This window comes from Ambystoma mexicanum, chromosome 6q (genome assembly GCF_040938575.1).
Source record: "Ambystoma mexicanum isolate Mex_15411 chromosome 6q, UKY_AmexF1_1, whole genome shotgun sequence".
In the NCBI taxonomy this organism is placed as follows: Eukaryota; Metazoa; Chordata; class Amphibia; order Caudata; family Ambystomatidae; genus Ambystoma; species Ambystoma mexicanum.
In genome coordinates this window covers 450,744,007-450,888,185 of record NC_090937.1, presented here as the reverse complement: position 1 = coordinate 450,888,185, position 144,179 = coordinate 450,744,007, and the positions used below count along the sequence as shown (strand labels likewise).

The following is a 144,179-nucleotide window of genomic DNA, read 5'->3' as shown; positions in this document are numbered from 1 at the left end:
AGGACACGTCGGAAGAACCACAGATACCTTATCCTTTATCAGAGATCCAAGAAACAATGAATTACTAAACCGAGTGTGGTACAAACTGAATTACGTGGTCGCAATCCATGCAGCAGGAAAGTGTAAAGACTGTTCACGTCACAAAAAAGGCCTATGATCTAGAGACAAGAAAATCAGAAAGAATGTCGTTGTCACCAGAAGACAGCAGATATGCATACCATGTCTTCTTTCACCTCATTGAGAACTTTCCAGAACTAGTTGATAGACCCAACAGTGTTGACGTACTGGCATTCCTCAGAGACCCAGTGAAGAACGCACAATTATACAAGCTCCTGAGAGCCATCATAGCGCAACTGAGAAGTAATTATGTTTATCAACTGCTGAGGAGAGCCTTGTGAAGAGGAGATCCCAATAAACTTTCCGTCAAAGACAGATCGACAAGAACCGAAACGAGGATTACGACACCTTGTTCTTATAGTTTATTTTTATTTTTTCTTCTATTTTCTTATTAACCTTTTCGTCATCCTTCCGCCGTGGAGCAGATCGAGGAGAGAGACACTGTTCTTCAACTTGTCGCCGAGAGACCAAGCGAAAGGAGCGGACACAAGAACTTTACCATTTTATTTTCCTTTTTCTTCATTTTTCTCATTTTTTCTTATTTTTCCATGTTCACGTTTATTTATTTATTTTTTTATTTTTACGTTTCATTTTTGTGTGATTTTTAGCAGTTCCATCTTTTCATTCTTTTGCATTGAGCAAGTTCCAGCATGTCTTCAGGACCAAGGCAAATTCGAGGCGTGCATTGGGACCTCACCTACTATCGATATGCATAATGAATGTGATGTACCAAAGTTGCTAGCCTAACCCTTTTCCATAGTCTAGCACAGGAACTGTACTGAGTACCCAGAGACTAGCGTCGTCACTCACATGAGGGGGGACATTTGGAGAAGCACTCATCACTTTAATAGTAATGAACTCTCGAACTACGAGACCAGAGCAAGAGAAGGAATAAATAACTGACCATGAACTCATTCGAAATGGGGGCCCAGAACAGTAACTTGGTTTTACCCCCAACAGACGGGTGCCCCCACTTCCCTGGAAGAAAATGCTGTAAATTGTCGTTCCGAACGATTATGTGTATATGTATAGTTATTATTATTGTTTTCCTGTCATTAACAATCAGAACTGCTTTCTTTATTGGTGCACAAAGTGTCCCAATCTCAGTGCACCCACCAGATAATGAACATCTGGGGCCTACAAAAGCACCCAGACCCTATATAGTCATTTCAGTCCCAGGAAAACCTGATGATAAAAGTAACAAACTAAATTTAAATGTAATGAGCAATGATTTAGACACATTTGAGGTAACAAATGAAGAGAAAAGCTGGAGACGGGGTCGGCACGGAATGAATGAAAACGCTGCACTGACCACTGCACGCACCAACACACAGAATGCACACAGACAAGGGCAAGTGTCAATGGCTACAGGGCCTCCAACGAAGGCAGCAGAGAAGGGGAGACTGCCTCCCAAACAATCAGTTCCAGAAAACAGTAGAAGTGGCCAATAGAAGCCAAGTGAAACACCAAAGATGGAGGGCATAGCAAAATCCCTCAAAAGAACAGAAGTAGCCACAAAGGAATTCACAGAGAAAACACAAATGCTGATAGACTATTTGTTCCCCTTCATAATCAGAGCAAAGAAACTGCACGAGGAGCTGAAAGGCAGGACTATAGAGACTATAACAGCAAGCACACCTGCTCCAACGCAAGGAACAAGCCTCAGGCCTACAACACAACCACGCGTTGGGAGGTTGGGGAGCCAATGGCAGTTAGAGGAAGTCTATGACAACATACAAAAGGGAAGGAAAGGAACCACAAACCCTTCTCCTACCACAGCGATGCAGTCGAGGCAGCCTGCTCCACTGAGACACCCAGAGAGGAAAAGCAGCACAGACGCATTTAGAGACATAATCACAGCAAACTACAGAAGAATGCTGAGAATCAAGAGACGCCCACACGAAGATAACAATGAACGTAATGATTACCTGGACAGCACGGCCCATCTCGGAAACAACATATGGTACCAGCACATGAAGGACGTAGGACGAAGAATGTCGGAAGGAGAATGCTTCGTCTGTGCTCTCCTACCATACAGCATGGGAACATCCAAGATCTTCGTGGCTGTTGAAATTGATGTCCCTATAGCACACTGTATGTCACATGTAGCAATGTGTAACACCAGAGGACAATTTATGGGAAAAGACGCTTCATTGATATGGGCCAACGAAAAGGATTACCCGGATGAAGATAGCTATGTCCAGGACATTAAAACAAGAAACCGAGCGCACACCAGAAATCATGTGATCAGGTAGGAGAACCCTGGCATCAAAGGATCAGGGATAAGATGGGAAGTTAACCCGAGACTGAATGTTCAAGGAAAGACTGCAGAAGAGGCTCAAATCTGGAAGAACAGAGGCCAAATGCAGATCTGGGGGTCAGTGGTCTCCCCAGATGGATGGGAGGACGGAGTAGTAATCTGCCGAGCGTGGATGGTCCTTGGAGCCTGCAAGGAAGCAATAGAGAATTTGCAGAGGTTATGCAAACCTCTGTGGCCAAAGCTAGTAAAGCTACTAACATGGGTCGAAGATAAAGGGGAGCCCCTGCAGATAGTGCCACTGGGGAGCCCGAAACTATGTTTCAGAAACAATGGCACAAGGAAGATGGGAGAGAATCAAATCTGCAAACAAATCTTTGAAGCTCCAGGAATGACACAAGGAACCGCAGATATTATGGACCATTACTGGGAATGTGGATCGAAGGCATACATAAGGATGCCGAAAAAAAACTGGGGAGGCATATGCACACTAGTGAACATCCACGTTTCCGCGCTAGTGATCACTAAGAATTACCTGAAGTTGGACAGTTTCCCGAAAGCAGATGCTCATCTAAGAAGAAGGAGATCTGTGGAACTGGTACCCAGGATGAAGAGGGAAAATTACTTTTCTCCCAAATCAGAAGAGGCATTCCATGCAATCCCGTACGAACATAGGCTGTTCAGCCTCACCTCAACAGTATTCACAACACTACTCCTGCCCCACATCCAAGTTGGAGTGAATGCTAAATGGTTGCAGATAACCAGATGGGAGTTATTGCAGACAATCAATACCACTATAAAAGGATTCAACATGATCAAATAAGAGCTGAGAGCAATCAGACTGATGAACCTCCAAAACAGATATGAGCTTGACATGATCACTACAATGGATGGAGGTGTTTGTGCAAAAATCGGAGAATCATGTTGCACATTTGTACCATCACACGATGAAGAAAACTGAACCCTAACAGAGGCCATAAGCATGTTGACAAGCCTGAAAAACCAGATGATCTATGAAAGTGATGAAGTGGACGATGACAGCTGGTTTGGAGACCTATTCTCGTGGGTCCCACAATGGATGGCAGATATATTCAAGTTTCTGGGAGCTCTACTAGCAATGGTATTGCTAGGATTCTGTGTTTTCAAGGTAACCATTACAAAGGGCCAGAAATCTGCAAAGAAAGCCATAGGGATGAAAATAATGGTTGATGTCGAGCCAGGGTGGAAGCCCAGAGACCTGACTGATGAAGAAATAAGAGACTTTGTGAAAGCCAACAAATTTGCGCCAGAGGGAACAAGGTTCACATACCCTAAGAAACGAAGAAGGTATAAAGGAAAATGGATCTACTGCAGCCCAAATGGACAATGTCAGCTAATGACATGGAACAAAGACGAACATGTGAAAACAGCAGGGAGTTTAAAGGGAGTGATAAAAATATGGACTCCAAAGGCTCACACATTCACACCATCATGTTCAAACGCTGAAGACGATGAGCATCACACCGAAGAAGCAAAAGAAATAAATGCAAAGGAGGTTGCAGGAGTGGTCGATGAACCGACCAGAGGGGGAGTGTAAAGGAGGTCCCAGACATGGCCTGCACCCCTTCCCCTCATTTCGAGGTATCAGGAGCATACTCGCCAAGGTATGTGACGTATGAAGAGCAAATGAACCTACAAAGAGCTGCACTGGGACTCTGCCAAGTATACATCAGAAGATCCATACCTGTTGAAGCACCCATAACCAGACAACCCTGGGCAGCACGGTACCCTATCAGACAGCCGTACCAGCCACTGATACGAAACAAAGAGTACCTACAGACGGTCCATGAAGAGACCCAAAGAGCCCTAATGGAAGGCCAGTTGGAAATGACTCAAGGGCCTGAACAGACTTGTGAATGAACAAAAGCGGCTATCGAAGACAAGCACGCCTGTGTGAGTAACTACGAAAATAAATGTAATGGACACAGAGAAGAGACAATGTTAAAACGTGAGGAAACGGCGCTACAAGACAACATGGAAGCAACCGACCTGTTAAACGTGTGTAAATAGGCTTGAAACACAAGATGCTAAGAAATCGATACTGCTTGCAATGCTTAGTAGAAGATAGAGCGGCAAGCGGCAACCATGTATCTACCTCAATAAGGCACATTATACAAGTGCGACTCCATTTTGTAAAAGCAGAAATGTACCCAGGCTGCCAGAGGCCTGACAGGCCAAGTTTCGTAAACCTAGCCAAAGGCAAGAGAAGAAGCGGAACAAAAGAGCGGCTCATTACTAGGAAATCGAGGTCAACCAGAGAAAGGGAGCAGAGCGTCAGCAAACAAGACTCAAACTTCAGAGCCTACCAGCCTACCTCATGAAGGTCAAGATAAAGGGGGCCCATGCAGGTGGCTAAGCTGAAACAGAATTAAATGCACTAAGAACTGGAAACTGAAGCAGATTCATGGTGAACTAACACGTGACCAGCCAGGCGCGAAGAAGTACCATCGCCTGATGTCATCCAGGACCTGAGGATGTCATAACTTTTCCCGATAAGAGATTACAGTTTCAAGGCCATCCTTAGCCAACTAATTGACACATCGCCCTAAAACACTGATTGACGGAAGGGAGGCAGGTTGAAACTTGGGACACCAGGCACAGGGGTGTCCATTCTGCATGCTGCTAATTAAAAGTGGACATTTATGTCTAGGGGCGTAACTTGCCCAATCACAATGGACCAAGTTATCTGGAGTCCTATAGATACTGTAACCAATAGGACGTTGTAGTTGTAGTGACGTCTATCACGCGTGATGTAGAGGGATGGGCGTAGACGCCCACCCGATGAGAGTTATCCAATCCGCATGCCCTATTATCATATACAGATATAACACCTTTACTTAAGTTACCTTTCCTAACCAATTATATTGCATGATGATTTTTTATAGAATTAGACGTCAGTGATGACGAGTTTTGCCTTTAACAATGACTGTTCGACTGAAGTTCGAGGAAGTCGGAGCGAGACAGGTGATCGCAATGCTGCTGATTTCTATTTGTTTCTCTGTTTGATGTACTTGCCATTAAACGAACTTCCCTTTGCCAACTTACTGAGTCCTCATTATTGAGTCTGTTGGAGTAAGTGAATCCTGCACCCCCTGTCCTCACATGGTGCAGCTATCTTGTCTTACAAGTTCTAGAGGGTGAGCACTGACCTATGGGCCCGTCAGTGAATTCTTCTCCTCTGGAACATGTGGTTCCAGTGTTATTGATTTCTTGAAATGAATTCTGAAGTCACTCATCATTATTTTTGTGTGTGGCTATGCGCTCTTCCTATTTCACATTATTTGGTACATGTTACATATTTGCATAGATTTTGACCTGTGCTAAGTGCTACTTTTACATTTGTCCCTATCGGATATGAAATACGAGTTTATAATAATAAAAGGTGTGCATTCTGCACTGCTGCTTGGTGTTATGCCCTTAGCTGTTAGGGGTGTAGACAGGGTAAGGCTTGAGCGGGCAAGGACCACCCAAAATGTGGAAATACCCACGCAGCACTGCTGAGTGGGTCTTTACAGATAAGTCATGAGCTGAGCATCTGCTGTGGCGGCGAGATGAAGGCACTCCGTCTCCACCACACATGTCAGGCATCAGGAATCTCTCTCCCTGCTTCCGGGTTTCTGTCTGAATGGAGCACGGAAGCCAGAAACCTGGAGAGCAGCTGAAGAGGTTGTGTCCCATCCAGTCTGGCGAGAAACAGGTAAGGCGAAAAAAGCATGTTTGTATGTCTGTATATGTGTGTGCGAGGGGTGTATGTATGTATGTATGAATGCATGCATTTGAGGGGGTGTCTGTATAAGTGCACACATAAGAATGTAGTGTGTATGGATGGCGTGCATGTGAAACACTAAGTGAGAAGCTGTATGGGTGCTTGACTGGTGGGCAAATGTGCATGAATGTGTGTGTGTGTATGAGGCTGGGCCCCAGGGGCATTGGAGAATTGACATTTTCTTACAGTGGCATGGCAGGTTTTACTGTCATTTTTGGGCAATACAAGGCCAACTTGATAGATGTGGAGGACGGTTGGGGTGGGTAGAGGGTACTACAATAGAACTGGCAGCATGCATTCTTTTTCCATAAAGTGACGTGGTCTTTGTTGCTCACATAAAGGACAACGCCAACTTGATGAGTGTTCTTACATGGGAGAGGGGGGGCATGTGCAACGCCAGAAAAAATGTGTTTTCTTACTGTGGAATGTCTCTTTTTTACCAACGTTAAGGTCAAAGCCAACATGATTATTGGTCTTACATGGGGAGGTGGGGTGGTATGCATTTGTGCAGCCAGCAGGGAAATGTTTTCTTACTTTGGAATGGCATTCTATATTGGGGGCAATGGCAACATAATTAGTGTTTTTACAGGGAGGAAGGAATTGTTCAGCCAGAAAGGAAATGTTTTCTCACTATGTTATGGTGTTTCATTATAGGTATTAAGGGCAAAATCAGTATGATGAGTGTTATTACATGGGGCAAAAGGCATCTGTGCAGACAGCAAGGATATGTTTTCTCATTGTGGCATGGACCATTTTACCAGTGTTATGGACAAAGCCAACCTAATAGCGATTTTATATGGGGGAAGTATTTGTGCTGTCGGCAAGTTCTTGTTTTGTTAGTTCAGCATGACTTATTTTACTGGCATTTAAGGCAAGCCAACATGATGAGTGTTCTGACATGGGGGAAGCGGTGTACATTTGTGCAGCGAGCGAGGATATTTTTTCTGACTGTCATTGTTACTGGCATAAATAGCAAAGTCGGGAGGAATAAGTGATTACACAGGAAAACAGGCAAATATTGGCCAGCATGGACATGTTTTCTTTTTGATCGTTACTCTCATTATGGGAAAAGTAAAAATGTGTATGTTCTTATGTGAAAATACTGGCATATATAGATACAGCCAGCTCGAACATTTATGGCCACATTCTGCATGGAAATGAATTTTTATACTGGCAGAATACTGGCAGATAGTGGGCAAAGGCATCATGAAAATGCTCCTATGCACTGTTGTTGACTTGCCATCTAATGGATTTTTTCATTTCTTACCCCATAAAACTGATTTTAAACTGTGTGTCTTTTTTTACCCAGAAAATGTGTTGTAAAATGCACTATTTTAACCAATTTTTTTAAAGAAAATCTTGGGTGTAGATCCCTCCCACCCCCGAACCCTAGCTGGTTGGTTTGGCCTCCCTCACTAAGCTCAGTCGGCTCATGCACATTTAGCAAGGGTGAGAACAAACCCCCATTGTCTGTGAGCTCTCCTTCGAGTGGGTCCAAATACATTAGCTTCCGGCTCCACTTGTTAAAGAATCCCAGATACGCCACGGCTTAGCTGTAGGCCTTAGCATGCCATGTGCATCTCCCCCCTCGCCTCCTCTCACAGCTCTTTAACCATTGAGCTCTTCACGTTCGTGCCAGCGGTGTCAGGCCTACAGTCAAATGCAGCATGGAAAACCTCAATCCCTCACACCCAAGCAACCATTTGATCTAACCCCCTTTCTCCTACTAATCCTATTGCATAGTTTCATCGGACCTACTAGAAAAGACAGTATGATTTCCTACCTTTCAATCTTTCTTTCAAAGGGTCGCTTGCAGCCTCTTCAAGGCGTCATCCTCTTTCTGGCCTCTATTAATGGTTTTCCAAGCCTGACAGCATTGAGCCCTTCTCCCGAGTCACTTGATTATTTATGAATCAAAGTTGACCAAAGACTACTAACCTGATTCCTTCAGGTCTCCCTACATCCTTCCTACAGTCTCTAGGCCTCATTGCTACCTTTCTCACTGTACTTGACCTCACAACCACATACGTCCTGACCTCTATCCATCTCCTACCCACCTCAACCTCCTGCTCCAATCGCCCAACCCCAGCGACCTATTTGCTGACCCATTTACTGCTCCTGTCCCATTCAACATCCATCCCATCACCCTCACTTATCTTCCCTCTTCTATTCCATCTACCTCTGCCATCACCACATCTCCTCACATCTACACCCCCACTCTCCACCTCAAGACTCCCCCTAGTGCTCCATCCATGACATATTCTACTTCAATCTGCCCCTACCTTGTAATATATAATGGCCCATCCTTCTAATCCCCACACTTCTAGCCTCACAACTTTGAACCCCACTGTGTCTCCACCTCTTCTTCCAATTCTCCCTCTTCTATGCCCCATCCACCTCTACCAACCAGTAGCACCCACTTTCACCTCACATCGCTCTATTCGAACTTCAACCTCTACACCTCTACACCTGTATAGTGAACTCTAGCTCCTCTTCATCCCATTTACCACTACTGCATCCTTATTCTACTCCACCAACTCTACCCTATAACTTTACCCCACCACCCATCTTCCCCTCCAATCCATCACTACCCACGTCAACCTCTACCTCTATATCTCTCCTCTTCTACTCTCTCTAATGCACCTTTAGCCCCACCTCTAACCACCACCACTAATGCCTAGCCCTCATCCGCTACCTCACTTCCCTCTCGATCTAACACACTGTCTCTCACCTACTTAACGTGAGTACTACTTATACTACTAACCGCTGCAACCCCCCTCCTCAAATGTCCACAATTCCATCTCCAACCTGTACCTCTTACATTAATCTCTAATCTGTAACCACTAACTACCCACCCACCACCTCTACACCCATATCGACGTCTACCTCTCTACCTCTCCTCCTCTATCGAACCTACCCACCTCTAGCTATTTTCCAACACTCCCCCACTTCTACAGAGTCCCTACCCTACCTCCAAACACTCTGCAAACATTCTCCTCGTCCACCTTTTCACCTCTCCTCTTCGACGTACCTATTTTTAGCCACACCTCTTCTCCCTCACCTTTACCTCTCCACTTATCCCTCTAGTCCATCACTCTTCTACCTTCAAAACTCTCTAAAACCATTCTCCTCTCTAAACCTCTCTACCACTCGATTGACTTTCTTCTCTTCTTCACACACTTCTACCTCTACAACCCTATCTACTCTTCAATTGTAATATCCTCCTTATGATTATCTACCTCTAGCTCTACCTCACCCTCTCCTTCCCCACCACATACCGCTTCCCTTCTCTTCTTGCCATATGGGAACCATCTACCTCCAAACCCGCCCTCTTCTGCGGTGCCACAACTATCCACTACTACCTGTCCATGTCCAACCCCAACCCACGTTACTTCTCTACCCCACACCTCTATCTGTCTAGTTCTTTCTTCTAGAGTCTTCCTGCTCTGCTGGTCTATATCCTGCATTAACTGTTAGACTGTGTGTCTTCTTCGCAACTCTTGGCTTCCCTCTATTTCTCACACTTCATACCCTTTAATCTTCTGCCTCTTTTTATTTCTGAACTCTCCACTCACACCACAGATTCAAATTCATAGACTTGGAGTTGATTTAGTTCAATAATTCATTATTTTCCATATGCCAGCATACATTTCATACTGGTAACACTTCCTCAAGGAGGTTAAGAAGATACCTAATCCCAAAAGGTGTTAGTGTGCGTTATATATAAAATATCTCAAATGTTTCTCATTCATCACCTGACAATAGTTAAACATTAATACCTAAATGAAAGAGGCATTGGCGGAAATGAACACATCTGTAAATGAATGAGGGAAAACCTAACAACTAAAATGTGTAATCTAATCTGTCTGTAGTGAGCTCCATGGGTGATTGTACAGTGTTCAGGCTCCCATCTCTTTTGTCTACATTACTGCTGCTATCGCACCAGTTTACTACAAGACATTCAGGAAATGTTTTTCCCCTTCTTTCACCCTCTTTTCCATTCCACTTTCATCTCTCTTTTGCCTTTTATCCTCCCTTTCCTTCTTACTGTGCCCCTTTTGTCTTAACTCTGTATTGATTTATCCTCTCACCCTACTTCTTTATTTCTTTCTCCTTATTTTAGTCCCTGTTCCTACTTCACCATACGTTCCGTCCCCCTGCTCGCCATCCCCCTCTCAGGTTCATTGTTCACTTTCTATACCCTTACATCTCACTTTTATCTAAGGCATCTCTTGTTCTCTATAATCCACCTCTACTCTATTCCACCTCTTCTCCATTCTCTCACTGTTCCTTTGCCCAGCACTTTCCACAGTCAGCCTCTGTCCACATCATTACGCACCTGCTCTCTCTCTTGCACTGCCTTTTTACTCTATTCCCTTCCCTCCACTTTTCTTTGCTTGTCACCCCTTCCCTGCCCATCACTTCTCTACTCTTCTCTCCAGTCTCCTACTCTCTCATCTCTCGTCTCCATTCCTCCACTATCATCTCTCTCCCTCACCTCTCTTTTCTGTCTTCCCTTCTCTATCTCCTCTCTTTCATCTCTACATTATTTTTCTTCACTGCCTTCTCTAATTACCCTGTCTCTTTTCTTCACTATTATCTTTGTTATTTCCCTCTCCTCTTTCTTCCCTGTATCCCCTTGATGTTCTCCCCCTCACACTGTTATGTCCATCTTTACTTCCACCTCCCTCTTCTCTATTCCATCTCTTGCCTCTCTTCTCTCTTTCTTCCCTCACTTTCCTTTATTCATTCTATTTCTTCTCTTCAAACCCTTTTCACCACTCCTATCTTTGTTCATCTCTCACTCACCCCCCTCTTATCTCTCTGCTCTCTTCTTTCTTCACTCCATCCAGTCCCTCTCTTCTTCTTCCACTCCTCTCTCGTATCTCCTACCTCTCATCCCTGTTCTTTTTTCTCCTCGTTTTGCTCATACCTTTTTCTCTCTCACCCCAACCTGTGCCAAAGCCAACTGTTCACAATTTCATCTCTACTGTCTTTCTATTCAACTATATTGCTTTCATGTGTATCTCTCTTCTCTGTTTTATGTGCACGCTTACTCTCTCGCCTCTCTTATTTCTCTTCTCTCCCTCCTAATTGACCTTCTCCCACTCTATCTTGTCTCTCTTCTCTCATTGTCCCTTCACTTCTTCCTCTTCTCCACTCACTCTCTCCTAACTTTACCCTCTGTCTTCTCTCACTGTTCTCTTCTATTTCCTCTCCTATCGTCACCTTTCCTCCTCCACTCTCATCTCTTCTGCCCTTCTTGTATTACATCTATTGTCCTCTTCTCCTTCTCCTCCCAATTGTTCATCACGCCTTTCCTCTAGTAATTATCTTTCTCTTCTAATAGTTGTCTCTCTGATTTCCACTCCCTCTTCCTTCTCTCTGCTATCTTCTCTCTTGACTATCCACTCTTAATCCTCTGTAATTTGATGTCCCTCTTCTCTCCTTCATTCCCTCCCTCTTCTTTACATCCTCATATCCACTTGTCAGTAGCCCTCTTATTTCTTCTCCATCTTCTTACCTTCATGACCACCTCTCGTCCCCCTTTTTCTCTTCTGTCTCTTCATGCCATCACAGTTTACTTACTCCTCTCTCTCTTTTTCTTTCTTTTCTCACTCCTCTCACCTGCTCTTCCATCTCTTCTTATTCATGTCTCACCCCAGCCCACTTCCCAACTTCTTTCTGCACTGTCATCGTATTCCCTCTATCTCACTCTCTCTTTGTTGATCCCCTCCTCATACTCGTTCAATGTCTTTAGTCTTTCCCCTTGACCATCTTTTCTTGCTATTCTCCATTGTATGTTGTATCTCTCTTCTTTCTTCCAATTTCTCTTTCTGTCCTCTCTCTACTCCCTTTCATTGCTTGCCTATCTTCTCTCCCTGCTTGCTCTTTCCCATCTCTCCTGCTGCTCACCCTCCTCTCTCTGCTCAACATCATTTTGTCTCTGAAACCCCCTCATCTGGGGGAAAGCCATCCCCTTAGACCTCCTCATGTGCCATGGCGGTGGGTACTGCTGCTGCCCTGTGTTGAAAAAGGCCTAGCAATAAGCATTCTGGTGATTGTTCCTGTGTTTCCATTTCAGAACTCCAACTCCCACAAAGCATCTGGGAGCAACTGAGAAAACCCAGACCAGAGCCAAGAGAATGGAATCAAGAACAGCCAGGAATTGGACTGGTAATTTCCCTGAAAAACAGAACTTAGCCAGCCAACACCCGACCTGACAAACCCAGATGGAACCCAGGTGATTAGGGCACTGTCAGAAAAAGAGCTGGCAGTTAGAAACTACAGGGGAGACATTAAAATCCTCCCCAAACTGAATCCATAGCAAACCTCACCAGCACATGAGGAAACCACAGGGAGAACAAGAAGCTTTAGTCCCAGGCTACTTCCACAACAGAGACTGTGGCTCATTATGAGTTTGCCGGTATGGCAAAAGTGGTGTTAATACCGTTTACTGCCCCTTTTACCAAATTGGCCAATCATGAGTAGCCGGTAACACCACTGCCGGTAACACCAACACTAGTAATACCTTTGCTGGGCACAACATCGTTGGTATTACCGGCGATGGAATACCAGACGCCGGTACCTTGATGACGGTGTTACCAGCTGATCCTGAGATGGGAAAACACCTTATAATGCTAGTAATATCGGCAAACACAAGGATAAACTCCACCTGCAAGCTGGTGGCAAATGCCCAAGGTGAGTGAAAACAGGCTACAGGTGCTCCCAATCAACCCAAATGCATCCAATGCACACATGAAGGGTACATGATGGCCAAACCCGCACCTCAGAAACACCAATCCAACAGCACCATGGTGTCACTGGTCTGTGCGAGGGTGAGCATGCAGCTGTTGCAGTTGTACATTGGCCTGCAGGAGAACTATCACAGGGAGCAAGTAGCAGAGAAGAGAAGGAGGAGGCCGATGCCGAAGAGGAGACGGCGGGCAGGAGGGCACCCATACCCTAGGTCAGGGCTTCATCCTGGAACCAAACAGATGGCCACATACTAACACTGTACCGCCTCAACAGGGAGACCATAGTGGAACTACTGACCCTAATCCAGGAGGCTATTGGAGGCAGGATCAACACCAGCACAGCCATTCCACCGCTAGTGTAGAGGAGCAGCTGCATGCCTCTGCAGGAAACCCTGGCCCCCTTCCTCCCATATGGTGGAGACCGGGGATTGTGCAGTGTTTGACAACAGCAGTTGTCCCAATACTGCAGCGTGTGTTCGAAAAAAAAGATATCATTGAGACAACCCTATAAAATGCATCTCCAAAGTGATGATAATCTAAGGGAGGAAATCCCTGAAGGAATATGAAAAAGAGCAAAGAAAGAAGCTAGTGACATCACAAATGATATAACACGATGTCTCGAGATACTGGCTGAGGCAGATGTATGGATCCTAGAGAAACTAATGATGAAGTAAAGAGTTACGTGAACTTTTTAATACGAAAAGAAAGATTACACATGCACTAAGTGCTGCAGAGAATCAACCGTTCAATAATTGTACAGATGCTGGAATGCAAGTAGACTAAGTCATCATAGAAGCTGGCTATACGCAGTGAATAAAATGCAGACAAAGCCGCCATTGTATAGAAGCTGGACGTCAGTATCATGAATTTCGTAAGCTGGGACCCATGAAGAGGGAAGAGAAAACTATGTTGCAGCAAGAATCAGCTGAATCGTGGAGCTGCATGACAAGACTGTCTGGCCTGGAGTCAAGACTGAACCAGCCAAAGTCAGCTATCTATTCTGGAAAGGGGTGAACGTGCAAAGGATGAATCATCCCTTGTTAAGGTGCAAAGAAGGACACCAAGAGTGCCAACTTTAATTCATTTAAAGCATTTAACGCCTGCACAATGGACCAAACCATGGTCACCTCTCATGAGAGCCAAGGATGAAAATAGAGTTCGAACTTGGAGTCCTAGAACACGATAGCGAATATTCTCAGAGACAAGGATACTTTGCAAGGGCAAGTTCAAAGACAATTTTCATGGCAGAAGGCATGGGCGATGAGAGATGTTGGGACTAATTGGGTGGGGAGGAAGCGTCATGCCCCAACTCCTTGCACCTGGGTCTGGGCTTACGTGCTGCTAAGTGAATCGAATGTTCCACACACGGCACAAGCGTGCCAACCAATTGAAGTCAACCACACAATGAAGGGGCTTATAGTTTGAAAACCTGTTAAGGATTTCAATCAGGCACACACCCGGGTCTCGCCTAGCATGTAGTGCGCAATGAAATACTTATTTATTATGTCTATAGGTTCAATATTCTGATTGATATACCACTCGTATCACACCGATCTCAACCCCCCCCCCCCTCCACCCGCCCCCCAGGTCACACTGGAGCAGGAATCAGGCTAGTTGGTAAAAGTAAATATGTATTTATTTATTTAATATTCAAATCCAACACAAATGTAATATAGATATATGGGGCATCAATCACCAAGTGGTGACAATACAATTCAGAAAATAAGAAAAGCAATTGAATTCACTTATAGTAATGCAGAATAAAAAACACGGGAAAAAGAACAGTTTTGGCTTGTGAAAAAAAGATAGCGTTTAGGTTAATATTTCACCCTGCAAAGTTCTTAAGGCACAAATGAGAAATCCTACACAGATGTAAGTAAGCAGCAGGTATTCAGGAATGAAAGACAAAGTCTAGAGTTGGAATGCAATCTTCCCTCCACAAATAAGAGAGAAAACCATTTTTGGAAATTGACACTTTTTAAAGTGACAGTTGAAAATAGCTTTGTGAAACAATGCAAAGTGGGCAAAAATGCGTAAATTGATAAAAAATTCTTATGGGGGCAATACTAAACAGGTCTTAACAAACATAAGCTACAAGATAAACAACAGTACACACTTTGGATCAAAATGGGAGTTAAGAAACACTTTGGATGGGAAAAGACAAGTGTGACACTTTTGCTAAAATATCAATTTGCAGCAAAATTTCACTATGCGATTTTTGATTAAAACGGGTCAAATACACTGTTCCGTGATGGACCCTCAGGGTTCTGGTTATCTGATCGGGTCTACCGGCAGCAGCCATTTCTGGAGGGATCGGTCAGCTGAGCAGTTCGGATCAATTTGGACTGCATCTCAGACTGGATTTGGATGGGCCCTTCTGGTCACTTGACATGGTAGATTAGCAGGATGGTGAGTTTTCAGTGGGCAAGCCTTAATTGTAGCAAGCCAGACTGGATCAGAATTAATTTCCCTTAAGTTTGGGATGGTTGGATTTGGACCTAGCTAAAAATAGTTCAGCAATTGCTGGGCCTTGGTTTTTGCAAAGAAGTCTGGAATCAGGACAAGATGAAGAATACAGGAACAAGATGAAGACGTCAGGAACAAAGCACTGCACAGAAATCAGGATGTGGTCAGGAATCAGTGTTTCTATGTGTGGTGAAGTTTCAATATTTATCCTACCAAGTGACATCACAAAGTTTATGGTATGGGCAGAATTTCAAACCACACCCCCCACGGCTGTGAGTGGCCAAAGGCACTTGCCTTGTTCTGGTTGGCAGTCAGAAAGATCTGTCATATTTTATGATGCAATTTAGGAACCCCCCCATTGATTTGAACCACAATTTAACTTTTGCTCAAATGCACATTTTTAAAATGATGTCCTCTAATAAAATCAGACACATACATTACATATTTGATGGGTTATCTTTACATTCAATTCGCACCTCAGTGAGAGCTGTCTTTGTCGTTCTGTGGAATGTTGTCCTTTTTAATCATAACGGTTCGGCCTAACAATTTCTAATTCAATACATATCTAGGCGATGACCCTTAGAACGTGGGTATACAATATCATATTTGCAGCATCAATAGTTTTGCCACAATCTGTGTTTTGGTGTATTTTTGGTTGCTTATGTACTAAGAACTCCTACCAAATCTTCAAATGTCTTGCATGAGTTTAGATTTATAAGTATGTATTTTTCAATCATCTACTTATTTTGGCTTCCATGTTAAATGTCATACCGTTCTGAGGCAAAATAAGTAATTTCCATTCAAAACCCATGGCAGTTTTTTTTCTTCTTACTTCCCAAGTGAGCAAATGTCCTTTTCAGTTCACTGAGAAACCTCCTCCACATCCTGCCCCTCCTTTGGGGGGATGGGTGTCCGAGCCTTCCTTTGTCCTTGCTTCAGCCAAAGACACATGGCGAATGAGATCTTTGTTCTAAATGCGGGAAACTCAAGCACCCATTAAGCCTTCCTGGGAGCAGCTTAGTATCAACATGAAATGTCATCTTTCCCAGGTTGGGCACTGTCCAATCAGAATTAACCAGTTAACTCCATCTGGGTTACTTTAAGATTTACCTACAATCTTTAATTTAAAAGATATAAAATGAACAGAGTTTATAGTTGATTTTGACAATTAAAAGAATTAAGCCCTTCATAAAACACATGCTTTAAAAAGGCGAATTGTGCACTTTTTCAGAGAAAAAGACACTTTAAACTGAGTTTTTTACATCTCATTTTCTTATGCAGCACACATCTATTCAGCACCATTTCTGTCCTTGAGTGCTGGAATTTGTTTGCAGCCTGGAAGTAAGTATTCAGCCTATGCTTGGAGTTTTCTCTGCACAGCTAAAAATTGTTGTATGTTGCCACTTTTATCCACATTTTTCCTGTGTAACTGAAAACAAACTGTTGCTGGACTTGTTTTTTATCAAACTAAATTTCTTATCTTCTGTCAGTCAGTGAGGCCCGGTTGCTCTGAGCCACCTGGAGGATCTGTGATTTCAGTGCACTTTTAATTTTAATGGTTCACTTGGAAAATGACTGAATTTAGTGCCAATACAGCACTTTGAAGGTTGCAATTGATTGGGGAAGCTGCATTTTAAAGGACATTTTCGGTTTTTAGCCCACTTCTGTGGCCTTGCTTCATGTTTAGCACCCACTGGCATTCTTCTGCAGTGAGTTCTGTTTTTACACCAACTTTGACTGTGCATGACAGGGTCTTGCAGAGTTTTGGGATTTATGAACCATGCACAGTTTTCCAGATTTTTGCGTGCACAGGGGTTAGCGCATCCATTTTTGGCTGTTTCTTTCCCCATTGGCAAAGGGGTGCAGTGGGGTGCATCGGCATGGGTAAAAATATCCCACAAAGCAGTGAGAAACTGTGTATCTAATGTTTTTGCAGATTACATGATTTAGAGGTAGGATATGTTGTCCGCTTGACATTGGGCAGCCAATGACAATCCTAGTTCCAATAGATAATATACTTAGATGTTCCCCTGAAGCCAATCCTGATCCGTAGTAAGTTTTTCATAATTTGCCACATAGTATGACGTCACCTCTGATGTTTTTTATAATATAAAAGATATGATTTGTGTAAAGATTGCTGAGAGAAATCGAGTGTAGATCTGTTGATGTTCGTTATAACTCCTTGTTTTAGATTGAAAGACCAAAGAAATATCGAGGCTTAGTACTATAAAATGAAATACGCCAATCACGGGTTGAAAGCTATAAGTATCTTTATTTCTGTACAGAATTCAAAGCAAAACAAATAGCTATCTGGCTACCAACACCCCGCAGTGTGTACCAGCAGACACAGTGAGGGGTGGGTGAGACTGCTGGATATCTTAATGCAAGCTGTTTTATACATTTTCCCAATCATTTTCCAGCCCCTCTCCAAACTAATAATTTACATGCTAGGGTTTGTGCCCAGTTCATATGATAAATATGCCAATATTATTTAACAGATTTAACAAGTTTGCTTGTCCATGAAGATATAATGGCAGTATTGGGTCTCCAGCTCATAGTATGCCTAGTTTCAAGAAAGAACTCAATATATTACAACCAAAGCACACGGTTTGAGTTTGCTCTACATTGTTCTGCTGTTTATATGAGGATGAGGCTTGTGAGCGCAGACAACACTTGGATTGCAGTTCATACGAGTCACAAGATTTCATTGCAAAGAACAAACTGTCTGCTCTCGGTCAGCCTAAATGTTGACACAACTCAAAGGTTGTTCGGCTCGGTTGTGGTTGGAAACACAGTCCACCATTTTAGGACACAAAGCAAGAGTAAAAATCAAAATGGTGGATAGTTCTTAAAATGGCAGCGAAGTTTGATCAGAAATTGGAGCATTTCAAACACGGTTTTCTGTGCAACGCGAATGGGCTTCGGCAATAATCATAACAAGGCAGTATTATACAAATACAGTTTAACAAACCCTGCTTTTGGCCTAAGCCAAGGGCATTACTCAAACATTCGCTTTATTCAAAACCCCACACTTCAAAGTCCGTACATCCCAAATCACATTCTTCAGAAATATCAATCGCCATAAGTTCCTTGATAGTAATATCCTTCATTGCTAAAACATTAGTAGTTTCCTTGGGCGTATGTACCTTTGGTCCTAGTGTACCTATTGTTGTGCACAACATACTCCCAACATCGAAAATATGTCAGGGAGACATTGTACACAACAACAACAAAACAGGTGAACACCAAGAACTATCATTAGTACTGCAAAGAGTTTCCAATCCCATGATCGTAGTAAGTCCCAGAACCAAGCACTAAGATTCCAGTTTCCCTCAGGACATGTACTTCTGTACTCACGCTATGTAGATTTTTTATTACCTTGAATATGATAGGGGAGGAGTCAGGTACAAAAACACAACATGCAGATCCCACCAATTTGCAGACCACACCCTGCTCAGCTAGGATGACGTCTAACACCATCCTATTTTGGAGGGCCACAAGTCTAATTGCCTTTTGCTCCAGCGTCATGTTGTATAGAATATCAGTGGTCCTATTGATGGTTTCTTCCAGTACCCTTGCTAGGCTTCTGATATCCTCAGAGTTCACTATCTGTCCCCTAAAATGGCACAAATAGGATTTTGCTACATCACCCATATACCCCTGGTAACAAGATACCCAAATAACAAGTGCCCAGCCAATAGGTAACCAAGGATAAGCTTCATTGCCACAGACATAGTAAACGGGACCTCCTACATACAGAGGTCTGTCCTCACTCGTTAGTTTTGCAATGTTAGTACAACCCTCGAATGTACCCATCGGCTGAGAACCTTCCCTTTGTACACAGAAAGAAACAGAGTTGGGGCTGTGAGTAATAGTATAGGAAGGAGGCATGGCATCACGGTTGCCTATGGGAGCCAGCTTGAAGGAAATCAGTGATTGAAAAGGGCTATAGAGTCTATCAGAAGGCCTAATAGAAGCAACATTGAGTTTGCTTCTAGTTGCAAAGAGAGAACATCCCAGAGGTGTTAGGACTCGTTTTTCAAATTCATTTAGATTAGTCCCATTGAGGTTCCCAGAAATACTATTGTTCCAACGACCAATGAATAGTGCCCTGAGCGAGGCATAGCATGCAGTAGTTATAGGAAGAGGATGAATATACCAGCCCAGTCCCTTTTCCCTGTGTTGTGGCAAGTGTGAACACACCCAGCAATTTGTTCTGTTCAGAATGGCATAGGTTGCATTCATGATTATTTGGAGAGTGTTATTATGATAACCCTGTGTATGTTGGGAGTCTCGAGAAGGAAGAGTATGCAGATGCACGAAAGGTGGAGACACAGTGGAGATTACTTCAGTGGGTAACAGTTTATCAAGTGGATGCACCCTTTCAATCTACTAGAACCCAAGCGTAAATACAACTATAAAACAGACTAGTATTATGATTACAAAACAGTGGGCCCTCAAGAACCATGATCTTCGATGAACAGATTCCTTATCAGCCACAAGACAAATAGCTCACTCCGCACAAGTGGATTTAGGAAGGGACATTGTTTCTCAGAGTCTGTTTAGAAGCCTCTCCATTAGGCTCTTTTAGTTCTTCCGTAGGTGGCTCCTGACCACGTGGCCTATCTTGCTTGAAGGTAACTTTGCCAGTCCCTGCCTCTTATTTATTTTTCAGCAATAGAGTGACAAGGGACTGGCTCAACGATGATTCCTTGTGGGCACAGTCGATGCTGTGCAGTATGTCCGGTGTCTCGGACGCAGATCATACCTCAAGACTCAAGGTACGGTATGATCTGCGAACAGAGTGTCGTCGCTTCCTGACGCAAGTGGTGAAGTGGAAGCAAGATTGCTCAACAGTGAAGAAAGAGACACAGAGGAACTTGAAGGCAAAGCAGCAGTCTCCCCAGGCCCTACAGGCTTAGGAAGGATTTCCGTAGACAAAACAGGCTCGTGATGAGCATCAAAGTGAACAATTTCCTTCTCTTCCACTTTGTCGTGGGGCAGATGAAAAGGTATCTTCTTGATGTGCATTGCGTGGATCCAGTGTCATTTCCCTTCCACTCGTACAGCGGTCTGCGTGGTCAAGAGGACTTGGTACAGTCCTCTCCAGCGAGGTGCGAGACAGGAGGCTCTTTCAAACGATTTTAGGAGCACCCAGTCCCCAGGTCAGAGTCAATGACCTGGACCCTCGTATTTTATTGGGAGGGCTTCTCACACCTGTTGAAAAATCAAATACAAGTTTTGAGTTAACTGGTCACAGTACTCAGAAAGGAGCAAATGTTCTACATATTTTAGTAGCTTGGGATTAGGTACATTCCAAATATTGGCTGGTCTCCGCATGATTATCTCATACGGAAGGAGCCCAGTCCTCCATTGTGGAGTCTAATGCATGGACAGTAGAGCTATTGGTAAGGCATCTGGCCACTTCAAATTGCTATTCACACAGATCTTCACCAACTTATTCTTTAATATACCATTATGGCATTCTACAAGTCCGGCACTCTGGGCGTGTCTGGCCGAATGGAACCGTTTATCGATCTGTAATCCCGCGCATACTTGCAGGTCAACAGCAGTGATAAAATTTGGACCATTGTCAGACCAAATGATTCTCAGCAAACCAAACCTAGGAAAATATTCCTTCAGCATGGTTTTCGCCGTCGTAATTGCTGTGGCATCTTTTTGAGGAAAAGCTTCGACCCATATACTGAAAGCGCAAATACTTACTAGAACATATTTATAATTCTAACAGCACTCCATTTCAATAAAATGAAAGTGTATAACCTCAAAAGGCATAGAGGGGGCCCAAAACTACCCCTCGGTGTCGATGTACCTTTCCCAACATTATGCTGTAAGTATACCATGCAACTTTGGACAAATCGCTCCGCAGTTTTTGAGATATTTACATTAACCCAGACAGGTTCTAACAGTTTACAAATCTATTTGGCACATATGTGAGTTGGACCGTGAGCCATCGTAACCATAGCGGTGACATAAGCATAGGGGAGCATCCATTTTTGTTTTCCATTATCTACCCAAAAACCTTCATCATCTAAACTTGCTGAACCCTCAGACCACTGTTCAAGTTCGTCTGGAGTGTACCCTTGTGGCACACAAGTAAATGTATACGAGCATCCCCCTAGGGTGAACACAAACAAATATCTACTGTCAACATGTACATGAATACTAAAGAAAGCATTCTTTAGATCCACAACACTGAAATGAGTAGGTGAAGCTGGAATCATTGTCAATATAGTAGTCACATCAGGGACAATCGGAAATTGTGGAGCAACAATCTTATTGATAGCATGCAAATCGATAATGAAATGCAAAGGAATTTCATTATCCCCTTTCTTATACACCGGTAGGATCTGACTATTACACAAACTACCTGCAATTTACTCAATCACTCCTCGATGTACAAAATCAGAAACTATACTTTTTAAAGCTTGTTCACTGTCAACTGAAATTTCATACTGTAGAAGACGTGGTAGTTTAACACCTGGTTTCAACACAATTTTAACAGGCTCAATGTGTAAAATACCAACGTCATTATCATCAACCGCCCATAAACATGCCGGAACCTTATCCAATTCAGTCGGTAAAGGCCTAGTCAAGAATTGTGAAACAGAAGTTCGTTGAGGTGGAATCGTTAAATGCACTCAATCCGGAGAACAGTAAATTACAGCATTCAATTCTTTCAACAGATTCAACACCAACACATTTCTGACACAATTCATCATCAAAAGAAATGGACATGAATTGATGAATGGGCCCAGTGAAATGTTGTTCTTGTCATGATCTCTGCTTCCAAAAGGTCAGGGTTTTCCCAACTCCCTTGGAAGCAGATCCATAACCCAGGTTCCGAGTGCCAACCAGTCCCAATTGGGACCTTTTGGACCCAGTCCTGGCGCCAGTGGCACCAGGCTCATAAATATGCCCAGTCCCAGCGCTGGAAGCGCCGGGCTCATAATGCTTGGGTGGACTTACCTTCAGCAGACCATGCTGCTTACTTGCCTGCCAGTTGAGCCTCTGATCCTCTTCTGTTTGGAACTACTTTTCCTGTTGTGTGGGGCTGGAGCCACTCCCTAGATTCAGAACACTGGAACTCTTCTGGAAGGCAGGAACTCTTTTCTTACCAGGAACTCTTTTCTTACTTAGGCGTGGCTGTGGAAGGAGACACCTAAGCACTACAGGAGGCTATTTAAACCACACCCGGTGGATGAATCTTGCTTTGCGTTATTCTGCAACCTCTGCAGCAGAACGCTCATCGTGTCTTCTGCATCCGGTCCTGGGCCTAAGGAAAAAGGCTTACCATCCTGAATCCAGTCTTCAGCAACACCTATAAAGACAAGAAAGAACAGGTTAGCATTCCGGCATCTGAAATGCAAAGGCTTACCATCCTGAATCCAGTCTTCAGCAACACCTATAAAGACAAGAAAGAACAGGTTAGCATTCCGGCATCTGAAAGACAAAACAAGGTGCGTTTAAAGACATTGGGGAACTTTAATACTCACGTGCCATTACTCCTTTCCACATCTAATCCAGTGGGTATTCCGGCACCCTGCAGCCGCTCCGAACTCGTACCTGCAAAATAAAAAGACAGTTAGAGCGCATAGTGAAGCAGGCAACAAGCGCTTACTTACGTGCTTCCAGGCGCTTCTATTCATCACACGGGCTCCATCTTCAACTCACTTCAGCCCGTCATCCGCCATCGCCGGAACCCTGCAAAACAAGAGACATCATTACTAAAGACTTTAAAGACATTTGAATGACTCGAAACTTACCGTTCGTGCAGTAAACGACGGACAGCAGTCCTCTGAAGTCAAGAGGCCTGCGCTACCTATCCAGTGAAGAAACTGGTTACAGCACCCTGCCCCGAGGCAGATGGAGAGCTCGGCATTCACTTACCTAAGGTGAGAGCGTTAACCTTTGGGGGTCTACAGGAGAGGAGAAGAGGAAAGAGATAGGGACACCCCAATAACCCCAGTTCATTAACCCCATATTTTCTATCTGCAGACATCTTACTCTACACGTCAGGCATACAGTGCACAGAGGTCCAGCCCAAAGAGCCAACCGGGTGCTACACATCACCTTTGAAGATACGGTAGTCGCCCAGTCAAGACCGGCGCCTCTGCGAGAATCAGGTGAGCGTTACAGAACGCAAAGCCTACCGCAAAACTCTCGCCCAGGCGCTATGGAAACCTCGGATACTGACCCCCTAGCCCGGTTACTTGGGGAACTAAGGGCAGAAGTGCATGCAGCTCGTCAGGAAACGAATGCTCTAAGAAGGGAACTAATTATTTCCACGAGAGAACAGACAATCTTGCTAGACAAGTGCTACAGTCACAAGCCGGACAGACCCCGTTACCCGCATCAGGGGCAAATCTTCCTTCAACATCCTCTATGAATCCAGTGCAGATCAACCTACCTGGGAATGTACCTCTGGCTCCGCCCGAACGATTTCCTGGTGACCCAAAGAGGTTTGCAGTATTTATCAATCAATCAGTGCCGGTTGCACTTCTTATGCCGGCCAGCAGCCTTTCCAACTGATCAAGCAAAAGTAGCTTTTGTACTTTCGTACCTTAGTGGCAATGCGGCAGACTGGTCGATCCCTCTAGTTAATCAAGATGATCCGGTTCTCCATGATTTTCAAGCCTTTCAGCTTAGTATGGAAAAACTGTTCGCAAGACATTCACAGGGGCAGGCCTTGGACAATGAGCTTCTTTCGTTGTGACAGGGTAATCAAGACCTTTTGGCTTATATTGCATCTTTCAATAGACTAATAGTGGAAACTCAATGGCCTGAGGACAAAAGGATTACGCTGTTTTATAGAGGTCTACGTGGAGAGCTCAAAGACGTTTTAGCCCAAGTAGTGAATCCCCCACAAGACTGTTCAGATTATATAGACTTGGTCGTTCAAATAGATCACAGGCTGCAGAACAGGAAGGCCGATCGTTCCAAGTTTGATGCTCGAGTATTTTCCAAACCGCCAACTCCTTCCAAAGGAGTAGACTCCGGGGAACCCATGCAAATAGGGGGTCTGAAAGGTCCTCTAACACAAAGGGAGCGGGAAAGGAGGAAACAGTTGCAATTATGCCTATATTGCGGAAACTCAGGGCACTTTTCTTCGAGACTGTCCGGTGAAACCTGCCAAGAAGGCAGTAGGAGCTGCAGTTACCAAAGTTACAAACTCTGAGCAGGGAAACGACCTCGCCCGACAAGAATAGAGGTCCTCTTGCCGAGCGTGAAAACCAGTTCCGTGACCTCGCATTTCGTGATACCTATGGTCCTCATTAGCCCTGATAATCCGGATCGATTACATGCAATTGAAGCTTACGTCGACAGCGGTGCCATCGGCAATTATGTGGATCATGAAATGGTTTTGAGGATGAATCTAACTCTTTGTCCCAAGGCTGTAAAGGACGTCATTACTACGGTGGATGGTACGGAGATAGCCTCCGGGCCAGTAACGCATACCACCCAAGAGGTGACGCTAGTAAGTCAAGATGGACACCATGAGAAGATCGTGTTCGATGTGATCAAGGCCCCTCAGTTTCAGATTATTCTAGGAATACCTTGGTTAGAGAAACACAATCCTCTGATCGATTGGCGAGCAAGAACGGTCCAGTTTCCAGAATGTGTCTCTACTTGTCACCCTCCACCTGGTGTTGCACTGGCCGCAGTTTCTTCAGAGACTCCCCAGTTACCTCCTGAATACCTAGAATACCAAGATGTTTTCCGGAAGGATCAGGCTAACTCTCTACCTCCTCATAGGTCTTATGACTGCCAGATAGACCTGATACCTGGATCTACTCCTCCTTGTAGTAGAATTTATGCCCTCTCCGAGCCTGAGAACCTTCACCTTCGACAATACCTGGATCAATACCTGGCAAATGGGTTTATTCGTCCTTCCAAGTCCCCTGCTTCTTCAGCTTTGTTCTTCGTTCCAAAAAAGGAAGGAGACCTTAGAACTTGTATCGATTATCGCTCCCTGAACCAGATCACCGTTAAGAATAGATATCCGTTACCTTTGATCCCTGAACTCCTGGACCAAGTCAGAAAAGCATGCATATATACAAAGCTGGATCTTAGAGGAGCTTACCACTTGGTACGAGTAAAAGAGGGTGATGAATGGAAGACGGCCTTCCGTACCAAGTATGGACTATTTGAATATCAGGTCATGCCCTTCGGACTTTGCAATGCCCCGGCCGCCTTTCAATATTTTATGAACGATGTCCTCAGAGAGCTCATAGATGTATGTGTTGTTGTTTACATTGACGACATCCTCGTTTATTCTTCATCGGAATCTGAACATCGGAAACACGTGAAAATGGTCCTCGAAAGATTGCGTCAACACAAACTTTTCGCTAAGTTGGAAAAATGTGTTTTCAACGTGACTGAAGTTGAATTCTTGGGATTCATATTATCACCTGGCGGAGTGCGTATGGATTCAAAGAAGGTCGATGCAGTTCTCAAATGGCCATCACCATCCTCCGTAAAAGGTGTGCAAAGCATGTTAGGCTTCGCTAACTTTTACCGCAGGTCTATCCCCGAATTCTCTCGAATAGTCCAGCCCATCACTGCCTTGTTAAAGAAAAACAAACGTTTTGAATGGTCTACCGAGGCGGAACAAGCTTTCCAGGATTTGAAGACTAAATTTATCTATGCACCAATCTTAAAACACCCTCGCCCCGAACTCCCCTACATCGTGGAAACTGATGCTTCAAGCCTTGCCATGGGGGCAGTTCTATCACAAAAGGACCCGGTAACCAATCAGTTGCATCCCGTGGCATTTTGGTCCCGCAAATTCTCGCCTCCTGAAATCAATTACACGATTACTGACAAGGAACTTCTGGCTATCAAGTCTGCCTTTAAGGCTTGGCGGCATTATCTGCTGGGGGCCCGACACACCGTTACTGTGATTACGGATCACCGAAACCTGCAATATTTGAAGACCGCAAAAGCCCAATCCTCTAGACAACTCCGTTGGGCATTATTCTTTGCCGAGTTTGACTTCATAATTACCTATCGACCTGGTACAAAGAACGGTAAAGCCGATGCCCTTTCTCGGATGGGAGTGGAAGAACACTTGGTCAACCCTAAACCTGTACCAATCATTCCCGAACAAAGAATTCTGGGTGTAATCGCCACAGAATCCATAGAGGAAGTTAAGGATAAAGCCAGGCAACTTGTAACTCCAGCAGACATACAGAATTGGCATCTGCAGGGAAAGAACTTTGCAGTAAAGGACAACTTATTGTATTTCCAAGAACGATTATACCTACCCAGCACAGATTTACAGAAAAAAGTAATCTCTTGTTATCACGACTCTTTAATGGAAGGTCATCCCGGTATAGCCAAGACCTCAGAAAAGATCAAGCGCTACTTCTGGTGGCCGTCTTGGAAAAAAGATATCAGAGACTTTATAATGTCCTGTGGAGTATGCGCCCAAAACAAGAGTCAAAAGGAAAGACCAGCAGGCCTCTTACGCCCTATTGACATCCCACCTCGCCCTTGGCATACGCTTTCTATGGACTTCATCACCGATCTACCTCCATGCTCCGGATACAATACGATTCTAGTAATCGTGGACTTATTCTCCAAGATGGCGCATTTCATTCCGCTCAAAGGCTTGCCAACAGCAGCAACTCTGGCCCGAGAATTTCTCGAAAACATCGTCCGACTGCACGGTTTTCCTTCGGTTCTAATTTCGGATCGAGGTAGTCAATTTATTTCTCATTTTTGGCGAAGTTGCTGTCGGTCGGCTCAAATTGATGTGAGACTATCGACCAGTCACCACCCTCAGACCGACGGACAAACCGAGAGGACCAATCAAACTCTGGAACAGTATTTACGCTGCATGCTGCAACAAACTGAAAAAACTTGGAAAGATATCCTTTGGATAGCCGAGTATGCCTACAATAACTCTGTCCATTCGGGAACTGGGAAAACCCCGTTTTTTCTTTTGTACGGCAGTCACCCTCGAACCTCGGAGTTGGATCCCCTCCAAGATCTTGAAACACCAGCAGTAGACTACCTGCATTCTACAATCACCCAAGCCTTTAAGGAAGCTGTTTCTCACCTTCAAAGGGCTAAAGAACAATACAAGAAAGGAGCAGATCAACATCGGAAGGAAGCCCCTCACTATCAAGTAGGGGATCAAGTCTGGTTATCCACCAAATATCTATCTCTAAAGGGGCCACGCACATTCAACCCAAGATACCTTGGTCCCTATTCCATCACTACCATAGTAAACCCAGTAGCGGTCAAGTTGGACTTGCCCCCGCACATGAAGATACATCCGGTCTTCCACGTCTCTCTATTAAAACCCGTGCAACCTCAAACCCGACTAACCAAATCTCCAAAACCTATCCTAGTGGATGGAGAACTCGAGTTTGAAGTCAAAAGCATTCTGGACTCCAAGATCTCCAAATCTAAACTATTCTACCTAATTGACTGGAAAGGCTACGGCCCCCAAGAGAGATCCTGGGAACCTGCTGAATATGTCCACGCTCCTCGCCTAATCAAAAGATTTCACCGAACATTTCCTGACAAGCCAAAACCCCCGGAGAAGCCCGGTTTGGGAGGGGCCTTGAGGGGGGGTACTGTCATGATCTCTGCTTCCAAAAGGTCAGGGTTTTCCCAACTCCCTTGGAAGCAGATCCATAACCCAGGTTCCGAGTGCCAACCAGTCCCAATTGGGACCTTTTGGACCCAGTCCTGGCGCCAGTGGCACCAGGCTCATAAATATGCCCAGTCCCAGCGCTGGAAGCGCCGGGCTCATAATGCTTGGGTGGACTTACCTTCAGCAGACCATGCTGCTTACTTGCCTGCCAGTTGAGCCTCTGATCCTCTTCTGTTTGGAACTACTTTTCCTGTTGGGTGGGGCTGGAGCCACTCCCTAGATTCAGAACACTGGAACTCTTCTGGAAGGCAGGAACTCTTTTCTTACCAGGAACTCTTTTCTTACTTAGGCGTGGCTGTGGAAGGAGACACCTAAGCACTACAGGAGGCTATTTAAACCACACCCGGTGGATGAATCTTGCTTTGCGTTATTCTGCAACCTCTGCAGCAGAACGCTCATCGTGTCTTCTGCATCCGGTCCTGGGCCTAAGGAAAAAGGCTTACCATCCTGAATCCAGTCTTCAGCAACACCTATAAAGACAAGAAAGAACAGGTTAGCATTCCGGCATCTGAAAGACAAAGGCTTACCATCCTGAATCCAGTCTTCAGCAACACCTATAAAGACAAGAAAGAACAGGTTAGCATTCCGGCATCTGAAAGACAAAACAAGGTGCGTTTAAAGACATTGGGGAACTTTAATACTCACGTGCCATTACTCCTTTCCACATCTAATCCAGTGGGTATTCCGGCACCCTGCAGCCGCTCCGAACTCGTACCTGCAAAATAAAAAGACAGTTAGAGCGCATAGTGAAGCAGGCAACAAGCGCTTACTTACGTGCTTCCAGGCGCTTCTATTCATCACACGGGCTCCATCTTCAACTCACTTCAGCCCGTCATCCGCCATCGCCGGAACCCTGCAAAACAAGAGACATCATTACTAAAGACTTTAAAGACATTTGAATGACTCGAAACTTACCGTTCGTGCAGTAAACGACGGACAGCAGTCCTCTGAAGTCAAGAGGCCTGCGCTACCTATCCAGTGAAGAAACTGGTTACAGCACCCTGCCCCGAGGCAGATGGAGAGCTCGGCATTCACTTACCTAAGGTGAGAGCATTAACCTTTGGGGGTCTACAGGAGAGGAGAAGAGGAAAGAGATAGGGACACCCCAATAACCCCAGTTCATTAACCCCATATTTTCTATCTGCAGACATCTTACTCTACACGTCAGGCATACAGTGCACAGAGGTCCAGCCCAAAGAGCCAACCGGGTGCTACACATCACCTTTGAAGATACGGTAGTCGCCCAGTCAAGACCGGCGCCTCTGCGAGAATCAGGTGAGCGTTACAGTTCTGCCCTGAGAGTGGAATATCTGGAACCCGCTAATGATCAACGGAACACAACAAGGATTTGGCCTTGGTAAATAGGGTGTATATCATCATCCAGGCATGGATGGCAACCCACGGGCTATGCCAGAATGGTGACAAAACAGAGCTCATCATCCTAGGAACTCATGCTAACCTCAAAAAACTGAGCCAAGACTACACCTCTTTCAAGATTGACGGCCATATCATCAGGGTTTCCAAGGAGGTGAAGACACTTGGCCTTTATGTGGATTCCACCCTTTTTCTCGACAAACAGGTGAAATCTATGGCATCTGCCACAGCTTACATCTGTAAGCTCATCAGAGCTGGCAAACACTTTCTCTCAGATAATAACTGCTTTATCCTAGCTAGAGCTTTGATTCTATCTAGGCTTGTTTACTGTAATGCCCTCTACATTGGTGCTAATAAATCCATCATCCAAAGAATTCAAATCTTACAAAATAACTCTTTTCGAGCAGCTCTTTGTGTGTACAAAAGATCACATATATCCAGGATCAGGCGCCATAACAACTGACTGTCCACCCAAAATAAAACCACCTAAAAGTGGCATTCCTTGTTCACAAAGCTTTGAACAATGCCGCACCAAGCTATCTCACAGACAAATTCCAAAAGAGAATTTCCACCTGACCTACAAGAACCTCCAATGGCAACAGCCTCATTATACCCAGATTCAGGCTAACTGAGGCTGGGGGAGCTTGCTTCCAGCTACGAGGAGCCCAACCATGGAACTCCTTGCCCAACCCTCTACGCGAGGTGCAGCCCTTTCTGAAATTCAGATCTAATTACATCAACCTGCTGAAATCCGCAAATGACTAGCCTACCAGCTCCTACTGAACCTATGAGACCTCCTAGTGTAGATATATGATAGACCCATTCTGCTACATATGTGTACATTATTATCTTTACCCGCTGATCAGCGATGCTTTGTCCTACCAGTGCCAGCACATGCTATCTTCCTTGTAATCTGTATATATTGTACCCACATGTAAAGTATATTTGACTGTGTATATCTCGATTTTATGTATTTTGCTATCCATGTATCCTGTAACTGTACTTAAGCCTTGCATATTCTGTACTGCTGCGCCCAGCTACCTTCGGGTTTGGTACGCATTATAAGTGAATAAAACAAACAAACAAACAAACAAACAAAAATAAATGCTTCCTATTCCCCACCTTCATCTCAACGTAGGGCCCTTTCTGATCAACGGGAATGGGTATTGGTTCCAGACTCTGCTTCGGGCTGTCCTAATGGAACAGTCATCATCAATTCAAGATCCTCACAAAAATAAACAGTCGAAGGATTATCAAAATTATTCCCATTATTAACATTATGCTGCTGACTATCCTGTGAAAATGACTGTTGATTCTGAGCAAACTGACTTCTACCAGGACCCCCTATCCCAGGACGGCCTCTGGATCATCTACTCATGGTACCAATGACCTGTTCTTGGGTGAATAACCCCTGGGAGAGACTCTACCAAGTCTTTAGCTCACTGTCCTTTTCACAGAGAAGAAATTTCCCCACATATCAGCCTTTGTCCTGCCCAGGGGCAGTCCAGCGCCGAAATGCTAGGCAATTCTCCTCTGAACAAGAGTACCATCAGTAACCCCATACACGTGTTTCGGCCTTGTTGGGCATCATCAGTGAGGTGAAACTGTTGCCTCTCTAGGAACAGTGAGCAAGGGGTCCACGTCTGGATTGCCCTGTTAACTTATGGTGAAACCCAAAGTTAATGTATGCAAACAAAGGGGGGTCTGGGAATCTCTCTACCAGCACGAACACAGCCCAATGACCTGTTCTTGGGTGAATAACCCCTGGGAGAGACTCTACCAAGTCTTTAGCTCACTGTCCTTTTCACAGAGAAGAAATTTCCCCACATATCAGCCTTTGTCCTGCCCAGGGGCATTGCCTAGCATTTCGGCGCTGGACTACCCCTGGGCAGGACAAAGGCTGATATGCTGGGAAATTTCTTCTCTGTGAAAGGGACAGTGAGCTAAAGACTTGGTAGAGTCTCTCTCAGGGGTTATTCACCCAAGAACAGGTCATTGGGCTGTGTTCGTGCTGGTAGAGAGATTCCCAGACCCCCCTTTGTTTTGCATGAATTAACTTTGGGTTTCACCCTAAGTTAACAGGGCGATCCAGACGTGGACCCCTTGCTCACTGTTCTTAGAGAGGCAACAGTTTCACCTCACTGATGATGCCCAACAAGGCTGAAACACGTGTATGGGGTTACTGATGGTACTCTTGTTCAGGGGAGAATTGCCTAGCATTTCGGCGCTGGACTACCCCTGGGCAGGACAAAGGCTGATATGCTGGGAAATTTCTTCTCTGTGAAAGGGACAGTGAGCTAAAGACTTGGTAGAGTCTCTCTCAGGGGTTATTCACCCAAGAACAGGTCATTGGGCTGTGTTCGTGCTGGTAGAGAGATTCCCAGACCCCCCTTTGTTTTACTCATGGTACCATATGTGTTATTCGATCGCTGCTGAAGGATCGGGCATTGTGCTCGCCAATTACCTTCTTGTCTGCAAAAGGCACATTGGTTCATGTGTACAGGACCCATTTGCGCATTACTCTGTGGTGCAAATTGTCCTCTAAACTGTGTATTCCCACCTCTGGTTCCTCTTACTATTTGCTGCAACAAAACCTTTGTTTTCAAGTCTCCCTTCTATTTTTCTATCTTCTCTTTTTCAGTAGTTACCCTATTCTCATAATATTCAGCCATATGCAATACTTCAGATTGCGATTTAGCTTGCCAGGCACTTTCAGAAGTCAGAATTTGTGATTGGAAATCAGGCAACAATCACGCACAAATTTGTCTACAAACAGCCTTTTTCCTGACTCGGTACTTAAGTCCTGACTGCTAAAATCAGAAAACACTTGTTCGAACTGATTAAAAAATTTGGTAGCGCCTTCAGGTTTCCTCTTAATGTGAGCTGTAAGCTTGTCCCAAACTATTCTTCTCTCTGGAACCAAAGTTTTAAATGTACTTACTATTCTGTCTGGCAGTGTCAACATCACCTGTGGCTGTTTCTCACCAGCATTCCTTTCTCCATCTATCTGTACCAAGTTAACCCATGTGTCACCCAGCCCTGCCTGATCATCTACAGTTCTAATCTGTTTCCATAAATCAGCAGGTAGGATCACAGGAAACAACAAGTCTATATCACCCACCGTGAAAACTGATGATTGCAAGACAGATTCAATTGCTTCATAAAATCCTGTTGGATTGTTCCTGATATCTGTAATCGTTTGTCTAATGGTATTCACTTCCTGTATAGAAAATGGGACATGAACAAACTGTGAGACATAAAGAGTTTCAATAGTAGCGGCTGTTGCGCCTGCTGCAGCATTAGCTGGAATTTCTACTTTAGGAACAAATGTCGGAGGAACCTCCCTCATTGGCAATTGACAAGTAGGCAATTCTGAACATTCATTAAGCAACAAGCTAAATCGAGTGACAAAGTAGTCAAAGCAGCATCGGGTGAAAATGCTCTCTTACAAATGACCATCAAATCTGAGGGACAACAAACCTTTTTCTTAATAAACTCATCCTGTACGTACTCTACCATTACCTGTAACACTTTACTTTGCATTGCCGGAGCATACTGACTAAACATGTCATATATTTCAATGGGAGAAATTGAAACATCCCAAATCCATCTAAGCGTGTCTCTTGTGCAAATACGCGTCTCTCACTCATTGGTTTACATGAAGTAAGAAATCATTCCTGCACATATGAGGCTTCCAATCTATTGTCATCTATTTAATCATTCTGTAACCGATCTAAGTCCCGCTTAAACTCAAAAACCCTCTCAACATGCTCATGTACTTTCTCCGCAGTGTCCCTTGACCAAGCTAGGACATTCAAATCCCTCAACCCCTGTGGGACATTCATGTCCATCACATCACTCCAAATATCAGCCAAATGCATTCCCATGTCCTCTATCAAAATATTATGTTCGGGAATACATTCTTGGTCAGAAACCGCAGTTAAGACAGCTGATTTTTCACCTTCTTCTATATATTTCTTAGCCCTTGCATAAAATTCTCCTTTTCTAGCTTTAGATTCTGTACTATGAGTCACTATTCTTGAATCAGCGCTCGCCCCTTCAATCGCTACAAGTGGAGCAGAACCACTTGGAAAAGAAAGTTCAGACAATCTTGTACAACAGACAGTGGAGACACTACCGCTGGCGGTAAAGAAGGAATTAAGGGACCGGCAACTGTCAGTAAAGGCGAGGATGCAGAAGGGGAAACAATAACAGGAAGAGGAGCAACAAGTGGAGGAGGAGCAACAATGGGAGGAAAAGGAACAACAACAGTACGAGGTGCAACAGCCGGAAGAGGTAAAATAACAGGGAGAGTCACATAAGGAGGTGATGCAGTGGCAACAGTCCTGCGCCCATTCAATAGTTAATCGATTAGCTCGTCTTTGGTATGAAAATCCTGAGACAGATATATTTTCTGTACTCAAGTTGAAAAGCCCTATCCATACTTCTAATAGATTATGACTGTTTCTGTTGATCATACAATAATGCTTTTTCAGTGTTAGACATATGTCGACGTGCTTGTTTCTCTTTACTCTTAAGTTGCTGCATAGCTTCCTTTCTCCAATCCTTAATAGTATCAAACGCTGCAGGCCTAGCCTTTTTCTTCAACAATATATACTCTAAATACTCTATACGCGCATTTTCAAAACTACCATGAACTGGCCACTGAAATTCAGAAGCATGTGTCATGATGCCTGCCCCCGGAAGACCAGACCAGGCCCAGCAGCCCCGGAAACAGGCATCATGCCACTTGGAGCATGCCCAAAAGCCACAGTTAGGGGCTGTTTGGGTGCAGTCCTGGCGCCTATGGCGCCAGGCTCATAAAGATAAAGTCAGTCCTGGCGCCATGGGCGCCAGGCTCATTATTGATAACTTACCTGAAGCAGACCATGCTGCATACTCACCTGAGACAGACCATGCTGCATGAAGACTCAAGCCAAATGAGGCTTAGGAGGGACTATTCTACTGAAGGGACTATTTTGTTACTTGTGTGGGGCTGTGGAAGAATACTTACCTGGAACTTCTTCCAAGGCTATTTAAACCACGCCCGGACAGCCACACGTGCTTCGCGTTATTCTGCTTGCTGCAGCGTAACGCACAACGTTTCAGCCACGCCCGCTTCAGTCCTGGGGCTCCTGAAACAAGAAGAAAAGAAGGATAAAGGTTAGAACAGGAGTTTTAACTTTAATCCTTACCTGAATCCTGATCCATCTCGCCATGGAGCTGAAAGACAGAAGTCTTTGAAGCATCGCTTCGCATTCCTACGGCGCCGCGCTGAACTCACCTGCTTGGCGGTACTTCAGCATTCCATCACGCTCTTTCCATCTCGCGGCCGCCCTCCGACACCTAAGGAGACAAAGACAGCAAGGTGAACAAGGGGACTCTCTAAGGCTATACAAGCTACCCCCAAGGACTTACCTGATTTACCACAGGGGTCTCACCTCATCTCGGGTCGGCGCAGTCAACTCTGCTTCATCGCCGTACCCCGGCCCCTAAGGGGAAAACCACAATAGACTTACCTGAATCTTACCAATTGCCATTTGGAAATCTTCGAGTGGATTAATCGGCAACCTGCAAGGAATCGGACAGAGTGAAGATCAGACATTTGAACTCTTATGACAATTGGACTTTAGAGTCAATACTGGAACTCACCAATTCCTCTACGCCAGTGAAGTAACTGGTCATCAACGCGCCCCTGCGGTCGACGCAGGATGGAGAGCTCATCCTTCCAAACCATCAGGTGAGACTAAGGAGGGGACATCAAGAGTGATCTGTGGGAAGACAACGGGAGTGGGGAAGGTGGGTTGACACTCAATTCCACAGGTGGTTAATTCCCCTTCTCCTTTGCAGAAGAATATTCCTGCGAGCCAGACGAACTAGGCTGAGCGGGCCAGTCCATTCAGTCATCTCGGCGCTACACGTCACGCTGGTGGAAACAACAGCGGCCCAGTTCCGGTCGACGCCCCCGTGGAACCAGGTGAGCGTAACAGCATGTCTAGTTTGTCTGTGCCAAATATCGTTAAATACAATACTATTGAGGCCGTACTTACAGTACATTAAACAAGCCGGTGAGCCAACAAGTTGCGCCGGTTGACCTTGTCCCAAAGATTGTCTGTCTCTGCGGAATAAACCCCTGAAACAGGTAGACAATTTCCTAGGCATGTCAGATTACTGGTGTTACCTGGTGTCGTTTGTACTTGCGAGTGCAAATATGCAACCAATATCAGGATTCTTAGGAATCGTGGCACAACTCACCTTATTTCAAAGACTAAGGAGGTCCGATTACAATTGATCCTCGTGGTTGGCGATTTCGGCAAAGAGCCCACCTCGATATGGGACCTTCGTCAAGATGCCCTCTTGAACCCCATGCTCACCGTTCAGGGATCAGATTGTGCAGTACTGTTGAGGTGTCGCATCTCATATAAAGTGGCCCCCTTTTTCTCACTCTCTGATCCCAGTCCAATAGCCGCGTCTTCTTTTCAGCGAGGAGACATCAATCTTGAGGGTCCCTATTCAGGCGCCTTCTGAAAGACCAATGAAATATCGAGGCTTAGTACTACAAAATGAAATACACCAATCACGGGCCGAAAGATACAGGTATCTTTATTTCTGTCCAGAATTCAAAGCAAAATAAATAGCTATCTGGCTCCCAACACCTCGCAGTGTGTACCAGCAGACCCAGTGAGGGGTGAGAGTGCTGGACATCTTAATGCGAGCTGTTTTATACATTTTCCAAATCATTGTCCAGCCTCTCTCCAAACTAATAATTTACATGCTGGGGTTTGTGCCCAGTTCATATGACAAATATGCCAATATTATTTAACAGATTTAACAAGTTTGCTTGTCCATGAAGATATAATGGCAGTATTGGGTCTCCGGCTCATAGTAAGCCTAGTTTCAAAAAAGAACACAATATATTGCAACCGAAGCACACAGTTTGAGTTTGCTCTACATTGTTCCGCTGTTTATATGAGGATGAGGCTTGTGAGCGCAGACAACACTTGGATTGCAGTTCATACGAGTCACAAGGTTTCATTGCATAGAACAAACAGTCTGCTGTCGGTCAGCCTAAATGTTGACTCAACTCAAAAGTTGTTTGGCTCGGCTGTAGTTGGAAACACAGTCCACCATTTTAGGACACAAAGCAAGAGTAAAAATCAAAATGGCGGATAGTTCTTAAAATGGCGGCGAAGTTTGATCAGAAATCGGGGCATTTCAAATGTGATTTTCTGTGAACCGAGAATGGGCTTAGGCCAATATTCATAACAAGGCAGTATTATACGAATACAGTTTAACAAGATAATTGTTAATAAAACAGTACATTGCCATCTTCCTGAGTTGGTTCAGTTATTTGGATTCACAGTTATTCTGTGTTATCCCATCCATTGCATGCACATTCCCAAAGGGACATAAGCTCACTGGTGAAGCAAGTGTCTGTCCTGCACTTCCTGGTAACCGACACATTTTAGCACACAGTGGCCATGCTGCATGGCATCACACAACCAGCCTTCTTCATTGTGCTTGGACAGGTGCTGACAGCACGCCTGCAGCATGTTGGACATTTCATCACACTTCCCACCACCCTGGCACAGGAAAACACCAAGAAGGCCAGATTCTATGCCATGGCACACATGTCCAATGTACTTGGTGCCCTGGATATCACCAATGTTGAGTTGGTGGTGCCCTAGCCATCCAAGGAGGCCTACCCCAACTGCAAGCAGTACCACTCCCTCCACATCCAGGTCACCTATGACCCCACCCTCACAATCACACACTGCTGTGCTTGATTTTCCAGGATCCACACACAACGCTATGGTCCTGTGAAACAGTATGCTGCCAGGGCACATGGAGAGGCACAGAGGCCGATGGACCTCGATGTTGGGTGAGTACATGTCCAAATACCCTGACCTTGCTGTACAAGTGGCGTGCGACTAAGTGGAGCGGGCGGTAGCACATGTTGTGAATACATGCCCTGACATGGCCCTGTATATACTGGACCCACCCGGGTACCCCACACATGACAGGCTGCACTCCACAAGAGTAGGACATGGACCATGATGCAGCAGGAAATGGCCAAGCTATGCAACCCCAACAGACCGGCCTCACACACTGAACTACAGGTACCGGAATGCAACAACACACACCTCAGTACATGCATGGGCTGAAAAGAGGGGTGGGGGACGGCCACCCAGTGGTGTCGAATGCATGTCTAGATGGCCCCTCAGGTGCATGGGAAAAAGGTCAAAGATGGCAGTTGGCAACATGTGCAAGGCTGATGTCGATTCCAAGTTGAACCACACTGTACAATAATGCACAAGGAGGCCATTAGCACCATAGACACGCAGTAATTCTCAAAAGCCTACCCAGCCCCAGATGCCCCTGTTGCATGATGAGGGGGTGGTGAATGACTAGGTGTAGGGCCTCTGGCACCAATGGGACTCCTGGATCATCAGGAATGTGTAGCAACAAAGAACATTGGCATGGATGTCTTAACATGATGCCAAAAAGCTACCAAGGTACAGGACATTTGCAGATGGCATGGCATGTATGGAGCCCACCGTAGCCATTGGCCCAAACATGGATGCCACACTGGGGAGCTGCACCCAACACCCTGTAACACTGCAGGCACCCATCAAGGCTGATGCATGGGTGCAGTGCACAGGCCTTAACCAGCCACCATGGGTTATCTTCCCCGTCAGGCACAGAGCCCGAAACACACAACTTTTGGCTGTGAACTGTGATCAAGATGTACCAAGTATAACAGTACACACCCCCTGAGCGATACACCAAACATGTAAGGTCTTCAATATGAGTTCATGTCATCTGAATCGAAGCATGAAATGCACGTTTAGACTATTCACTATCATGCTGTTGTTATGTGCAACACAGCAGCTGACCGCTGTGGTACACACCTATGTCATTTCCACTTGCACGTGACTCTGGATACCTCTATTTGCCCTGGTTGATGACACCACTCAGGAATCCCCAGATACCACAGGAAGTGGCATACAACCTAGCACATGTGCGCACCAGGCTGTGTGTGGAGTCCACTTTTGGTCTTCTGAAGACACAGTTCTGTTGCCGGCAACGCTCAGGAGGTGCGCTGATGTACAGGATGGAAAGGGTGGGACAGATAGTCCTCACATGTTGCACAATATATGTGTTCAGCACAGCATTCTCCTGCCCACAGATGAGGATATGGCACAGTGTCTGTGGTTGCTGTGGGGGAGTGCACTGAGTGGACCAAGTCCAGGGAGGGGCGCCTGGCCTGGCAGGAACTGATAGATAATATCTTCGGAACACCAACTCACAGGAGATCATTTGCACATCTGTATAGTCACTTGTCACATTAAACTCTTCGACAGAATAAGGAATGTCCAGGCATTGATTAAGTTTTTATGGAATTTATGTGTTAATGTGATTTGAACTTCCTCAAGACATCAACTCCCCTCCCCAACTCCCATCCCCACCTCCCTGCCCCACTCCACAAATCCTTTCCCCAACTCCCATGCATGCACTCCCGCACAGCCTGTATCTCGCTAAGCAGCTGGGTCGCATGTGCATGGCTTCCAGTCTGGCATGTACTTCTTCCATGTTGGTCGCATGCAGTGTTGGTGGGCCCAGTGGTGGCTCATGGCTGAAACATGGGAACAATTCAGCCATTTTGTGCACCTCCTCCTCCCCCTTTTCCTCATTGGTAGAGGGTACATGGGTGCTGCCATGATGTTCAGGTGGCTGTGAAGCATGTGTTGGGGATGAGGGTCTGCTCGTACTGATGGCTATGCACCATATGATCATTTCCATAATCATTTACATATGCATTATGAATGTTTATGTTCTCGAAATTGACATTGATCAATGCTATTCTGGACAGTTGTGAAATCACACAATTTGTGAAACTGGTGAAATTTGAAGGACTGTAAATTAATTTTGTGTGAATTTATGTTAAAAAGAAAAGAAAGAAAACACTAAATATAAAGATACCTTTGTTTCTTTTAGAAAAAAGATGAATACGGTTTGTTTCTTTTTTTTAACTAAACAGGAACAGAATGAGTTAAACATTGTTTGGTTTACGATACAAATAGCTATGTAGGGGACAGGAGTGTTTCACAAGAGTATGGACAGCTGCTGTATTTCTAGTTTATAACACAAGTTAGTGTCAGGGTTGTTTATCTCCCCTGCACCCTACTACATCACATTAAATTATAAAAATATTGAAAAAAACAATGGAAAACAAGGTGTGCCTCTAGACAAAAGGAACTCAGATATGGCCATGGTTTGTGCCATGACAGGTGGTGGCTGTGGCATGGGAGTGGTGACTGCCTTGAGAGCTGTGCCACCTGACTTGCTGCTGGTGGGGTCCGTCAGCAGCACTGTAGGATTTGGGTCGTCCACACTGGTCGATGGAGTCTACAATGTGGTCTTGGGTGGCGGGTGACAGTGTGTTGGTGGTGTCAGCCTTCTCGCCAAAGTTTGCTGACTGTTATCACTGGTGAGGGATTATTCCTGTGCAGCAGTGGTGCCAGCTGTGGTTTCTGCAGTGGAGGATCCTGCCTCATACAACATTAATGTGTGTTCCTGTGACACACTGTTGGCTTGATTGTCATGGGTGGTGTTGGTGCAATGGGTGCTAACACTCACACATGGTGGGAGTGCCTACTGGGGATGTACACAGTGCATGCATGTGCTCACTGACTGTTGGGCTGCCAGGGTGGGGTGTTTTTGTGTGTGGCCTGGGACATCACATGCTGACATGGGGGTACATGGCACACATTGGTGGTTCTCAAGTGTCCCTAGATTTGTATACACATGTCACCTACGGTACATGTACATGGCAATGATTCCCCACATTCCCTGGCCTTGTGTGTCCTCAATGTGCATTTGATGTGGTGGCCATGTGGTGTCACATTTGCCCATGGTGTGTGCCAGTGCAGGGGGACACTTCCTCATGGTCACTGTATCCACATGTACATGGGGTTGGTTGGACTCACCTGCATCGTCATGTGTGCCGGCTCCAGTCTCTGTGCTACCAATCCCCTCAATGCCCTCCATGTGGAGGATTAAGCCAGATGTCTCCTCCATTGGCATCATTATGAGGGGCTCCAACATTCCACCTCCAGTTGCTGCAGTGTCCCACCTGTGTCTGGAGATTAGACTCTGCACCCTCACCTTGAGGTCATCCCACCATGTGTGGCAGTCTCCGGCAGTGCGGGGTAAAATGCCCACTTCTGTCATTGCTGACATTATCTCCCCCCAGATGGCTGTCTACCTTGACAGCATCAGCAGTGCTGTCAGCTGAGCCTCTATGACTTTAGGCTTCCGCTGGCTTATATCGGGGAGGTGTGTCTTCTTTTGTTGTGTGTGCCATGGTGCTGCAACAGTTTTCAGGACTGAAAGGCAAGTGGCAGTGTTGATTCACAGTGGATTCTGTTTTTTCGAGGTGGCCACTATGGAGCTTGACGTTCTGCCAGTGCTGTTATTTCCAGCAACGGTATTACCAGCTGCGATGGTGCCGGTATCGGGGGTATTACCAGCATTCTCATTTTCTTTTTATGGAAATACCGGTTTACTGTTATTACCATTACTGGCGGGGTGGTATGAATGCAAGTTGGCAGAGACAAAGGATAGTAGAGAGGTGTCTAGAAGGGTCATGTGAGTAAAAATGTGCAAGGATAAAGTGAGGGGTGAGAATAGTAAAATAGAGTGAATGTTTTGGAAGGCTGAGTTTGGTACCACATCCCACAGTACGGGGTGAGGTAAGGTGCGTAAGAGAGTAGAAATAGTAAATAAGACGTAGTAGTAGTGCAGAGATAGTAGTAGTAGAACAGAGAGAGTAGTAGTAGGAGGCAGTAGTAATGCTGAGAAGTGAGTTGTTTTATATTGGAGGAAGTAATGACATCAAATGGTGTAGGCAAGTGATAGAAGGAGTGAGAGGCATTGAGGGGACAGAGTAGAGAGACGAAGGAGGAGCAGAAGAAGGGCAGAGTTGGACGGAGGGGAGTACTGAATGGAGAATAGTCATCAGCCATAAGGAGAGGAACATCTGAGCGGGAGAGAAAGAAAACCACTTAGGGCTTGAGTGTCTGTAAAGGAACACCCCTACAATCCCGTTAGAACTAACCTCATTGATAGTGCAGGGTCAGCCTACGGGGTCTCTGAGGGAGCTTAGACAGATAAGTCATATTTGACTTTAAGTCCTCAGCATAGAGAAGGTATATTTTAGAGTACTGAGGGAGAAGCAATTGGTTTCTACTAACTGGGGCGTTAAGGGCACCAGCGTTAGGGAGGAGGCGATTTCTGCATGTGAAGGAAAGGGATGGCATTTATCATGCCCTGCCAACCTCTCCTTGAAAAATACAGTGCATTCTATTGAACCATCTGCCCGTCATTATACCGAAAGATATCTTTTGATGAAGAGAGCAGTCGATACACCTTTTTATTTTTACAAAAGCATCGAATCTTCCTTGATACTCTGCATACTCTGCAATTTTTGCCACCTGTGACACATTCCATAAGGAAGCCTGGGCAACTGATGGTAAATAATCCTTTCACGTACGTTTGATTTCCAGACTCTCAAGGTAAGGATGGCTATTCACATACTCAGTTGATACATATTAGCACATTTTGGGCCTCATTACACGGATGGCAGTAAGGATTTACCGGTACCGGTAAAATACTGGTACTGGTAAATCCTTACCGCCTTACTATGAGGTCCCTTTGCGGGTTGGGGGATTTAACGCCTGCAAAAAGCAGGCGTTAAAAACCAACCCGCAAAGGGACCCAGGGAGCTAATTATGGTACCGCAATTTGCGGTACCGTAATTAGCGCCTTCCCCATTCCCATTATGCCCTATGGGACAAAAATGGGAATGGGGAAGGCCAATGGTGGAAGGGGGAATTACCGCCCCGCCAACCTTGGAATGGGGCGGTGATTCCCCTTTCCGCCAAGGCGGTGCCAGTATTTTACCGGCATGAACCATGGCACTAATAGCGCCATGGTTCTCTGCCATCCGTGTAATTAGGCCCTTAGTGTATGTGTATCATGTTTTTAATGCTGTACGTCCAGCTCAAGTCCTGTGCTTCAAATGCTTACGGTTACTAAAGAAAAACAATTTCACATGATATGTGATGCCATCAGTGATGTCATCGATGATGCCATTTGCGATGCCATCTTTGATGTCCTGGATGTTAGTCTGAGCAGTGCTCTGCGGGGGCACGAGTTATGGTTGCATAGCTTACCATAACTGGCAAATTTCTTCTTTTTCTTTTTGATTTTGCACTGCAACCAAGATTTTTTCCCTGAATTTGAAAGATTTTAATTATAGTAACTTCACCATAACATCTCTCTAACAAAGTTTTTTTTCTCTGAATATATATACATATATATGCACATACATTCTAAGAAAAATGTATATGGCCCAGATTTATTAAGTAAGATACCTGTCGTAAGTTCAATTTATGTCTAAAATGAGTTGGAACTTACATGGAGGTAAGATACTAATTTACTAAAAAGGCTAAAGATAAAAACACAGAAAGGCGGAAGTCAAGAAAATAGTGTGTGTAAAAGCGAAACTTCCATCAAAGGCGGAAGTTACACAAACATGAAAACACGCAAATTACATCAACAACACAGAAACATTAATATCTCTGACAACTAATAACTATTAATAACACAACAACTAGAATCACCACTAAGGCACCGAGAAGAGAATGGACACTCAATACCCAACGCGCGGCCCGGAACACAGCACAGGTGAACACAATCACTGAAACATTCATTCTATTACATTGAAAAACACAAATATCCCCATGAAGGACAAACACCACCATGCCAAACACACACAGCTGCAGATCATCCAACACACCCAAGGACAACTCAACATACAGACGCTGACGCACAACATTATGCCACACGTCACAATATAAAGTAGCACAGCGCCATTTGATGCCTCCCAGAACTGTAAATGTATCCCTGCAGGGATGGCATGATGCTTCTGCAGCTGCCGCAGCCCAGCCGGGGAGGAGAACACAGAGGGAGCGGGTCTTCCACACCGTTCGTCATGGATGACACAGAGGTTTACAGAAGGTTTTGTTTCCCTCTGCATGTCATCATGGACATATTGCAGAGGTGGGAGGCTGATTTACACCCCACCACCATGCGTTGACATACTATCTGGCCACATGTGAAGCTCCTGGCCACCCTGAATTTCCTCACCACTGTCTCTTTCAAGAAGACCAGTGGCATCAATGCTGGCAACTCCCAGGCCACAGATTCACGTGCCCTGCACCACATAGTGGCATGCACCATATCATGCTGCCGACGCCATGGCCGCATGTCCTCAACCCAGGAGGAACAAAGACAAGAGGCACGTGAAATTTATCTGGCACACCGATTCCCGAGGGTCATCAGTGTCATTGACTGCACCCATGTTGCACTATTCTCCCGTTCCTCCAGGCCAATGCGTACATATACTGGAAGCGACACAGCTGGCTCTCCATCAATGCACCACTGGTATGCAATGTTGGTGGCCTCTTCATGGCTGTGTATGCAAATTTCCCAGGCTCTGTCCATGACAGACACATCTTCGGGTGCTCCAGCATATGTGTGCAGTTAGAAGCCGGACACTACAGAGACATGTGGCTGATAGGGAAATGAAACAAACTCCGGCCGTGTTCCACCACACACTCACAGCCTCATGGGCACACAGAAACATGAGCATCACAACACGTGCACCTCATCACTCTGTCCATACAAAGGCAACAACCAGGCACCCGACACCACACAGGAAGGAACACCCAATGTATACTGACACCATTCCTGTCCTCCTCACACAGGTGATGCAGATTATCCATTGCGCCTCTACCGCATGACACCCTACAGCCAGCCCACCAGTACGCAACAGGAAAGGTACAACAATGTGTACAGGACCACCTGGCCATCATTGAGTGGCCCAAAGGCAACCCTTGGTGTGTGGGTTCCTATACAGGCCACACATCATGTGCAACATCATACATGCCTGTTTCATCCTGCATAATATCGCAGTGCATAAAGGTGTACATGCAGAACTAGTACCTGACTTCAGGCCAGAGATATGCACTATGCCACCGACCTAGGGGGTGGCAAGTGTGTTTGCTGCACGAGCGAAGGAGCGGCTAGTCAACAGCTTCTTTACATGAGTATGCATGCTGCCAGAAAGGAACATTCACTGCACACAAGACACTGTCAATGATGAAAGGATGACAAGTGCCAGGCACGGCCTGCAAACTCACTCGTTTCTGATACACTCATGTTAACAAATATGTGGCCAGGCCAAAACACAGGAAACATGCACGCCTCCACACACACAGCCTCACAGTGCATGAAATAAACTATGGGCACATACACTCAACCATTCCCCTACACCTGTGCTGTGCATGCACAAAATCCCATCAAGGATGTGTGTAATGCTTATTTGATGCCCTGCAGGATTGCCTTGCCTTCTGGTGTCGAGTGCACAGATTTGTGGTGCCGGGTGCGCAGTCCAGACCACTCCTTCATCACAGTATCACAGATGGCAAGAATAACCCTGTGAAAGGTGCAGTCGGGAGTGGTTTGGAAAGGTCCCCAATGACTGGATAGGCAGGGATGCAGTCAAAGTGAGGACCTATGGGCAAACAATAGGGGAAGATAGTAGCTGTCTCCCACAGCTCCCTACCTTTATACCTTAGGTCTGATGGCTGTCAAGGGGCCTGGCTCACCTTTCTGTTAAAGCTGTGCACCCAAGTGTGAAAGGGAAGCACCAGGTCTAGTTCCCTCACTGGCAGGATGTGGTCCAGTCCAGCTGCGACACACGTGATGCTTCTTGCGGTAATGGTCTGTGAATGTCTTTGGTTGTACTGTGCGGCACAAGGCAGCACATGATGTGTCTTTATGCGTGTGCTGAACGGAGCGCGGATTGCACAAGTTATGTTCTCTTGTTTTCTTGTGTTCTCTGCAGGTCCTGTGCCTAGACTGTTGGGGGCTGATGGATGGATACAGTGAAAGGTCCAGAGGAGTGTGGCTACTGCACTGGAGAGACTGCTGAGTCAGAGGGAAGCTGGGCTGCAATACCAGGTAAGCAGGATTCCACAGGGCTCAGAGTGAAGCTGAATCCGAAAAACGAACACACTCTCCTTACTTGTATGTTATTTTTTGCAAGCACCGGATAACGTGATGAGCGGAGCGAGTTTCTGTAATCAGATAAGTATAGAACTTAGTAAATACTTGCTGTGAGGAAGTCCTGTAAGTATTCTGCAGAGGAATCAGGCAGCGCGGTAAGCATTGCACTGCTGCTGAAGACAGCAGAAAGAAAGCTAAGCACAGGGTGTGGCCCAGGGCAAGGTTTTATAGGCCTGGGCTGCACCCTTTGAGACTAGACCAATGGACCACTAAAGAAATGGGCTGCCTGGTGGCCATCTTGAGTTCCAGGTTGAGTCCCGACCTGGCAGCCATCTTGATAGATGCTGCTTCCTTGATATGCTGCCATTGCCATACAGTGCCTGCGCCAGCCAGAAACCCTGACAGTCCATTCCTTGCCTGTGTCCCTACGCTTCCCCACTGCAATCTGGGTGTGTGTATGGTGCGTTCCTGGGGGTCATGATAGCACTCCCCTCCAAAGCCCCTCTCAAGGAAAGGTATACCTGGCCCTGTAATTCTGGGTAATTATGATTTTAACGGGCCACTAGACATGATGCTTGTACATTAGCTGCTGGTTCCCAGGTCCTGTATAACATGCGTTACCCCTTCCAATCAATAAGGTAGTAAAGTTTCTTTCTCACTATTTTAGAATCCAGGATGTCCCGAACCTTATACTCGGGCTCATCTCCTTGAGTCACCACCGGGGAAGGTTTAGTTGTAGAATTACGGGTACCAGGTTGGACAGGTTTTAGTAGTGATACATGAAAAGCCGGGTGCACCCGTGAAGTAGATGGCAATTGTAGTTTGACCGCTACTGGGTTGATTATGGAGACAATGGGATATGGACAAATGTATTTCGGATGAAACCTCTTTGGGCCTTTCAACTGGATATGTTTCGTAACCAACCACATCTTATCCCCTATGTGATATGTTGGGGCATCCGTTCTTCGTTTATCCACAAACCTCTTGTGTGCACCTTTTTGTGTTCTGAAGTGTTAATGTGGCTTGTTTTAAGGTCTCTTTGATGCTGGCATGCAGGGAAGTAATGGCAGGCCTTTCTAAGGTGTGGATGGGTCATAGAAAGAAATGCATGGGTGTCTCCCATGAAGGAACAAGAAGGCGAAAAACCAGTGGAACTGTGGATAGTGTTATTATATGCATATTCAGACACCCAGAGAAGGTCAACCCAACTTTTGTCTTTTTGCGGTAACATACAACGTAGATATTGCTCCAGAATTGTATTGGTTCTTTCGGTCTGGCCGTCTGTGGGTGGTGGGGGATTGACAAGCGTATTTCAATTTGGGCAGAGGTACAGCAGTTCTTCCAAAACCGGGAGATTAATTGGCTTCCTCGTTCAGATATAACCAAAACAATGTAACTTGATTATATTTGCTTGAAATACCTAAACCAGTGTCCCAGCATTGGGCAAACCCTTTAGAGCAATGAAATGTGCCATCTTGGTCATAAGGTCAACTACCACTAGAATAGTGTTGAAACCATTACATGGAGGAAAGTCCGTAGTAAGATCCAGAGATATAGCATGCCAGGGGGCAGGTGGTATAGGAAATGGACGGAGTAGACCTTGTGGTTTTATTCTAAGTTTCTTGTTCCATGCACAGATATCGCAGGTCTAGACATATTGTGCTACATCCTTCCGCCATGTAGGCCACCACTAGTACTGCCAGATCTCCACAAGAGATTTAGTAATAAGAGGATGGCCCACTGTTAAGGTATCGTGGTAAGCATGTAAGACTTTGGTCTGCATGGTAATGTCTGGTAAAAACAAGCATTTCTGGAAGTATGGAAGTCCATTATCCACTATTCATTGTGGGTCCTGAGAGACCCAGGTCTGTATTTGGTCGGGTTTCATTAACTGTCTGATCTCATCCTGCAGAGTATCCAAGGTAGAGGGAACTGTGGTCATGGTCCCTAATAGTTTGTCTTCAGGGATAATGGCAATTGGTATGGGAGCAGCGTAAACATCATCCCCATCTGTATCCCAGCCTATGCAAGAGAGGGCTTTGGCTTTCCCGTTCCGTACTCCAGGCCGGAACATTACCTTAAAATCATATTCAGTGAAGAACTGAGCCCATTTTAGCTGCCAAGGAGATTGAGCCTTTGCCAACCAGAGATATTGTAGGTTACGATGGTAGGTCAGCACTGTGATAGGGTGACATGCCCCAAGGAGATGGTGCCGCCACACCTTGAAGGCTGCTTTGATAGTGAGTAGCTCCTTGCCTGTCACTGCATAATTCAATTCGGCAGGTGCTAACTTTTTAGACCATTGGATGTAGTTGCTTGGTCTTTGGATCACGTTGGGACACTTGAAGCATTGGTTTCTACCAAAAAAGGGAGTTCAGTGTCCGGATGCCACAGTACGGGTGCAGTGACGAATTGGTGTTAGCCGGGTAAAGGCTTGCTCTGCGTCGATTGTCCAGGCAAATGTCTTGTTCTTGCGAAGCAGTGATGTGATCGGGTGTACTATGTTAGAGAAGTTGGAAATGAGCCGCCGATAAACATTGGCAAATCCCAGGAACTCTGAATGGCCTTACCGGAGGTAGGTGACGGCGATTGGAGAATTGCTTCTACCTTATGGTTGTCCATTCAGATTCCTTGCACAGTTAAGATGAAGCCCAGGAATTCCACTTCACTAACATGGAAGGCACATTTCTCCAGCTTCGCATACAGCTTATGTTGACGTAATTTTTCAAGGACTGCCTTCACATGTTGTAAATGGTCTTCCAGAGAGGTGGAGTAAATAAGAATGTCGTCAATATACACCATGGCACAGACGTCCAGGAGCTCTATCAGGACGTTGTTCATGAAGAATTGAAATGCTGCTGGTGCGTTACACAAGCCAAAGGGCATGACAGAGTACTCATACAGCCCAACTTAGAGCAGGAGGCCATCTTCCACTCGTCTCCAGCTTTTATCCGCACCAGGTGGTATGCCCCCCTGAGGTCCAGCTTGGTATATATGTTCACACTCTTCACTAGGAGCACCAGGATTAACGGCAAAGGGAACAGGTTCTTAATCGTGATCTTGTTGAGTCCTGTTTAGTCGATACAGGTCCGGAGGTCTCCCTCCTTCTCGGGAATGAAGAAGTGGGGCGAGGCTGCTGGCAACTTGGAAGGCCGTATAAACCAGTTTGTCACGTATTCATCGAGATCACTATGGAGATGCTGATTTTCTTTCTCTGTCAGTGCGTAGATACGACTGCAGGGCACCTGGGAGTTCAAGATCAAGCCTATTTGGCAGTAGTAGGGTTGATGCAGAGGCAAGGTATTGGCTTGTTCCTTCTCCAAAACATCTTGCTACGCTTCATATTCAGAGGGCAATCTTCCCGTGATGCCCAAAACCGACCATGGTTCTTGGTCTGTGTAACTGTAACCAGTAAGTGGGTAGTAGTGCCTGTGTCCGGATAACAAGTCTGAAGGCAGTCGGCAGAGAAGGCCAATATTTGCATCCACCAATTTATGATTGGATTGTGGCACTCCAACCAGGGATACCTATGATGAGCTGGAACTCAATGGCCAACGTGACAGACCAGCTACACCTCCCCATACACTGGGTCATTGGTCCGGATTATAGTTGCGTTCCATCGACAGAGACAATGTTATCTGTTTTCTCTCTCTGCTGCATGGGGGCGCCAATCCGTTGGGCCACAGTGAAATCCATGTAGTTCGCCACGACCCCACAATCCACATGTGCCTCAAGGGCATGAATCTTTTGCGGTTGTCCGGGGCAAGGAGGATGACTGGTATCGCAAAATGTGAGACCGTTTATGCCTTTTCCTTACTCAACAAGCCGGCCTCTATTCTTGCTGAGCAGTGTAGTTTTCCGAGGGCTTGGCCACCGCTATAGCCACGGCATCAACCGCCCCCAAAGGCTTCTGAGGGAGCTTGCTTGGGAAATCTCTCAGGAAATGTCCCACTTTGCCACAATATAGACATAGCTGTTGTTGCCTTCGTCTCTACCTTTCCTCCTTGGTCAACAGTCCCCTGACGCTGCCTAATCGCATGGGCTCTGGGGGGTTCTCCACAGGATGAGCAGTGCTTGCTCACGGGCGTACATACAGGGGACGTCCCTTCGAATGAGGCCAATCAGTTCTTCATTCTTGCAAACGATGATCCTGCTGAGCTACTAAATCAATATATTCAGAGCGGCGTTCAGGGGGATTTACCACTTGCACCAAGACGTCCTGTGTTTGCTGCGAAGGCCCCGATAAAACAGTGTAGTTCTCTTCTCTTCTGGCCAATTAGTTTCAGCCACTAACCGATTGAAGGTGGTGATGTAAACCAAGGGGTTTTGTGAACCCTGACGTAAGGTCAGCAGCTCATCATCTAAGGCTTGTCCTTGTGTTCCACGTGCAAAGAGTTTGTCTAATTCTTTCTGGAAGGCCAAGAAGTTGTGCAAAATTGGGTCATCCCGGTACACTAACGGAACCGACCAACTGGTCGCATGCCCACCCAGATATGACAGGACAAAAGTGACCTTGGTTTGGCCAGTTGGGAATGCCCCAGTTCGACACAGGAACTGAATCTGTCACTGAAAAGTACATGCTTCTGTGGGTCCCCAAAAAGCTTTCTGGAGGAGCCAAGGGATGGTTACTTGTATGTGTGTGAGTGGTCCTGCAGCACCATCAGAGGGCCCAGGTAGGGGAACCTGACCTGCTTGTGTCCGAGTTAGGCATTTTGCTAACTCCTCAGTCTGCTCCCCGTTCACTACTAATTCTTTCCTCATGGCATTGGTCTCAGAATGGGCTGTGTGGACCTCTGCCCGGAGATCCCCTTGTATGGTGGCTAACTGATCTACCTCAGACGCCATGGCGCTCAGGCAGGGCGCATGCACTTGGGATTAGAGTTCTGTAATACTTACCTGATGCCCTGCAAGAGCACCTGGCCTTCTGGTGTCAAGTGTGCAGCTTTCTGGTGTCGGTGCACAGTCCAGACCACTACTTCCCCACAGTATCACAGATGGCAAGAATAACCCAGCATACGGTGCAGTCAGGAGTGGTTTGGAAAGTCACCCAATAACTAGATAGGCAGTGATGCAGTCGAAGTGAGGATCTATGGTCAAACATTGGGGGAAGATTATTAGTTGTCTTAACCTCTTCCCCAGCTCCCCACCCTTATATCCTAGGTCTGCTGGTAGGCAAAGGGGCCTGGCTCATCTTTCTGTTAAGGCTGTGCACCCAAGTGTGCAAGGGAGGCGCCCGGTCCAGTTCCATCACTGGCAGGATGTGGTCCAGTCCAGCTGTGACACATGTGATGCTTCTTGCAGTAATGGTCTGTGAATGTCTTTGGTTGCACTGCACTGCACAGAGCAAGTCAGCATGTGATGTGTCTTTATGCCTGTGCTGTATGGAGCGCGGATTGCACAAGTAATGTTCTCTTGTTTTCTTGTGTTCTCTGCAGGTCCCATGGCCAAGCTGTTGTGCCTGATGGATGGATCTGGTGAAAGGCCCAGAGGAGCGGGCAACAGCATCAGAGGGACTGCTGAGCCAGAGGGAAGCTGGGCTGCAATATCAGGTAAGGAGGATTCCACGGGGCTCAGAGTGCAGGTGAATCCGAAAAATAAACACTCTCTCTGTACTTGTATCTCATTTTTGCAGGTGCCAGATAATGTGATGAGCAGAGCGAGTTGATGTAATCAGGTAAGTATAGAACTCAGTAAATATTTGTGCAAAGAAGTCCTGTAAGTATTCTGCAGAGGAATCAGTTGCCGCGGTAAGCGTTGCACTGCTGTTGAGGACAGCAGAGAGAATGCTAAGCACAGGGTGTGGCCCATGGCATGGTTTTATAGACCTTGGCAGCACCCTGTGAGACTAGACCGATGGGCACTAAGGCAGTGGGCTTCCTGTGGGCCATCTTGAGTTCCAGGTTGAGTCCCGACCTGGCAGCCATCTTGGTAGAGGCTGCTTCCTTGATAAGAAGCCATTGCCATAAAGTGCCTGTGCCAGCCATAAACCCTGATTGTCCATTCCTTGCCCGTGTCCCTACGCTTCCCCCCACTGCAATCTAGGGGTGTGTGTGGTGCATTCCTGGGGGTCATGACATGAGTATGGAGGAACTGTGGAAGAACAGCAACTCCATTGCACATAATGGAACACAAGCAACCATGTGCCCCTCAGCATAACCGGATTCCTCAATAATGTCCACACGTGCACCCACACCAATACACATGCAGCCTACATGAGATGTCACACATGACTAATCGTCTGCATGCCGCACCCACACGAATGACCAATTTTGCATGACACATTATACTCAAACATTACACTCAACATTACACTTGAGTTCAAACACACCCCATGCCGAAACAACAATTTGACACTGGAGGATTAATGAAACAACATTGCTTGAACTGACATGCCATGCTTAATGCAGAGATGAAGCCATCCCCTAGCAAAACATTCACCATCCTCCTGTTGGCAGGAAGCATGCATTGGCAAGAAGGCACAACACAGCACTCACTCACAATGCACTTGCGTGGAAGGGGTAGAGGAACACAAGGATCCATCAGAGAGCGTACATGTAAAAATATGCATACGCATTTGGCATGAATGTGTTGGCATTATGCACGGACAAAACCTCACCCACTATGACATCACAGGCATGCATGGCCAACTATTAGCACACACTACATTTGACCTGAACGGACAGGACACAAGGTCCATTGGAGCAGGAGTCACAAAGTGCACAAATGGAGTAGACAAAGCACACATCATACCACACAAAATTGCACAATGATGCCTGGAACAATGCGTGCCTGAATCTTGGGATGCACACATGATGGACCATGGCATGGTAAAGTGACACCAAACATGAAAGGAGAAGCACTGTTCACACTGAATACAAAGTGAAAAGGCAGACATATCCTCCCCTTCGCATTGGGGGTTGGGGGTGACACATGGATGAGTGTGGAGTCCTAAAGCGAAATCACCAGGAAACACCCTGACAGTCCGGTGACACTCGAGAACCCGTCACATGCTGTGACGCAAACAAGAGACACATGACAGTGCTTAACAGCATCAACAGTGGATGGAGGGTGTGGCTCTACATGACCTGGCTTAGAAACAGGAACATCGGCAGGCAGGTCATAGAAGAGTACAGACAACAATCCTGGGTATGCACTGATGACATGCGGCCCTGTAACTGAAGGTTACAAAAAGCTTATCATCAGTGAGTCTGTGAAACTACACAGATCACACAGCTCATGATGCCACAACATTGCTGGCATTGAGGGCACTGATAGTGAGGGCAGGTGTTGACAGGCAAATACTGATGCACAATGCAAACCTGCATTGCCTGGCATAAAGGGGAGAGAGCACTACTTGAACAATGTTGATTCACATGAAAGATCCACCTACAATGCGGCAAACACTCCTAATCAGGGCCGGTCTTACACCAGATTGCACCCCAGGCGGGAAGCATCGTTGGCGCCCCCACCCACATCCGACCCCTAAAAATGACAACCAAAAAATGTGTTACAAATGTTGTAAATAGGGCACTTCGTTAAGAACCAGATAGAACCTATAGGGAACTCTGGAGATGTCCCGGCAGGTGGTAGGCCTGTCTGCACCCTGGGCCTCTTGTATGGTAACCTGTTTTATTTTGTATATTTTACAGGAAAGAGGTTGGGCTTGCTGAAAATGTGTAATATGGGGCCACTTGATTTCCAGGGCCTCTTTTGGTTCCCAAGCCATCCTTGAGTGGCACGCCCTCCCTACGAAGCCCCAAGTTACACCACTCTTTCCAGACAGACCAATATAGACCACACCAGTGGCAGGTGTGCGAAACACAAATACCAATTAGGATAACATGGAAGGACTAAGAAGTCCTAGTGAGCAGATTAGACACTTGCTGAGATGGACAATGTAGGGGATCATGTGGGGTACACCACGCATGCATATGGGTTAAGATGACGAATGGCTCCCAAGGGGCACTTCTGAGGCCCCTACCCCCCAGAAGCAATAAAACCACCTCATTGACTCCAGGTCTCATTAAGCGACCACCAACACATATGACAATAGTACTGAAGGTCACAGAAAAGAGCAAGAGCACCAATAAATATGGCACCCCAAAATAATCCATGGCCAACAACTTGTCCACAAACCTCCACCAGGGAAGGTTCTGTGCCAAGTTGAAACCCTAAACCTGATTGAAAAGAGCAGAGAAGGTGGTGTCCTTCAAGGTGAACTGGCGGTTGTTTTACCCCTTACTACAGAAAGATGCCAGCCAGAGGAAGAGAGAATACTAAGAGGACAATGGCTACCATGAACATTGGGATATAGGGTAGCTTTCTTCAACAGATGCTTGATCAGTGAAATGAGCAAGGTGGAAGGAGCAGCACCACTCTGCAAGGAGCCATTATATACATCAACTACAAACAGGGTTATGCACTCAGCACAAGACTGCAGAGTTCACCCGGGATCATATCATTTATTGACTCTGTGGGCTTCAGTTTGCTCAGCGCTTGGGGGACAGCAGCTTCCCGTATACTGGTTAAGTGAAAGTGGGGGACAGGAATCCTATCAGATATGAGGGAGCAACACATTTCCGCCAACACCCAGCTTATCATTTTTTCCACTGTATTTATTTTACGATTAATTTTAGTTATAAAAATATGCCCTTAAATACAGAGGCGCCCTTAGCATTGGAGACACGCCTGACAGCAGAGAGCTGACAGCACACACGGGATGCAACAGTACTTGAAACCAAACACAACAGCTTCAGTCAAACAGCGCTGTCACGGCAGCTTTGAGATGTAAGGTGGCCCCCTGGATCATGCTGTGTCTCTCCATTCTCCACAGGAATACCTAATCCCCCACACTAGCGTGAGATGGGGGTTTAGATTCTATAAAAGACAAGGAGGCGAGTATTATGCATTACAATCTTTACTCTGATCCACAGCAGCAAAGAATGAAAACTTTGTAAAAACGATTTTTTTTTCTCCAATAAACACAACATTATGAGCAATACAATGGGAAACATCCCAGGCCAACATGGTGGGCAGGTCATGCCCCGGAGGTAGCCAATGAGCTGCGAGCCCGTCCCATAAAGGTCCATTCCTGCATCAACTCCTCATCTTTCTGTCGCTGATGTTTTTCCACACGATCACCGAACATTTTCTCCATGTAGAACAAAGAACAAACTCCCATGAAAACGTCGAAACAAAATCCTTCTGCAACCTGGAGCTGAACATTCCGCTTCTTCCTGAGCCGAAGCCATCAACCGAAAGCTGAAACAACAATCAAAAACCAGTAAGGGTGGGTGGGTCTTATAATACTCACCTCCTTGTCTTTTATAGAATCTAAACCCCCATCTCACACTAGTGTGGGGGATTAGGTATTCTATGGCAAGACAGGAGGCTCATATTATGCAAGTTCAAAGCCCTTGCATTACATTCACAGCTACATGAGCAATACGCTTATGGTAAAACGTCTTAAAAGTTGATTCCCTTGACCAGTCAGCTGCTTTTAAAATCTGTTCCAAACTACCCCCCAGAAAGGCTGCTTTAGAGGCCATAGCACCTCGGACTGAGTGGGGACCAAAAGAGGATGTGTCAACCCCAAGCTCCCGCATAACCCATTTGATCCATCTGGCCAAAGTAGAAGGGGACACTGGCTTATGGGGTTTCCTGCAGGAAATCAGCAGCTGAGAAGTATTGGGAGGCCTAAAAGCTTCAGTTTTGATCTCAAAACACTTCAAACAGTTGACCACACATAATTTCCCATCTTCAGGAAAAGCTGGATAGGATATTGAGTAAGTCATGCATTTAGTCCTTCGTGAGATAAAGAAAGTAACCCCTTAAGGGGTGAACATCTTATTATCCACATCCAGAGGTCTGATATCAGAGACCCTTTTAATAGACACCAGACATAGTAACATAGCAAGTTTGGGAAATAACTGCTGCAGGGACAAATCGTCATTAGGAGGCCAGGACCTGAAGAGCTGCAGTACCATATTAACGTCCCAAAGAACCGAATACTTCTGTTTTGGTGGAACCTTAATCCGAATAGACTTGAGGGCCCTTCGCACCAAAAAGTGCCTACCCTCTGGCTCCCCTTTAACCAAAAGATGACCGGCTGAAATAGCTGAACGAAAACCATTAACAGTCCTGTAGGCTTTCCCTTCCTTAATCAACTCTACTAGAAAATTAACCACTTCTACTGGAGGGGCAGAAACGGGATTGAGGTGCCTAGCCACACACCAGCTAACCCAGCGGTTCCATGCTGAGGAATACCCAGATTTAGTAGAGGGTGCCCAGGAGTCCCTGATGACCGACATAGAGTCTTGCCAAAGTCCTCTGAAGCACCAGGAAGAGCTGAAATCTTCCAAGCCATAAGGGCAAGGTGTCCCTGCAGGACTAACTCGTGAGGGAGACCCCCGGATCCACTAGCAACTGGGGATCGAACGGGAAAAGACGGGGAATATCTATTGCCAATTCCAGAAGGGCCGGGAACCAAACCTGAGAGGGCCAAAAGGGGGTAACCAGAACCAGAGACACTGCTTGTCTGCGAACTTGGACCAGAACCCGAGCTATCATGGCAAAGGGAGGAAAGGCATACCCCAACTGACCCGACCAATCCTGTAGGAAAGCGTTGGTGGCCAGAGCTAACGGATCTGGTCTCCAACTGTAAAATCTGGGAACTTGACAATTTAGCCTCGAGGCAAACAAGTCTGTCGTCAGGGGACCCCAGAGGAACGTTATGCGGGCAAAAAGAGACCTGTTCAACATCCAATCGCTTCTGTCTAGCAGGTGCCTGGGGTTTCAATCTGCAATCTCGTTGCTGACTCCTGGGAGGTATTCTGCTTTCAATAGAATATCCCTGTCGAGGCGCAAAAATGCCAAAACTCTCTTGCCAAATCCGCCAGGGCCTTGGACCTTGTACCCCCCAGGTGATTGATGTACCTCACCGCAGAGATGTTGTCCATGCGGAGGAGAACACAACAATTCCCTTGATCCTTGAGGAGACTTCGAACAGCAAAGGACCCCGCTAACAACTCTAGACAATTGATATGTAGTTGTTTCTCTGACTCCGACCATTTCCCCCTGTGGAAACTTGACCCAATCTGGCTCCCCAACCCGCTCTTCTTGCATCTGACTCCAGAATGACGTCCGGAGATGGGCCAAAGATTGCCTTGCCATTCCAGGCCTCCATGTTCCTGAGCCACCACAGGAGCTCCAATCTGGCCTCTGGAGGCAATTCCACCATCTGGGAGTAAGAGAGACAAATGTTTGGCTTTTAGGCGCTGAAGCGCTCTGTAATGTAGGGGAGCAGGGAAGATAGCTTGAATGGATGCTGACAGCATCCCCGCAACCCTGGCTAATTGCCTGAGCAAGATCCTCCCTCTCCTGAGGAGTAGACGAATCTCCTTCTTTATCTTGGAAAGTCTGTTGACTGGGAGAAGAAGGATGCAAAGCTTTGAATCTATATTGAAGCCCAGAAATTGGATACATTTCGTAGGCTTCAATATGGATTTTTTGACATTTATCACAAAACCTAGATCTTGTAAGAGGATCACAGTGAACTTCCGATGAGAACACAGAGTTTGATAATTCTGGGCCAGCAAAAGCATGTTGTCCTGATAAATTATGATCCGAATCCCCCTGGATCTGAGGAGAGCCATCACAGGCCGCATGAGCTTGGTGAAACACCATGGGGCCGAGGACAGACCAAACGGAAGGGATGCAAACTGCCACCTCCGACCCCCCCATTGAAACTGAAGAAACTCCTGATGTGGGGGAAAGACGGGAACCACTAGGTAAGCATCCTTGAGGTCTAATTTGACCATCCAGTCACCCGGGAGAAGGGTGTCTCTGAGCAAATGAATTCCTTCCATCTTGAAGTGGTGATATACCACAAAAGAGTTGAGGGCGTTTAGATTGATTACTGGGCAAAACCCCTGGTCCGGTTTCGGGACTAGGAAAATGGAACTCGGAAACTGAGAGGCCCGGTAAGAGGCCGGGACTACCGCCCCTTTGGAGATGAGATCCCTTACTTCCACGTCTATGAGGGATTGTTTGACCTCGTCGAACACCAAAGGAAGGGGGTAGGACAACTGGCAAGGAGGGGCATAAAATACTATCTGATAACCTTGAACAGTCTGCAACACCCAAGGATCCGAAGTTAGGGACTCCCACTGTGGAAGAAACCTGGCTAGTCTGCCACCTAGACTTTTGAGGGAAAAAACTTTTAACACCTGAGAAAGTACCTGATGGCCCTCTTGATCTTCCGGCGCCTCTGCCGGCACGTCCTTTCCAACTCGAGTTTTGTTGAGGGCAGAACTGGGCATGTGCTCCCGAGCAGAGGAGGGATTGTATATGGGGCGCAAACTGGCGGGGACGGGAGGAGCCCTGGGTAAAGCGGCCGGAGGAGCGGGCCCTACCTCGCCCAGCCTTGTTAAAAACCTTTGGGGCAAAAACCTTTTTTATATTAGCCTGCGCCTTGTCCAGCGCCATAAAAGTGTGAACATATGCTGACAAATCTTTCAGGAAAGAGTCCCCAAACAAATTACTTTGAGCCGAAGGGCCCGCTTCCCTCTCTGACATGTCCGCCAGTTTGGAATCCAACCTCATTAATAATGATTTTCTCCTCTCCCTACATATGGAGGCATTAGCGTTGCCGAGCAGGCACACCGTTTGTTAGATCCACCCCCTTAATGCGTTAACATCCACCGGGGTTTTAGAGGACGCCGCCTCTTCTGTCATTTCAAAAATCTGAGTGACTGGACCCAGGATATCCAACAGCTTATCTTAGCAACTACGCCATGCTTTATCGACCCCCTTCTTGGGGTCTTTCCCCTTCTGGGATAGAAAAGCCGCCATAGATTGGTCTATTTCTGGCGTTAGAGCCCCCTTGTCGGCAAGCATAGGTCTGGGACATTCTGACCGTAACTTATTACGTTCCTCTTTGGGCATAGGGCGCCTGATCCAGAACTTGAGAAAAGAGGAAACCTCCTCAGAGGGCTGCCACTCAGCTGACCTGGGGTGTTGAATCAGGGCAGGATCAAAGAACGGCACTCCGCTAACATCAAGCAGGGGCGCCTCCTGAGGGGCCACTGAGGTCAGCTTCCTTCTCCGCCTCTTAGGGGGTGAATCAGAATCATCTGAACTCTCTGAGGATGAGACATCAATAGGGGGTTCCAACGGCGCGAAAGGCGAAGGGGCAGGCCAGGGGGTGGAAGAGAAAGGTTGACAGGACTCTTCCCACCTGCACTTCAGCGTTCTCTTAGGGGAAGCTATAGGTGAAATGGCCACGGGGGCACTGAGTTGTCCCTGGATATGTTTAGTTTTGGCCGTACACTTTTTAGGGGCCTGGGTTGCAACAGATGGGGTAGCATCTTGGGAGGGATGAAAATCCGCAATGCGGGTAATTAACCTGTCAAAGGCTGACGCCAAGGTGTTATTCAAACCAGTTAAGGCTGAGTCCAGAGAGGACTGAATAGCATGTGCCACTGAAGGCTGGGCATGCACGGCTTGATCCCCCATGTTTTCTCCCAACGTGTCACTTTTTTTGGCAGTGCGCACTTGAGTGCTGGCATCTGCAGATGAGGGAAGCACCCCCTTATCCATGACAGCACATCACAATTTGTCTTAGTAAAAATATATATAAACACTTGTATCAACAAACAGCAGGTTCAATGCTGTAACAACTGTAGCCGAGCAGGCAGAATCTCTCGATTCACGAGAGTACAAACCCTTTAGGGAAGGCCTTCTAGGCAGTTAACAGGCAGCTCCTGTAGTTCAACAAACAATCACGCGAGCAGCGTGTGAGGGCAATAAAGAGCACAGCAATTTTTAAATAAACACTCTTAAACATATTTTAATTGCGGATAAAATTAACAGGCAAATTTATGACATAAATGAAGGTGGAGAGAAGGCTCAAACCGCCAACCTTGTGTAAAGGAAGCAGCACGTGTACAGCGTGTGCTAGAAAGCCTTCTGCAGAAGAAATGATAAAAACCGCGGGCCTGTACTGGGCGCGCATGTCAAATGAACGCAGAAGCGTTCGCAGTAATAACAATGTAAAAAATTCAGTCAGAAAAAAAGGAGCGCGATGCCCTCAGGCTGTACGCGACCACTGAACACAAAAGAGCGAGCTTAAAGAGCGAACGCCACGCTCTTGAGGAAACACTTCATAAAACACCAACACCTCAGGAGGCGAACGCGGGCTAAATTAAACAAACGCTCCGCTTGCCTGCCTGAGCAATAATGAAACGCAATAACACTTAGAATATAATGTAAAAGAAAACATGTTCCACGTGAAAGCTGTTTCTTGCAAACTAGTAACCAAAGATCACAGTAACACTTCTAAACACAGGCTCAGAAAAAAAACGGAGGCGTGACTTAGCTGTGGGTCAGCAGCAAAGAAAGAGGAGGAGTTGATGGAGGAATGGACCTTTATGGGACTGGCTCGCAGCTCATTGGCTACCTCCGGGGCATGACTTGCCCACCATGTTGGACTGGGATGTTTCCCATTGTATTGCTCATAATGTTGTGTTTATTGGAGAAAAAAAAATCGTTTTTACAAAGTTTTCATTCTTTGCTGCTGTGGATCAGAGTAAAGATTGTAATACATAATATGAGCCTCCTGTCTTGCCATAGAATCTGACTGGTGGGCAAAGAACAAGAAAAGTCAGGAACTGGTGCCCCACGTACCTAATGTGACCTAAAGCGAAAATGGAGGCGATATTGTTCACATGGCTTTACATTCCTAGGCGTGTGAGGACCGGAGTTTGCTCTTTCCCAAGTTCCCAGAGCTGGGCCTCTACAGCCGTTCTTCGGGTTTGCGTATGTCTCCAACACTGTCAGTGTAAAGTGAAAAGCATGGATGAAACACTTCACGCCAGCAGCCAGAATCACAAACAACCTGACAGTGCTGAAGGGAGCCTATAGGTGGGACTCGGCTCCAGGTGTCCTATCTGTCACAGCCTCGCGCCTAGAGCTTGCCCAGGATAGCTAACCTCTCTGTAGCTGCCACACTGCAGTGGATGATTAGTTTGACACCAGGCATTGAAGTATGTTTGAGGAAGGAGTCAATCACTTCTAGTTTTTTCCTGGACTGTCATATTTTCTGCTGCACACATGTTCCATGTGCATAGCTTCACTTTGCGACTCTGTTGATTTTGAGCTTCATTAAGGTTGGCTGTGGCGGCATAAACAGGCAGCAGTATTGTTACAGCCTGTTTTACCACTCCGTCTGATTGCGGGCTTTGGAAATCCATAGGCAAGAAACCCACCTGCTGCCAAATGAAGATATTGCCAATACTAAAAATGGTGCTGGCGGGAATTACCACGTGCGATAATACAGCCACTCCCCAATGAAGTCGTATGTTACTTCTGAATCGGGAGCAACACACATCATTAATCAGGCACAGACTTACTATTATAACACACTCTTCTCTTTTATGCCACTGTTTTCTGGTCACTGCCTTTCAGCAGACTAGGGGCCTGCGTTCCCAGGGAGAGACTGAAGTCTCCTAACTTAGAAAATGTTTACACACTTTGAGGCCACTGTGGTGGTGAACTGGCGCAGTATAAAAACTCAATAATAATAATAATAATAATAATTACTGCCAGCAGCAAAGGTACCCTAGTTTGGCAGGGTATTAGCCACACTTGTAATGAGGCAGTTTGTTTTTATTGACTCTATTGAATATGATGATCTCTGAAAGACCGGTTTGTCCACCACCAGTGTGCGAATCCAAATAAATCAGAATAACCACCTGTGTTTTTGTTCCGATAACAGTCTCGCGTTTCACCAAAGCAGAGAGGGGGCCCAGGGGTAAACACTAGTTGTGACTTGACTTTGAAATACATGATTAAACACTGGGCTAGAAGACTCCGTACAGTGTCAGAAGCAGATTTCCACTCTACTTCCAGAGAACTGGGAACAGCGTCCTTCATTTAAATGATCTACCATAAGAACTAGGGTTCATGTACAAACGTGAGCCACAGAATTATCAGCATTTGCTTTCAGATACATCAGACAATTAAGAATTTCTACATCTGCCTTTGACTTCCCTTTTCAGGTCGGTACACTATGGGAACTAGCACAAGTATGTCGTCCTTATTGTGATATATTGCATATTTCTTGTTGTCAGTTACCAGTGTTTGGCTGGGTGATATCCATTTCTCCGCAATGAGTTCAGACTATCCCCATTCGTTTCCATGACATCATTCACTTGATGATAAAACAGAAACATTAGTTGAGGCTCAAGCGACCTCCAGGTGTGCCAGCTCATCTTGTGAAGAGTGGATGATATTGAAACACAAAACTGAACGGGGGAGGGGGGATATGCATTATATAGAGCTTGTTAGGAAGTCATTTGACCTAGGCGCCATCTTCTGAGCACGGAAAAAAAGGAGACGATCATGGAGATATTCAAAGAAAAAGGTTTTTACATTTAGACACAAGCAATACTTATAATAATGGAAGCATTGACAGTGTATTAAAAACAGTGAACTTCAGCCACGGAATGGGACATTACTGCCCTCTCCCTATATCTTAGCGTGAATTACAGGAGACCCTGGAGACAGAGGCTACTGGCTGCAGGCCACACAGTCCCACCTGGGGATTAACGGGAACTTGACTCCGCCGCATGACCTAACAACAACAGAGCAGCCCCAAGCCCGCTCAGTAAATAGAAATCACAGCCGGCCAGCTGAAAAGCGATGAAGTATCACTCAGGTCCAGAAGCAATAAAGAGCACAGGGAGAAGTGTCATCCCGTGATTGCATCAGGCATGTTGTTCCATATGGCAGCAGCAGAACCCCGCACCTGGGCGTGTTTCGGTGCTGCTGCTGCTCACAAGGAATCGGGATGGGATGCATATATGGAACAACATGCATGAGTCGCCCTCGCCCCAAACACAGACACTACATTTACTTACCTGATATTGTGTGCATGCATCCACTCCACTCGCTCGGCGCTCCTGTTTTCGAATGGTGGGGGCTGACAACAACGGCAGCAGCCAGCACCAATCCAAGCTATCAGTGCGCGTGCGCACATAGCCTGAGGGCACACGTGCCCCCATGGGCCTGGGTGGCGCCAGCGCCATGGGGCCCGGGGCGGAAGAGAATCGGGGAAGTGAATAGCAACCAACAAATGTTGCTAATTGCTAATGTATTAATTGCTGCTGTCCTGCCTGAGGGCAGAGGCTGCAGCCTGAAGCAGTGCTCAGTGCTCACTGGTCCATACGGCATCAAAATCAAGGCCTGGCTGCTGGTGCGTGTGGCCCAGCCTGGCCTGGCTTGCAGCAGGACTCACAGCACCGCTGTGCAGCGCCCCCTAGAGGCTGGCTGACGTCAGGCAGCCGCCTGAGCTGCCTGACAAAAAGACCGGCCCTGCTCCTAAAAGCCCACATTAGGATGTACAGCACCACACCCACCCACTGGGGACAACACCACTCCCTAAATGTCAACCTCCCACATCCCTACGACCAACATGACAGCCCATTACCAACACAGTAAAAGTGTGAACATGAGTACACCATAATTACCTGATGTAGGACAGCTAAACAGATGATCTTTCGGAAAGCTCCAGGACACCTTTACCAGCAGAATGCAACACCACCCCTGCATGATCCACAAGGAACAGCACACCTCCCCACAACATCCCTTGTACCCAACACCCCTGCATAGACACCTAGCATGCACATGAGAGAAGCTGCTAGTAGGCACTATTGGCCAAGAGAACAAGCATGAGCATAAGTCACCATGTACGACACGCAGACATGTTCATTGTGCCTGGGGAGACTGTACACTGTATTGCAATTTACAAAGAATGCATCAGAGGGGTAGCACGAGAATATCGGCCACCATGCATAGCACAGCATGTGAGCAAATCACTCCATACATGTCACTGTGCATGATCAACAGTGACACACAAAAGGTAAGGTGAATGGCCATCACTTCTCGGAAAAATCCTTCAACGTTGTCAGACAGCAACAATGTGTCTAGATACAAAGGTGAGGGTAGACACAGTCATAACCCTGCATGGGACGTCAGACCCCATCCCTTCCCACAGTTTGCAGCAACACGCACACATGGAGCCATGCTAGCAAAGAGATGGAGAGGTTCCAAAGGGTAGACTGGCATCGACATCTTTGGCCTTTAGGTGGCATCCATGCTGGACCTATGACAGATAAAGGCAAATGCTCCTGCAAGGGCTTCCACTGGTTTTAAATTTGCTTGTATCCGCACCACTAAAATTGCATTGTGAAACATAGGCCTTTTTCTCCCTCTTTAGGATTCTCAAATTTAGGTGGCTTCTACTGGTTTTAAATTTGCTTTTATCCGCACCACTAACATTGCATTGTGAAACCTAGACCTTTTTCTCCCTCTTTAGGATTCTCACATTTAGGTGGCTTCCACTGGTTTTAAATTTGCTTGTATCTGCACCACTAAAATTGCATTGTGAAACCCTCTTTAGGATTCTCAATTTTAGGTGGCTTCCACTGTTTCTTTTAATTTGCTTGTATCCGCACCACTAAAATTGCATTTTGAAACCTAGGCCTTTTTCTCTCTCTTTAAGATTCTCAATTTTAGGTGGCTTCCACTGGTTTTTATATTTGCTTGTATCTGCACCACTAAAATTGCATTGTGAAACCTAGGCCTTTTTCTCCCTCTTTAGGATTCTCAATTTTAGGTGGCTTCCACTGGTTTTAGATTTGCTTGTATCTGCACCACTAAAATTGCATTGTGAAACCTAGGCCTTTTTCTCCCTCTTTAGGATTCTCAATTTTAGGTGGCTTCCACTGGTTTTAAATTTGCTTGTATCTGCACCACTAAAATTGCATTGTGAAACCTAGGCCTTTTTCTCCCTCTTTAGGATTCTCAATTTTAGGTGGCTTCCACTGGTTTTAGATTTGCTTGTATCTGCACCACTAAAATTGCATTGTGAAACCTAGGCCTTTTTCTCCCTCTTTAGGATTCTCAATTTTAGGTGGCTTCCACTGTTTTTTTTAATTTGCTTGTATCCGCAAGACTAAAATTGCATTTTGAAGCCTAGGCCTTTTTCTCTCTCTTTAGGATTCTCAATTTTAGGTGGCTTCCACTGGTTTTTTAAATTTGCTTGTATCCGCACCACTAAAATTGCATTGTGAAACCTAGGCCCTTTTCTCTCTCTTTAGGATTCTCAATTTTAGGTGGCTTCCACTGGTTTTTTTAATTTGCTTGTATCCGCACCACCAAAATTGCATTGTGAAACCTAGGCCTTTTTCTCTCTCTTTAGGATTCTCAAATTTAGGTATGTCTTCTCTCCTCTCTTAGAATGTCCTGTGCTTTTCTGAGCTTGCATCCTGAGTACCATCGTCTTGTCCCATAGCTCTACTCACTTGCTTCTTGCTGTCTTGTATGGTGCTCTCTGTCTCCACTATCTTTTCAACTGTTTCTATATTGACTATCCTGCTCTCCTCAGTAAGTCTGGTAGGAAGAAGTTTAAAAAGGACATCCTGGTCTCCAACCCAGGCCTCCCTATTGCTGACATCTACACCAGTGCCTCCTCCATGGAAACTCTCACCAACATTCTCTTTGTCGTTCCTTCACCAGATCTATGGGTCCCTCATATGGTCTCTGTGCTCTCTCCTTTCTCCTCTTCTCCCAATAATGGTGGCACCCATTGGGACGCCCTCCTGGCCTCCTTCCTATCCTCTAAGGTCATCATTAATGTCTACTCTAATGGGACCGTCTTGGTCCAAGGCACTCATGCCAACCTTCATCTCTTTGGTAGATGCTTTCCGCACCTCATTAACTTCCTTTCTTCTCCTGCTGTCCCCTCTCCCCTTTCCTTGGCTACCTTGCCTTCCCCCTCCCTCTCTGCCCCCTCTCGGATGCTTTCTACACTTCCACAGGGCGTATCTCTGATCTGTACCCCTCCCCAGAAGTCCTTCAAGGAGGGCAACCTTCTCCACATTGCCACTCTTAACTCCTGCTCCACGGTCAAACATTCCGCTGATATCTGCCGCCTTCTTGTAGAACTTGACCTCAATGTCCTCGGTCTCACTGAGACATGGTTTACGGCCAGCTCTGTCACCAGCTTTGACACGCTCCTGACTGATGGCTACAAGATCCTCTCTTGAATGCCTCGTCTGCAGGCTCTCTCTCTCCCCTAGCCATTCCCTTACTGAGGCTACTATCTATCGGCCACCTGGTCAGATTTCTTCCTTCCTCTCTGAGTGGGCAGACCTCTCCTCCTCACTCCTGGCCTCAACCACTCAACTCCTCCTTCTTGGAGACTTCAACATCCACCTGGATGCCTCCTGTCCCCCCTCTGGACTCTTTCGCGACCTCTGCGACTCTCACTCACTATTCTCCCCTCTGGCCCGACTCATTCTGCAGGGCACACTCTCGATGTTCTGATCTCTTCAGACTTTCCCCTCTCTGTCCCTCTCTCCACTCCTCTCTCCTGGAGTAATCACTTTCTCCTATCCTCCCACATCACTCTCCCTACCCCGCAGGCCAAGCCACCTCTGTCACTGCCACCCACCTTCTCGGTCATCCGACCCATGAAGCTCATGTCAGTTGAGGCTTTCGCCGCCACCTTCTCACCCCCTCATCCCCATCTGGCTGACTCTCACCCTGACACAGCCCTCTCCACGCTCCACTCTTCTATATCTGATCGTCTTGATATCCTTGCCCCTGTCATGAGAATCCGCCTGAAGCACAAAGTCAAGTGTAACTCCTGGTATGACTCAGACCTCATCACCCCAAAACGCAAGTGCAGGGTGGCCGAGAGGAAATGGTGTTCTTCAAGTTCATCCTCTGACAAACTGGCCTGCCGCCTGCTACACAGGCAATACTGGCTCTCCGTCCTCACCAAGAAGAGAGCTCATATCCAAGCCCGCGTCTCTGCAGCATCTAACAACTCGGCTGAACTCTTTAAAATCTGCAAGGAACTGGCCAATCCTGCCGCAGTCTCTACCTCTCCTGTCCCTTTCCAGGCCCTCTGCACAGCACTGGCTTCTCACTTCATTTCTAAAACTCAGGACATCCTGTCCTCACTCTCCTCTTTTCGCCTCCCTCCCACTATTCCCTGCTATTCCTCTGGCCCTTCTGCAGCCACTCCTCCCTCCTTCTCTGCCTTTCCCCTTTTCTCTGCAGACAAGGTTTCTAGACAGGTCTGATCTATGAAAGTCTCATCGAAACAGGTTCATCCCTGTTCCTCCAAAACTATCAAGGACCACATCGACTCCCTGGCTCCTCCCCTGGCTGATTTCTGCAACCACTCCTTTGCCACTAGAATCTTCCCTTCCTCCCTGAAGCACTCCCTTGTGCACCCTCTTCTTAAGAAACCCTCTGCCGACCCCTCCTGCATGGCTAACTATCGCCCAATCTCCATCACTCCCTTCCTGGGCAAGTTCCTGGAGAAACCGGCCATCTCCCAGCTCAATCTCCACACTGAATCGGTTGGTTGTCTTCATGACCATCAGTCTTGCTTCAGAGCTGCCAGAAGCACGGAAACTGCTCTCCTGAACATCCGTGAAGACCTGCACACCAACCTTGACTCTAACACCCCGTGCGTTCTCAATTTTCTTGACCTATCTTCTGCCTTTGACACTGTCAACTATGCCATCCTACTCAACCATCTCTGTGATAACCTGGGTATCACTGGTTAGGCTTTGGCGTGGCTGACTTCATTCCTCTCCAACCTACCCTCCCATGTCCAACTTGGGTCCTTCCTCTTCGACATCTTTTTCTCTACCTGTGGTGTCCCCCAGGGATCTAACCTCTCTCCCTGGCTGGCCAACCAATACCTGGCACTCCTTGCCCACCGCATCGCTTCTCTCTGTCCCAACTTTCAGTGCTATGCGGATGATACCCAGCTCATTTTCAGGCTACCCTCGGCCTCCTCCTCTCCTTCCCTCATCTCTGACTACCGCCAACGACCTCTGCCTTAATGCCAGTAAGACTGAGATTCTACTCATCGGCACACCCACTCCCTCCTTCCCTGCAGCTCTCTGGCCGGCCTCTCTTGGCCCTCTTCCTACTCCCACCTGCAAGGCTAAAAACCTCGGGGTCATCTTTGACTCTGCACTCTTCCTCTCCCCTCATATCTCTGGTATCTCTAAGAAGTCACACTACCAGCTGCACCTCCTTAGAAGTAGTCTTCCTTTCCTCTCCTTCCCCCAGAAGCTAACTGTCTCCAGAGCCCTGGTCCTCTCTAGGCTGGACTATTGTAACAGCCTCTATCTAAATCTGCCTGCCTCTACTGTCCGCCCTCTGCAACTTATCCAGAACAGGACTGCAAGACTTGTCCTTGGCCTCAAGCCCAGGGATCGTATCACTGCAGGACTGAAATCTCTGCACTGGCTCCCAGTGGCTGTGAGGATTAAGTTCAAAACCCTCTGCATTGTACACAAGGCCTTCGGGGGTCTCGGGCCAAAATACCTTCAAATCTCTCTTCCTAAATATCTTCCTACCCGAGATCTTCACTCATCCACCTCCAACTCCCCCAGGGTCAGTCGCTTCTCCAAGCAACGAGTTGGTGGCAGATCACTCTCTTCGGCAGGGGCCTCTCTCTGGAACAGCCTTCCTGCCTCCCTGAAACTCGAGGAGGACCATCTCCGGTTCCGGAAGCACCTCAAAACCTTCCTCTTTGCTTCTGCTTTCTCCCCCCCTCTCCCCTGCTGAATTCCTGACTGAAACTGCACTGGTTACCTGGCCACCCTTTCTGATCTCTGGCCCAGGCCCCGTCAATTGCCCACCTGCACTGCCTCCCTGGCAACCCCTGCACCTGGGGACCGTTTTTCTGTATCCCTACAGTCCCCCTACCAGCACTTATGTCTGCACTTTCTTGCACTTGCCACCAGCTGGCCGTTTTATTTATCTTATTTATTCCACTTTCCCATGTACTGCACTTTCCCCTCTCCCTTCCCCCTCGCATTTTTCTTTTTCTCCCCCTTCCCATGCACTTGCACGATCTAAATGACACCTGGCCTAGTAGGATAGCTGTCTGTCTTCCCTTTTTTTCCCTCCCTTGCCTTGTCGCGCCTTGAAACACTTGTGTATAGGCGCGTTATAAATGCCATATCACATCATATCATATCATACATCTCTGTATACAGCGGTTTATCATGGGACACACTGGTAAGTGCATACTCGAAACATACACACTTGTAGTCCGATAGTATCCTTTAGAGGAGCAGCCAGATGTCAAATGAACCCTTCCAGACCCTTTCGGTGCAAAACACTGGCAGGAGACCACATGGCACCCATATACATAGTAATCTGGTGAAGAACCCAGGCCCTCAAAACATATTTTAATGATGCATCCCTTTCGACTAATCATTTGAGGTAGGTTGCAATAAACAGCGTGCCCTTCAATGTTGCAGATGAACCTTTCAACCCACAACCCAAAAGGTTGCAGGGAAAAAGGCACCATTCACCCTATTGACATAGTTGGAAAGTCCAAGGTCAGTGTGTTGTTCCAGGATGTAGGCAGGCCATGTCAGATGCGTACAGGAATGCACAGCACTGAATACCCTCCTGCCCCACCCCCTTACCCAGCCTACGGGAATACCATGCACATTGGCGATCCATGTGGGAACATGTCGGTGCTGCGCGTACTGTCTCGCCTATGACTGGATGTAATGCAGGAAGATGTGGACTCGGTGTATGGACCTATTCAATGGCCGATACCCTCCATGCCTGCAAATCTATATCCCAGCACCTGCATGACCTGACATGCACATCACAGATGGAGTGGACATACAGCCTCCATCAGAGGACTGCTCGCCTGACATGCATGTGGATGCAAATATGCAACATGACTTGATCCCACTTACAAGCCATGCACATTTCCACACATCATCTAAGGGGAATACATGGTATATATGTGAATCCCTTATAATGTCATGGCAAAGTACACAACTGCAGTGACCATGTGCAGGGTCCTACCCACCATAACCTACATTGCCAAAAAGTACACACACATAACAAAATGGACACAAGTCATGGATGGCACAACTAAAGGTATATTGTATAGCACATGCCAGTGTTGCAAACAATGGGGGAAAAGGTGCACAATACCGTGGTCATGAAATACATTAAGGGAACAGTGAGTCCAGTCAAATGAAACATACCCAATAACGGTAGGTAAGCACTGAAGGAGTCAGATGTACAAGTGGCCAACAGAAAGGTGACAGGAAATAAACACTATACAAGGAACACTGTGCAGGGAGAGTGAAATCATATGGACACAACAGGGCAAATGAGGTACAGTTACAGGTCAACCTCTGACCCCTCATGATCACTGTCCCCCACCACTACCACCTCAACCTCCTCTTCCTTCACCTCACCATAGAGGGGACACTGGCCTGGTGAGATGGAGGAGAAGGACGGGCCTACTGCATGTCTCAGCTGGATAGCCCTGGGCATAGGAGGAGGAAAAGTGGCAGAAAGTGCACGGGACCTTTGAGGCTAAGGGGCTGTCTGTGTCAGATGTTGTTGGATGGCACATACAGCATCCTTAATCATCCTCAGTTCCCCTCTGTCTGCCCTCAACTCGATTTACAGCCCTGCCACCTCCTCCCTCAAGCCCTCTGTTCCTGAAACTGTCTCTCTCCTGCTTCCCATGCATGGCCCCAAGCAACAGTCTTTGGAAGTCCACACTGGCAGCTCTAGGTGTTAGGACCTGAGCCATGCTGACATCTGACTGGTACATTGATGGTGCAGTGGAATCGTTCACTGTGCCAGTCACAATTGAATGAGCTAAATCTGAGGTGGGTTTCCGGGCCTGCTTCCAGGGTCTCCCACATCACCTTTTGGCCTTTGGCTTAGCCTGGGATGCCAGAGATGCCAAGCTGCCCTCCTCCTCAATGTCTTGGCTCCCTCCAGGCTGAGTGGCACTCTGGCGAGTGGTTGGCCTGGGGGCAGGTTGTGGCACACAAGGTGGGGTGCCTGTGGCCTGCACGGCTGTAATCACCATCTCCCGTTTCCTCATTGGTGCGCTGTGCATCATCAACAGTGCATCAAACCTCTCGACACTCCCGAGTGTGTCTCAGTTGTGGTATCCAAGGACTTGGGCAGCCCGAAATTGTCTCACCTGATGTCCTTGCAAGTGTTGTAAATAGCATCCAGGCAGCATGACACAGCAGTGAGTTACTGTATCATGTTGCACACAACCTCAGTCACACTGTTGACCATCAGCCACTGCTGGTGAAGAACCCTGCAGAGCCACATGGGCTGCTCCGCCCATGATGCTCCCACACGCTGTGATTGGGGTTGTGCTGCCTGAGGTTGGGGTCTGGCATCAACGGTGACTCAGGCCGAGGTACTTGGGCAGGCACTGTGTTGGGAGTGATGGTGGGGGGAGGTGATATTTGTGAAATCTACGCTGCTGGTGTCCTCATGGTATTCCTCCACCTATGTGAGGGGCATGCTGTGCTCTGCCAGCAACTCTGGTGTTGCTTTTTCGGCATGCAGGGCGATTTGGAAAGACACGCACCTGTGTGCAGCTGGTGATTCTGCACGGTGCTGCACCTGTGTGGGGGAGATGTGGTCCCCCAATCCTCCTCCCCCTGAGCCTCCTCAGTGGGTATGCTGCAGACAGCCAGTTGTTGTTCTCCCTCCTCAATGCTGTCGGAGCGTTCCGCAGGGGCCCCTTCCTCTGTAGTCACAGCTACAAAGTGGGAAGAAAATGAGACATGTTAGTCCATGACATAGTATTGGTTGTGTTCAAATTGGTGACATTACTGTGGAGACATGTAGCTATGTGTTGACATTCATCTGGCACTCACATATCTTCTCATTGCCCCGTCAAGCCACTGTTGTCATCATGCATGCATGATTGACCCCCTAGATGTTTTAGTGCTGCCATTCGCAATGAGTGGTGCATGTGAAGGCATCGTGATGATGTGTCCGGTGTTTGTGTGTGTTGGTGTAGTGGTAGCCCCATGATTCTGGGTATGGTGAAGGTGAAGGTGCTTAGTATGTGGTTGTTTCATCCCCTGTGTCCATGTGGCTTGACGCCTCACAATTGTTTGCACTGATGTTGGGGTGGTGTTGAATATGTTGATTGTTGACAGTGAATAGGTTGTACATGTGGCGGGGTGGTATGTTCCCTTTGATAGTAACTGACACGTGCATGTGAATGTGTTATGTGTGTTTTATGTAGAGTCGCCGATGCATGTGCCAGTGGTGGTGTCATGTACCTTTTGGTTTTACGACTTGTGTGTGTGTTTGTGTGTGTGTCTGTGTGTGTGTGTGTGTGTGTGTGTGATGTTGATCTATGTTCTATGGACATCTGCATCTAGTTCTGTATGTGGCCTGTACGCTTTGGTGGGTACTTCGTGCTATAGGATGGTGTCGTGTACTTGCAATGGGCATGGGTCATGGACTCTCCGAGTACTTGGTGTATTCACTTTCACCCTCTGTTTCTTGTCCTTCCACTTCTTTTTGATGTCCCTCCAGGTATATTACTCGATGCCCAGGGCATTCATTTGCCCTGTGCGCATAAGCCAGTGTGCATGCCTCTGGCTCTGCATAGTGCTGTCCTGGCATTCTCAGCATGCAGGCTCGTTGGCTGTACCATCAGGTCCACCTCAGCTTCTGTGAAGTTCATCTTGTGCATGGGCTCCTTTGCAGCTTCCACCTTGTGGGACACCACAACCTCTGCAGCAATTGGTGGCACTGGTGTGATTGTATTTATTGATTGTCTGAGGAGGAGGTGTTGGTGTTTGACATTGATTCGGATGTGTGCGTCATTCAGTTTTGCAGTATCATCCATGTGTGCTGTGTTAGTTGAGTGTGTGCACAGGTATTGTGATCATCATGTGACCATGGCTATGTCTTTATCCTATCGTTCATCATGCTTGCTGACTGGGGAGCCACAAGGTTTTGATGGTGTCACACATGTAGTCATGTCGTTGTGTTTATGTTTTTGTCTTTGTATGTGTTGGAATGTGTCTGTTTCGCTGTGTGATGTGTTTGTCCTGTGTGTGCTGTGTCTGGTTTACATGATATTTGACATGTTGAGATGGTCGCAGTGGTCCCGGTTTACTTTTAACATCTAGTGGATCTTCTGCCATTCTGTGGCATAATGTCCAAGTTGGGATGTCCGTCATGTAAGTTGCAGTGGTGTGGGTTCCACCTTTATCCTGGCTTTCCAGGCCATGTGGCATGGGTGTTTCTGCAGGTGGGTCCCGTGAATTGTGGACGTGGAGGTGGAGGTGGAGATATTTTTGGTGGGTGTGTTGGTGGAGGAGTCCATTTTTATTGTGTGTGTTGATGGGTATTTTCAGGCATTTTGGAGCATGTTGGGGGTGCTGTAGTTCTCAACGAATGTGATGCCCCCAGTGTGTAAGTTTGTAGGTTTTTACTAAACAAAGGTGGACCTGGGGAGAACTGTGTGGAGTGTTGTAAGTTAAAACATGAATTGATGGTGTAAGTATGGTGCAAGATGCAGGTAAGTTTGTTGATTTGCACAGTGACGGCAGGGATGTGTGGCGAAAGTGTGTGAGTGTACAGTTCAAATGTTGGTGGTTGGTGTATGAAAATATTTGCTGCTTTTAGCATGGTTTTTGCTTGACACATTGACATACACTGGTGTTTGTTATACCGACAAGAGTTGTTTGGGGGTATCTTTAGATGTACATACTTTTGCTTACGGAATCAGGTTTGACTTAAATCCCATTTTGTTCACAGTGTAAGATTTGCTATAGTTCCATGTTTGAGTGAGTACATTTGCCAATCTGGACGTAACTTACGCTGCACATATGACTAAATGACTGTTATCGTAACTCACACACAAAAATGTCAAAGATAGCATGTATGACTAAATGACTGTTATCGTAACTCACACACAAAACAAGTCATAGTTAGTAAATTTGGCCCATTTATATATGGAAAATAAAATGTACCAAAGAGTTGAAGTTAAACCAAAAAAAACTTAAAGTCTAGAAACAAAAGAAATCATAATGTTATGGTGACAACATAGAAATATATTATCAATGCATTAAAAATATATTGTATCGATGTTGACAGCTTCACCTAATATGTGCTCAGCAGAAGAGATGTTGCTGGTCTCCTGTTCCATGGGAGAGGTTATTCTGGAGGGAATAGAAACAATGAGTCCTGCAGAGGAGAGCTCTGCAACAAAAGGAACATTGAGGATTGGCCAAAGCTGGAGGAGGAGTCCTTGTCCTTAATCAAAGACAGCCTAGACAAAAGTGATCAGTTGACTTAAACACGGTCTCCATCTTCTCGTCTTTTGAGAGTCGCCTAATAAAGCTAGAGAACTCGATCATCATTGTACACAAGCAGACCAAGAACCTCCAGAGGTTGCAGCAGAATTTTTATGCTGCTTGGACCATGTGATCAGCTATTACCATGTGGCCAGTGAGGCAGAGAAGATCATCAAGGAAGGACCTACAGGGTGGCTGCTGGAATATTCGGAATGCATTGAGAGAATCCAACGTGCTGTTGAGTATTTCCAGGAAGATAACCCAGATAGCTCACATCTGAACCATGTGAAGTCTGGGCCCATTTCTTTATAATATGTATATGTCTAATATAAGGGAATGTTTGAGTGATATCAGAGCTAATCCGCCAGAAATTGGGTTTCTTAAAAGTTCACTACCTCCTATATGCTGACGATTTTGTTTTAGTTGATTACACTCCAGTTGCCCTTCAACTGTCCTTGAAAGCGGTTGATACTTATTTTTAGGACATCCAACTGAACCTAAATGTACCAAAGTCTAAAATTCTGATTTTGAAAACTTTGAAGGGAAATAGCAGAACTACATGTGTTTGGTCAATTAATGAACAGAACATGGAGGTAGTTGATAACTTTAAATATTTGGGAGTATTAGTTAAAGCAAAACTATTGTTAGGAGAGCTCAATCAGGCCCCAAAATTACGTGAGGTAGACAAGAAGTATGTTTGGTTTTTCTTAATCCCGGCACTCATAATGTACAATCAAATGATAATTCCTAGAATCATACATGGAGCAGAGGTCCGAGAAGAAAGGCTGGATTGGCCAAAAGTCGAGTCCATAGTATGGAAGTGGGTGCTATGTTTGCCAGTGTTGACTCCTTTTCCCTCTGTGCTTCATACGTTGGATCACATTTCTTTGCAGGGACGGATTAGCTGGAGGTGGTTGCAGCTGTTAAGATCTATTTTGCTTCCTCCAGGGAATTCTGTTTGTGAAAATAAATGATGTATGGAGGATGACGGCACACAGTTCTCTGAATGAGTGGGTGACTGTTTTGTTAAATCTACTGATAAATAATTCCCTTACTGAACATGATTCAGTACAGTGTCCCTCTAGAGTCAAAAGGAGAATTTTTGAAAGTGACTCGATCAACAGTAGAAACGTACTGGTGTCCTATAAGATATTTGATCATTTTAGTATGGACATACAATCTTATAACACTTTGCAGCCCTTTCTTAATAGGCAAAGTTCAAAGACAATTAGAGAGTTTCTGTTCAGAGTCAAGCTAAACTTATCCTTGCTAACAATGTTAGGGGGTGGGGCTTAAAATCCCAAAGGAGGACTGCTTCTGTCGATTTTGTATGGAACACAGGGAAACGTTGAAACATTTGTTAATTGAACGGACTGTGCTGTTTAATCTTTGCTGTATAACTTTTTATAGCCATATGCAAAAAATGTAAATCTTATCTTGGGAAAGTGTGGGGTGGCATCTACTTATAGATTCAAATGATCAATTGGCTTTTGCAGCAATTCATTTTATGAAAATGATTTTTGGTGATGATTGATTTCCTTTATTGTATTTTTAATATTACAAACCATTTGTTTTAGTAATATATTATGTATTTGTTTCATATACTATGTGCTTTGTATGAGATTTGATTATTGTTATAGAGATTTTATCCTATGAAGTTTTCTTCTGTATTTTTTATGTGTGTGAAGTTTTGCTTCAGTTGAAACTATATCACACAATAAATAAATAATACGTTGAAGTCCTTGTTTGAGCATGGAAAGGGGTCTCTAGAGACAGAGTTCCGTAGTCTGATGACCCACAACAGCAAGACAATGCCACCCATCATGATTCTGGACCTGATCACAGTGGAAGATGAGGGGGAGGATGAACCAATTCTGGAGCACTGCCCTTACAATGTGCTGCAGGACATCATCCGCATCTCGGTTTGCTGGTGGATTTCAGAAGAAACCAAGGATTGACATGTCAGTGTGACCAGTAACTGCCTCAGAAAGGGTCCTTCAAGAGAAACAGCTGCTCCAGTTCCATCAGCAGCGTGACAGCTAGGGAGATTGTGCTCTACGAGTACAGAAGCATAGCTTGCAGCATACACCGTTAGTAACCCATGTTATTTTATGAATGTCTACTACCAGATCCGCTCCAGACAGCTTGAGTGCCAAATCAAAGACATGAAGGAACACTTCTGCAAGAATAGCTCCTCCTCTGGAACCCCCTATTCCCCTGTTGTAAAGAACAAGAGAAAGGACAGACCCACCAAGAAGCCCATTAATAGACCAGGCACAATCCATTAAGCTCATAACCTCCTGAAACAGTACTTCCAGCATGGGTTGGACAGCAAAGAGGGTGGCTCAGCTCTTACACCTACATAAGGAAAGGAGGATGTGTTGGATATCAAGATTGACACATACATCCATGGCATCAGTGCCTTTGTGAAACTGGCAAAGGGTGAGTAGCTGAGTACCAGATATTGGGCAACTGTCATGATGCCTACCTCCAAGGAGCCAGACCAGGCCCAGCTACCCCAGAGGCAGACATCATGTCCCCGAGGGAAGTCTCAGCAGCCCCAAGTAAGGGCCCTTTGGACTCAGTCCTGGCGCCTTTGGCGCCAGGCTCATATTGGACAACAGTCCTGGCGCAATAGGCGCCAGGCTCATAAAAGATGACTTTGTGTTTAAAGGTGCTTGGTATAAACTTACCTGATGCAGACCATGCTGCAACATCCGGACCATCTAGAGGCCTGAATGGGACTACTTTCTCTTTGGGGACCACTTAACCACACGGGTGTGGCCGGAGGAAGAATACATACCTGAGAGGAAGGATACATACCTGGAACTACTTTGAAGGCTATTTATACCACGCCCAAGCAGCAACTCACGCTTCGCGTTGTTCTGCATCTAGCAGCTGGACGCTCACCGTCTCTGCTCCTGCATCCTGACTTCTGCCACGCCCGCCAGCATCCTGGAACAACTGCAAAGGGAGAAGAGAAGAGAATAGGAGAAAGAAGAGTCCTTACCTGCTAAAACCGCATTCCGGAGACATTTCGCCGACGATCCTGAAAAGGAAGACATTCATTTTAAAAGCACATCGCATCGATCGCTGCAGCGCCGCATTCCACTCACCTTTACTAGGCTCCTCCATGTTCATCAGCAACCATCTGGATCCACAACCACATTTCAGCGCCTAGGAAGAAAAAGACAAGAACAAAGGTGAGCTAGGGAAGAGAATAAGAAAACCTTAATTTGCCATCATAAGACTTACCTGTTGGGTCATTCCCACTTCATTTCGGGTCGGTGCCGCATCCTGGCATTTCCAGACCCCGCCACCTAAGGGGAAAAAGAGACATCAGCGTTAGTGAGCGAATGCTAAGACATAACCTGAACGCTCATTAAAGACTTACCTGATATCTACTGGAACTGCACCTTTCACTTCGGGTCGGTGCCATATCTCTGGCATTTCCGAACCCCGGCCCCTATGGGGAAAAAAGACACAAGCATTAGTGCATTAATGCAAGGACACTAAAGGAACCTCTCATCAAACAACTCACCTGAGTTTCCTTCGTCGGTTCCATTGCTCATCTCGGAATCTTTGTTCTGCACCTGAAATAGAGACAACGGACAATTATTATTTCGGGCTCATACTTATAAACAGAATTCTCACAGTACTTTACCTGGAAGGTCAAGCAAACTTGAACTCTCTACAATCCATGATCCAGTGAAGTAACTGTCCTTTCAGACCCTAAGGTGAGACTTCACGGGGAATCGCAGAAGGGTTTCGTGGAGGGTGAGAAGGGAGTGGGAGGCTTACACATTATCCCGCAGATTGTTAATACTCCCTTTTCACACACAGAAGGATATTTCTGCGAGTCAGACAAGCCAGATTTGAAGGTCTGGTCCTGCCCATCTTCCGAGTCCTGCGCTTCACCATAGAAGAGGCAACAGCACTCCAAACCAGGCCTGCACCTTCGTGGGAGTCAGGTGAGCGTACCAGAACGCGAAACCTACCTACAATTTCCCACCCGGGCGCTATGGAAACTTCCGAGACAGACCAGCTGGCCCAGCTTTTGGGGGAATTACGGGCAGAAGTACACTCCGCCCGCCAGGAGACTAACGCTCTCAAAAGAGAACTGATCCTATCTAAGGAAAGAACTGATGACCTGGCCAAACGGTTGTTGCAGGGTCAGGCAGGACAAACTCCTTTACCTAGTTCCGGGGGTAATCCCACTTCTATGATTTCGAATAACCCGGAACAAATCAATCTACCTGGAAACATGCCTTTGGCCCCGCCTGAACGTTTTGCTGGGGACCCCAAGAAATATGCCGTTTTTATGAACCAATGTCGCTTACACTTCCTATGCAGACCTGGGGCCTTTCCTTAATGAAACGACCAAGGTAGCTTTTGTATTATCTTATCTCAGCGGCAGTGCTGCCGATTGGTCAGTTCCTTTGGTAAATCAAGATGACCCAATTCTCCAGGATTTTCAAGGCTTCCAGGCAAGCATGGAAAGATTATTTGCTCGACACTCTCAGGGACAGGCCATAGACAACGAACTGCTATCCTTACGACAAGGTAACCAGGATCTCTTATCTTACATCGCCACCTTTAATAGGTTGGTTGTGGAAACTGGGTGGCCAGAGAATAAAAGGATCACATTATTTCATCGAGGTCTGCGCGGAGAACTTAAAGACGTGCTAGCCCAAATAGTAAATCCACCCAAGTCTGCGCGGAGTACATAGACCTTGTGGTCCAACTTAATCACAGACTTCAGAATAGAAAAGCAGATCGATCCAAGTTTGAAACCAGAGTGTTGATCAAAACTCACGCGAACCGCAAGAGTACCAACGTTTCAGAACCTATGCAAATCGGTGGAGTTAAAGGACCGTTAACGCAGAAGGAACGGGAGAGAAGGCGGCAAAAGCAATTATGTCTCTATTGAGGAGCTTCTGGTCACTTTCTAAGAGATTGTCCGGTAAAACCACCTAAGATGATGGTTGGAGCCACTGACAACAATTTAACAGAACCTGATTCGGGAAACGACCAAGCCCGACAAGCGTAGAGGTCCGCTTGCCGAGCTTGAAAACAAACTCTTTGACCTCGCATTTCATCATGCTAATGGTCCTCGTGGATCCGAAATAGCCTCGGCGGTTGCATGCTATAAAGGCATACATCGACAGTGGAGCTATTGGAAACTATGTAGATCGTGAATTGGCCTCCAGGATTAATCTCCCTCTCCGTCCGAAAACTAACAAGGATGTCATTACTACAGTTGATGGAACCGAAATAGCCTCAGGGCCGGTAACTCATTCCACTACAGAAGTGACACTAGTGGGTCAGGATGGACATCGGGAAGCTATTGTGTTTGACGTAATCAAGGCCCCACAGTTTCAAGTAATTCTAGGATTTCCTTGGTTAGAAACACATAATCCTCGAATAGACTGGCGAGCAAAGAGAATAACCTTTCCTGATTGTGAACAAACTTGTTATCCAAGAAATCCAAATATGGGCATGGCCTCAGTAACTTCCGCCACTATACAACTACCGGCTGAGTACCAAGAATTCCAAGACGTTTTCCAAAAAGAACAGGCCAACACGTTACCTCCCCACCGGTCGTACGATTGTCAAATCGATCTGGTACCCAATGCTCAAACGCCTTGCAGTAGGATTTATGCTCTTACTGAACCTGAGAACCTTCATTTGCGTCAGTATTTAGATCAGTACCTTGCCAATGGTTTTATTCGCCCGTCAAAGTCTCCTGTTTCCTCAGCTCTGTTCTTCGTGCCGAAAAAAGAAGGCGACCTTAGAACATGTATTGACTACCACGCCCTAAATCAAATAACGATTAAGAATCGTTATCCTCTGCCTCTGATCCCTGAACTTCTCGACCAGGTAAAAGATGCTTGTATGTACACCAAGTTAGATCTCCAGGGAGCTTATCACCTGGTGCGTATAAAAGAAGGCGACGAATGGAAGACTGCATTCCGCACCAAATATGGGCTCTTTGAATATCAGGTAATGCCCTTCGGATTGTGCAACGCACCTGCCGCCTTTCAATACTTTATGAATGATGTTCTTCGGGAACTTATCGATGTTTGTGTCATCGTATATATCGACGACATCCTGGTGTACTCCTCTTCGGAATCCGATCACAGAAAACATGTCAGGGCAGTTCTTGAAAAATTGCGCCAGCACAAACTGTTTGCAAAACTCGAGAAATGCGTTTTTCATACCATAGAAGTCGAGTTTCTCGGATTCATCCTGACACCTAAAGGAGTCCGAATGGACTTGAGAAAGGTGGACGCCATCCTCAAATGGCCATCTCCTAGCTCTGTGAAGGGGGTTCAGAGCATGCTTGGTTTTGCCAATTTTTATCGAAGATTCATCCCGGAATTTTCTCGATTGGTCCAACCCATCACAGCTCTCTTACGCAAGAATAAACGCTTCGAATGGACTCATGAGGCAGAACAGGCCTTTCAAGACCTAAAGACTAAATTCACCACCGCACCTGTTTTGAAGCATCGACGCCCAGATCTCCCTTACATTGTTGAAACCGACGCATCCAGCTTAGCCATGGGAGCTGTCCTGTCTCAAAGGGATCCAATAACTAACCAACTACACCCTGTAGCCTTTTGGTCCAGAAAATTCTCGGCTCCTGAAATTAATTACGCAATCACCGACAAGGAGTTACTAGCTATTAAGTCCGCCTTCAAAGCTTGGTGTCATTACCTCCTCGGCGCAAGACACACCATCACGGTGATTACAGATCACAGAAATTTGCAATATTTAAAGACGGCCAAAGCCCAATCATCACGTCAACTCCGATGGGCTTTATTCTTTGTAGAATTTTATTTTGTGATCACATATTGCCCTTGTTGCAAGAATGGCAAAGTGGACGCTTTATCCCGGATTGGGATGGAAGAAACAAATTCGAGCTTAGAACCTGTATCGATTATACCTGAACAGAGAATTTTGGGTTTGACCTCTTTACAAACTATTGAGGACGTTCAAACTCGAGTTAAACAACTATTAGACTCCACAGCCTTACAAGAATGGAGCCAAAAGGGGTCACACTTTTCCGTTAATAACGATTTACCGTATTTCCAGGGGCGATTATTTCTGCCTAACAAAGAACTGCAAGAACTCGTTATTGCCCATTATCATGATACATTAATGGAAGGACATCCTGGTATCGCTAAAACTGAGGAAAAGATCAAACGACAATTCTGGTGGCCATCCTGGAGAAAAGACATTAAATCTTTTGTGATGTCTTGCAGAGTTTGCGCCCAAAATAAAGGTCTAAAGAAAAGACCAGTCTGTCTTCTACAACCTTTGGATATTCCACCGGCACCTTGGCACACCTTGTCGATGGACTTTATTACCGACCTGCCTCCTTGCTATGGATACAACACTATCTTGGTGATTGTGGATCTCTTCTCCAAAATGGCCCATTTTATCCCTTTAAAAGGGTTACCCTCAGCCTCCATCTTGGCCAAGGAATTTCTAGAGAACATAGTTCGTATGCATGGTTTTCCATCCATATTAGTCTCAGATCGAGGAAGCCAGTTTATTTCCCATTTTTGGAGGAAATGTTGTCAACTGGCGCAAATTGATGTACGACTATCCACCAGTCACCATCCCCAAACCGATGGCCAAACCGAGAGAACTAACCAAACCCTTGAACAATATCTTCGGTGTATGTTGCACCAATCTGAATGCAATTGGAAAGACATTCTTTGGATCGCAGAATATGCATATAACAATTCTGTACATTCTGGAACAGGAGAAACCCCTTTTTACACCTTGTATGGTCATCATCCTCGAACCTCAGACCTGGACCCTCCTCAAAACCTGGAAATGCCTGCGGTAGATCATTTGCATTCCATAATAACCCGAGCTTTCAAAGAAGCTACGACTCATCTTCAGCAAGCCAAGAGAAAGTACAAAGAAAATGCTGATTTACATCTAAGTGAAGCACCTCCGTACCAAATAGGGGACCAGGTGTGGCTAGCAACTAGACATCTACCTCTCAAAGGACCGCAGACTTTCAACCCCAGATACATAGGACCCTATCCCATCAAAGCTATAATCAACCCGGTGGCCTTTAAACTCGATCTACCAGCGAACATGCGGATTCATCTCGTTTTTCACGTCTCACTGTTGAAACCGGTGCAACCAAGAACCAGACTGATCAAACCACCAGAACCAATTCAGATTGATGGGGAATTAGAATTTGAAGTTAAAGACATATTGGATTCCAAGGTGTTAAAGTCAAAACTCTTCTATCTAGTTGATTGGAAGGGGTATGGACCTCAGGAGAGATCTTGGGAACCAAGCGACCATGTACACGCGCCGTGATTAATACAAAAACTCCACCGAAAATTCCCAAACAAGCCAAAACCCCCGGAGAGAACAACCTTGGGAGGGGCCTTGGGAGGGGGTACTGTCATGATGCCTACCTCCAAGGAGCCTGACCAGGCCCAGCTACCCCAGAGGCAGACATCATGTCCCGAGGGAAGTCTCAGCAGCCCTAAGTAGGGGCCCTTTGGACTCAGTCCTGGCGCCTTTGGCGCCAGGCTCATATTGGACAACAATCCTGGCACCATAGGCGCCAGGCTCATAAAAGATGACTTTGTGTTTAAAGGTGCTTGGTGTAAACTTACCTGATGCAGACCATGCTGCAACATCCGGGCCATCTAGAGGCCTGAATAGGACTACTTTCTCTTTGGGGACTACTCAACCACACGGGTGTGGCCGGAGGAAGAATACATACCTGAGAGGAAGGATACATACCTGGAACTACTTTGAAGGCTATTTAAGCCACGCCCAAGCAGCAACTCACGCTTCGCGTTGTTCTGCATCTAGCAGCTGGACGCTCACCGTGTCTGCTCCTGAATCCTGAATTCTGCCACGCCCGCCAGCATCCTGGAACAACTGCAAAGGGAGAAGAGAAGAGAATAGGAGAAAGAAGAGTCTTTACCTGCTAAATCCGTATTCCGGAGACATTTCGCCGACGATCCTGAAAAGGAAGACATTCATTTTAAAAGCACATCGCATCTATCACTGCAGCGCCGCATTCCACTCACCTTTACTAGGCGCCTCCACGTTCATCAGCAACCATCTGGATCCGCAACAACATTTCAGCGCCTAGGGAGAAAAAGACAAGAACAAAGGTGAGCTAGGGAAGAGAATAAGAAAACCTTAATTTGCCATCATAAGACTTACCTGTTGGGTCATTCCCACTTCATTTCGGGTCAGTGCTGCATCCTGGCATTTCCGGACCCCGGCCCCTAAGGGGAAAAAGAGACATCAGCGTTAGTGAGCGAATGCTAAGACATTACCTGAACGCTCATTAAAGACTTACCTGATATCTACTGGAACTGCACCTTTCACTTCGGGTCGGTGCCATATCTCTGGCATTCCCGAACCCCGGCCCCTATGGGGAAAAAAGACACAAGCATTAGTTCATTAATGAAAGGACACTAAAGGAACCTCTCATCAATCAACTCACCTAAGTTTCCTTCGTCGGTTCCATTGCTCATCTCGGAATCTTTGTTCTGCACCTGAAATAGAGACAACGGACAATTATTATTTCGGGCTCATACTTATAAACAGAATTCTCACAGCACTTTACCGGGAAGGTCAAGCAAACTTGAACTCTCTACAATCCATGATCCAGTGAAGTAACTGGATTACAACGCGCCCCTGCATCAGAAGCAGGATGGAGAGCTCGTCCTTTCAGACCGTAAGGTGAGACTTCACGGGGAATCGCAGAAGGGTTTCGTGGAGGGTGAGAAGGGAGTGGGAGGCTTACACATTATCCCGCAGATTGTTAATACTCCCTTTTCACACACAGAAGGATATTTCTGCGAGTCAAACAAGCCAGATTTGAAGGTCCGGTCCTGCCCATCTTCCGAGTCCTGCGCTTCACCATAGGACAGGCAACAGCACTCCAAACCAGGCCTGCGCCTCCGTGGGAGTCAGTGAGCGTAACAGCAACATCATCCCAGAGCACCACTAGAAGAAGACATTTGGCTCACTGATCCAGAAAGCCTTAGATAGCCTGATGACCAAAGGAGAGAATATTGTGATGGAGACTCGTTAAGCCGTTGCCTGGCATGACTACTCTGCCATGCTGACCATTTTACCTATTCTGCAGCATTTGAAGCAGATGAAGCCAACATTTGACAAGGTTATACAGGGCACTGCCACCACCCAAGAACAAGCTTCCCAATCTTGTCAGCTCCATGGAGAACACCGGGGCCACAGCACAGGAAGACGTTGCAGACAACATTAAGATTGATCCAGACAAACAGCATAATATGCCAAAGGATGGCATTGTGCATCAGCAGACAGGCAACACAATCTTCTTTCTGCAGCAGCTCCTGGATATCCAGGATACGGGGGGTGCCATGCTGGCCTCCCAAAAAACCAGTTACTTCACTGGATTGAGGTTTGATGGGAGTTCAAATAAGCTTGGCTATTCAGGTAAGGCGCTGTAAGAGTTCTGTAGCAAGTCCAAAAGTTCAAGCTTAATAATAATGTTCATTGTCTTATTGCAGCAAGCGCTAACGCTTATGTCTTTTTCCCCTTAGGGGCCGGGGTTCGGAATGCCGGAGATATGGCGCCGACCCGAAGTGAAACGTGCAGTTCCAGTAAATGACAGGTAAGTTCTGGATGAGCGTTCGGGTAATGTCTTTGCATTCGCTCATTCAATGTCTTTGTCTTTTTTCCCACTAGGGGCCGGGGTCCGGAATGCCAGGAAGCGGCAGGACCCGAAATGAATTGGGAATGACCCAACAGGTAAGTTTTAGAAGGAAACTAAGTTTTTCCTATTCCCTTCCTTCTCTCACCTTGTGTTCTTGTCTTTTTCTCTCTAGGCTCTGGGAAGTGGCTGCGGATCCGGATGATCGCTGCTGAAGATGGAGGTGCCCAGGAAAGGTGAGTGAAATGCAGCGCTGCAGTGATCGAAGCGAAATGCTTTTAAAATTATGTCTTCCCTTTCAGGATTGTCGGTGTGATGTCTCCGTGATGCAGCTTTAGCAGGTAAGGTCTTCCTTCTCTCCAATTCTCTCTTAGCAGGTGACCCAGGATGCTGACAGGCGTGGCTGAAGTCCAGATGCAGGAGCTGACAGGATGAGCGTCCAGCTGCGAGGAGCAGAACAACGCGAAGCGTGAGTTGCTGATCGGGCGTGGTTTAAATAGCTTTGGAAGAAGTTCCAGGTATGTATCCTTCCATCAATCAGGTATGTATCCTTCCCCAACCACACCCAGGGGAAAGTAGTCCCACAGGTAAAGTAGTACCATTCAGGCCTCAAGAGGGCCTGGATGTAGCAGCATGGTCTGCACCAGGTAAGTGCACATTAAAACACTTGACTAGCTTTATGTGCCTGGCGCCTAAGGTGCCAGGACAGGGGTCCAACATGAGCCTGGCGCCTAAGGCACCAGGACTGTGTCCAAAGGGCCCCAGCTTGGGCCCGCTGGCACTTCCCTGGGGGGAATGATGCCTGCCTCTGGGGTTGCTGTGTCGGACCTGGCTCCTTGGAGGTAGGCATCATGACAGTACCCCCCCTCAAGGCCCCTCCCAAGGTTGTTCCCTCTGGGGGTTTTGGCTTGTTCGGAAATCTCCGGTGGAACCTTTGTATTAATCGAGGTGCGTGAACATGGTTACTAGGCTCCCACGATCTCTCCTGAGGTCCATATCCCTTCCAGTCAACAAGATAGAAGAGTTTGGACTTTAACACCTTGGAGTCTAAAATGTCTTTAACTTCGAATTCTAATTCCCCATCAATTTGAACTGGGTTTGGAGGCTTGGACAGTCGGGTCCATGGTTGTACTGGCTTCAAAAGTGATGCATGAAAAACAGGATGAATACGCATGTTAGACGGTATATCCAGTTTAAAGGCCACGGGATTGATTATAGCCTTGATGGGATAAGGTCCTATGAATCTGGGATTGAAGGTTTGCGGGCCCTTGAGGGGTAAATGTTTCGTTGCTAGCCATACCTGCTCTCCTACTTGGTAAGGAGGAGTTTTACTTCGGTGCAAATCACAGTTTCTTTATACTTTTTCTTGGCTTGCTGTAGATGAGTTGCAGCTTCTTTGAAGGCTCGGGTTATTGTGGAATGCAGTTGATTTACTGCAGGCATTTCCAGGGTCAGAGGTGGATCTAGATCAGAGGTCCGAGGATGGTGACCATACAAAGTATAAAAAAGAGTTTGTCCGGTTCCAGAATGCACTGAATTGTTGTATGCATATTTTGCGATCCAAAGGATGTCTTTCCAATTTAACTCGGATTGGTGTAACATGCACCGAAGATATTGCTCGAGAGTCTGATTGGTTCTCTCGGTTTGTCCATCGGTCTGGGGGTGGTGGCTGGTGGATAACCGCACATCTATTTGTGCTAGTTGGCAACACTTCTTCCAAAAATGGGAGATAAATTGACTTCCACGATCCGAGACTAATATGGAAGGGAAACCATGTATGCGAACTATATTCTCCAGAAATTCCTTGGCCAAGGTGGAAGCTGAAGGCAAACCTTTTAAAGGGATAAAGTGGGCCATTTTGGAGAATAGATCCACAATTACAAGGATAGTGTTGTAACCAGCACAAGGAGGGAGGTCTGTTATAAAGTCCATTGACAAGGTGTGCCATGGTGCCGGTGGAATATCCAAGGGTTGAAGTAGGCCGGCTGGCCTTTTCTTTTGACCCTTGTTTTGGGCGCAATTTCCGCAAGACAATACAAAAGACTTTATGTCTTTTCTCCAAGAAGGCCACCAGAAATGGCGTTTGATTTTTTCCTCCGTTTTAGCGATATCAGGGTGTCCTTCCAATAATGATTCATGATGATGGGCAATAACAAGTTCTTGCAATTCTTTACTGGGCAGAAACAACCGCTCCTGGAAGTAGGGTAAGTCATCCTTAACGGTGTAATGAGGACCCTTTTGACTCCATTCCAGTAAGGCTGAAGAGTCTAGAAGTTGTTTTACTTGCGTTTGGATGTCCTCAATAGTTTGCAATGAAGTTAGGCCTACGATTCTTTGTTCAGGTATGATTGGCACAGGTTCTAAACTCGAATTGGGTTCTTCCATGCCAATCCGGGATAAGGCGTCCGCTTTGTCCGCTTTACCATTCTTGCAGCCAGGGCGATAGGTAATTACAAAATCAAATTCCGCAAAGAATAGAGCCCATCGGAGTTGTCGTGAAGATTGAGCTTTGGCCGTCTTTAAATACTGTAAATTTCTGTGGTCCGTAATTACGGTGATGGTGTGTCTTGCCCCGAGAAGGTAGTGACGCCAAGCCTTGAAAGCAGATTTAATAGCCAGTAACTCTTTGTCGGTAATTGCGTAGTTGATTTCAGGAGGAGAACATTTCCTGGACCAAAAGGCCACAGGGTGTAGTTGGTTAGTTTCTGGGTCTCTTTGCGACAGGACAGCTCCCATGGCCGAACTGGATGCGTCGGTTTCCACAATGTAAGGGAGATCTGGGTGCGGGTGCTTCAATATAGGTGCAGAGGTGAATTTGGTTTTCAGGTCCTGAAAGGCTTGTTTGGCCTCAAGAGTCCATTCAAAGCGTTTGTTTTTCTTTAGGAGAGCTGTGATGGGTTGGACTGTTCGGGAAAATTCCGGGATGAATCTTCGATAGAAATTGGCGAAGCCGAGCATGCTCTGAACTCCCTTCACCGAGCTAGGAGATGGCCATTTGAGGATGGCGTCCACCTTTCGCGAGTCCATTCGGACTCCTTGAGGTGTCAGGATGAATCCGAGAAACTCCACTTCTGTGGTATGAAAAACGCATTTTTCGAGCTTTGCAAATAGTCTGTGCTGGCGCAATTTCTCAAGAACTGCCCTAACATGTTTTCTGTGATCGGATTCTGAAGAAGAGTACACCAGGATGTCGTCAATATAAACAATGACACAGACGTCGATAAGTTCCCCAAGAACATCATTCATAAAGTACTGAAAGGCGGCAGGTGCATTGCACAAACCGAAGGGCATCACCTGATATTCGAAGAGCCCAAATTTGGTGCGGAATGCAGTCTTCCATTCGTCGCCTTCTTTTATACGCACCAGGTGATAAGCTCCTCGGAGATCTAACTTGGTGTACACACAAGCGTCTTTCACCTGGTCGATAAGCTCAGGGATCAAGGGCAGAGGATAACGATTCTTAATCGTTATTTGATTTAGGGCGCGATAGTCTATACATGTTCTAAGGTTGCCCTCTTTTTTCGGCACGAAGAACAGAGCTGAGGAGACAGGAGACTTGGACGGGCGAATAAAACCATTGGCTAGGTACTGATCTAAATACTGACGCAAATGTAGGTTCTCAGGTTCCCTAAGAGCATAAATCCTACTACAAGGTAGTTGAGCATTGGGTACCAGATCGATTTGACAATCATAAGACCGATGGGGAGGTAACGTGTTAGCCTGTTCTTTCTGAAAAACGTCTTGGAATTCTTGGTATTCTGACGGTAGCTGTACAGGGGTGGAAGTTGCTGAGGCTAGACCCATAACTGGATTTCTTGGGTAACAAGTTGGTTCACAATCAGGAAAACTTATCTTCTTTGCTCGCCCGTCAATTCTGGGATTATGTGTTTCTAACCAAGGAATTCCAAGAATTACTTGAAATTGTGGGGCCTTGATCACATCAAACACGATTGCTTCCCGATGTCCATCCTGACCCACCAGTGTCATTTCAACAGTGGAATGCGTTACAGGCCCTGAGGCTATTTCGGTTCCATCTACTGTAGTAATGACATCTTGGGTTACTTTCGGGCGGAGAGGGAGCTTAATCCTGGAAGCCAATTCACGGTCTATGTAATTTCCAATAGCTCCACTGTCGATGTATGCTTTTATAGCATGCAACAGCTGAGGCTGTTTTGGGTCCACGAGCACCATTGGCATGACAAAATGCGAGGTCCAAGAGTTTGTTTTCAAGCTCGGCAAGCGGACCCCTACGCTTGTCGGGCTAGGTCGTTTCCCGAATCAGGTGTCAAAAAATCATTATCAGTGACTCCAACCACCTTCTTAGGTGGTTTAACCGGACAATTTCGAAGAAAGTGACCGGAAGTCCCGCAATACAGACAAAGTTGCATTTGCCGCTTTCTCTCTCGTTCCTTCTGCGTTAACGGTCCTTTAACACCGCCGATTTGCATAGGTTTGGATACGTCGGTACTCTTGGAGTTAGCGTGGGTTTTGATCGGTACTCGGGTTTCGTACTTGAACCGATCTGCTTTTCTATTTTGTAGTCTGTGATCAAGTTGAACCACCAAGTCTATGTAGTCTGCGCAGACCTGGGGTGGATCTACTATCTGAGCTAGAACATCCTTAAGCTCTCCGCGCAGGCCTCGATGAAACAATGTGATCCTTTTGTTTTCTGGCCATCCAGTTTCCACAACCAGTCTATTAAAGGTGGCAACGTAGGACAGGAGATCCTGGTTACCTTGTCGTAAGGATAGCAGTTCGTTATCAACGGCCTGTCCTTGAGAGTATCGAGCAAACAATCTTTCCATGCTGGCCTGGAAACCCTGAAAATTCTGGAGAATGGGATCATCCTGATTTACCAATGGAATAGACCAATCGGCAGCACTGCCACTGAGGTAAGATAGTATAAAGGCTACCTTGGTCTGGTCGTTAGGGAACACCCCGGGTCTGCATAGAAAGTGTAAACGACATTGGTTCATAAAGACGGCATATTTCTTGGGATCCCCCGCAAAACGTTCAGGCGGGGCCAAAGGCATGTGTCCAGGTAGATTGATTTGTACCGGGTTATTCAAACCCATTGATGTGGAAGTACCTCCGGAATTAGGTAAAGGAGTGTGCCCTGCCTGGGCCTGCAATAACCTTTTGGCCAGGTCATCTGTTCTTTCCTTGGATAGGATCAGTTCTCTTTTGAGAGTGTTAGTCTCCTGGCGGGCTGAGTGCACTTCTGCCCGTAATTCCCCCAAAAGCTGGGCCAGCTGATCTGTCTCGGAGGTCTCCATAGCGCCCTGGTGGGAAATTGTGGGTAGTCTTCGCGTTCTGTCACACTCATCTGATTCCCACGGAGGCGCAGGTCTGGCTTCGAGTGCTGATGCTTCTTCAATGGTGAAGCGCAGGACTCTGAAGGTGGACTCTCTGGCTCACAGGAATATTCCCCTGTGCGTGAAAAGGGAGTATTACCCACTGACGGAATAATGCTCAAGCCTCCCACTCCCTTCCAACCCTCCACGATACCCTTCCTTGATTCCCCGTGAAGTCTCACCTTAGGGTCTGGAAGGATGAGTTCTCCATCCTGCTTCTGATGCAGGGGCGCGTTGAAACCCAGTTACTTCACTGGATTGAGGTTTGATGGGAGTTCAAATAAGCTTGACTATTCAGGTAAGGCGCTGTAAGAGTTCTGTAGCAAGTTCAAAAGTTCAAGCTTAATAATAATGTTCATTGTCTTATTGCAGCAAGCTCTAACGCTTATGTCTTTTTCCCCTTAGGGGCCGGGGTTCAGAATGCCGGAGATATGGCGCCGACCCGAAGTGAAACGTGCAGTTCCAGTAAATGACAGGTAAGTTCTGGATGAGCGTTCGGGTAATATCTTTGCATTCGCTCATTCAATGTCTTTGTCTTTTTTCCCAATCGGGGCCGGGGTCCGGAATGCCAGGAAGCGGCAGGACCCGAAATGAATTGGGAATGACCCAACAGGTAAGTCTTAGAAGGAAACTGAGCTTTTTCTATTCCCTTCCTTCTCTCACCTTGTGTTCTTGTCTTTTTCTCTCTAGGCTCTGGGAAGTGGCTGCGGATCCGGATGATCGCTGCTGAAGATGGAGGTGCCCAGGAAAGGTGAGTGAAATGCAGCGCTGCAGCGATCGAAGCGAAATGCTTTTAAAATGATGTCTTCCCTTTCAGGATTGTCGGTGTGATGTCTCCGTGATGCAGCTTTAGCAGGTAAGGTCTTCCTTCTCTCCAATTCTCTCTTAGCAGGTGACCCAGGATGCTGACAGGCGTGGCTGAAGTCCAGATGCAGGAGCTGACACGGTGAGCGTCCAGCTGTGAGGAGCAGAACAACGCGAAGCGTGAGTTGCTGATCGGGCGTGGTTTAAATAGCTTTGGAAGAAGTTCCAGGTATGTATCCTTCCATCAATCAGGTATGTATCCTTCCCCGACCACACCCAGGGGAAAGTAGTCCCACAGGTAAAGTAGTTCCATTCAGGCCTCAAGAGGGCCTGGATGTAGCAGCATGGTCTGCACCAGGTAAGTGCACATTAAAACACTTGACTAGCTTTATGAGCCTGGCGCCTAAGGCGTCAGGACAGGGGTCCAACATGAGCCTGGCGCCTAAGGCGCCAGGACTGTGTCCAAAGGGCCCCAGCTTGGGCCCGCTGGCACTTCCTTGGGGGGAATGATGCCTGCCTCTGGGGTTGCTGGGTCGGACCTGGCTCCTTGGAGGTAGGCATCATGACACTTTGTATCATATTCATGTTTAAAATTATATATAAATTGCATACTACATTTTAATTCGATACATTATTTTACTTACATATTCTTAGTAATTATATTCAAATAGTACATATGATTGATGCACATTTCTATTCAAATATATAATTTTGTTTTGATCATATAATTTGTTTACTGTAATTGAATGTTTTATATGTTATAAATGTGAATTGAAGATAATGTTAATTATGTATTAATATAAGTTATTGAGGCTCATTAGGAGTTTGTCTGTGCAGAAAAAAGTGGAGGCAATATGTTTACCTCCATTTTTCCCGCACCGCCAAACTACAAGTTTGCCGGTATAACCTCTGTCGGTATTACTGGCAATTTTTGATGGTAAAGTGGAGGAGTTACCTTAAGCTTTGGGCTGGAGGTAACTCTTCCACTTTACCTGATTATCACTGGTAAGGCCCTGGCTTGGCTGACCTCCTTACTCTCCGATCGACCCTCCCAGGTCTAACTTGGGTTCTTCCTCTCCTCTATCTCTATTGCTACCTGTGGTGTTTCCCAGGGGTCTAACCTCTCTCCCTGGCTGTTCAACCAATAACTGGCACTTCTTGCCCACTGCATTGCCGCTCTCTGCCACAACTTTCAGTGCTATGCGGATTACACTCAACTCATTTTCAGGCTCCCTTCTGCCACATCTTCTCCTTCTCTAATCTCAGACTGTCTGTTCGCCATCCCGGAGAGGTGTGCTGCCAATGATCTCTGCCTTAATGCCAGTAAGACCAAGATTTCCTAATCGGCACACTTACTCCCTCCTTTCCTGTCACTCTCTGGTCAGCTTGTCTTGGCCCTCTTTCTGCTCCCACCAGTGAGGCTAAAAACCTCGGGGTCAACTTTGATTTCACACTTTCCTTCTCTCCTCACAACTCTGACTTCGCTAAAGAGTCACACTACCAGCTGCACCTCTACAGAGGTATTCTTCCTTTCCTCTCCTTTCCCCAGAGCTCTGGTTCTCTCTAGGCTGGACTTTTGCAACAGCCTCATTCTAAATCTGCCTGCCTCTACTCTCTGCCCTCTGCAACACATCCAAAACAGGACTGCAAGACTTGTCCTTGTCCTTAATCCCAGGGATCGTATCTCTCCAGGAGTGAAATCTCTGCACTGGCTCTCAGTGGCGGTGAGGATTAAGTTCAAAACCCTCTGTATTGTCCACAAGGCCTTCTTGGGCCTGGGACCCCAAAACCTTCAACTCTCTCTTCCTAAATATCTTCCTTCACGAGGTCTTCACTCATCCGCCTCCAACTCCCTCAGGGTCAGTTGCTTCTCCAAGCAGCGAGTTGGTAGTAGATCTGTTTCTTCTCCTGGGGCCTCCCCCTGAAACAGCCTCCCTGCCACTCTGAAACTTGTGGAGAATCATCTCCGGTACTGAAAGCACCTCAAGACCTCCCTCTTTGCTCCTGCTTTCTCTCCTTCTCTCCTCTGCTGATCTCCTGGCTGAATCCGAAACTGCACTGGTTTCCTGGCTACCCTCTGATCTCGGGCCCAGGTCCCCTCCGTGCCAGTTGCACACCTGCACTGCCCCCCTGGCAACCCTTGCACTCGGGAACTGTTTCTGTATCCCTACAACCCCTACTAGCACTTGACCCCAGATGTCTGCACTTACACTTGCACTTGTCACCAGCGGCCGCATTTTTATTTATTGTCTTTATTTCACTGTTATCCTATGTACTGCACTGCCCCCTACCCTTTCCCCCCGCACTTTTCACCTTCCCCCTCCCCTGCACTTGCACAATCTCAATGTCACCTGGCCTAGTTGGATCGTTGTCTGTCTTCCCTCTGTTTCCCCTCCCTTGCTTCATCACGCCTTGAAACACTTGTGTATAGGCATGTTATAAAGGCCATATCATATTATACCTTAAGATATCACTGGTATTACCATCCGATAATACCACCGGAGGTAATACCAGCAAAAATCCCCAATGGAGTCCTGAATTAAATGGGAATTTACACTGGAAAACTGCCACCGGAGGTAATAGCAGCAAAAATCCCCAATGGAGTCCTGCATTAAATGGGAATTTACAATGGAAAACCGCCACTTGTAATTAGGTGGCATTACCATTGGAGGTAATACCTCCAGCAGTAATACTGCCTGACCAAGTGGGAGCATTGGTAATTCTGTTTGGTGGTATTCTGGTAGATTCACAGCTGGAATACCGGAAAATTCATATTGAGGCAAAAACAAAGAGGTGATGGCTGGAAGGTTTAGAATGAATCCTAACCTCTGGCAATGCTCTGAGCAACCCTCCCGGCCATTGTTCTTTGCCTGCCAAGCCATTACAGAAGGGGAAAGACCATATGCAAATCAGGCTTGGTCCCACCCCAAAAGGGGCAGCCCAGTCAGAACTGCTAGGTCAAATCCCTTCTGCACGAGACCACAAGCATCCCCAGACATGTCTCGGCCTTGTTGGGCCTCATTACTGAGGAGTAGCCTGAGTCTCCATGCCCAGCAGGCAAGGGACCCACGTCTGGGCATTCCCGTCCCACTCAGGATGACAAAGCAAAAGCAAAGAGGTGATGGATGGAAGGTTTTAGAATAAATCTTAACATCTGGAATTCCTCTGGGTAACCCTCTAGACAATTGTTCTTTGCCTGCCAAGCCATTAGAGAAGGGGGAAAGACCAAATGCAAATCAGGCTTGGTCCCACCTCAAAAGGGGCAGTCCAGCCCAAACTGCTAGGTCACATCCCTTCTGCACGAGACCACAAGCATTCCCAGACATGTTCTGGCCTGGCTGAGCCCCATCAGTGAGGAGTAGCTTGGGTCTGTAGGCCCAGCAGACATGGAACACATGTCTGGGCATACCCGTCCCTCTCGGGGTGACAAGGCAAAAAACAAGAGGTGATGGCTGGAAGGTTTACAATTAATCTTAACCTCCAGCATTGCTCTGAACAACCCTCCAGACCATCGTTCTCTGCCTGCCAAGCCATTAGAGAAGGGGGAAAGACCAAATGCAAATCAGGCTTGGTCCCAGCTCAAAAGGGGCAGTCCAGCCCAAACTGCTAGGTCACATCCCTTCTGCACAAGACCACAACCATCCCCAGACATGGTTCAGCCTTGTTGGGCCTCATAATGAGGCCCATTATATCAAATGAATAGATGTGTTTTTTAAGAGTTTTGAAAAATTATAATTTTGGTGGTGTGATTTATAATATTTCTTTTTTTAAATGATAACATTTTACTTTGTATATATACTAATACTGTATTGTAATACATTTATTATTAATATAAACATATTTTATTTTCATAACTTAATTCTTATTAAAAAGCAATGGACCACATTGTATCAGTACTTAATTGTAAACAAACACCTGGTTTAAATAAAAATGTACTTTTTAAAATGATGTCTTAATTCCTGATACGTTTAATGTTTGCAGATGAATAGCAGCATTTGTTTTTCCTACTGCAATTATTGTCCCACATTTTAAGCAGCCTAAGAAAGAATAGGCAAACTCTGGATCAATACTTTGTAAATTCGGAAGTGACCCAGACTCACCAACTTAGTATGTTTTTGTAACTTTAGAAGGTACAAGTTCCTGTCCTTTTTCTACAGTAAGTGTTTCTATATGTTTTCTTTTAGAATTTAGTTTTCTAGGCATACTAACTACCATGGAACTGTTTTTTTATTGAGGTTTCTTCAGTTGTTTTATTGTTATAAATATTTTTTAAATACATTTTCTCATGCGGATTCTGCATGTGTGCTAACATTGCTGAATTCCCTCAGTGATATTTGTGAGGGTCACCCCTTTTTAATTTTGTTTTGGAAATGGTGAACATTACTTCAGTAGCATTTTCCACATCATATGGCCCAGGAGTTACAAAGTAGTCCCAAATCCAAGATCTCAATTTACCAAATGGAATTGTTCCAGTGGTATTTATATTTTTGTTGATGTTGTTTTTTGGTTTTGCTACTAAAAGCGCTTGACATGTTTTTACTAATGCCTGTTCTAAGGACATTTGGTTGTCATATTCTTTCAGTTGTTCAACTTTCCGATGTATACGTTTTCTGATGTATAATTTAAAGAAGGAGCAGTGATAGATGAATTATGTTTTTTGGTTTTGTGGCAACGCTAGTTTTACTTGTTGAAATACTACTACTTGAAATTGAAGTTTTACTTTGTTTGTGCTGATGTTATAGGAGTTGCTATTGGGACATCAATCGTTTTTTTTTAAGTATATGAAAGGTTTTGGTGTTTGAAATAGGAATAGTCAAAGTGCTACGATGTAGATATTGTTTATTTTGGCCTGAATAAAAGTACTTTACACCATTGAAATAGTACTGGTAAACGTAAATAATACATCTTTTTTGTCAGTTCGTACTTTTGAAATAGTTCTAGTAGTAGTGATAGAGAATGTGTTTGTGCTAATATTTTGAAATTACATACGTTCAACTGTAGGAATAGAATGTTCAATATTAGGTGATGTAGATTTTATTTTATTTGGTGTAATAGCACTTTTAATTATTGATGTAGTGCTAGAACTGGTAATAGGGACTGTAGCTTGTATTTCTATTTCCATATGAGAAGTTTGTACTGTAGAAATACATTCAAATGTTTTTGATTCATTTTAATGTGTTGAATTTATGTGTTTTGCATATTAAATGTAACTGATGATGTGTTGCACAGGTAGATTCAGTGGTAACATTTTGAGTATTAAAATGTATATCAATATTTTCAGTGTTTTCTTTTTAGAGTTTTAATTGGCTTGTGGATACAGAAGGAAAGACATCAACCGGTGCAATAAATGTAAAATATATCTTCAACTATGTTTTCTGTGACGTTACCAAAATGGGACAGTTGGAATGTCATCAGTGGGAATATTTATTTGAACTTCCTGCTGGCTAGTGATATGTTTGTTTTTATGATCCTCTTTTAGAGCTTAATTTACAAAAAAAGCACCAAGTATGCACTAACAACTTTGCGCAAGAAAGAACATTGCGCATACGAAAAGAAAAGAACAGGGAGCAGATTCATGGAATCAAAAGCACAAAGAAACCTGCAGTGCAAATAGTAACGTGTTGCACTTGGAATGCACCCACAGCAAGCAAAACTTTGCACTGTCAAACAACCTTTGCGCCGGACCATGTAAAAACATCATGAATGATTACTTACAATCAATCACCATAACATCCAGTCCTCTCCTGCAACTAACAGCGTTCGGGAAGTCTGGGGAAACCAAGAGAATTTGATATCCGATTCTGGGGAAGCAAAAAGTGTTATAGGAGCCAGGAAAACCTGAATGCTGGATACAAGCACATTCCCAACTGAGGCCCCAATAAAGTAAGTCTACCAGAGGGCCAAATGGCTTAGGGGAGCCCACGGAAACCAAAAGACGTTAAGAACCGAGGCTAGAGAAGCCAAAAGGGTTATGGGAGCCAGGAAAACCCAAACACTAGATACAGGCAGATGCCCAACCAAGGTCATGCTAAAGCAAGAATTATAGAGGACCAAAGGGCTTCTGTGGAGCCTTACAAAATACAAAACATAAGATTGGGATCAGAAAAGACCTGGAAGGTTCCTGTGCTCAAATTCAAAACAGGAACTTTGTTAAACACCAAGTCAGAAATGGTGTCATTGCATCAAAGTGACTCTTTTTCCTTGTAAAAAAGGGAAGGTGGTGGAAGTATGTTGAGACATAAGAATGGCCATTCAGACCCTTCAGAAAGGCTGGAAGACCGCATTACATTTTCTAAGTGGTATGGCAAGATAATAAGCAGGGTTTGAACTATTTCCTTTGGATATTTCACAAGCACCATTACTTTAGTTTGATAGATAGGGCATATCCCTCATAGCCGTAGGACTAGCTAGGTGTTTTTACTTATTATTTAAATAAACACTGTTGTGCATGTCACATCTTAGTCCGACTCCTTCTTCTGGTTCACCACAGCATGTATACTGTAATAAAGCTGCACCTATACTTGTAGTGAAATGACTGGAATGATGCTGCAACACTACAAAGAGCACAAATGCGGAATGCTAAAGAGACTTGCAATGCGTATGTGTACCATTACTTTATTTGCCAACTTTAATAACTTATTATACATTACAGTATTAAAAAGTACACATAAAACATACACATCAATTTTTCATATACACTTACCTAGTGTGCCATCTATATAAATAAAAATGTAAATGTTTGTTTGTTCAAAATCTTAAATCTTGGAATGTTCTTCACCGATTGCTTTGACATTTTGACACAGCGTTGCATTCGAATAGGCACGTGTTTTTATATACCCACTATACATAGATGTCACACCTATGACAGTTAAAAACATACCTTTTCTGAAAAGCAGCGCCATCTGTTGGATGTAAAATACGCGCTGAGGAAGCAGCTGAGCGACGTGCAGCCAGACTTCAGGAAGGACAGTTGTGAGAACGGCGATCGCGTTCTGCAGCTTCAGATCTGCTTCCTTCTCAACAGAACGAACGCGACAGGCTGAGAGTGGCTGAAAGACGTCAACGAGAAACAGCAGATCAGCGTCAAACATGACTCCGTGCTCAGCAATCACTCCATTACAATAGCCTTGCATTCTGATACAACCCAGCTGATGATTATATTTTGAGCCGGCATGTTCTCATCAGCACCATGACTGAAGTGTGTCCTTATTGCAAGGCTCTGAAATTTAATGGAGAAACAAAAGGAATGTGTTGCGCCACTGTGAAAATTAAAGTGCCTCAACTTGGAGAACCGCCAGAGCCATTAAAAACTTTGCTTGCCGGATATACCGCTGAATCAAATCATTTCCTATCTAACATCAGGAAATACAGCTCATGCTTCCAAATGGCATTGTTCGGCGCAGAAATCATAACAGCTCAATTCATGCCAACTTGCGTTTGCAATCACCATCAACAAATCTCAAGGCCAATCGTTAGAATTGTGCGGTTTAGATCTAGACACAGATTGCTTCTCACATGGACAATTATATGTTGTGTGTTCTACAGTCGGCAAACCAGACAATCTCTATATCTGCACAGTCAATGGAACAACAAAAAATATTGTATACCCACAAGCATTGTGAAATTAAACATATTAGAAACGTGCCCATCTCTTTTCCTTCTTTTCCATTTAACCATACTGAGCCACAGCAACGCGTGGCCAGTGACAGCTAGTATTTCAAAAACGGCAACATGAACTTCTTTGCCAAATAAACACTTTTTCATTCACAAATGATATGGCAAATAATTACCATCTGTGCATATATAATGTACACTAACCAATCACCATACAGAAACACCCTGAAACACACATTCTTTAACAAATGCACAAGCTGTTTGTGCTTTACACCACAACCAAATGTGCAACTCTTTCAACCATGCCTATTAGCAAGATTAAACACTTCAATTGAAGACAGCAACCAGTGCGGATGCAAAGTAAGTACCCTTTACAAGGTTATATAAATTCATCATACAAATAACTACTCGTTTTATAAAGAACTAGCTTGGGTATCCGGTGTTGCCAGTGTCCTATTCTAGTGGTGTCTAATGTGCCCAGGAGGATGTTGCTTTTGTCAGACAGTCTTGCTTCAGTTTGCTCTGGTGTGTTATGTGCCAAGGAAGTTGTTGCTCTTGTCCTCATGTCAGAAAGTCTTGCTTCAGTTTGCTCTGGCATCTCATTTGCCCTGGAGAAAGTTGCTCTTGCCCTCTGGTTGGCAAGTTGTGCTGCTCTTTGTTGTTCTGTTTCAGAAGTGCTTGATATTGATTTTCGCTTTGCATCAGATGGAGCTTTTCCAGGTGAAGTTCATTTTTTGTGTGGCATGTTTCAGTCACTTAATGCCTTCAGCACATTTGAGAAAATGTCCAAGAAAGAGGGATTGATTGTGATCTTTTGCTGTGAATGAACTTAAGTAAACTGTAACCTTGCCATTACCCATGTTTAGAGTGGCATGATAAAAACAAATTAACATTTTTATTTTTTTAATTCCCTTTAAAAATGCTTTACTGAACACTTTCGAACTGTATACAGCAGTAATACATTTCAAAGGAATAACTGACACATCAAACATTTTCCTTTAGGCACTTTTCCAAAATTTGCTACCTTCTAGTACCTATTGTAGTGAATCGGAGTGAGCATCAGTAAATGGAGGTTATCTACGGAGTCAATATTTTGCATCCAAACATAGACTACAATCTTGCCCCAGACAAATGAGTAATCCATGCAAAATTTGGTAGCAGAGGGTTCAACGGTGTGGATTTGTCTAGCCGGACAAACATACACACACACATAGCCAACATTATTTTGCATATAAGATTTTTGCATCCAAACATAGACTACAATCTTGCCCAAGTCAAAAGAGGAATCCATGCAAAATTTAGTAGACGTGGGTTCAACGGTATGTGGTTTTGTATAGCCGGACAAACATACATACATACGTACATTCAGCTTTATGTACCTTGTATTTTTCAAAAATCATCCTTTGAAATAAATATTGAATTACTATTTTATTGCAGCAAATTTGAAAATGTCAACAACCACTCTTCTAGAGACTTCAATGGAGCCAGGTTAGTAAAGATATTTTTTATTAAATCAGCATTTACCAGTAAAATGAACTGTTGTTTAAATGTGAACATTTTAAACAATAAAACTGATCCTTTTAGTTACTTATCTAATAAAGAAATAAAACAAGAAGTACAACTTTAAACAGTAACGTACTATTTTTTCTATAGGCCAGACAGTTTGTGTAACATCATGAATATACATAAATACTCTTACACTTGTATAATCTCTATTTTCCTTTCAACTCTTAATAAATGTGTAACATTTAAGTTACAACTTCAACACGTGTATGTTATACAGTATGTATAACATCATCAAAGTAAAACTAAAGAAATTGCTCTCATAAAACATAATGTACAGCTTGTAAAACTATATGCTGATACTACAAAGAGTACTAATTCAAACAATATTTTCAAATATCACTTATTGATTTTAACATTTTACATTTTACATATGTTTCAATAATAAATAATTGTACTGTTGTTACTATTATTACATTGTCATTAACATACACATCTTACTATTGTAACATGTGTTCTTTTTATAAATTAAACAGTCAACAAATATTGAGAAAAGAAAGAACATAAACATCACCATCCATCTTGTAAGTCAGCTTTATATATAAAGAAGATGTTAAACTTGTAATTTTCAAAATTCATCCTTTAAAATAAATATTGAATTACAATGTTATTGCAGCACATTTGAAAATGTCAACAACTACTCCTCTAGAGTCTTCAATGGAGGCAGGTTAGTAAAGTAATTTTTATAAAATCAGCATTTACAGTAAATTGAACTGCTGTTTAAATGTGAACATTGTAAACAATAAAACGGATCCTTTTAGTTACTTATCTAATAATGAAATAAAACAAGAAGTACAACTTTAAACAGTAGCATACTATTTATTTTTCAAATAATATATATGCTTTATATGCTGCATAGCTACAATATGTTAATTGGCCTTGTTTGTTCTTGTAGAGGGGCACCTTTGACACATTTTTGATTGATAAAGGGATTTAGGGTTAGTTACCCTAAGTTTCCTAGGGTCATCTGGACGTGGACCCCTTGCTCACTGTAGTAAGAGAGGCACAGTTCCACCTCACTGATGAGGCCCAACAAGGCTTAAACACGTGTCTGGGGTTGCTGTTGGTACTCTTGTTCAGAAGAGAATTGCCATAGCATTTTGGTGCCGGCCTGCCCATGTGGGCGGGACAAAGACTGATATGCAAATGGATATTTCTCCTCTGTGAAAGGTGCAGTGAGCTAAAGTGTGGCTGCGGACTCTCAAGTGGGTACCTTCCCATAGAACAGGTCAATGAGCCTTGTGTGTTCTCGCAGAGGGGCGCCTATGGACTATTTTTTTTATTTTTTAAGGGACATAGGTTTAGTCACCCTAAGTTTCCTAGGGTCATCCAGACATAGACCCCTTGCTCACTGTGCACAGAGAGGCACAACTCCACCTTACTGTTGAGGACCAACAAGGCTAAAATGCATGTCTGGGGTTGCTGTTGGTACTCTTGTTCAGAGGAGAATTGCCATAGCATATCGGTACATGCCTGCCCATGTGGGTGGGACAAAACTGATATGCAAATGGATATTTCTACTCTGTGAAAGGTACAGTGAGCTAAAGTGTGGCACGGACTCGCGAGCGGGTACCTGCCCAAAGAGCAGGTCAATTGGCCTTGTTCGTTGTCGTAGATGGGTGCCTATGACACATTTTTGATAGTTCCAATAAGTGTCTACCCTCAATTCTGTTATGTTTGTAATGCTACATACAAATAAATATGAATGTAGGCACTTGCATACCATTGATGGCACTACAAACCATACGCTTCACATCATAAGCATATTGAAACACTTGTGTATAGGCACAGTATAAATGCCATATCATATCATATCATTCATTTAAAAAGTGTCCTCACAATTGAACATTTATAAGTGTGTACGCAAAACACCAAAAACAGCATAATACACAATGTACCACTTGTAAACTATACATTTCACATCATAGGCATAGTCATGTATAGATAATGTTACATGAAATAATATACCTTAAATAATTACTTGTGTGAAATGTAGGTAGCACTGTGTACATGAAATACACTTTACACCTTGAACAGGTGTATAGGCCAAACAGTTTGTATAACATCATGAGCATACATACATACTCTTAGACTTGTATCATCTCTACTTTCCTTTCAACTCTTAATACATGTGTAACATTTAAGTTACAGCTTCAACGCATGTGTATGTTATACACTATGTATAACATCATCAAAGTAAAACTAATGAAATTGCCCTCATAAAACTTAATGTGCAGCTTTTAAAACTGCACACTTAAACTACAGAGTACTAATTGAATCATCATCTTTTCAAATATCACTTATTGATTTTAACATTTAACATTTGACATATTTTGCAATAATAAATAATTGTACTGTTGTTAATATTATTACATTGTCATTAACATACCCATATTTTACTATTGTAACAACAGGTGTTCTTTTTATAAATGAAACATCAAAATTTTGAGAAGATGACAAAAAAAGTAATCAAATATTGAGAAAGGAAAGAACATAAACATTACCATACATCTTGTAAGTGTAATTTATTATAAAAATAAATAAAAATATTGAAAGTAAAACTTGCAAAGTTAACAAAAGTAAAACCAAATTGTATTCTGTTCAATTAATTTAACATACAGTTGTGTTTTATTACAGCACATTTAATAATACAAATGGCCAATTATAACAAAAGTAAAACAAATTGGGGTTAACGAATTGTAAAACAAAATGTACGTTTCTCACAAAAAACAAAAACACAATTGTATTGTAAACATAGAAATGTATTAATCAATTAAAAAACAAAACACAATCTTTTAATAAACACGTTGTCCTTTGTTATTTAAGTTCAGTGGGAAAATACAAGCATGCAAAGAAAGCAGTAAAAGAAAATAAAAAAATAAAGACAAACATTACAAACATTCATCCAAAAAGGAAAACACAAAGTGCCAAATGTACAAAATATTTAGCACGCCAAAGAACAGGAACTTTGCGTGGTAAAATACACTTTGTGCCATGCTAAAAATGAATTACTGACTAAATGATCAAACTTTGCTCTGGTCCTTCCAACTTTGTGATGTGCTGCAGCACTTTGTGCCATACAGTGCGCAAAGTGTGGGAAACTCCCAACGCAAAGAAATAAATAGGGGGCTTAGCCTGCAGAATCCCCATTGTTTGGTATGCCAGATAAGGAGTTATATGGAAGGTACCAATTCCCACCACATGTCATCCTAGGCCTGGTCAGGGAGTGAGAGAATGGCCTGGTATCACCAACCATGTGCTTGCACGTACTGGCATCCGTGGTGAAATAATATCAGCCTTAGAGTTCCTGGCAACTGGATCATTCCAGCACACCACAGCCAATTTCGGTGCAGTATCAAAGCCCACACAATCCAGCTGCCTCCACCAGGTATTGCACTGCATCCTAGCACATGTGCATAGGCCCACAGGCATGCCATGCACACTGCAGGCAAGGCAGAGAGTGTGAGAAAAAAGCAGGAAGCAAATGTGAGCGGGCACCACGGGGGTATTAAACTGTTTGGTATCCTTAAAGGTCTCTGTTGAGATTAGTCTTTTTTTAGAAATTAGATCCTATGTACAGGAGCTGGCTGAAAAAAGGCCTGGAGACACCTAAGCCCAAAAACAGTAGAAGCAAAAGATTAGGTAAAATACCCAATCATAGAGCCGCTCAAAGGCAGAGAGTGTGCCAGGAATTCTATGCAATTACACACTTTCCATGGGTCCTGTGAGCCAATCGATAGCACCCATGTAGCTCTCCAGCCCCACGCCCCTGAGTGGCAGAGCACATCTATCGAAACAGGAAACATTGGCATTCCATCAATGTGCATGTGATCTGTGATGCCAAGAGACACATAATGCATGACAATACAAATTACCCAATATGCACACATGAAAACTACATCTTACGCCATTCCCCAATATACCAGGCCCTTGCATCTGGAACCTTTGGAAACACCTGGCTGGTGGGTGGGTATCAACTATCACACACATGCAAACAGTCAAATGACACACAGAAAAGCAAACCTATGACAATCAATGCCAACAACAGGGAACCATGCATACACCCTCTCGCCATTCCTGTTGACACCCATAAGGAATCCAGCCACCCCAGTTGAGGTAAGATACAACATAGCACACATAGACACTAGGGGCATAGTGGAGTGGACAGTTGGGGTGCTCAAGTCATGCTTCCGCTCCCTTGGCAACTCAGGTGGCGTATTGCTATATGCACCCCCTGTAGTATGCAAGATCATCGTGATATGTTGTGTTCTGCACAATATCGACACACGTCATGGCATGGCAGTATAGCTGCAGGAGGGACACCACCACCCTTGCCCACAGGCACCTCCCAAGGGAACAGCGACAGGATACACACAATCAGGCTGTCCAAACATATTTCACCCGTAATGCAACCCCTGTGGAGCACATACAGTGAAGCCTCATCTGTGATGCCCTTCAATGATGCAATAGGGATAATACAGCTCGTCCATAACAACATCATCAGAATGTGCATCTGTCAGAGGCAAACTATTTGTGAACTATTACACAAAAACTACAACAGCACCACTTCTATAGCCATTACATCAAGTGCACAAACCACCAACACAGTCATAGCAAGTTGTAATAACAGCCTCCTTGTCATAGGGGGTCATTACGACCCTGGCGTTAAGGGTTTAACAGCGCCGTAAAAGGTGTCGGCACCGTTAAACCCTTAACGCCTGATTACGAGATCCCTTTGCAGCTCCCGACCTTAATGGCTGGTCTGGACCAGCCGTTAAAATAGGGACCCGCAAAGAGACTTCCGAGGTAATTACGGTACCGCAATTTGCGGTACCGTAATTACCGCCGTCCCCAGTCCCATTGAGCCCTATGGGGCAAAAATGGGAATGGGGAAGGGCCAATGGTAAATGGGGAATAACCGCCCCGCCAACCTTGGAATGGGGCGGTATTTCCCCATTTACCATTGGCGGACTCGTTACAATACCGGCAGCAACCATGGTGCTAATAGCACCATTGGTTACCGCTGGTGTTGTAATGAGGGCCATAGTCATAAAATCATGATGAACAGAGCAAAGACATCCCCATACCATGTGCTCCACTGAGCGGCATGCACCAACCTCAACAAATACCTCACCTGATTGCCTTTTTCATAACGTCTCCCTCCACACCATTGCTGCTGGACCTGCTCACCTCCAATCAACACAGGTCAAATATCACAATAGAGTGAACACATCCCCAGGCACAATGTCACCATACCATGTGCTCCCCTGAGTACCAGGCACCAACCGCAACAAAGGCCTCACCTGACTGCCTTTTTCATGACGTCTCCCTCTGCACCATTGCTGCTGGACCTGCTCACCTTCAGACATCACTGACATGTACGTGCACCTGTTTTGGGGAAGATCAACAGCTGACCACCAACTCCCTCTACATGCATTTCTCTATACCATCAACATGTCACCTGTCCAATCATGAAGATGGTAACGAGGAATACCAGAAAGGAAACTAGTCAAAAACAGGATACACAGACAGAAATAAAAGGTTAAGGTAACACTCCTCTCTCCCTTAACAGTCCTTGACCATATTAATGGGAACACATCAGCAACATGACATATGAGAAGGACATACAGACACCTGCACCTCACCAGCAATGCATCACACACTACACACGTCACTCACATGCATACATGTCAACTTGATCATCCGCCTATCTTGAATGAGACAGTCAGGTGTTTTGCATGCCCATGCAACATGGACAGGGGTGGACTGGGAACCAAAAGAGGTCATGAAAATGATATCCAATGTGACCCCAGATCACACTTCAACTACAAGGCCTACCTGATTCCCATGAGAACATGTGGAAACACCACACACACCAGGCCCAGGGTGCTTAGGCTTACCATGAAATTACCAGAGTACCCAATTGGCCAGTCCACCCCTGATCAAGGAGTGGCTAGAGGACATGACACATGGCAGGGGACGGCATTCAAGGCTGACATGACAGGAGTACAAATGTAATGCCACATTGAGAAAAGGAAGCCAATGCACGGGCCCTCACCAGAAGTATTTGCACATGGACATCCAAAGGAGACTGTCTCCAAGCAGCAAGTCGAGCATGTGCAACCAGAAACCCAAAGCACATGCATGGTTGATCAAGGAGACATGCACACACACATACATTCAGGCAAACTCACATCTTTAGCGATACTGACCATCGCCCAAACAACACCAAACCACATCATCCATGCAAATCCTACATGTGCCACATCATGCCACTATTGGGGTGCATACATTACCAGCCATGAACAAGACTGACAGTTCATAACCTTACCTGCTGATACAGCTGTAGTTCTGTGAATCCCTCACCACCTCAAACTAACACTGTGTCTCCCCATTGGTGTAAGGAGGGCCTGTGTCCAGCAGAGGGAATGGGGACTAGGGCTGAAATAGAGTTCTGGGGGATCCTCTCAGGGAGTGCGGGCACTGAATGAGGCAAGATACCTGTAACAACATAGGACATTGGTTTGGACCAGCTAAAGGAGTCAATCACATGGACTGCACATATGGGAATCGATGTATAATGGGTTGTGTATCTGTATTTGTGAGGCTGGAGCAGTCCACAACACCACATCCATTTATTCCACTGCGCATAACTGCTTGTCCAGTCCCCAGACTCGAAAATGCCCTCTAGAGGGCAATGGCCCTGACATGAGGGGAAACAAATAAGAAAAAAGAGTTCACTTGGACGAGGACAAAAAATAAGAGTCACCTTGGACGGAGGTGCAAATCAAATGGAGTTCACTCTGAACGAGGACAAAAAAATAAGAGTCCACCTTGGACAGAGGTGCAAACCAAATGGAGTCCACCATGAATGAGGACAAAACTTAAGAGTCCTCCTTGGGCGGGGTTAGAAATCAAATAGAGTCCACCCTGGACAAAGACAAAAAATAAAAAATTCCACCTTGGATGGGGCAACAATCAAAAAAGAAGAACACAAATAATCCAACCTGGAGAGGGGGGGGGGGGATCCACAAATGTAAAAGAATATAAAATCAAAATGCATCCACCTCCATGGGCTCATGGACAGCAGGGCACATGAAGAAGAGGCGGCATGGGCAAGAGGATAGGGGTGTGTGTACATGGCCAATAGAGATCTCTGCCTGGTTCAACTGGGACCACCATCCTGTGGTGGATCCTCAGATGTTGCACTCTGACCACACAGTGCCAAAGCATGATCCTTATTGGCTACAGCCACATATGAGAAGGAAGCGTGCATGAAGGTCCCAATTGTGACAAGGTCCTACTAATGTGATGTTCAATTGTGACTTCTCCAACTGCATGTTGAGATTTTGCCTCAAGGAAGCCATCTCTTGGTGGTGGATGTCCCTTGTGGCAAACATTTCATTGTGCAAAGACTGCCTAAAGTTATCCGTGTCTAGAAGATGGGATTGCCTTGATGCCAACATCTCGGACTGCAGGCATTTGCTCTGGGCTTCCGCGTCTTGATGTACGGATTCCCACACAGACAACATCTCTGTCTGAAGGCATTTAAAATGGGTTTCCGCGCCTTGACGTTGGGATACCCTTGAGGCTGACATCTCCACAGGCAGTGTTTACCTCAAGGTGTCCATCACTTGCCGCTGGTCATCTCTGGAGGCAAAAGACCCATCATGCAGGGATTGCCGGAGTGCCACACCTTCCTGACCTGCCTCAATTGCTGCATGTCCTCTCTCCCCCCCTGTGCGATAGGTGTTGCTCAGTTGTGTGTGCAGCACTTGAGGAGATGACATATTCTGCCAGGCGATGGAGGTCCCTGGCCATCTCCTGCAGGAACCTGCGCTTTTGGGCACTTGCATGGAGCAACTCCAACTCCTGCTTGTAATGTCTGGCAAGCACACGTCCACCACGTGGACATTTGCACCCCCAACAATGCACATTGCACCCCTAACAATGTCTGTCTCAGTCATGAAAGGAACACGTTGCACCCCTAACTATCTCTGTGTGATACACATACAATTCCCTAAATGTCTCTGCTTACGCATTCATCCCCCTAAATGTCTCTGTCTCTGCATTCTCTGTCTTCGTGCACAATAGGAAATGCGCTTAAGCCCACTCCTCTGATCTTCACACTGCTGCCTCTTGAATCACTTAGAGAGATTTGTTCCTCCTGCCTTGTGCCATTTCTTTCCTACTCCTGCCCTAAATTCCCTCCAACCTCATCATCTGCTGCTGCCTGGTAGTGTGCGAGTGCCTGTTGACAACCAGCTATGCCTTGGAGTGCCTGGTATTCCCCCATTGCTTGTTCACCTGTGGCTCACCTGTCAGGCTCTGTGACTACTTCATCTGCTATCTTGGGACTTCCACCTATCTGTTCCACTCCCACAGCTGTACAGCACGCATTGCCAGGGCCCATTTCCACCCAACCAGCCTCAAGGGGAGCCCTGTCCATGTCATTGACCAGCAACCCCAAGGCGAGGCTGAGGGCTGTCAACTTCAACACCACCAAAGTTGGCATTCTGGATGAGCAGGCCGTGGCCCATTATGACACCATTATGACACCCTCTTGAACCCACAGACGCAGCTTGGTACATGTGGACCTCAGAAGGTCTGGGAGGACATCATGGCTGCCATCAACATGGAGGGAGTGGAAGTCTGTACTGTGTATCACACGAAGAAGCACTGGGATGAACTCGGGCTCCAGAGCCAGGTTAAGGCAAAGGCGACCCTCAAGACAGGTTCCACTCTGGAGGTACACCGTGCAGGCCACCATTGGATGTCACCCCTTCACCTCTGGGTCCTGTAGAGGGTCAACCCAGCTGTCCATGCCCAGATCCTTGACCTGCAGGTACAGATCGAGGGTGGACTACTCTACAGTGTTTGTGTGTTCTGCATGAGTATGCATAATTTGAGGTCATCTCTTCTGTACATGGCATGTGTGTTGCACAAATCTTAACGGGGACTCAGCCTCATGCCGATGCTGAGCCTATGTGATGGCAGACATGTGAAGTGTACAGGCATAGGTATGTCCACTGTCAGTTCTTGGTGAGAAAGTGTACTCATGTGCATGCAATGTGAGTTACTGTCAGCAATTACGTAGACAGGAACAGTAGCCAGATTGAGATGTTCGGGGCATGTGAGAGGCATTAATGCATGACACATCTATGGGTTGCTCATTTGCAAATGATGATTGCATCATCCACACTCAGCAGCTGAATCTGACACATGTTTATGGATGTCTCGTAATGAGATGTTGGTGCATTGGACTTTCAGGGACGGCTGTGTGCTCTGTCAGCCCACTGCATGATGTGCGTACATGGCATGTAATCATGGCATTTGTTGGGCCTAGGAGCAACAGCATTGTTGCTTGATCCTCAGCAATGGGTGCCTGTATGTGTTGCATGCTCTCAGGGCGGACTGTCAGGGGTGCATTTTGCTACATGTGATTGGATGGACAAGTGCACAAGCAAGTCTCATAAAATCTCTCGGCCCGCTCGAATGGCCATGCTGTGCAGAATCAAATAAGGACTGGCTCGAGGAGGCCTGCTTGGAACAGGGTAACTGGACAGCTATGGTGTATCAATCAGCACACTCTGCTTGCCGGGGAGGTCCCCAGACCAGCTATACTCCCATGCATTTAGCGGTTGTCTGCCTTAGCAAGTGCTGCGCTGCCCCCACCTTATCCCTGTGTATTGCTTCCCGGGCCCGGTGTGGGGGAGGAAGGGTCTTTGCCAGGAGGCCAGGGGCATGGCCTGCCTGAGCCCATTGTGATGCTTTAAACTAGTAGTTGGCTGCTCACCATGCCCAGCCATCTGGTAGTTGACCATAGCAATGCACAGAAGGTCCAGATGGCTGGCCAGCTGTGGAAGTTCGGATAGGTTCCAATCTGAAATATACTTCTGTTGGGCCTATGAGGAGGCAGAACACTTTTGGCCAGACCTCCTCCTCTGTCTTCCATGGTACACAGATTTCAAGTAAGCATAGTTGCCTTCCTCTGGCTTAATCTAGACAGTGCGTTTGGGTCCTGTCTGTGCTCAACTTGGTTCTCGCTGCCACAGCCAGGCTACGCACATCCCAAGACAGCTATGGGCTGTGCCCCACACAATGTACCAATAGAGCTTTTTCTACTAGTGGCTCTCTTCTGAAGGGTCAACTTCATTTCCAGACCAGCAGGGTGCATTGCCAACAACAGAATCTCAGATAATTTGCACCTCAATGGCAGGGCAGCCTGTCTGTCTGCCTCCCTACTGTCCACTGGATCATTTCGATAACTTAGTCCATCTAGGGTTTGACTGCTTGGCTGGCCTCAGCCATTTTTACAGGCAACAACATTCTACCCGCCCTGGGATGGTGTTGTCTCGAGAGCATGCCCTTTCAGAGAGTGCCCCCTTACATGGGTGGCTCTCTCATCCAAGCAGTGCAAAGGCCGAGCAGCCCGGCAATTCCCCAGAGGTCATGACAGAGTAGGAGGAGGGTGGGCTGGCCACAGGGCCTGGCCACCGTGCTTTGGGTGCGGACCCACGTGAGCCATGCCCTTGCACTTCTCTGCCAAATGTGTTTTTACACAGCAGTCCAGGATGACGACCATTCCGCAGGGTGCCGGACCCACCGTATCACACACTGGGGATGGAACTGTGAGCAGCAGCTGCCCCCCTCTTGCACAAGATGTGCCTGGAGCATGCCTTTCCTTCCGACCACTCCAGCTGTGCCGTTGGCACCCACATGAGGCGTGCTCTGCTGCTCGGGTCCCACAGACAGGCCCAAGTGTGTGAAGGTTGTCCCAAGGCCAGCCACCTAAGCTTCTGCTATGTGTCAATTAACTTTGATAAGATTTGGTGAACTGCTGCTTTTAAGCATGTTACTGAGTGGAGGGAAATTAAATGTCCAGGATTCCCTTATTAATGGCGAGTGAGGAGGGAAGTGCCCAGTGCAAAATTCCTGTCTGGCATCAGATGCAGGGAATGTGGCATACAGTGGCTGACTCCCCAGCATCACTCAGGAGGCGCACGTCCTTCTAATTGAGCTAAAAATGCAGATGGCGTTATGATACTAGTGCCCCCAGTGCAATGTTGGTGGCTTAAGACCAGGACCCTGGATGGTGGCATAAAGGCAGGCACAACCTCATGGCTTGCGTAGCCATATACTCTCTCTGACATGCCCAACTGGCCATGTGGCCGATGCTAGACCCAACCGATGGTCTGAGTCATGGCTGTTCCAGCTGTCTGCCACATTTGTATGCAGCCAGGCTCCATGGACTTTACTTCAAGCAGGCATAACAGTCTGTGGCAAGTGTCTCCCTGTGGGATAGAAGTGTGGTGTTTGGCCCGGAGGGGCTGCTCTGTGCTTGGACCGGGGCACCAGAGCATGTGTGTAGCAACGGGCCTGGCTGAAGTGGGAAAGGGCTAAGCAAGCCGAGCAGTTGAAGACCCACGCGGGACACAGGCTTTGGTAGGAGTCACAGGGAAGAGCTACTGGGGCTCCACAAGTAACTCTCGTGTGGGCACTGCATTAGGGCATCAACAGCAGAGCCCCAGAGGGCCAGAGGTGTGTGGGTCCCACTGGCTACACCATAGCTGTCAGGTTTCCCTTTTGAATTCTTTACCACACTACATGTCTATGCAAGCGGTCGAGGTGGTATTGTGAGTCATGCTTTGGTGCTACTACAACATGGGCCAGGTGCACTTCCCATGGCCCTACCTGCAGGATACACAATTTTTAATGCGCTTATACACAATGTGTCATTTCATGTGTATGTGACCACACGTCAATGTGCTGGGTTCATAATTGTGACTGTATTCATTTTGATTGCAGGGCATGGGCATGTGTGTGTGTCTGTGGCAGTTGCTGGTTGTCTCATGCTGATTTCATGCTGCTTTTGCTATTGTGTATCCCACACATTCATTGTCATTGTTGACTGATGTTTATGTTCTTTGTTCCCTTTTCTACAGTTGATGCAGCTGGCTAATAGGGTGGAAGCAGTGCTGTGGGGCGGAAAGCCAGGGACAAGGCCTCCAGACCTAGGCACACACCCTAGCCATGCCATGTTGTGACCACCTCTTCACAGGGTGATGTGGCTGGGGTAGCATCATTGTCATCGGGCAAGGCTGCTGAGGGTGAGCCCCAGGATATCATTGTTGTGGGGGAGACATTTGCAACAGTGGGACAGAGTGGTGGTGATGTATCCACACAGGGGCCCCAGAGCATGGAGACCTCTCTGGAGGCATCAGGGTTGATGGAGGAGAAGGAGGAGGAGGCCATTGGAGCCCAGCCCACAGGGTCAGGTGGGGGCACCGAGGTGGTGTGCAGGCTGCACACCTAGCCCTGAGACAGGAGGATCTGCAGTCCCCGGGAGAGGGGTTGGCACAGCCTCCTGTCCCATGGCCATCTGCTGCAGCACTGACCACCTTCACCGATGCCTCTACCCAGAATGAGGCCGCACTTCCGGCAGATGAGGCCATCCGGGATGAGGTGATGCACCTGCTGATGGATGCCTTGTGTTGGCAGGCTTCGATTTGTGATGCTGTACAAGCATCCCGTGAGATGTTTTTACAGCATCACAAGCAAATGGCCTGCCTGTTGGCACAATTGGCAGCAGCACTTCTTTCTAGTGGTCTCATTGGGCTGACCACTACAGTGACCCCTCCTCATCTGTGCCCCAGTTGTCCTCCACTGAGGCCTCCATGCCAGCTACCCCCACAGCCTCCACTGCACCAGATGCACCATTGCCTAGTTTGCAATGTGCCGGAGTCCCTGGTCGAGGTGGAAGTCCATACCATGGCAGGGGAGGTAGTCGCCGATCCTGCCCAGGTGCCCACAGGCGAACAGGCAGTGGAAATACAACAGCACTTGAGGGCAGTGCAGCTGCTGTACTCACTTGACACAGACTGTCATCAAGTCAGAGGGAGTACCTGCACTGCACACGCAATGCCAGGCAGCAGCAGATAGTGATTGTTAGGAGGGAAATCCTGCAGGACATTTGCAGTAGGAGGAGACAAACATGCATAGATTTTGCACAAGTGAGGCAGAAGGCACGCCGGTGCCTGCAGGCTCTAGTGTCCGCACAGATGGACTACTTGAGGCAGCAGGAGGTGGAGACGCAGCAGGCTTGTGATGCTGCAATAGCCAGGGCCGGGGTGGAGGAGCGGTGGGCGATGGCGCGGGCCGCCATCCTGGGGGAATCCAGCCAACAACAAGTCCTGCCTGCAGGGGCAGAGATAGAGGGGTAATCCGCCTTGGTCGAGGCATTATCCAACATCACACCGGACTAGCCTGCTGCCGGTTGTAAATAGTTCTTTAGTTGTATGTTTCATTTGGTACATTTTCTTTCTTCCATAGACAATTTTTCCCTTCCCCTTTTTTTCTACATAGTTTGTTTTTAATATAAGTTTTCTATCATGTTTCTGCCACACTGCTTTGCTGTCTGTTTGTCCATGTGCAGATTTTGTTTGCCCATGTTCTCCAAGTGAGTATGTCCTATGGCTGTCATGTGGGTTGAGGCCTCACTCTGTGTGGCATGTTGTTACTTTGATGTTTGCTCGGTGACATGTGTGGTTGCTCCATGTGAGTGATGGATGTTGCATCCATGTTCGATAAACATGAGTGGTCTATTGTGGATGTCGAGAGGTGACATGCTTTGGGATTCACATGTTTGTCATCTTTATCATGCACTTCTGTTTCTTGCCTACTTCCGTGCTTTGCAGTACAGGCATTTGGTCAATTGTGTACATGGCGTGGATGGGTGTGTGAAACATGTATGCTGTGGTTCACATCTAGGGGAGTGGCCATCAAACGTCTGGATGTGGCAAAAGCTGGTTGTTTGATTCCATTTCATGTTCAGGGGCACTGCTTGTTCAGTGTTGGTGTGTCAGTGTTCGTTGAGTGAGTTTTTTGGTGTGTGTGTTTTAATGTGAAGATGCTTTTGGTGATGGCTGAGATGTTTCATGATTGTGTTCAGGGTCTCTCATTGGGGATGGGTACTCACTTCTTCATGTGTCTTGCCACATGTTTCACATGTTTTAGATATTTGGTGTATCTGGTGACAGCTCATTCACCTCTGTCCATTTGCTACTTGAAGTTCAGTTCATTGGGCGCAGTTACTTGCTGTATAAGCGCCTTACAAATGTAAAATAAAATAAAATATAAATTGGACATTGAGTTCCTTTCTGTTTCACTGATGTTTAGATGTTCCTTTGGCACTTGCTTGTCAATGTGGATGTGCCCACACTTTATTCACAAGCATGGCTATTTTTCATTGTGGGTGATGAGGAGGGATGTGGCCTCAATGTTGATCTGTGGGCTACATTCATCACGCATGCCCTATGCCACATGTACATTGAGTGGCCAAAGTGTAGCTGGTACAACAGTATGATGTCCTGTTCATGTGCAGCTGAGTGTGGTCCAACAGGGAGCCATGGAAGAGGCTACTGTCCCGGATTCAACGACAGTGCTCCCAGGTGTTCATGTTGGAGGAGGTTATTTGACAGGTATACTTTATGGTGGAGGCATGCCAGAGGAGTTGAGTTTAGCTTGGTGCTCCACATTGGACTGGAAGGAGGGCAGACTTGCGGGTGCGGCCTGGGGTTGTGCAATTGGGACAGGGGTCAGTGGAGTACTGGAAGGAGGACAGGTTTGCGGGTGCTGCCTGGGGATGGGGCATGAATCAATGGAGTACTGGAAGGAGGGTGAGCTTGTAGGTGCTGTCTGGTGTTGAGGGGTTGGGGCAGGGATCAGATGGGGGCTGGAAGCGGGGCAAGCTGGTGGGTGCTGCCTCAGGTTGGGGGTTGGGTCAGGGGTCATTGGGGTACTGGAAGGAGGACAGGCTTGCGGGTGCTGCCTGGGGTTGGGAGTTGGGGCAGGGGCTCACTGGTGTACTGGAAGGCGCGCAGGGTTGCAGGTACTGCCTGCAGTTGGGGGGTTGGAGCAGGGGTGAGTGCAGTACTCGAAGGAGGGTGGGCTTGCAGAAGCAGCCTGGGGTTGGGCAGAGGTTAATAGGGTACTGGAAAGAGGGCAGACTAGCTAGTGCTGTCTGGGTTTGGGGCAGAGGTCAGTGAGGTACTGGGAGGAGGGGAGCTGGTGCTTCTTTGAGTTAGGGGGACCAGTGCAGTTTCTCAGGGGTTCACAGGTGCTGCTTTGATTTAGGGGGACCAGGTGCAGTTTCTCCAGGGTTCAAGGGTGCTGCTTTGAGGTAGCGGGGCCAGGTGCAGTTTTGCCAGGGTTCATGGGTGCTGCTTTGAGTTGTTTCTCCAGGGTTCACGGGTGCTGCTTTTAGTTAGGGGTAACCAGGCGCTGTTCTGCCAGGGTACGCAGTTGCTGCTTAGTGTTAGGGGAACCAGGCGCAGTTTCACTGGAGTACACGGGTGCTGCCTTGAGTAAAGGGGCAAGGTGCAGTCTATTGAGGGTTCACGGGTGCTGCTTTAAGTTAGGGGGCTGGGCACAGTTGAGTAGGGGTACTGGGGTGAGGCTCTCTGGTATGCTCACTTTAGTAGGGCTTCAGTTGGGTCTGTGCCCGTATGCATTTGCGTTTTCTGGGCTACTGTAACATTTTTGATTTTTCCATTCTCACATACAACTGCTCACCCCTTTCAGCAGTGTAACTTCTCTGAGAGCATTTGCTTGCCTTGCTCTGGCCTGCTCGGCAGTTATGTATTTCTCATGCGAAGATTAGGGATCCAATTTCTCTGCTGTGGTCTGGTCTTGGCATCGGTTAACGGGCCTCAGCCCCACCGGTCTCTTCACCGTCTCTGTCTCTCTCTTTACTTCAATGTCGTTGCCGTTCTGGATGCCAGCCTGCCAGTGTCTTGCCAGCGATCAGCTTGTTCTCCACACTACTTCCGGCTCTGCCATCTAGCATGGCTCTGCCGCTCCAAGATGTCCTCCCGTCAAAGGTTTGCCTCTGCATAGGATTCTCTCTTCTCCATTACAAGTTCCTCATCGTTTTATGTACGTCATTACACATAAAAGGGGTTTGACGTTCATCTTTGACTGTCGAGTTCAAACGAGATCCAGCATAACCTGAAGCTAAAGAGATTGAAAAATATCACTATTTAAAAAAAACAGAAAAAAGAACAGTCTTTCCCATGTAGGCAGTTTGTATGAGTTTTCCGATATTCCAGCTTTAATCTGCAGGAATACCGGCAAATGGAATTACCGATACCGCCACTTGGTCAGGCGGTATTACCACTGTAGGTAATACCACTTGATTACAAGTGGGCATTTATCAGTGTAAATCCCCATTTAATGGAGTCCATAGGACTGCTTTGGGGAATTTTGCTGGTATTACCTCCGGCAGTGTTACCGAAGGGTAATACCAGAGATTTATGGAGGTAAAGTGGAGGGGTTACCTCCAGCTTAAAGCTGGAGGTAACCCCTCCACTTTACCTTAAAAAATCATTGGTATTACTATGTGGTAATACGGCCGGAGTTAATACTGGCAAACTTGTAGTTTGGCAGTGCAGAAAAAATGGAGGTAGACGGTATTACCTCCACTTTTCTCCCGCACAGCCAAACCCGTAATGAGACCCAATGTATTCTGGACAGGGAGTTCCTTACAGGAATGGGTCTTTACAGGAATGGGAGTCCTTGACCCCCGGGAGAGGCTTGCTTAGCAGATTCACCTCCCTAGCCTCAAAGCGGGTGACTCCCAGCTGGGGAGAAGGGAGGAATAGTCCAGATACGTCACAATGCGCACCATGTTTGTATATTGAAGCATGCGTATTGTATGTTAGACATGCATGTACATATGGTGTTTTGTATGTTATGCAAATTATTAGTTTCAGTTTTGCATGCTCGAATGTGTATTTTAATTCATGCATCCTTCATTATGCATGCGCTTGTATGTGTATTGTTTTGGTAGTTTCAATTTCACTTATTTGTAATTACGCCGATGAAAAGAGGTTTCTTTTTTTACAAATGTAAGGAAAAAATGTGTCAATCATAGGTGACTCCTGGGTGTTCTGCCTGGAACATTACGTAAGGTGAGGGGTCACTGTTTCACCTTTTCCAAATTTAAACATGGAATGACATGGCTATCGTGGTGGCTAGTGGAGAGAAATAATTGAGAAACGTGTTGTGTATTATGACAGTGGCAAAAAAACAGACTTAATTGCAATACACGCTGGTGGCAATGATTTGGGCTATCGAAGAGAAACAGGACTATGTTTTGACATTAAAACATATTTGGTACCCCTAGCAGGATTGTTTCCAGGAAATACATTTTATTGTCCTCCTTGGCATCACGCACAATTTGGATGCGTGGAGGTGCAAACCATTGCAAAATGAAATGAGCGTGCAGCACTGTAAATAGATGTATATATACATTTTCAGTTCAACATGCCATACATTTTATTTTTCCCCGGAACATTAAAGGTCACATTGACTGTAATTATAGGATTAATGGAGTTCATTTTAGTAATGAGGGGAATCATTTATTTTTGAGCTAATATTGTTGAAGGACTATTTTATATTTTGCAGTAAGGGGAAGCTTTTCTTTTGTTTTTGTATACAGTATTGTTATTTTTTATTAAATAATAAACTGGTCTGTATTTACTTGCTTGAGTGTAAGTATTTCCTTTGCATGAGCGTATGTTGGAATGCATACACAATGTGGGTGGGTGCGAATGTTTTGTGAGTGTTGTGTGTGACTTCTCTAATTCCTTGCTTGAGTGCTTGAGTCTATGTTGGAATGTATATGCTGGGTGGGTGTGTATGTTGTGTTTGTGTGAGTTTGTGTGAGTTGTGTATGAACAAGGTTTTTCCTTGTGGTGAGTGGGTTTGTTGTGTGTGGTCATGACAATCGGGTGAGTTTGTATGCTGTGTGTGGTCATGATAATGTTGGCTGCATATTGTTACCTCATGATAATGGGTGAGTGTGTATTCTGTGTGTGGTTATGATAATGTTTGAGTGTATGTTTGTAATGTGTACTCAGTGGGTCTGAGTGTGTATTTTGCTTGAGTTTATGTGTCCATATGTTGTGTGTGGTCATAATAATCTTGGCTCTATATTGTTGTTTGAATTATGTATTTCTTTGCTGGAGTGTATTTTTGTGATGTGTACGCAGTCAGGGAAATTGCATATGATGGTCGTGGTTATGACTGGTGTGCGTACAGGTCGCGTGGTTGCTGAACGTATGGTTGGTGTACATCTTTTTTCAAATTCGAAATATTACTCTTTTTCATGCAAACATTCGAAAGTTATCAAGCAAATTCATTTTCTGAAACGCCATAGAGAATTCGTCTTAACCTTATCTATGCTTTGCTAAAGCTGAAGGGAGGGAGAGGGCAAATAAAAAGGGATGGTTCAGAGGGGAAGGGTGAAAGGATAAGTGCAAGGTGCTAGGGCACCTAGTACTACACAAGGGCAAGAGATATGACAAAGTAGCAATCTCATGAATCAGCATGAAGTCAGGAGTGTGTGTTGGCGGGAGGGCACTCACCCAGCAGTATCACAGTTCAGCACAAAGGGTCAGACCATCTGTGCAGTTGCCATATCCCTCTTAGTAGTTTAAAGTAGTATTAGTAGTTTAAAGTGAGGGGCAGTCAGAGTGGCATACAAGTCTAAACAAATAGGTTTTTGACAGATTTCTGAATTCCATATTGTTTTTCTCGATCTTGATGTTAATAGCAGGATTATTCCATAGAGGTGCACCGCCTGAACCAAAAGACCAATTTCCTAGCCTCTATTTCCTGAAGGTTGACATACATATCCTTCAGCCTGTACTCAATCTTAGTTCCTGTGGGGGTTTGTATCTCTTGCTGTAGGGTTTGAAGTAAGAGGGCCTGATTCCAGTGAACGTCCGGTGCATAATGTAAAGAGATTTAAAGTTGATACTCCCTTTCAAGGGGAGTCATTGCAGAGCCTTCAGAGTCAATGTGATGTGGTCTTGGGGTTTCCTGTTTGTATTTTAGCGAATCAAGCATGGCTCAAGCAGATAAAGCAAGGTGGTGGTAGCATACATTTATTAGAAGGTTGTTTTATCGTTAATCTGTGCAAAGCAGAGTACAGCATTTGCGACTATTGCTGGGAGGAAGACTCAACAGCGTGAAACGAGCTGAAGTAGCAAGACTCTGCTTGGCACGAAAGCCACAAGTTGAAGTTCAATTGCACAGTACAGCCTGGGTAGCACATTGCCACTGTTGCCAGGAGGAAGACTCACAGCGTGACACAATCCGAAGTCATAACATTCGGCTTGGCGCAGAGTGCCAAAGACAGAGTCCAACTGCAGAATGTAGTCGGGGCAGTCCGGGCCAGGCTGGGATTCCAGTCCCGATGCAGTCAACCTCTGTTACAGTTGGTAAGCAACATACCACAGAATGACTAAGATGGTGGCATGTTTGATAGAACATCTGTGTGAAATTCAACAGCAGCGGGCTGGCTCCAAGCAATGGACTAGCTGTGGTGCGTTTCTTTCTCTCTTTGAATATATGCATTATGCAGCCAGGGGGATCATTTGGCCCGCACTTACCTCCAAAGAAATATTGCTGATCAGGTGATGCGGATGCCGGCCAGGGACCCTCACCCTGTACTTCGTCCTCAAACATCAAAATCACATGGTTTTAAGGGAACCATGGTTATAGCCATCTTTTTCATGCATCAGTGGATCCAGTCCCTAGCCCCTCCCATGCTGATTTTTCAAGAAATTACTTCCCAGCACCCACACCGCTAAAAGTACTAAGACCTGTCAATCTTGAGCCTGAAAGCCCGGCGGCACCCAGGCCAAGTGGTGCGGACGGGGATCGTCTTTCTCCTTAAAAGTTGTTGATGACATTCATGGTCCTCTTTCATCTGGGGATGTCGCTGATCATTTTTGGGATTCTACCTTTGACCCCACATACACGGTTCTACTCTTATTAAGGGATAACCAGTTAAGAAGCACTAACTCTGCCTCGGTCCTTGGTAATGGGGAGGACTGCAGTCTGAGAAGCATAAACGGCCTATCTTCACCACCAGCTGAGCCCCGGATGGGTGCCAATACCTCATCCACCCTAAATTTTGTACTCAATTCCATGATACACCTGGATGATAATATTAGTCATGTCATGAGAGACAATAAAGCTATCTTGGCATCAATCAGTTCCAAAATTCGTTTTTTGGAAGGTCTCATACAGGCTAAGGACACCAGAGTCATATGTCTGTGTTTAGAAGAAACAGAGATCCCGAGGATGTGGCATTCCTTGGGGCTTCACCATCTTCTGTACCCCAGACACAAGAGCCATTCATCCAGAACTATGTTACCCCCAAGACAAATAACAATAGTGTTGACATAACTACAGAGGATCGAGTTAAGCCGCAAATCTCTACAAAACTTTGAGCACGGCTCTCTGCCACCTCCATTAACAAAAACAAAAGGGAAGGAAAGAAACGTAACCCTCCCAGACACGAAAAAACAAAACATGTAAAGAATATATCTACTAAAAGAACCAACATTTCTAAGAGCAGTAAAAACATCTTCAAATGTGGTTACCCAAGCCGACAAGGGAGCGGAAACCTTTTCACTTAACCTTCAAACTGAACTGGCGAGTGCAGCCATGGAAAAAAAAAAGGGAAACAGAACCATGAAATTAAAGGCACTTGTAATAGGTCTACACCTCTGTTGGCCCCATAAAAGCCTGGCAAGGATGGTGCTTTAATTCCCTTTCTTAAGAAAAAGGTAAAATCGGCTCTTGCCTCGAATGATGGAGAGTCATTGTTGGATCTGTCAATATGAGGATTACACATCACAAGTGGAGGGTGCTTACCAGGTGGATTTGGACCATTCATCACCAAATGCTCTGAATCAATTGTCTTTTCAGCGGGTTGGTGATGCAAAAGTGGGCCCAGAGGCTTCTGACATGCATGATTCTCCTTTTACACCCCTTTTCTACAATCTGTAAAAGCCCCGTAAAGTGCTAAAGGAATCCAAACCTACAATTAAGATTCAATTCTCTTCAAGTACATTCTTAGAAAATATGTGTCTTGTCATTTTAAAACAAGCTACTATTTTAGATGTATTGTCAGATGTACCAAACCACAGACTCTCATTGTCTTATAGAGTTGGAACAAATTGAGTTCTTTAATACACACAAAACCGATATTGTGATACTGCATTTGCTCTCTAAATGTGTGATCCAGCTCGGTCTTGCTCAATCACATGCGTCTGGTTTCTCTCACCCGCAAGGCTCCAGTATTGGAGACTCCGCCAGAGGGCTACTAACAGTACACATAACACCATCACTTGGACTGCATTGAGGGTAGCTTCTTTCTGTCCATGAAATGGAAAGTGCATTTGTTAACATTAGTTCAACAATGGAGGTCACATTTCACGACTTTCGGGTGGCAAATTCTTTAATTAAAAAAAAAAAAGTCTTTCTCAACATCCAACGCTTGTGACCACAACCATTTGCAAGCAAAGCCATCATATTTTTACTGACTAGCTTCCTGGTGCATTTATCCAATGTCATGCATTTTAATGAGGTAGAGATTATTTGTATTATTATGTAATGCTTTTTAGAGATGTGGGCTATGATTTCTGTTTGGCACTGAGCTGGGTGAGTGCAATGTGGTCACCACACGCCTCTCAGGGGATCAAGACGCTTCCCCCTCCTGGACTGCTTGCATGCACTTATACAGAGATGCATGGAGCAAAACTGTGTTACCCTTAACATGCTTTTCAAAACTGTGATCACCCCCTGGTCTCCAATGTTCAGTGTTTCATGTAACTGCTCTCTTCACCATGTATTGCTTGCAATGCTTATAGACAACACTGCACACTATTTGTGTTTTTCTCTAGACAGTTAAATGAACACTGAGAAATACTAACAGCAGGCAATTAACTAGTTTTTAATACACCGTTACATTCCAGATAACTTGCTCATTCCCATTAGTGTACAATTAAAATAAATCAGTTTTGCAAATGGAGCAGCTCTTCCCCTACAACTCTCATGTTATATTTTACTACTCTCCATACTTGTCCTCATTGAGTCCCGTCTTGTACCACCCCTACCACCAGGAAGACCGGAAAGAGGTCGAGGAGGGGTATAATAAAGGGCCTCAATAAAGCACATTGTAGATCTCCTTTAGAGAATAACACTTCAGCAAAGGCCCAACCTTTTCCCCAAACTAACATCAATAGAGCACTTCACAGCAGATAAACATGGTAATTTGACAGCACTTAGTCCAGGTCATAAAGTGCAAACCAGCACCCCAGTTCATTTACAGCACCCCAACCACCTTCAACAGCCCTGTCAGAACTTCCCACAAAGTCCTTCCTGAGCCACAATGGTTTCCAGACATATTAATGACCCCCTGTGATGCCCAAGGCTCTCGGGTAAACATCAGGCAGCTCTCCTGTTCCATGCTTCATGGAAGAGTTAACTTCTGGAAACATTTTTTATCAAAACTCTCTTTGCTATGCAATAGGGTTCCACCCAGTTACAATGCTTCCTACGTTTCCACACCAGTGCCTGCTCCAATGTCCTCGTGGGACCTCTAGGCACTGACTGGGCTACATCAATTTTCAGATGGCGCAATGCGGCCTCCTTTTCCCCAACTACGTACCACAGAGATCTTTTCCACTTACCGATCAGGAATGTCAAGCACTCGAGGATGATTTGCTGATGGAAAACTAAGACTAGGCACATCTTTGGCTACTTTCTCTGGCTCTCTGGGCCACGATGCTCACAGTTCAGGTCCCCATGCCTCCAAAGGGTGACATACACCTCTCAGAGATGGCAGCTCCAGTTACACGCCCAGCGCCCAGGCTGGACCTGTGAGCCCCAGATATGCTACCAAGAATGAATGCCACAAGTCTCCACAGCCACGCTACTTCACCACCCCAATCAGTGCACTCACAAAGCTACTTCACCTGCACCCCTTCCACAGATTCCCCTGATATTGTGCCACAACAAATCCACTTATGGCACATTGCATGTGACTGCCATCTTCTCCACACAGTGCGAATCTGTTAAAGGAGGACTGGGGCTTCATAGAACATCACGCCAACCCCAGCACCTTGAGCACTGTGCTTTCTGCAGGTTCCCTGAGCCAGCAATGTCTGACTCCAATGTGACACTCTCCTCGCTTTGGAATGGTAAAAGAAGCCCCCAAAGCGGAGGCTGCCCACCCACTAGTGAGCTTGGCAGGTTCAGCCTCCTCCCATAAATCATTTCCATAACAGGCACGTCGGGAGATGACTATACACCTGTAATAAGAATATAATACATCACCAGTCCACTATTATATGTTATAAGAATTGAGTTCCGACAACGCACTGTCTGCCTGCTGGATAAAGAAAAGAGTATCAAATGAACTCATTGAGCAAAGTAGCAAATGCTTTCTAAAAAGCCATTAAGCCTCAAATATCGAGGATCCATTTCACAGAAACGTTATCTGACTGAACACAGTTGTTACTAAATGTATGTGTCTTCACTGATATGGGACAATGCTGGATCTGGGGACAACATGTGAGGAAATGACTACTGTTCTGCAACGGTACAGGGCTGAGTAGTGTTTTGTAAACTCCAACTGAACCCAACACTACTACAAATCCAGCAGTGATCTCAGAATGGTATAACTCTATTGGCTCTTTAAGGTAACATGGCCAGAGGGCAGGCTATACTCTTCAAGAGGGTCTGATCCAGCAAAGAAGCATCCAAACAACAATACTAAGTACTTAAGTAAAAGACATGTCCATTCAATGTTCTATAGAAATTAGTCTCATTAACTAAACTAAAAGGACAGAAAACGTATTCAAAACGCTAACAACCTACCCCTGTAATGAAACACACAGTAAATGATGGGTACATTATTGTAGATAAATCAAACTAGTTCAGGAATATGTCCTTTAAGATATAAAGTGGGGTCTTAAATGTCAATAGGGCCCAGAAAACCAGGCCAGTGTGTCAGAACCACTGTTACATATTGTTTTTTTTTTGTTTCTTTGTAGCTACACAGCATCAAGCAGGGTATTTTGATGCTTTCCAGTGCCTTCGATCGGGTTCGAGTTGGTCCATCTGGTTGAGCGGGCTTCAGCAACATGGTGCAAATTAGCACGCTGCAATGGCTCAAGTCTCAAAGAAGATTGGAGCAAGCAGCGATGCTCAAATCCATGAGGTTGAAAGGTTCAACTGGGTCTTGACGCAGGAAGCAGTGAGTCGACTTCAGCTGGGAGCTGGCTTGACTGATTCCAAGGACGCAACCCAGTTTGTCAAGCAGTAACAGTAGGAAGCTTGAAGACGCTTGAGACAGGCATGCAAGGTACGGATTGGTGCAGCTCAAAAGCACACAGATGAGATCCATAGGTATTCACAGAGGCTCAAAAGCATGTGGAGTACTTTGAATGGCTCAAATCAGCTCAAGACAACAGAGGGAGCCATGCACAGCTTATTATGTTCCTTGGTTGCTCTACGACCCACCACAGGGTTTCTTAGGAAAGGCGAGTCTGTGTTCTGCCCTCCCCACCACAGAAGATTGCCTGGGACACCTTCAGGGCTTGCCACTTCAGCGGGCAGTGGGCCGAGTACCAGTGTCCATCTGGAGTTAGGCATTTTCAAATACATATCCTTCAAATGTCCCAATGAAGTGGTTAGGGAGAAGGTCTGCACCCTCCTTGCAAAATGTGTATCCTCATCCCAATTGCTGAGGACTTTGGCCAGTCTTTACACTAGCAAGGTTCCAGCAAATGTTTCAAGATGAGTCAAAGAAAATGTCAAGATGGTTCCATTAAAGGGATGATCTCACCCCCTCATATACTATTCTTGTCACAGAAGATTGCTATATTCAAATCCTTTAGTAAGGGGACAATCCTTGCACCTGTAACAAGGATTTTGCCTTCTGACGTCTGCTCCCAGAGTGCCTTGTCTGCAAAAAAATAGGAGAGGTCACAGGAAGGAAGGATGGTCTAGGAATGTATAAAATAATAATACCATTTCTTTATATAGTTCTAGCTTACCCAAGGGCATCAAAGTGCTGTAGTAACAGTTGATATTGTTACCCACCGCTTGGTACATCATTTATGAACCCCAAAAGGAAGAGTTGGTCCCAGCAGGATTCGAACCTGCGCAACAGATAATGCACAAATGTCAGAAACGAGCGCTCAGCTCGCTGTGCTATCTGACTGTCTGGGAAATGGTGGGACCCTTCTTCCAGTGTACAGATTCCTTTATCCCTATACTATACTTCCCCCTCTCTTGTCTGCCTGAATTCAATATGACTCCAGTAATTATCCCCCTGGTTTGACTTCCCCATTGTCTTGCAGAGAGCCCCATGAAGTATCTAGCTCCCACCCTGCACCCGCCCCTGGGGTATGTCATGGCTTCCTGGGAAGAAGCCACGCCTTCCAGCAGAGAATAAAGGGGAATCCAGTTCTGAACCCAACATCTGTTGTGGGTGAAACTTCCAGCCCCAGGCATCAATACTGAAAGGGTTATGGAAGCTGCAATTATCAATGGAAACCAGTTGACAATAAAATGACATCATATGAGTTTTGCAGTTATAATTGTATTTGTATGAGTCCACTGGATCAAATTAGATATCGTTTTAAATTTATATTCAACCAAAGTCCTGCCACTAGGCCATGGGATACACTGTTAAATATATTTTGACTCATAGGGGGACCATGGCTATTGGAATTAATGGGTTCCAGCAGGCCATTTCAGGACGGAACATCTTACTCTGTAATTGCTATATTGCCAAATCACATTGCAACTGCAGTTGTGTCAGAAGATAGAATCCAGCAAACAGTACACATATGCACACTATTCTTTTAGCAGTGAAACATGAGTCCTGTTTAGCAGAGCTCACTTTCTGAGAGAGAAAACCAACATCATTTTGCACTGCAAAAATAAAGAAAAGCTCAGGATAGCACACCCTTACAGACCTTGCAAAGACTGTCACACGGGATACACAGCACCTGCATAATACCACACACTTTAAAACGGATATAGACATGGCCTGCATTAAATTACTTAATACACTTATCACATATAAATGGAGTGCTTCATTTTGACTTGTTTTCTTCATACAGTAAAGATATCACTTTGTGTTTTCGTTCTGCAAGAGAATTTCTGTTGCCTGAGGCGGTGCATGATGGCAAGTTATAGAAAGGGGTGAGCGAATGTTCCATCCGCAAAGTGAAAAATTCAAAAATTTATACTGGCATCTACTTCCGCCCATTCCATGAAATTGGCATTATGTTTCTGCCATACTAGGTTTTCACAGCGGCACGAGAAACTTTGTTCCTCTCGTTTCAATTTGTGCTAGGTTCGCGCAGCTTCACGAGAAACTTTGTGCTGCTCTTTTCGATCCGTGCTAGGTGCGCGCAGTGGCTCAAGAAACTTTGTTCGGCTCATTCAGATTCAAATTGGGTTTGAGCAATGGCACAAGAAACCTTGTACTGCTCTTTTTGTTACTTGCGGGTTGCGGAACAGTGGATTGGGGCGAAACGGATCGAACTTTTACAGATTCCGCTTCTGCGGCGGGCGGAGCGAAATTTAATGATTTCAGCCCAACCCTGGTTATATAGTGAGGGAGAACTGCTGAAACTCGTGGCATTAGGAAAACCCTCCTATCCACCATATATAACAAGCTTTAAAAAAGTCAATAAATTAAGCTTCTGTACCACAAGAACATTTTGTAATACACAAATATGCACATGGATATATGTGCACTAGGTAGAGTTGGAGATGTACTTAAATCCTTATGAGCAGAATGTCAACATAGCGAAGTGCAAACAACTGTGATAATGTACTTCAATCCTACCCTATAACCACAAAAGTGATGGGTGGAAGGTTTTGAAGGAACCCGAACCACTGGCTATGCTCTGGGCAACTTTCCACTTCTTAGCCTGTCTGCGCCATTGCAAAAAAGGGTCCAGCCATATGCAAATCAGTCAGGTACTGCCACCAATGGTAGCAGCCCAGCCCAAACTGCTAAGCCAGGTCTCCGATGCACAGAAACACAAGCAACCCCAGACATGTTTCAACCTTGTTGGGCCTCCTCAGTGAGGTGCAGCTTGGTTCCCTATGGTGCAGCGAGCAAGGGACCCACGTCTGGGGATACCCTCTCTCATATAGTGGGAATAACTATAACCAAAAAAATGATGGGTGGAAGGTTTTGAATGAAGCCGAACCACTGGCTTTGCTCTGGGCAACTTTCCACACCACCGTTTTTAGCACATCTGCGCCATTGCAAAAGGGGTCTAGCCATATGCAAATCAGTCAGGTACTGCCACCAATGGTAGCAGCCCAGCCCAAACTGCTAAACCAGGTCCCCTCTGCATGGAAACACAAGCAACCCCAGACATGTTTCGGCCTTGTTGGGCCTCCTCAGTGAGGTGCAGCTTGGTTTCCTATGGTGCAGCGAGCAAGGGAACCATGTCTGGGCATACCCTCTTTCACAATCCTACCCTACATCACCTCTATGTTTGTGTACTGAGTCTACAAAAAGGCTCTTCCAGGGCACCTCAATAGTGCCGCGAAACCAGTTACTACGTGACTCAGACCTTCGGATAGCTCGGTCAGGATGCATCAACAATTACATTAATGCCCACGTACAACTTTGACAATGCACCTCATTCCGACAATGCAGAGTCAATGTTATACCTATATGCAGACCCACAAAATATTCTATCACAGCATCTCAGTCCTGAACCGCAACAGCTTCTACTTTTTCATTATGGTACAGCACTGCCATATGTGTGCCTGCTCTGCCAATGCAACTGACTCCTGACCAGCAGCCCACTCTGCCATTCTAATATTGGATACCACACACAGGTCTGTCAATGCACCTCACACACAGGTCTGTCAATGCACCTCACGTTCAACCTCCAGCACACACTTGCATTTGTGTGTTGGGCCAAATATTCGGAACTGCTATCATTGCGCTGTAACACAAATCGAGCTGACCAGATACACCTAGATTCCGACTGTCAGAAGAACTTCTAACTGTTCACAATTTCGACCTACAGAAAACTCTGCTTATGTGTTTTTGCCCTGGTCTCTGTGCCAATGTAGTTTAATGCTGCTTTGCAGTACCCCTCGTTATTTACTTCTGTATTTATTTATTTAATACAAGTATTACAATTGTTTACATACACTTTAACAGCCATGTCTAAACGAGAAATCATTAAAATAAAAAAGTAGTAAAATACACCTGGACATTTATTGCACTGATTCCCGCATTGTTTCTACCTTCTAAGATTAGACGCCAGAACTGCTCAGAGTACAAACAGTTCTGTGTATGAACAATTCCACTGAACATTTGTGTGCTCACCTCAGTCTCTGACACTCAGCATATAATTGTCTCAGAGTTTCTGTTTGATTCAGAATGTTACAAATTCTACTTAGTCTATGTGCATAATTTACAAAAATGTTTTACGATGGTGCAATTTTATTGAAAAATGCTTTGTAAATCAGGCCCAATGCATCTTCAGGATGTACTGCAGTGCAACTTACAATAGCCTCAATTCCACATTGATTGAAACAAACTTCAAGAAATTGTCATCTTTTAATTTGGCATGGAAAACATTTTTTTATGCAGGCTGGTCATTTTCTTTAGTGAAACATTGAGTGCCCTCGTTTTGGCTTATGCTGGCCAGGTCACCAGGCCAACCTCTACTTGGATATATGTAATCAGAGTCCTTTTTGAGGGTCCCAGGACAGGCCAAATAGGACCCTGCCACGGTCTGACTCACCAGTAAGTTCAAAGAGTTGTCAGAAAGTCCACCTGATGAAGAGAGTGCAGGCTCTTAATGCAAAAGATACTGTAAGTCATCACGTGGTTTTGTGACGGTATGAAGGAGACCAGCCTTTTATCACATTCCTTTTTTTGACAATATCTCACTGGTGTCTTTTGCACTATCTATGTAACATAAAGGGGGTGCAATCGACCATAGATATAACTCTCTAGAGATGCCTGTGCATTGTAAACTGGATAGTATACATTCTCACCTGGAGACCCAGATCACTCTCTCTGACTCCCTTCTTCTGAGATTAATTTCCAGAAAAAAGATAGACATCCTTTGGATCCCAATGGAGTGACAGGTATCACAGCTAGCCTATGCACAGATCCAAATCCTGAGGTTTCTGAGCATATCTAGATAATGGTTACAAACACTTTAATGTTAGATTTAGTGTTGTAAAAAAGGAAATGAGCTCCAAGCCCAGTGTGCAGTATGTACTTAGTGACTGAACCATATATTCCCCTTTATTTCAGATATATTTGTCAAATATAAAGATCTGTGGACATTCTTTTGTTTCCAAATGTCGTTGCTATGCAAAGCAGCCTGGAACCTTCATTAGTACTATTTGACCCCTATCTCACACAATGTTTCAGTAAGGCACAATAGGAGTGTATCAAGTGTACCATATTCTATCAGAAAACTATTTTATATGGGTATTCTAGGTTTGATGATAGAATTTGCTTAGTAAAACAAGCGTAACCTTCTTATTATGAGAACAAATACTGGAAGTGATCATTTGAAATGAACACTGAAAAACCTCAAAAAAAGTGCTAGTATAATTAAAACAGTTCTTTTTGTAGCTTCTTTAGCTGAGAATAAACACTGTTTTGTCATTCAAAACATCCTTCCTTCTTGGAAATGTTTGTGCTCAGATTAAAACCAATGATTCCTTTCCTCAGTGAGCACCAAAACAATGTTTAATTTGTCATGCCTTCATTGGTTACTACCACACCAACAGGGGGAGACACAATGAGAGTGTATACAACCGCACTGACTGAGAGAGCAGAGAAAGTGTACCTGACAATGTGACTCTCACCACATACAGAGATGCAGAGATAGAGTAAGACAAAACGTGATAGTGAGGGAGAGAGCTGGAGAAAAAGCGAGGGAGAGTGAAGAGTGAGAGAGCGTGAAGAGCACTAGATCGGCATATGATATGCCATGCACTGCTACATATTTTATATAATATCTCACTGGTCATCACCCTCTGCCCAAATATTATTTACAGAATCCGCTGGTAAGTTGCCATGTACTGTATCAAAGATATTCAGGTATTCAGCACCACAATGCCTCAGGGCTGATGCGCACTCTATAAATGCTAATAAATAAATAAATAAAGAAATAGATCACCTGCACAGGATTTCTTCTTGGATTTTAGTAAATTGACCAAAACACAACATGTAACCAATGAAATGCAGGTTGGTCACATTCATTTGTAGCCTATTACATTGAATTCCCTAGAGGAGGTTTCTGACAGCATGTTTGCAAACACAGTTGCCTTTTGTGTAAGACATAGACCAATCAGGCTGCATATTCGGAACCTGACGAAGACTGATTGCCGTAAAGTATTCCAAGCGTAGTCGGCTTTAAGCTCCCAACTCTATGCATTCTGGCGTTGAAGTTTCTACCTCACAATAATGGGCAGGGGCGCTTACCTGGCCAGTATTGTTCCTCCCCGTAGGACCTCCCTTCTCATGGACCTCCCTCACACTGGTAGTGCTGTTAGGTATTTACGTTGCAAAAGACTTCTCCCTCACTCCATCATCTCTATATCTGAAACGTTCAATCGACGTTGTTCCTTGATCTGTTCTAAGCAAGATGTTTGCCCCCTAATACATTTGAAAATTAATCTTCTTGTCGCATTATGTTTCACCCATGAAAGAGCTACGTTAGGACGGCAGTTCATCCTAACAACAATGCAATGTACTATGGGTTCGATCCCCGAATCCAGTGCATTGAGTGGGCGAAATCGACTAGTAAGTTTGCTATAAATCCCCAGTAATAACATAATGTGATATTGTTTTTCAGACTGCGTTATTGTAATTGATTATTTATAAAGTGCTGAATACCCAGAGGTTAGAGGTTTCTAAGCATGGACCAGGGATCGAAACCGGGGATCGAACCTGTGTTGCTCAGTGTCGTCTTACTGCCAAGGCAAGTGTGATGCCTCCTGGCTATCCCCCGAGACTGAAAGTTGGTGTGTAGCTGCACATGTCCTTTTTGCTGTCCTAACTCAAAAATAACTACTCTTACCGTACCTTGTGCTCTGGGCAGGACTGTCATGAATCCCTCTGAACAACATCTACCTCACTTTATGCCCATGGCTTAAGAGATGACTCGCAGGGCAAGGGATTTGGAAAGGATCACTCCTGGGAGGGGAATGTTTTCTTCTGTGTAACACCCAGACCTGCCCTCTTGGTTAGCGGCACTGGCCTACAGGGGCTCACAGTGACAATGTTAGCAAACAACACAGAGGTTCAGACTCACGCCAACAGTCACATATCAATGCCATCAGTTGGATTTCCCACTTACTGGAGGCTTTCTTTCATTTCCCGTAGGTGACCAAGCCAAGCTCTAGAGCCCTGTACATGGAATTGCAGGTATGCACGTCACTTACCTTTTCATATGATTGCACAGTTCAAACTCTCACAGTATTCAGGGTCTCAAGTCTTGATCCCAGAAAAAACCAACTCGCGCCCCGTAAACGGCTCTGCAATCATGAACTCCAAAGCTGTGAGGAGTCAAGGACCAACAAAGCACTTGTGTACCTGAATTGCATTCCCAACAGGTGAACAGTGGCACTGTGGCTGTGGCATAGGAGAATCTTCCTTTCCAAGCCAGGCCTGGATGCCAGGGAGTGGTTCATGTAGCTTTCCTGCCAAAAATAGAGCAACTGTCAAGAGCCCCTACCTGAAAAGGGAGCACCAGGGTAGTAGTAGCTAACTCCCAGTCTAGTTGCCCTTTTCCTGATGCATGACTCAAATCAGTGCCCTTTCCATGACAAATGGCCCTAGAATGGCAAGTGCTGTAATTAGAAGGTGCCATTTGCCATGAGGGACAATTCTGTTTTGGATTTTGCCTCTTTCGATGACTACCTGCGACTGCATGAACAATAATGGTGAGCCCTGGAACGCTGCATTCTTTGATAAGCAGACTGGGAGAATCAAGCGTCAACACAGTCCATCACTAGTATTGTTGACTCGGGTTCAGGAGGGGCTTCAGGATAGGTGGCAGGAGGAGGCGGTGTCACGAGTCCATGTGGGGTCAACTGGAGGAGGTAAACAGATCACCTAGTGTCAGGGAGATTAATCACACAAGTGCTAAATTCCCTCTACCTTAGAACCCTCCAGCTCTTTTGCTATATTTTTGGGCTTTGAACTTTTCATTTTCAATGTGTTGTACATTTACTCATGGGCTATGGAGTCTCACCCACTCCATAAACCTCATCCTTTTACGGAATGCCACACAGCACCTTCAGTGCAGTGACACAGGGTTGTCTTTTTCAGACTTTCCACTTTAAATGCCATTTTCTGGGACTGAATACTGTCTCCCAGAACATGTAAAGTTGCCACTGACTTTACTAGTGTTTTTAAATTTACAGACCCAGTACAACCTATCTTCCAATAGAGTACTGGAGGGGTTAATAGTTATCCCCCTTTGTCTGATTCTCATGGAACATTAGTATGTTCCCCTTACTCTTAGATTTGGCTGGTGGCAGTGTTATCTATCATTTTTACTCTACCCCGGACTATGAAAATAGCCTCGGTACATTTAGAGGCTATGGTAGTATCCTCAAACTCAAACCCAGTAATCCACTTTTATTGTAACTTGGTTCTGGTTGAGTTGTTTCGCCATATCGTTTAGTAAAGGTCTTTCTAGTGTTTTACTCTGCACGCAAAACCAGGTTTTGTTCCTTTATTCACCGTCCTTTGGCACCTGAGTGTCTGGGTGGGCTGGATGTGAGGGAAGGGTTTGAGGCCCCCTGCACAGGGTCTCTTTGGAGACCCTAGTCAGACTCTTGTTTGATTGGTTAGGTGGCTGCCCTGCCAGGACAGCCACCCTGCTGTGCGATTGACAGCCAGGCTGTGTGAATGGGGGATTTGGTGCATAAAAAGGCAGTCTTTGGGACTGGAAGGCAGAGTCACCACTGGAGCGAGAGAACCAACGAGAAGCTGAAGGAAGGTGACTGCTGCAACTACTGGACACCCGGTGAAGCCCTGCTGCAGGTCTGAATCGCCTGAAACTTCAACGACAGTGGAGATCCACAAGGAATCTTCTTCGATTGAGCCTGGTGGGGACAACCAGCTCGCCAAACACCAGACACCAGTCCTCATCCTGGTCGAATTAGCTGTGCTTCGCTACAGTAGATAGGATAGCCAGTGGAAAGAGAACCAGTTTGGGTTTTAAGGAGTGCGCATTTTATTTGCCATTTTGCTCCACTGCTGGCTTCATCCCTGGGCAGTGCAAGACCCTCCAGCTGTCCTCCTTCTTGTCACCATGAATGAAGCTTCAGGGACCGTGAGCCTGCAGGAACTGCCAGGAACAACTGCCTCAGCTACAGCATTCTTCTTCTTTTAAGGTACGGTGCAAATTCGGTCGTTCGTTCCGTCTGACCACGTTGAAAGTGCTTGAAATCTTTTGCCTCTCCAAAGGCTTGTCCTTCTCTTCTCCTTTGAATGGCTTTTCCTCTGACCAACTTCGTTCTGAACTCTTGGCAAAGACGTAACCGCAAACTACTTTTAACTGTGTGATCCTCTGCAAAGACTCTGAACCATTAACATTGGCCCAGACCTATTTACTTGAATCCTAGTTGTAGTACCCTTTTCTAGCTTGCCCTGCCTATAACTTGTTGGTGTTGTTGATTTTGAGTAACCTTGTCTTTTGTCCCTTTTAAATTGCTGGAGTGCCATTTTGCTCACACTTCATTTTGAGCTTAACTTGTCCAGAATTGATTGAGTGTTGTTGTAGTATATTAAGACTGTGATTTCTTTCTGCTGCTTTATGATAGTGAACTGTTTTATAACTGATGGTGTAAATAAATGTATATTCTTTTACTAAGAAACCTTGAATCAGTGTTTGTTTGAACCATAGTAATTGCTGTCCTTTGTGTAACTTCTTGTACTGCTCACATTACTCTTGAGCTAAGTCTGGCTGCTCAGCAATCACTACCACTTTACTGTGTAGTACAGGCTTGTACCAAAGGTGAAATTGTACTTACACTTGTAGTCTTAATTGTGTGTGGTGTTCCCAAAGGGCACTGCACATGATTCTGCCTAGCACCTAGGAAGGGGAGTGAAACACCCAATTATATTAGGCTTATGGGAAGGTGGGTAGAGGTGCAGGAGTTGAGGTTGGGGTGCAGCAGGAGAGGTTTTAGGCTAGGCAGAGCACTCCATGAAGGAAGACGGGTGTGGCAGTTAAGTGCAGGAGTGGCAATTCGGAGGAATGGAATCATTGATAGGGTATCGGCAGGTTGTTCTCCATGTGAGGGGCCAGTGGTAGGAGGAAGTTGGTGGACGGGAGTTCAGGGCAAACACACAGATCCTCTCTTAATGTATCATAGACTCTCCTTCTGGTGCTGTTTTGAGCTTCATTCTAGTGCTGTCAACAGTGCTTTGTTGCGCAAATCGAAATCACCCTCAGACACTCAAATTGCCCTCATTCTGATGCAATAAGTTTCTTAACCCATGCAAATTCAACAGAAGACTCCATCTGTTTCCTTAAGAGCTTGGAATGTTGATTTTCTTGCCTTTGTATGGAGTCATGGCATTAGCACTGAACAATGTGAACACAATGCTATGCTTTGGTATGTGCTTGTTCAGATGCCTCTAGATCTGGATCAAATTGTAAGTGCCTGGAGAGACATACTGAGTGACACATGGATTGCAAGATAAGCTGCAAACTCTCTGCACTATTTCAGCCAGAGGAATGTACATGAACTAATCGCGATCTCTGGTAAATGCTAAGTCTTGTTTATAATAGTTTAAATGTTTTGCTGGATCAATGACATAGGGAAAAAGATGAGTGCATGTCCAATTAGAATAAACTGAGGCATTGAGGATGGACTTAGAAATGAGAATCTGCTGTACATGCCATGAGAATATACGAAGTAACTACCAATTACAGCCTGTCATCTTGCCAGAACTCGACTTGTATGTGTAGAGAGTGAGGAGCTTTTCAATTAGCAGGTACATAGCAGCTTTGGCCAGGATGACATCCATGGCCAAGCTTTTACCAAAGCCAACATTCACTTCCATTAAACACTTGAACCTGCACACAACCAAGCAGAAAGGTGATGAGTTACTCACAACGCAGAGGTCAGCTGTATGGGGTATGGACACAAATATGTGCTATTTATTAATGACCATTGCCATCTAGGCCACTGTACAGACATAACTAAAGCAGAAGATATATTCAGCTCCCTGTTACGGCTGATAATACAAGCTTACGTTGTGTGGGCCACAAGCTTGTACTTATGAAAGGCATGACTGCCATAGCTGCATAATAAGGTGTAATCCCTGTGCTAGCCAGTCATGATGGAGCAGGCCAGGATACAAATCAAATGGCTTTATTGTTAAGATATTTGCATCAGGAGTTCAGATGTGTTAGGGTGGTCAGGGAGGGTCCCCATCATTAGGAGAGATTCCTGTTGTGTGCGCTGTATTGATGACGGGAGGATGGAAGCAAACGGGGCGCAATGTTGCAAATCCATATGTATTAAGTGCAGTTAATTATGGATGGGATATGTTACTTTTGTTTAGAATGTATACATAGAAGATCTTCACGCACATAGAAAGATACAATATTAAAACTGCAAATGCAACATGAACACAATCCACACAACGGGGTGCTTTGCACAAACCGTGGTATTTGGGACCCTTGCAAAATGCATGTTTGACTTTTAAACTGACTTTCTCAGGTTTTCTTATGGCAGAAAAAATAGTAAATCAGTCATTCTAATCTCTGTGGTTAGCTGCTGCACATGAATTTTAAGTAGCAGGGACATTCTTGACAGAAAGAAGAATGTGTCAGCTAGTAAGAAGGTCATTAATTGTATGTGGTGACCCGCACTAATGCGCTACCCCTAGAAATGTTGATACGTACTATTGTTAAGTATACTATGACATGTACATTTGCAGTCATTGATCACAACAACAATGTTTTGCTCGATTTATTAAGAAATTCTGTCAGCCGACACGTGTTTCAACAATCAAGTCGTTCTCAAGGCCTGCTTCTTATACTTCTCAAACAAGATTAATATTCCTGACAGGGTACTTAGAGCCGCAAAATGCCACCTGCTAATGTCATCTTCATAGTAGGGGAAATCTTAGTTGTGTAACTTGCTAGGCCTTAATTGCATTGTGAACCGGTAGCGTGGGATCAAGCCCCTTATTTAGGACGGATTATACCAAAAAAATGATACAGAACGTAAAGAAGGTGTCTGGGGGAAGTTAAACTTCAGAGGCACACAGAATCAAATAGCAAGTTACACAACTAAGATTTCCCCTACTATGATGATCACCCTTAAGGTGATTAAGGGCCCATCCGCACAGATGCATATAAAGGCAGGAGACACAACCCTGCCAACTCACATACTATAGCTTAGCCCAGCACTGACATACACATGGAATATTAATTGAAATAACTCACCCAACACACCCTGAGCTCTCATGTATACTGCATAGACCAACACTCTACTTCTTACTCGTGATGGCCAACAGGATAAGGGAACAAGACCCTAGGCCTGTTCTTCTGTTATGAATAATGCAGCCACAAAAAACACACTCAGTCAACAACTCAGTCTCAAGGCTCAACAGATCTTTCATCATTACACACACACACAAAAGATACACTATTCACTAAACACACACGCATTCTTGAAAATGGGACAAGAAAACCCAAACATCCCATGGCACAGAGAGAGAAGAGATGCAAGCACCCAACTCAATGATACATCGCAGAGAGCAATTCCATGCATATAACTAAAAAAGAGAAGAGCCCAAAAAACACACCACGCATGCAGTGCCAAACACCAAGGAAGTAGATGGTTTTGTGCACCCAAATGCTCACGTTTGCCCTCCTATCATGAAATAAGAGGACAACCTAAACCCATAACTTCAACATGCCCGAGTTATTCAGGCTCCTCAAGGCTCAGCCCTATGGACATGCACTACAAGCGCCATCATATGAGAACACAAGCAATTCAAATGCCCACTCTACACAGACTCATGCCCAATAAACATCTTCAACATCCACAAGTCAGAAATACACAACCTACTCGGACTACACAAACTGACTTGGAATACACAAAAGTACCCTGCTACCTTATTGTCAACATAACTCTAAAATGTGAGTCCAATTAAACATAGAAATGGGAGGCATCCTCTGCTAACTGACCCTACTGAACACTGGATGGCTCTGGAGCCATTGATACCAGAGATAATGCCTTTATTCTGAAAACATTTTCATCATGACTTCAGTTGCATAGTAGGACAGAAGACGCCCACCTGTCGCCTCACATACTCGAGCCCAACCCCGAGCTGACAAACGCATAAAACATTCAATCATATCACTCAGACACCATTTTCTAAGTCCTCGTGCACACTGCACACACCAACATGCTATCGCTCACTCATAATGATCAGCAGGATAGGGACACAGGAGTCAACATCATAAATAAGAAATGTGAAAGGTGCCGTTAGGCTCCAAAATGCCAATCAGAGTATTCTGTTTATGTACATTTACAGAGAGTTTTACCACCACTGCTTTTGAATGGTAGCCAAATCCATGAAGTAGACGACAGAGCGAAATCTGTTTATTGTGGTTTAGATAGAGTCTTAATTTAAATACTCCTCCGGGCTCTGACATTCATTTTAATTTAGAGGGAGCCCAAGCTGTGCATGTAAAGTAAAAAAAGCTGCTCCACTTGGCAGGACATGGTAATTAAATTACGATTGCTGTTCTCCAAGACAATTGGGCACCACACATTTGCTGGGAATGAATGGGTGATTAAACTGTCCAGTTACTCGGAGCTTTTGAAATAGGATTTCACACGCAGGGAACAAACAGGCCTTTGTTATAGGTTATGTTGAGACCCTGTAGGATTCCTACTCATCACCCACCATTACACAGGTTCCCCCATTGTTAGGTAAGATTTTCATAGCAATGATAAATCTTCTTGACCTGTGTAAACCCCAGAAATTTTTACTTTTACTGGTGGATTATTTTTCATTATACCTGTGTGAGTGGGAACCATTTCCCACACTCACAGAACCTTTTACTCTTTTTATGGGTGTCATTTTTAAGACTATCCATAGTGGGTTTAAAAAGTTATCCTCTTTGAAAACATTTTGGCAATAAGTGACTATTGTTGCTGGGTGGGCACCTCTTTTAACTTTCTCTGGCTAAACTTGTGAGAACTACAGTTCCCAAGGGTAGAAAGGATCTTTGGACCCCTTTTACATTTTAGGTGAGACCAGAACCCCCCACTTTATGTGGAGTGCTGGGAGATACTGAGAATCCCCTTTCACATTTTAAATGTAACATTTATGCTACAAGGATAAACTTACCTTTAATGGGTGATGGCAGTGAACCTTTTTATTCATTCGGTGCACCTTTACTGCACAGCCCCGTTAAAGGCACCGTTGGATGCTCATTTTTCCAAATGGCGCCTGTCTTTTTTTTAACATTGTAGTGTTCCTAGATCTTTTTTGTTCCTTCCTCTGACCTCCAGGGTGGGAAATTGATTTTTATCTTCAGCGGGAGTCCTGTAGACTCCCCACCCAGGCTCCAGAGTGTCTGTGAATGCAGGAAGCAAAGGAGGAGTCCAAAACTCTGCAGTCCTTTGTCTTCCAGCCTGAGTGTCAGAATCCAGTTCAAACTGGGAGGCTGGCTGTCCTGAAAGGATTACCAACCCCCCAAGTTTGAATGTTGCAAGGCTGTTTGATTGGCTGGGTTCCTGCATAAAAGGCAGATCCTGGAAGCTGAAGAGGTAGTCAACCACTGGAAACAAAACTAAAAAGGAACATGGAGAAACTGAAGCTGAGAGGATTTCCAGCAACTGCATAGCCTGCTGTGAAACCAGAGTCTGCTGTAGCCCTTGTTTCCAATCCACCTGTGGACTCCGGAAAAGACGACCCTGATGCAGACCCTAGTGAGACCAACTAGACTCAAGAAGACCTGCATTCTGAGCTGTCCCACGCTGTGTTGCGACCTTATGGGGCTGCAATACCCCAATTCCCTGGGACCAAAAGCCACTGTGCAGTGCACAGTCTTCTAAATTCCGAATCTTGCTCAAACTTGTGGGCATCCTGCTGGATCTCCAGTGGCGCGATTCCAGTCTGAAAATGCCCCTCACCAAAGTGCTTCACCTTGCAAACAATGAGAATCTGACCAGCGATAGTCTGTCTTCTTCGGTGCTCTTGAAAAATGCACCAAATCCACAGAGCTGCATCCAGGCACAATGAAAACTTTGCATAGAGCCTTCCCCATGATCCTTCCTGCAAAAGTCCTTCCAGTATCCTGCCTTCTGTCTTCTTGATAAAGGAATTCAACAACCAGGTTTTTGGCTGCTGATCCTGAAGTCCTCCTGCTGCAAAATCTTCTGTGCTGAGGTACTGTGCTTGCTTGGATGTTTACTTACCTTAAGTCTCTTATGATTCCTGGGTAGTTTTGGGGTGTTTTCTGTGATTGGGATTCCTTCCATCCAATGCACCCAGGCCCCTGCTGGAATCCTCCTAAGGTGTCTTCAGTGAAGCCCTTAGACCCTCAACTAACTTTTAAAGTAAAATACTTACTTGTTGTAACAGTCTTCCTTAGGAACTCTGACCGTTGCTACTTAATAGCCTATCCTGACCTACCTGTTGGACACTAGACGCTAGTGACCCCCCTTCTGCCACTGACAACACTCATGTTCCATGAATAAGGGAAATACTTCTAAGGATTTGGCCTTTTACCTAGAAAAGAGAATACGTGTTTAAAAGTGATTTACTTGCAAAAGAAGGTGGTTGGTAACTGTAACTCTGAGGGTGAACAGTTACAGAAGTTATTCCTTACCTTAGACATGTTCTGCCATTCTGAAAAGTATATGTAAGCTTATTTTACTTACCTTAGTAACGTTCTGCCATTCTGTAAAGTATATGTAACATCTTTCTTTCGTTAGAAATTGTTTCACCATTCTAATAGAAAATAGATGTAAGGTTATTTTATTCACCTGTAAATTGGCTGTGCCTCTTTCCCAAAAGTAATGCTGTTGGCTTCACTACCTATTTCTTTTAGAGAATAGGCGTAAACATTTCCTAACTGGGTCTTGCTTCCCCTGACTTGCTGTTAACCTGTCCAGAATAAATCTGCATTAGGTTTTACCTACCTAGAATAGTCTTGAGTCATTCATAAAGTGTAACAGTGGGTTTTGCTTTCCCTGGTCTGTTTTACACAGACAAGAAAACAGCCTCAGGTTTATACCTGCCTTTAAGTTGCTGATAGCTCCTTTAAATATATATTTTTTTACTTACTTTGAGGTAGCTGTTTGCAATCCTAAAATAAATTACAAGATTAATCTGTGTTTTACTGATCTTCAAAGCACCTGTAATAGAACATTAAATCCTTAGGTTTCACTCAGCTAGTATAACTGTGGGTTATCACAATATAAGTTATAGGTTTTTAGTGTACCTGGAATAAGTGTTCCACTATTCACAAAAGTATATTGTCCAGTTGGTTTGCTATGTGATTCCTTGCTGAGTGTCACGGTACAACTGCTAGGGTTTACTGCACTTACATTACTGAAAGTAATCTAAAAAGTAACCATTGGTTAGACTTTCCTAGAAATCCTGTTAGGTGTTCCAAATTAGGTTATATGCTTTGGTCTGTGTACCTTCAAGCATAGTGTTGTGTTTTTTTATAATGTGATTATGTGATCTGTGATAGTACTTATTCCCCTCAAGATTTATCTGGGCCTACTGGTATTTAAATAAACCATGTACAATACATAGTGTTTCAGTGTTTCTTTGGACCATATGTATATTACAATTTAATTGCACTGATTATACATCCCTCTCTCCCTCCTAAGATAAGCCTGGCTGCTCTGTCTACACTACCCTATACCTTCTATTATCTATGAAATTGATATAGATCCAATGAGAGAGAGTAATGACTGGAACAGATTGGCTGGAAAACTGTGGAAATTAGTCCTCAATTTGCCCCAATAGCCATCAATCACAGCACTGCACTATGAGCTGGGTTTAGAATCACTGAACTCAAAAATTGAGTGGAAATTGTTGTGCCACTTTATGCAAATAGTAATCTGTGAAAGAAACTTGCAATTTGAGAACATCAATGAAATGTTAACGGATTGTGACAACCCGTTTCTGAATATGGGCAAGCTGCAAGTTTCCTCCATCCTTCTAAAATGTGAACGAGATGATATGGATCTGATACAGAACCCTCTAAATGTTAAAGAAGGCCTAAAAAGGTCAGACTGGATCACAACAATTTACACATTGAGGGGATTTAATCTATATTAGCCTCTATCCTCTCAAGATAAGCCCAGAGGTTGGCGTGCTACATACCTGAGACAGTCTCCCAATTCAAAATGGCGAATGACTTTCTTAGATTTTGCCTTAACCTCCTACCAACATGAGAGATACCAAATACAAGGCATAAATCAGTTTATCCAGATAGTATTTGCCCCTGGTGCATCGCACAAGGAGTTCACACTTTAAAACACATATTGATGGAGTGTTCAGGCAGAGCGACAATCAGAAATCTGAGGTTAACTAGATTTGTGCACAGCAGTTGGTCGCTGACAACTCACTCCTTTTGGGAAAGATTAGTATCGGGACAGGCGTCAAGCCTGATGATAGAAACTGTGAAGATTCTCCGAGAATTTAATCTATTTCCTGAAAGAAATAAACAGGAGAAGAGTCAAATATAAACTTTCTATGAAATTAAATGGGGCAGCATAGTGCCTGATAACATAGCCAACAATGGTCTGCTAAGCAAAAAGATTAACTGCAAACACTAATGCAATATGTTTTAACAATGAAATATTTTATTGTCCTTTTAAAAGTTGTAGTAGATGTGTATTAAAGTATCTGTTCTTTGATTGTAAAAAGCTGCTTGCGGCTAGAACACAATATAAAATAAGAAAAAAAAAAAAGAAAGGCAAATGGTTAGTTTGTCTGCAAAAAAGTCCAAAGTGAACAGAGCCAGCATCAATCGAAGAATTGAGTGAATAAATTGAACAGAGATCTCATGCCTTATTTCAGTGTGCAGCCAGCAGCAAAACAAGCCATTGCATATTCCTGTGGGAACCTCCCGAGGCATTTGCATCCCCAAGACATTGTTTGGAATCCAGATCTTTGTGGATGTGGTGCTTCCACTTACATGTGATCGAACAGCACTGCATCGCAGCAACTGATACAACCTACCGAACTCTTTTACTTTTAAGATTGATTTACCATCACAAATATCACGGCGGTTTACTGGCCAGAGGTACCTAATTACATCCATGGAATGTGTGGTGACCTGAGTTGAAATGTATATATGCTTTTGGTACCAAGGTTCCCATATAATGGATTCAAATTAAGGTTCTCACTGCCAGTGTTACTATGGGCCCGACTCATGGAATTTTGTGCACGGTTCAAAGTGACTGCACAGCTGAAAAGTGACATTACACTGCCAACACAAACCCTGATTCATGTACCTGTGCAAAGTGTATTTCTGCAGTGCAAAGTCAGTGAAAAGCCATTTTGTAATGCGAAAATGAATTTGCACTGATTTTGCACAGACTTTGCACTGCACAAATACACTTTGCATAGTTCCATGAATCAAGGTTTGTGTTGGCAGTTCAAAGTCACTTTTCAGCAGTGCAAAGTCACTTTTTTTCTTTTAATTTGGTTTATTACAAACCTTTTATAATTCCCTCAAAAAATGTCACAAGTCACCTTTCATCTTTACCACCTCCAATACATTTCACCCAATTCATATCGATTTCAATATATAACATTTGACCTATACATTTCATTACTGCCAAAATCAAACTCGGATTCTCCCCAATTAAGAACCTTTCCCACCATTCCAAGTCTGATAGTGTGTCTACTTCTTTAACATATTATTCCAATTATCGAGTTTTCATCTTTGATAATTCTCCACAACCCACCACCAGGTGATATAACGATACAGTGGTGCCATTTGTTCCACAAAATCTACATATTGGAGACCTCAGCGGGAGCTATTTACGGACATGTACTACCTCTCTTGTTGGCAAGATGTTCAAATGGAGTCTCATAAACATGTCCTGGTAGAAGGGAAATGGACAATTGGAAAGATACACTGGTAGTCGATTCAACACCAGTGGGAACACCAGTAACACAACGGGATTCCCCCCACTCAAAACTATTCAGCTAAATGTGCACAAACAACAAATAAAATAATACTAAACCTGGCGCCCACTCTTTCCTACACAAAAAAGTGCCCAAATCAAGGCAAACGCCCTATCAACACCCTATCAAACTACCACAAAATCTGACCACTAAAAGTACCATGACATTAACTGGATCTCTTATTAATGCCAGATCCATGGTAGCCCATGCCCCTGAAATCTCTGACATTCTAATTAATGGGAATCTGGACCTACTCACCATCACAGAGACTTGGCTCCATGAGGCGGCAGGTCCGACTCTGATGCTTGCTATACCTGACAACTTCCACATACTCAGAGTAGACAGACCAAAAACCAAAGGTGGCGGCCTAGCCATTATCTTTAAAAACACACTACCTATCAGATTGACTAACTTGCCTCCCTGCTTATCCTGTGAAATACTCACAGCCAATCTGCAGCTATCTAACAACCGAACGCTGACCATCCACCTGATTTATCGGCCCCCAGGACCACTAGGAACCTTTGAAGAGGACCTTACCAGCCTTATAGCGGACAATATGAAAAATCACTCCCAATCATTACTGATAGGCGAATTTAACATCGGATACAACGACCCAGACAACAAGCATGCCCACCTTATAACAGCCCTGCTCAATGACCACGGGCTCACCCAAAAAGTCCTTTCATCCACTCATATCAAGGGTAGAATTCTTGACTGGATATCAGAACTAAACTGTAACATCACCATTACAGACATTATCCCTCAACCCTGGACTGACCACTACCTAATCAACTTCACGGCCTCACTCGATCTCCTCACCCCCAAAACTACTAGCATGATACCTTTCTTACCTACTAAAAGCAAAAAAGACATATAGGCGGAAAAACTCATCCCCCTCCTGCTCCCTGCCATCAACAATTTGGAAAATAACACTAACCCAGACATCCTAGTGGACATTTTCAACCATGCCATGACCAAGGCTTTAGACACCATTGCCCCCACTAAACTACTCAAAAGTAAACAGAAAGCGCATCTGAATGCCTGGATCACCCCCAACTTAATGAACTAAGAAAAGAGAAAAGAAAATTACAAGCTATCTGGTGCAAATCGCCTACCGACAACAATAAAGCTAAACTAGCCCAACATTCAAAACATGATAAGAAAGAAATTATCAATACAAAAAAAAACGTATTTGATGACAGAATCACAAAAGCCCAATCAAATACAAAAGAACTATTCTCCATCCTCCGT

The 144,179-nt window shown here is 45.4% G+C and overlaps 1 pseudogene; it reads left to right on the top strand.

The window, feature by feature from the left end:
- The first annotated feature begins 73,693 nt into the window (after positions 1-73,693).
- LOC138515235 (exocyst complex component 7-like) lies at positions 73,694-123,857 on the top strand (annotated as a pseudogene).
- The last annotated feature ends 20,322 nt before the right edge of the window (positions 123,858-144,179 follow it).